This window comes from Triturus cristatus, chromosome 11 (genome assembly GCF_964204655.1).
Source record: "Triturus cristatus chromosome 11, aTriCri1.1, whole genome shotgun sequence".
NCBI lineage: Eukaryota > Metazoa > Chordata > Amphibia > Caudata > Salamandridae > Triturus > Triturus cristatus.
The window spans coordinates 106259028-106403206 of NC_140594.1; the positions used below are offsets into that span (position 1 = coordinate 106259028).

General features: G+C 44.1%; 1 protein-coding gene across 1 annotated transcript; it reads right to left on the bottom strand.

Annotated features, from left to right (window-relative positions):
- Positions 1–216: 216 nt before the first annotated feature.
- On the bottom strand, positions 217–72818 carry LOC146783430 (glutathione S-transferase theta-1-like). The gene is made up of 5 exons (XM_085636465.1): positions 72562–72818; positions 45695–45782; positions 43403–43553; positions 35431–35607; positions 217–1133 (listed from the first exon to the last, which is right to left on the bottom strand). The coding sequence occupies exons 1-5, from the start codon at positions 72668–72670 to the stop codon at positions 936–938; spliced, it is 723 nt and encodes a 240-aa protein (XP_085492591.1). The 5' UTR covers positions 72671–72818; the 3' UTR covers positions 217–935.
- Positions 72819–144179: the final 71361 nt, after the last annotated feature.

Genomic DNA, 144179 nt, shown 5'->3' on the forward strand with positions numbered 1-144179 from the left:
TTTTTTTGAAAAACCACCCACAGTTGATAAATCAATGCACCTACACGAAAACATGAACATTTTAGTATCAAAGTTTTACATATCTACTGTTGTTCAAGCCTCTTTACTAAAATTCCTTTCTTTTTTAACCCCTTATCTGTCAATCTGCACAGACAAAAAATAATCCAATTTACATTTTTATCCACATTTAAAAATAAACAGAGACAGGAAAATAAATGGTTTTCCGACTGTATTTATCTGTAAAAATCAGTAGAAATGGTAAACTGGGAGCCTTGCTCATGAGATTGTAGTTGGTCAAACAATGGCACAGTGGAGAAAGCAACAAGTATTTGTAGCAGCTACTTGTGCTCATGTTTCTCTTCTTGGACCTACCCCATGTTAATTAAGCAATCCTTGGAACTGTGGTGTGTGCTGAACGCAACTAAACCACTTGAACCATAAGTATAGAATTAAAGAGGTTTGAAAAAAGGAAAGCTCAGGATTGAGTCCAGGATTGGAACCTAGTTGTGTCTAAAAGCATCAGAGAGGATGCTCACCCACAACCACTAGAATTAGGGTCTGGGACGGGAGGAGATACCATTCTCTAAAACATCTTCGTACCTTGTGAGAAGGACCAGCTTGGAGAAGATAAGGCCAGTGGGTGTTAACTCTACCTGGACCAGAAAGCTAGTCTGTCCTATGCAGAACTCTACAATCAAAGGCCTCCTTAATGTGTGTTGTCAAGGATGCCAGGCATTTGATCAAGTGGTGTGCATATATTTTTTGTTTTCTGAATGCATAACAAAGAGAGAGTGTGTTGTGCAAGTCTATACTCTTTTGTGAATTTCTGCAATGCTTCAATGGGCTCAAGTGAGGTTTTGGCCTCCATCAGTATTGCCAGCCTCCTCTGGCCATGCTGCGCTGACGTGGTCGATTTCTTTATAAACAACAGTTCTTTACTTAAAGCGGAGGAGTACGGCCTTCATAGCTTCAGCCATTTGGGGGCTCAGGGGTTCCTTCTTCAGAGTCCTAAAGCCCAGAATTTTCTTATGTGCCTCCTGGAAGAGGTCTGAGCCCAGGGCTGCTTCAACCCGCTCACGCCAGGCATCCAGCTTCGGGCGGTCTTTAAAGATGTCAACACCAGCTCCAATAACCTGCATTAAAAACAAGTGGACAGGAATTCTGGTTACGACCTTCAGGTTAACTCAATGTTGCCAAATTACAAGCATATGCTGAAGGATGCCAGTTTGCAATTGGATGGATTTAACTCAGGTTCTCATTCATTTAGGTTGATAAAATGAGTACCTTTGGGATAACAATAATATTGATTATTTAACCACCCAAGGACAACAGGTTGCTGTGTGCACTCTATGTAATGGTGAGTTGTAATAATTATTACTAAAATAGCCATGACAGTATTGTATTACCCCCACTGCTGATAAGATATAGCAGTTTGGATCTGGGGAACAACACCATGCTAGCCATTAGAACTATCTCAACTCCACCACCTTTATTTGCTAGGATTCCAATGCAGTAATTTTTTAATCAACTGAAAATTGTAGTTGATTAACTGTTTCAAGAAACCTTACACACTTTAGAAAGAAAACTTTATAAGGATAGATCATAAATTGCAAAAATTCATCACGTTTACGCATTCATATCCAGCAGTTTTTCAGATCTGGCAAAAAATAAATAAATTATTTTGGAGCAAATATGTCCAGTCTACAATAAAACAGCAGCGGATGCCGAAATAATATCCAGAATAATGTCAACTTCTCTGCCATGCATGCAACAAATTAGGCCAGGACTTTGAAGCACTACCACAGAGAGAACAAATATGGAAGTGGTATCTTCCTGTGAGCCACAGGATACTGCACGAGTGGCAGCTACCTATTGAGCCATAAAAAAATTGGCGGCTCTGGAGACCAGCAGCAATCAGATCAGAATGAGAGCCTTTTTAGGAATGGGGATTTAGACTTGGTAAAGGTTTGCACCTTTGTCCAAGTAGGGACCCTTCTTCCTAGTCAGGATAAGGGGAATACACTACTGATATAACGCCTGCTTGCCCCCTTGGTAGCTTGGCACGAGCAGTCTGGTTTATCACAGAGGCAGTGTGTAAAGCATTTGCACATAACCAACAGTAACACATTGAAAACACTACAAAAGGACACCACACTACAAAAGGACACCACACAAATTTAGAAAAATATCCAATACTTTATGTATTCAAAACAAGACCAAAACAATAAAAATCCGACAAACAGTACTTACAAATATGCACTTTGCAAGAATAACTATAAAAAAATGCAGTTCCTTGAAGGTGGTAGCTCCGTCCGGTGCTATCGCGGTGCTGATAACAGAATCCAACAGTCCCTTCTGACTGCGTCGGTCGTGGTGTCAGCAGACTCGTAAACAGTACCTTTCGTTGCGCCCAATCACTTTAGTGCAGGCCGGTCGTGGTAACCATCGTGGTTGCGATGTGAAGCATAGCGGTGTGGCATGCGGTGCCCTCAAGGTGGGGTGCAGGTAGCGGCTCGGTTACTGTCATGCAGTGGCTGCAATGCGGAGGGAAGGTGGTGCTCGTTGCGGATCACGGTGCAGGCGATTGGCTTCGGTCGGTCCAGAAAGCGGTGGTGGACGGGGTGGTGGGTTGTGAGACTTGCAAGCGGTGCATCCAAGTCACGGTGTGGTCACAGGTGTCGAAATCAGCAGACAGCGGTTGTCGGTGAGACCAAGAATGCAGTGCGAGATGCGGCTGGGCCCTCTGCGGTGCCTTCAGGACACTGAGCCAGCGGCAGAGTCGGTTGCTTTCCCCCCCTCTGTGGCAACTGAAACCACGGTTCCAGAGGTGGTAATGAGGTTGGTTAGGTCTTTGCGGTCCTTGAGACTTTAGAATAGGAGGCAAGCTCTACTTCAAGCCCTTGGAGATACTCAGCAACCAGTTGAGAAAGTTCAGTCCAGTCTCCAAACTGCAGGGAGAGTTTTCTCATTGTCATGCAGAGCGGAGTGTAGCCAGAGCCATGTTCTTGGCGCCACCACTCCTCTGTTCACCGGTCTCAGAAGTCCCAGGGTGCAGCTTCCGGGATGAGGCGACTCAGACGACACGGCCCACAGGCTCCCATTGTGTTTCCCAAACACAACTGAGATGACAGCGGAAAATCACACTGCGGCCACGTCCCATCACATTGCTGCGGATACGTGAAATTGAACTAGACTGCTCTTCAGAAACTCAGTAACCTTTGCACTTTTTCACAAAGAACTGAATTCTTTAAATTTGCCTAACTAAGCAGGTAGAGATAAATCTTTAGCGAGAGCTAAATCTTCAGCAAGCACTAACTGTGATCTATTGAAGAGAAGTTTGCACTGTGTGAGTGCCAAAGTTGTACTCCATTCGTACAGGAACTGCCAGATACGAGGTAGAGAGGCACTGAGAATTATTCAGTTCACAGATATTAAGATCGATAAGACTAAAGGTATTTGATGTAGCTACTAATACTCGGACCAGAAATCCCCTGACATGTTCACTAGATTTTTTAGGTCTTGCGCAAGATATTTTGTTTACTAATAGTCTCAGGGGGTCTTAGAGACCACTCATTGTTTACCATTAGTTGTCAAAATCATTGGCTTGCTTTTAAAAAGTTGTCAAGTGCAGCATTCACTCGTTTCTTGTGTTTGTCCCGCCTTTGGAGCATGACCCAAGTACTCTTTTAATGGAGAATGTGGCAAGGATCGACAGTTTGCTGACTGCATACCTGCAGCAGACAAGAGTCATTCATATGGAAATTGTCATGGATCTACTCGGCAACAAAGGAGTGGACAGAGGCAGTATTATTGTTCCCTGAGCCCATCGGGGAGAATGGCTGAATTTGAATGGTCCGTTGTGAAGCTTGTTCCCTTGTTCAAAAGGACATGAATTGATGCATTTCTTTCAGGTTCTATTTGTTCACTTGCCTAAGCTGCCTCAGAAGTACAGCAATCCAAATTAAAAGAATAACAAGCATTGGCATAGCCAATAGGTCTCGCGCCTTTGGGACCTTATAAGTGTTTAGCCATGCAACAGTTACATAACTAAATACTTATAAGGTCCCAAAAGCGAGACCTATTGGCTATAAAAAGCGGCCGCGAAAGTTAAAGTGATCGTGATCACAATCAAACATCAAAGCGGCCGTGAAAATGAAAGTAATCGCGGTAAAGCGCGGCGCGCGCGCCCGCGCACATGCACTGTAGCTCTAGGCTGGCCTGGTAGCACTTTTTGGAGCCCTCTCAAGTCTCGCCAGACCAGCGCGCGCGCTGGGTCAGGCGAGACCTAAAAACGGATGGGAAATGTTTTTAAAAAAGAATTAGCATAACCCATAACCTTTTCCCTTAACTTATTATATCCAAGCTCCTGTGTTTGTAATGACTCAAGTAAATGGAAACTCATTGGTAATGCTTATGGTTGCTTACTGATGTTATGCTGCTTGCGGCCAGGCCTTTTGGGAACCGCATTTATGGAATTTGGAAAGGTTAACCCCAGGAATCCTTGATGTTAAATTTTAATTCTGCTCACTGTGTTTATAGAAAGCATCGGTCAACCTCTAACCTTCAATCCCACTGTGGCAGAATTTGGAATTCAGCAGTGCTAACTGGCTTTTCAAAGACACATGGCCACGTAAAAGCCTAATTTCACCCTGATAAAGGTGCCTGTCAAGCACATTGGGTGCATTTACAGTAAAAGAAAGCTAAGGTCACCTGAGCCAGTCTTCAGTGGGCCAAGGACCTACCCGGGGGCCTTACCCTCTGCTAACCTTGATAACCAAGAACCCGTGTAAAGGAACTTTTGAACCAGAGTAGCCAAAGGACTACCTTGTGAGGCCGGTTTCATAGCATACACACATAGTGAAACATAAGGACCATTACAATTAGGTGCAGCAACACAAAGTGGCCAAAATACTATTTTAGATTTTCACAAGGCCTTTATGTCTCCATATAGTTATCTACGTTTTTCATACTGGTTCTTAATGAAGTGGACACTTTTGATAAAGTACTTCAGATTCTGCAACAGTTTTGCAAGGTTTTTTTTCATACATTCCCTCAAGTTTTTGAGCACTTCGGATAGTTATGGCCATCACTTTTTTCTCACTCTTGTTTGTGTCTCCCTTCTCATCCATCTTGTTTTCTTAACTATAATTTCCATAACTTGAATTCTATTTGGTTTTTACTTTTCTTTTATCCCAAGAGCCCTGGTGAAACAAGCCCCTCCTGTTGTACAGATGTTGCCAGTGGATTTCCCCAGGAGGTAACATATGCCCCTTCTTCCGTCTCATGACTGTGTGCGGTCTCTTGTGCCGTCTCTGTTTGGAGAATATCGCTTGCTTGCTGGTGGTAGGAAGCAGCAACTGGTCCCAAATGGACCGTTAGTTACTTTTCTACTGAGTACTGGTCCTTGTTTGAACCTCGGGGTCTTCTTCAGCATCTCCTTTCCATGGGCTAACAAAGAAGACAACTTTACTGTTTTTTTCACATAACAACTATGGGGAATTCTGAGCTGATTCTGTGTCCACCCCCAGTGGAATGTCCACATCTGGAATTGTGGTCTGGTCTAGACGCTGCATCTAGTTTCCCCATTTTTTTGTGCACATATAGACAGAAAAACTGATTTCTTGTTTTCTGTATACACAGAAAATGAAAAATACAATCTAGTTCCTCCACGATTATTCCTCAGCAGGGGGTGTCGACGAGAAGTGCAGTTTTCAGAGAGTAAAGGAAGGTTCAATGGGATGGGGCTACAGGTGGGGGTGAAGTGAATTCCAAGACAAGCTGAGTGCTTAAGAGAGAACATGTTTGTCCCAACCAAACCACAGCAAAGATAACAAATCATTTTTGATGAGTCATGTATAGACTTGGGGGCTCAAAGAGACAGAACGTCCGATGAATATCCTATGTTGTGGAAATGAATATGCATGTTCTCTGTAAAGGCGAGGCACGTATTTTTAGAATGCGGGAAGTTTGCATGAGAGCCATCAGGTCTCCGAGCATCTTAATTAAACTGAATGCAAGGGTACGTTTTCGTCTTAAATAAACATGATAAAATACTAGTTTTAGCTTCTTTTCTTACATGAAAAATAAATGTAGATAAGTATCGATACAGTTAACAGAAATAAGTATGGATAAAGACTTAACTGTTTAACAAATAAGTACTTTAAAAATGAGAGCGGCCCATCGACTTGCTTCTGCAAGCTGGTCTCCATTGCCCATTTGTGTCTTTTCATGTAACAAAAGGTGCCTCTAATGCGGAGCCCTCGCTCTGTGTTTTCACACAGATCTGCCCACGTTCACACCTGTGCCTGGCCAGTAACAGAGATGAGGGTGTGCACTACACCCGGATAGAGTTGTTCAAACGCTTAAACCCTCCATTCTTTTGGATCTGGTGACCTCATTACATTTAATCTTACCTATCCTCTTACCTCCATGAACAGGTAACCTGCTGGTTTGAATCAACCAACCCCTATATCATGTTCCCACTAGAGAATGAGTGTAGTTTGTTGTTGCAAAACAGGTGCCAAAATCCAAACAATACAAGGATTGCCTCCATCAATAAGTGCTGCTTAAATAAGATTCTACTGCAAACGGAGTGTACCAACCACGGTGTCACACACAGCAGGGGCGACTGTTCTTCATGGGCAAAAGGGGCATTGCCCTACCACCCTCCGGGGAAGAGGCAAGAACAGGGAAGTTAAACACAGAGCAGCTGAATCAGCGGTGTGCTGATTCTCCTGGGTGAACTCTAGTGAACTTTGCAAATGTCCTACTGCACAAGCACCAGCCAGGTGAGGTTTTCTTCGACTTGCAGGCACAAGCTACAACAATGACATCACACGAGAGGGAGAGTGCTGAATTAGAAAGCCATGGATCCGGTTGCTTTGGGGGCGCATGAACAGTGGCCCCTGGGAGGAGTCACAAAACTCGATGCACTTCAAGGCTGGGGGTGGGGCAGGCCGATGAGGACAAGGATGGAATGGGTGGGGTTGATTATCACAGAGGGGCAGGCATTAGGTGGAGTGCAGGGGGCTGCTCTCCTGGCAGTAACGTGTTTAGTACTGCATTTGATTTAATTGAAAAACACATCATGGAGCTGAGCACACCGAGAGCTCCTTATCTCAACCGTTGAGGCCCAAGAGAAGGAAGAAACCAACTGTGGACACCAACTGCTCTAGTGGACTAACAGGTAAGTGTGCAGATAAGCTTCTGCATCACCCCCACCCCCACCTCACCCCCCCCCCTCCCTGCTTTAGCAGGCACAAAGGGAGTGGAGGTCTTGATGGGCCTGTTCTGTCTGCAGCTTGGCAGACAAAGGCTCACAATGAACTTTGGAGGGTGAGTGAGTGAAAGGATGGATCGAAGGATGAAAGAGGAGTGAAAGGGAGGGTGGGTGGATGGATGGATAGGTGAAAGGGTGGATGGAGGAGTGAAAGGATGGATAAGTGGAGGTGTAAAAGGGTAGATGAATGAAAATATGGATGGATGAGCGAAAGGACGTATGTAAAGGTGGATGAGTAAAAACAAGGATGGATGAGGGAAAGGCAGGGTACATGATGTCCGGATGAAAGGATGGATGAGTGAAAAGGGGAATTGATGGATGAATAGATAGATGGATGAGTGAAAGCATGGATGGCAGAGTGAAAGGGTAAATGGAGGGATGTATGAGTGGATGGATGGATGGATGGGACGCGGATGGATGGCTGAGTGAAAGGGTGGCTAGATGGATGAGGGATGGGATGGATGGATGAGTGGATGGATGGATGGGGCGCGGATGGATATAGTAAAAGGATGACAGTTGGAGCGAAAGGGTGGATGGATAAGCGAAAAGATTGAAAGATGATTGAAAGGATAGATGAAACGGGTGGATAAGTGAAAGGATGGAGGATAGAGTGGATGGATTAGTTTAATGGATGGATGTCCCTGGACCAGTGGGGGCTCTCCTTTATGGGCTCCACAGCTACACTACACCCTCCTTGTTGTGTGGTCCATTTTTACTGCATCAAGAGATAATTATTCACTATTGGTACAGTAAAAATAAAGTGCAGACCCACTCGGGTCCAGCAACAAAATGAGGCAGCTAGTGACATTGCTTGATTGCTGACCAGGAGCGACCGATGTTCAAGGGCAAAAGGGGCGTTGCCCTGCCAACCTCGGAGAAGCAAGAACAGGGAAAATAAACAGAGCGGCTGAAAATAAATTACTGCTCTGAGGCAGTGTGCTGAATCTCCTGGGTGAACTCTAGTGAACTTTGCAGATGTCCTGCTGCAAAGGGAGTGCTGAATTACAATGCTATGGATTCTTTTGGGGCGCATGTTCAGTTGCCCTAGGAGGAGTTACACATTAGTGGGTGGGGCAGGCCGATGAGGACAAGGACGGAGTGGGTGGCAACAATTTGTTGATCACAGAGGGTCAGACTGTAGGTGGGGTGCAGGGGGCTGCTCTCCCGACAGTAACACGTGTTTAGTACAGCATTTGGTTTCATTTTGAAAAAAAGCATTATGGAGCTGAGCAAACAGTGTACCCCTGATCACCAGCTGCTGATAACTGCACTAGTGGACTAAGAGGCAAGTGTGTCTCAGGGTCATCGTCACCTCCTCACCCCCGCCCACTTCCACCCCACCCTCCTCCCTGCTTTAGCAGCTACAGAGGGAATGGGGCTCTTGATGGGCCTCTTCTGCCTGCAGCTGGGCAGACAAAGGCTCATAATGAACTTGGGAGGGTGAATGAGTGAAAGGATGGCTGTAAGAATGGAATGGTAGATGGATGAATGAGTGAAAGGATGGCTGTAAGAATGGAAGGGTGAAAGGGAGAGAGGGTGTATGGATGGTTCGCGAAAGGGTGAATGGCTGGAGGAGGAAAAGGATGTATTGATGGATGAGGAGAGAAAGGATGGATCAATAGATTGGGAGAGAAAAGATAGATCGATGAAAGAATGGGTGAAAGGATGGATGAGTGGAAGTGTAAAAGGGTGGATGAACAGATGGATGGAGTGAAAATATGCATGGATGAGCGAAATTATGTAGGAGTAAAAGGATGTATGTAAAGATGGATGAGTAAACAATGGATGGATGAGGGAAGGGCAAGGTAGATATATGTCTGGATTAAAGGATGGTTGAATGAGAGGGTGAATTGATGGATAGATGGATGAGTGAGTGAAAGGCGGGATGGATGAGTGAAAAAGTAAATGGAGGAATGTATAAGTGGATAGGACAAAAGGTGGATGGATGGTGTAAGGATGGAAGGCTGAATGAAAGGGTGGATAGATGGATGAGCCAAAGGGAGGGTGATGGATGGATGAATGAATCAAAAGGATGATCGATATAAAGGGTGGATGGATAACTGAAAGGATGGATAAATGGATGCATGAAAGGGGGTGGATAAGTGAAAGTATGGAGAACTGAGTGGATGTATTGTGGTGTCACTCCATTATGGGTTCCACAGCTACACTACACCCTACTGGTTTTGCAATCCATCTTAACTGTATCAAGAGTGAATAATTATTCACTCTTGGTACAATTAAAATGAAATGCAGATCTGCTTCAGGTCCAGCAACAAACTGAGGCAGTTAGTGGCATGGTTTGATTGCTGACAGATGCATAAAGGTGCCTGTGCTATTCCAGCACTGTCGGCATGTCTGTGTGACTATGTGTGTGAGTTAAAGTAAGAGAGAGTCAGTGAAGGAGTAAGAGTGAGTGAGAATGAGTGACAGTATGGATGAGTGACAGTAAGGATGAGTGACAGTAAGGATGAGTATGTGTGGAAATGAATATGAGTGAGGGAGGGAGAATGACAGTGAGTGTAACTGAGTGTTACTGTGTGTGAGGCACAGTAAGACGGAGTAATTCAGAATGAGTGAGACTGCGTGAGACAGAGTGGGTCACAGTAGAATGAGTGATACTTTGTGAATTAGTGAAAGAGTGAGTCGAAGTGAGACAGTAAACTTAGGGGGTTATTTACAAGAGGCCAATACCGCCGGCGCATCACTTTTTTAGACACGCCGGTGGTGCAGGCCTCTCAATCACATCTATGAGCCAACGCAAAGCCACCCAGTGTGGGTTTGCATGGCCTCAGATATGAAGTAGGACAAAGCAGCGCAAAGCACTGCATGCCATACTCTATCAAGGAGGAGTTCCATGGATTTTGACGCTGCCCCAGATTTACAAAGTCATGTAAACCTGGGACAACACAAAAACCTTACACCTCTCCAGAGCAGGCGTAACGAGAAATGTTTTAATTTCCATGTGTGATGCATTATGCAGCACACATAGAACAAGGACAATGCCTCCATGGATTGTTTTTTGTGCAGAAAGGTGTCCCTTCCTGCACAAAAATAATGCTGCCAACCAAGCAGAAAAAGGGTGCTGTGTTGGTGCTAGGAACCAAATTGTGCGCCGGCACTGGCTGAAAGGACAGGAATGCGCTGTATCTCGTAGATACGGTGCATTCCTGCCCTTTGGATTTGGCATAGGGCAGTGCAGCGAAAAGACTTGCGGTGCTACCCAATGCCAAATCTTTAAAAATTAAGCCCTAAGTGCAAGAAAGTGTGAGAGAACCCTTCAAGAAGAAGCTCACTGGATTTTGAAACAAGGATTACACCCACCCCTTTTAATGGTCACCAGCCACCACTGCACATTAGACATCCACTGCATGAAGGAAGAGCTATTTTCCAACACAGTGAAGTCTTTGAAGTGCAGAACATGACCATTTCTTCCTCAGAGTATTACCGTCTATCATTACGTTTGAAATGTTTGCATTTCTCAAATTCTTAGAACTTATAAGCCAAAGAGCAATCTCATGCCATCCAGTGGTCCTACACTTACTGATAAACAGAGTAGCCAACACACGGGTACATCTATCAGACAGGTCAGGAAAAAACTAAAACTACATCCATGGGCTGTCAAACAGGACTTCACATAAGGTGTGACTGCCCTATTTTGGACCAAGTCTGGTAAACACGCTGGGTGGTGTGGCCTGTCCGGATCCCACCACTTGTTCTTACAAGTTCCTTCAGGAGTGCTCCCACCTCTTAAGGGAATGAGAAGCCAGGAAAAGTTCCTCTGTTCCAGACAGATCCTGGCCATAGTTCCGATATAGGCAAACCTCCCTAACATTGGTAAATGACTACTTGGCACACAAGGAATGAGATAAACCAGACAACACATGGTTTGGTGGAAAAACAGTTTGCTGCAGCTTTATTTCAGAAATGAAATATGCCAACATGGTGGGTAAACTTACGGGTGATCCAAGGGAAGGCAGCAATAAGCAACCTATGCTTCCCACCCACCTGAGCCAAATGGCACTGTGTGCCACCCCCATTCACTGCCACAATTCCATCTGGGGAGTTTTCCCTGCTTAAACTGTGGACCACTAGTCCAGGAGTAGAACTCATGCCTTTTAAAGGGCAGAGTGTCATCACCAGACAAGCCCTCGGTTGCCCAGGCTTGCAACCGCCTGAGGTACTAATGGGGTGGCTTTGCTTGCATCCCAGGGTCTTGCGGTAAAGACTCCCAGAGTTTGGCATTGAGCAACCCTGTTGTGCTCCCTGACATGGTACCCTTATGTACCCAACTGCCTCCAGATCATCCTGTAACTCCACCAATGCCTCGGATGTGGCCGACATCACATACAGGGATCCCCCACCATGGCAGACTCCATACTCACCTGCAATCTACAGTTTCGTGTGCTTCTTATAGGTCCAAGAGGGACAAGTCCATACCAACCTCAGACAGGTGTACTCCGTCCTTACTGAAGTACCACACGTTGCATTCATTAATGAGGCCATGCCTTAAGGAAGAAAAGCTCCTCTGCTCTGTGAACTTGCACATGGTCCTATTTACCCTTCCTTGTGACTGTTCATTGGCATCCCCAGAGCGGTCTCCATGCCATACTCTGCACAGGATTATCTCAGACCACCATAACGCACAGTGCCCCATGATTTTGCTGATTTCACCTATGGTAGACTTCATTGCCTTAATTAGCGCGCAGCGGCCCAGGGAGTTGAGTCACTGCCACCGAGATGAATTACTGAAATGTAAGATGGGGATACACCGCTAGCTAATCTTTGCTGCAGCTTTGTGATCAAGCTCTGCCAATGCATGCTGGGGAAACCCAGCCATAACATCACAATTCCTGCCTCTAAAGAAAAAAGCGAATGAGAAGTTCAGAAAAGTTACTACCTTCTAAACAGATCTTGCCCAGATACAGCGAGGCTGAATAAAAATGTGCCTCACCAGAGGAAAGTCCACCCTGTCTGCAGGAAAACAATTGATTTCAAGCTGTCTCTGAAGAATGGAACCACAGCTCACAAACTGTCCAGGGCTATGAGGAAACAGACATGAAAATTAAATTACTCGCACACTGCAGCCATGCCTGCATGCAACTAGTAATACCGAAATGGCATATGCACTGTGCAGGTAGAGAAAGACACACTGCTAGTAGAAGAGTCAAAGTAGGTGCTCCTAGTCCCATATCTTCACGAGCAAACAGCTACACCACGGCCAGGGTATGCATCCACTGATCGCAGTAATGATGCACGCAGGTGCTACAGTTGGGGTAAACATGCACGCTTCTACAACTACAGTAGGCATACGCTATGCTGATTTATAAAGCGAGGAGCTACCCGAAGGCTTCCCAGTGCTAAGTGAGTCATAGCGTACACTAGCGGGTTCTGAGGCAGTAAGCATCAAGGGCTAGTAGGGGTATATTCATGTTTTAAGCATTTTTCTGAAAGATGTCTCTTTCAATTCAGTTCTGAGCACAGAGAACATTGCTTTCCATTGCTTAGGGGTCAAATGCGAAAAGGATCTACCTCCCCATCTGCTCCTTTGAATTTTGTGAACATTTAGTAGTCGTGCATTGGAGGATCTGAAGTTCCTGCTAGGGGTGTAAGGTACCAGAAGGGAAGTTCTCAAAGAGGATCCTTTATGGTTGATTGCCCTATGAGCCAGATAAAGTGTATTCAACGTTATCCTCTCCTCCACGGGAAACTAATGCGCTTTTTGCTGAGGTGTGTTTGGGTAGCTTGACGATAGTCCTGCTGCTGCATTTTGTACTAACTGGAGTCTCTTAAGAATGTATTCGGGGGACCCCATATATAGGCACTTCCAATAATCCAAGCAGGAAAGAATCAGTGCTTGGACCACTATTCTCCTAGATTGTGTGGGTAGGAGGTCTAAGATTTTGCATAGCGTTCTTCTGAGCATGCCAAAGCAGGATGCTGTTAATATTTAGGTCTAGCCTAGACAGTGCTTGTGTGGTCCCTTAGCGACCTGTTGTATATGGTTTGTGGAGTGCAACTCCACCCATTTCTTGCCATTGCTTTTTATTTGTCTATGCCAGTGTTCATTAAATAAACCTGGTTTGCTAGCGGTCATTCCTGCCTCTTTGTCCCTCCTTTTTCTCTTCCGTTCCTGCAATGGAGCAGTGACTGTATCATTATGCTTTGGTTCTTTATCTGATCTTTCGGGGGCTATTTGTTTTCTTGGTTTCCTGCGCTGTTACTGTTTGCCTCTGTTCAACTTCGGCGCCATAGCTGCTTACATTTTAATATAGCTTTCCACCCTCCCACCTCCTCTTAATGCCACAGTTGTATTAGTTTTGGCTCTGCTCTGTTGCATGTATTGTTATAGCCTCTTTTTGCAACTTTGGATGTCGACTGTAAGTTGGGCTTCTTTTGGTAAAATATTTACAAGAGGCTGGCTTAGTATGTGGTGCACACTTATGTAAGTGAAGACCCTTGCAGTAATCCAGACAACCCTTATGGTGATTTTAGTGGTCTTGGACAACCATATAGCACTCTAAGTGGTAGCTGTATAGTGCAACCTTCAGGCTTAGTCCAGAAGGAGTGTAAAGCGGCTTGTTTTACCAGTACTAATCATATAGTGTTGGTTAAGTGAAACAGAACCACACAGTGTAGTTATAAAAATATGTATTTATTACAAACACTCACTAACACATTGCAATATTTCCTACCCGTAGAAATAATTAATTACAATACACACAATACTTCAGTAAAAGAAGACGTAAGTAGCACAAATACACAGTGGTCTCCAGGGGGAGACCAAAGCATATACTAATAAAGTGGAATGCGAACCACCACCCAAGTCGAGTCTGGACCCAGAAGACATAGAAGAGTTGGGGACCCAAAAAACCACCCAAGGTAAGCACTCAGGAACCCCAGGGAGGCTAGGTGCAGAGTGGGAACACGATCGCATGCTCAATACGTCATCGGGTAAGTCGCGGTTGCAGATTTTAAGATGGACCCTTGCCAGAGGACCCTGAAGTAACCCTGCAGAAGATGGAAGGTTAGAGAGAGTCACCCCATCTGTGTATACCCCGGGAACTGGGATACCTACACCAGGGAAGCCGGGTGCATAGGTGTAAAGTGACGTGGGGGGATTGGGGACCCCTCCACGGTCCCCAATGGAGGTGGCCAGCCCCGGGGGATGGGGTCCCCAGGGCTAGAAGGGGCCCGGGAGGAGGGCCACGCAGCCCCCCTCCTCAAAAATGTGAAATAAATAAATACAAAGGCCGGCCCAGGGGGATGGGGTTCCCGGGGCCATAAATGTCCTAAGGAGGGGGGTAATGCAGCCCCCTCCTATTAATTTGAAGAAAAAAAAATGGCCATGCCCCGGGGGATGGGGCCCCCTCCCAATTTAAATAAAATAAATAAATAGTAGTCAGGCCCTGGGGGATGGGGTCCCCAGGGCCAATAAAATAGGAAAGGAAGGGGGCTACACAGACCCCGTTCTTAAAAAAATAAATACAAAAATAAAGACCGGCATCGCGCCGGAGGCCCCACCCCCTCCCTGCAGCACTCTGCAAACGCGCCCCCCTGGCCCGTTTGCAGATGGGTAACTAATTCACCTTGAATACTGGGGGTCCCTGGGGGTCAACTAGCCCACCATGAACCTCCAGTATGCGCCATGGAGCTGCGTTGCAGAGAGGTGTTCAGAGGTCACGCCCCTTTTTACACCTCTCTGAAAGGCAGCTCTGTGGTGCTTAATGTACTTACCTGGTGGGCTAATTGCACCCCAGGGACCCTCAGGATTCAAGGAGAGTTAATCCCCCAACTTAAAACGAGCCACGGGCGCGTTTGCACAGTGGTGAAGGGAGGGGGCGGGGCCTGAGGTGACATGTGTGCAAACATGCTCTGTGGCACGTTTTAAGTTGGGGAATTAATTCCTCTTCAATCCTGAGGGTCTCTGGGGGCCAACTAGCCCACCAGGTACCTCCAGTAAACGCCACAGAGCTGCGTTGCAGAGTGTTGTAAAAAGGGGCATGGACTCTGAACACCTCTCTGCAACGTATGATGAGATGTCATCAGTGAGGTCACTGACCATGTCATGAGTGATGTAATATGTGACGTCATCAGCAGTGCATTGCGGGGGCGTGAGTTATAGTTAGCTGAACTAACTAGAACAGGGGGAATTTCACAGGTTTTGTACGAGTGAAATGTCCAGCTAACTATAACTTTCTCTAAAATCTATGGTTTTTTCAGTGAATATATATATATATCCAAGCAGATTACTGCCATGTTGGCTGTCACACTGCAGGACCGCGAAGCAGTGGCGCTAGAGATGTTTCATGATCTGCCATCGACGACCCCTACAACAGAAACAAGAAACTATGCAAGTAATAATATAAACAGCACAATGAAGGAGAAATTCAAATTGTTGGAAAAGCTCATGCGCCAAGAACAGAGCAAATGGTGGGAGTGCAAGTCCCTACAGAGGTATATAGATGTGGGCAGGATACCTAGAGGATTAAGAATACTTATCGCTCCAAGTTACGAAAATCCAATTCCCATTATGATGAAAGAATTGGCTGAATGTAACTTAGAGTCATCCAGGAAATTGGTGTTAATCCTGAATAAATATGCAAACACAGATCGAGCGACTTTATTAGAACAAATTGATGAACTCAATGAGGAAATTGAGAGTATTGGGCAAACAGAAGAAAGTACCAAGTTGCGTAAGGAGATGTTGATCAGATTAAAGAAAGAAGAAGACAAAATTAAAGAAAGAAAAACAAATTCTTGAGGGATAAAACTGATTATGAAATGGGACACATTTTTACATTCTCTAAAAAATATGATTCATTTAGACGAACAAAATTCAACAAAAATGATGGGCAAACAATAAGTACCGCGCAGAGTAATCCGCAGACAACACAGGCATCCAACTCGGATTTAAGTTCTGTGCCAGATAGTGGGTCCGATTCAGAAATAAGAAGTGCCAGCGATAGTACTCTCCAACAAAAGCCCTCTCTTGACGAAGAGTTGAAATTTTTATGCTTAGATCGCAGACAAACGCTCTGCCCAAGAAACCAACAAGCCAGAGGAGAATCAACAGAAACTACAAACGTAGGCAGAGGAGGAAAGCAAGCAGGCAACACTACAAAACCAAAGAAACAAACAGGCATATGGAAACAAAGATAAATGCCAATACAGGACCCAATAAAACTATTATCAACCTGGCCAACATAGACCTGACAAAGGCAGAGGAACACATACTGACTTTGGGTCTATCGTTTTGCCCAGAAATCAATTTTAATTATTCAAAGACAAAAATGGATATTTACCGATGCATAAGAAAATTAAAGCAAAAAAAAATATCATATATTGCTCAAGATAGAATCAAAGCAAGAAATACCCAGATCAGATGAGAATGAAACACAATCAAACATTATGGATTTATCTACATCAGATATCCCCTACTAAGTGACTTGCAGGAATTATGGGGGGGGGCATAGATCAAAAATGCAAGACACTGTATCTGAACAGCCCAGAGACATGATCCCAAAAAAGAAACTATCCGGGGAGCGTAATCCATTAACCCCATTCAAATTCAAATCTACCTTCAATTCAATTACTCTGAGGGGTTCGATAGACATTTTTTGTGAGCAAGTTACGGAACAAATCAAACAAACGAACCGTTAAGTGTCGAACACCAAAAAGAAATAGAAAAGTCGCGATTTCAAGTACAACACACTTATGAAAAAAATTTGAGAATGAAAACAGGATAGTCATTAGGAATTCTGGTAAAGGTGGAAACCTCATGATCTGGTCGAAAGATGAATACACAAAGGAGGCACTATCACAGTTGAATGACCCGACACGTTCCAACAAAAGTAATGGATCCAATCTAAAAGCTATGTATAAGTCCTTCTACACAAAACTATTATCATGGAAGGCTCAAGGACTGATAAGTATGCAGGAATATAAATTCCTAAAAAATTATTAGCAACAACTCCCTCGATCTATTTTATACCAAAAATACATAAAGACCCTTGTAAACCACCAGGGAGACCTATTATCTCAGCGTAAAATGGGTTATTAGAGCACACACCACAATATGTGGATTATTTTTTACAAGGACATGTCAAATCTTTACCATCATATGTGAGAGATACCAGTGACTTTAAAAAAAGATTTTGACTGGCAAAGTGATTACTTGTTAATAGCGCTTGATGTTACATCACTATATACAAGCATAAGACTTAGGGCCTCATGTAGGAAGCCAAATACCGGTCGGTAACGGCCGATTTTCGGTAATTATACCGTTACCGACCGGTATTTTGGCTTTTGGTATGTAGGGGGACAATTTCTGTATTCGGAATTTACCGAATCGGTAAAATTACCGATTCGGTAATTTTACCGATTCGGTAAGTTCCGAATACAGAAATGAGATGTAGGGGGAGTGTGTGGGTGATGTTTGGAGTCGGTATTTACCACCAACTAATAGTTGGTGGTAAATAAAGTATGGATGGTGAAATGCATTTTATAGCGCCTACAAGTGTGCAATGTGGCAGACATACATGCCCTTCGGGCATGTATGTGTGCCACATGTGCACACATGGCCGTTTCAGGGGTGCAACAGGGTGTCAATGTGACACCCTGCCACCCTTGCATGTGTTCCCCCCATTACCGAATCGGTATTTACCGATTCGGTAATGAGGCATACCTTCCCATCAATGGGAAGGTATGCCTCATTACCGAATGTAATTACCGAATTATTCCGAATCGGTAATATTTACCGACCAATTACCTACATATCATTTACCACTTCATAAATACCGAATCGGTAAAATTTGGTATTTATGAAGTGGTAAATGTGTCCCTACCTACATATGGCCCTTAGTGACAGTATAGTAGCATTGAAACGTTATCTATCTAAAAGATCTTAACAACTATTGCAACATAGTAAGATGTTGATTGAAATGGTGGAATTCTGCTTGAATAATGTTTTCATGTTCAATAACATGCTCTAACACCAGATCAGAGGAGTAGCCATGGGTGCCAGCTTCTCCCCCAGCTACGCGTGTCTTCACATGGGTTGGTGGGAGGAGCTGGTACTCGCAACCAAACACAGTAGTTGCATGCAAAATAATATCAAAGTGTGGCTTCCTTTCATAGACTATTTGTTTGTAATCTGGAGGGGTACACATCAGGAAGCACTGGAATTTGTTATTTCTATAAATAACAACATGTTAAATTTGCACTTTACAGTCACAATCAGTGACACCACAGTCAATTTTCTAGACACTCAGGTATATGTCCAGAATGGCAAAATTGAAACAAAACGTTATCGTAAGGCAACAGCGGGCAACTCGACCCTACATGCTACCAGTGTCCATCCAAGGCACCTGGTAAACAGCATCCCCTATGGGGAAATGCTGAGGTTGAGGAGAGTAAACAGCAATGATGAAACTCTCAGAAGGGCCCAAGAGGACAGTAGAGCCAGGTTCTTGGAAAGAGGATATTCACTGAAAACGATCAAAATCTAGGACACTGGATAGAATGGAGTTAATTTGGGATAAACGAGACAGAGCAACAGAAACACAAAATAGTCAAAAAATCGATGAATTCAGATTAATCATGGAGTTCAATGAACAAGACAGAATTGCGGAGTATAATCACACACAATTAGCCACTGGCACTCAGTGATCCATTTATAGGAACAATACTACCACAAAAGATGCCAATTACACACAGCAGGGCACCCTCCATGAGGGACAAACGTGTTAAAACTAGCTCAGAAGTAATTGAGAGCAGCAGTTGGCTCAAGACCCATAAAGGCTTTTTCAAGTGTAAGACCTGCAAAATGTGCCAACAGGGATTAAACAAGACTACATATCAGACTCCGTTCTGCGCAAAGTAGTACAAAATTAGCAAACTCCTAACATGTAAAACTGACTATGTGATTTATGTATGAATATGTCCCTGTGGCCGACAATACGTGGGAAGTACAAAGCTCCAAGCACATAAACGTGTACTTCAACATACAAGAGCCATAAATAATCAGGACAACACATACCCTGTGGCGAGACATTTCAAGGAGTACCATAAATCAAGGGGCCAGGATCTACAATATTTCTTAATTGATTCAGTACCCGTTAGCAGAAGAGGAGGAAATAGGGAAACAAAATTATGTAGGCTAGAGACTAGGTACATTTTAGAAATGGACTCGAAACACCCAGGGGAGCTCAATACGACAGAAGACCTCTACACTTGCCTTAAGGGCTCCAAGCTTCTGATTTCTGTACTGGTGACATGAGGTTTTATACTTTATATCAAATATTGTAATATTTAATTGTATAATATTTATGCATGTGACCTTTTTAACATCTGAATATCTAACATATGTGCCTTCAAAGTAGAGAAAGAAAGACAAATTAAAAATAATGAAGAACAAATATATATAATGCAATGGGAATACATGGGGATCACTTGGTATTTAAACAGTGATTTTGGCAAACAAAAGTGATAGAAAATAACTATCAACGGGACAAAAGTGCAATATAATTGTACCAAGATTTTTATATGTGCAATGAAATCTCAATTGTGCATATAGTAACAGCAACCTTAATCACCTTATAAGTCAGCGCTTTATTCAGCACCAACAAGCACTTTATTGGTATGTGGACGATTGAGGATTATTAAAAAAACAAGCATAAAGAATAACAAGGCACAATGGTATTTTACGCATTATTAATTAGCACATAGTAATGGAAATGTATTATACAGATAAACATGTGCATTAATATTTGATGACAGCACTGTCAATATAACGTCTGTCCTCAGCTAAAATTGTGAATTATTTTAAGGTTTTTACATAATTCAACTGTTTTTACGCATTTAATATTTATATCTATATATTTATTTATTTATGCAATTGTTGACCATAGGTAATTCCATTCGAATGATTTGATACAATGTCATGAAATTATATATCAACAAAGCTTAATGGAAAATGTCTTCTATGCCCATTACCAATGAAAACTTTGCACTTTTTACGTAGCACTTTGTCACTTTAAAAACAAAAAAATGGCACCGCGGCGTTATGTCATGTGATCAAAGCTCTAGTGGAGCCGAAACACGTTATGGCGGCATCAAAATAAAATAATGCAAATGGACACTCCCCTCGTGGTCCATGTGTTGGAAGAGGACTCAAAAAACAACGGATAGCTGAATATATATGAGCTGAAACGCGTCATGGCGACAAGAGGAGTAAATTATATCTTCTAAAGCACTTACGTTGGGTCTGTGTCCAAGTTTGTTCGGTGAAGACTACTTACTGGATTTGGAAAGCAAGTAATATATATATACACATATATACACACACACACGCGTTTGAATGTTGTTCATTTGACATCTGGGAAAGAATTTCTGTTAGAGAGTGTTGCATAAATAAAACCTCATGCCTTAGTCTTTGATGTGTTTCATTTTTATAAAAGTGGAATCCCTTTTCAGGTCTGTTTTGTTGTTTTTATTGCTTCATCCTGTTCGAGCCTCCATGTGGGAGAGCGGTATTTTCTATTATCTGGGAGGAGTGCGAAGCAATACATCGGAGGAGCCCCACAGTGCATGGAATCATACCTCCAACACCGTTTACATACAGCGTAGAGGTTTCCAATCGAAACGGACGGAGAGGACGAGGAAGAAGAGCGGCCATTGCGAGGTCGAGGCAGCGACAGCAGGTAAGTGCCTTTTTTTCTAAATATAATTCATTAGGGAGGGTGGAGGGGCCGGCTAACTCCGCTCCGCCAAGAAGTCAGAGTTTTGCCTAAACTCCGCATTCACAACAGAGCCCGGAGTAGGCAAAACTCCGTAAACTCCACTGGCGGCGCAGAGTTACCCACCCGGGGATAGAAAGAGGCACCTTCTCTGCTGCCTCATTCCATGCATCACTGCAAGGTTCAATGAGGAGTACATTAACATTCAGTGGATCACCAGCCTGCTCATGGGACTGCTTATTACCATGTGCATCTCTCCACCAACTGAAGCTTGTAGAGTCCTGCAATTTTTTTCATTTGCTCTCTGTTGTACTTGTAGTCTTTTTTAGCATTCAAAATCCTGGACTGCGAGTCCCAGAATGTAAAGAAAACCAGTCTGAATGTTGTCTAGTCTTAACATTTTGAAATGGAACGAGACACCTGGTAAACAAGTTTTTTTGCTTTATTATATTTGGCCTTCTATAATACATTTGTAGGTTAGGCAGGTGCAATCCTTTGTCTAGGTGGTGTCTTTGTGATACTTCAAATGTCTATTGTAGCTGCCAACATTTTGTCCTGTTTCTAACTCTATAATTGCTTTTTTCTAAAAGTCTGATTACCCTAATCTTGGTTCACTTAAGCACCAGTTCACACCAGCAAAGCGTGTATATGTGTTCTTTCATTGACTGGATATGAGGTGCTTCTATGGCTGGCCCCCGTTATCCATTCAAACACCAGAAAGAGGACTTGCAAAGCACATCACATAAAATAAAACTGGACCTAAAGTAATTTACATACCACCTACATTATACAGGAGAGCCCCTCTCGAGCACTATGCATTTTATCAATGCTGTCAAGTTTTCTAATTGATTCATTAGGTTGCATTACATTCGTTTCCTGTGACAAATGGTATGTACTTCTGCTTATCACAAATTTTCATATCACTGTTATTAATAGGAATACCCTGTATACAATGTGGCATCCACACCTTTAAACTCCTACTCTCCCCCCTCACTGTAAAATTGGTTAAATTAGTTATCCTGTTTTACTTTGTAATAAATACTTGCAACGTGTATATTAAATATTCCACATAGACCTGTATATACACATTTAAAAAAAATTGCTAACCATTTCTGAAGCAAAAAGTCAGTCTTTGCTTATAAAAACGTGAACAGTCACACTGCTTTTGCTTGTGCCATCATTCTGTAGCGAAATCGTGTAAAGGACGGCAAGGGGAGGTGATGTTCTAGTCTGGACCTGCCATCAGAGGCAAGGGTGCAGAACACAGACGCTTTCAGGGCTGGACAGACTGAGCTCCACCAGTGCTTAATTTGTGTAAAAACAAACAAAAACGAAAAAAGTTCCATTGCCCTCGTAAAGAAGTCAGTGCAGCTTGCACCCCCTATTGGCAGCAACACCTCATCACCAGCACAGCACCACCTCACTTCCAGCGCAGCACCAGTGAAGCACCAACTCAGCACAAGCATCAACTCATCAGGGCAGCAGCATCACTCAGCACCACCAAAGCATCATTCAGCACCCTCAGCACCAACGTAGCACCACTACAGAACCACCTGAGCGTCAGCACAGCAATATCTCCGCATCAGTGCACCACCAGAGCACCACCACCACCACCTGAGAACCAGCGCATCAGTGCAGCACCATCTGAGCAACCTCTCAGCATTAGGGCAGCACCACCTCAGCACTAGGGCAGCACCACCTCAGCACTAGGGCAGCACCACCTCAGCACTAGGGCAGCACCACCTCAGCACTAGGGCAGCACCACCTCAGCACTAGGGCAGCACCACCTCACTACCAGCGCAGCACCACCTCACTACCAGCGCAGCACCACCTCAGCACCAGTAAAACAGCACCACCTCACTACCAGCGCAGCACCACCTCAGCACCAGTAAAGCAGCACCAGCTCAGCACCGCCTTAGCATCTCAGCACCACCTGAGCATCAGCACAGCACCACAACCCCTACCACAGCATCACTCAGAACCACCACAGCACCAGGGCAGCACCTCCATTGGTGACACTGCAACTTGTAATTGGAAGAACGGTTTTGGGCCCTGCAATTACTGTTCTCTCCAGTAGCTGTAACTCACTGGTTTTGCAGTTAGAGCCCTATTTTTTGCTTTGTTTTATATAGCGCAAACTCGTCACAGGGGCATTACAGCATTTTACATGGGCACCAGTTACTTTATCCAAGGTTACAGAAGTGTTTTTTATAGACACTGTTTGATTTAGTGTTTTCAGGCCGTTTTTATATAGCCACATGAAGTTTAAAAAATTACCCCTCTTACAGAGTGTGCTACGCGGGAAGGCTTCATAACGTACACCTCTCTTTAGTATTTGAAACTACAGGTAGCTATCTATCTATAGAACAGGTAGGGTGAGCATTAGGGAGTTGCTTGGGCTATTTGCTTTTTTAGGTGTCGGCTAGACAGCGCTTGCTCTGTCTCTTCGAAACATGCTGTATCTACTTTAATGGCATCAGCAGCCCATAGGCTTCCCATTTGCTGGCTCCATCATCGTTCTCATATTCTTTCTCCCCATGTGTCCATTGCATGCATTTGTCATGGCTCTTCCTTGGCTTAGCCGTCTCCGAGAGCAGGGACCAAGTACTAATGCCCATCCACACCTCCCATCTAATGACCATTTCAGGAACTCCTGTTTTCCTTCTGTAAGAGGCGTCCTCAGAAGCCTTTTCACTGGCTCATTATAACTTGATGTTTACTGTGACACACAACACCACAATTCACTAGCACACAAGTCAAAACTACCCAGTATAATTACACTACACATAATACAACTCACCACAACATAATTCAATTCCACATAATAACACTCTACTCACTATAACATAATTACATCACACATAAACCCAATCTCTGCCACATAATTCCAATCATCATAATTTCACCAACGCCACACAGTTCCATGCCACACAAATCAAAATGCTTACATTCCACACAACATGATTCTACAAAAAAAACACATACTTAATGCAAATCAACACAATTACATAACACACCACATACATACAATCCACACAACATAATTCCACATCACACCACAAAATTCAAAAGCACACAACATAATTACACTCCACTACATAACACTCCACAACACAAAATACCATACCACATAATTACTAGACATAACACACAATCCCACTCCATATAATTCCAGTACACTAAATACTGCATACTTACTATCCACATAATTCCACTGCACACCATACCACATAATTCCACTACACACCATATACATCCACTCCATAACACAAGTAAAATAAAACTTTACATTTACAACGACAATAACTAACTCTCTCAAATGCGAGACCTATTGCATTTCCAATGATTGGTTTATTTGGGCCTCCATAGATAAAGAGCTATCCAACCACATGCCTAGGCTCTTTATAGGAGAAGAAGGGTTTGGTGGAGTTCCCAGGTACTCTGGCCATCCAAGGGTTGTTTGCGGTGTTGGCTTATTTCCTAAAATCATCAGCTCTGTTTTATCTCTGTTCAATTTAAGTGAGCAGTTAGCCATCCACCGTGCAACTTTCTCTAGACAGGGTGCCAGTGTTTGTTCTAAACCTGTCCCTGTGGAAAGGGAGACAGCCAGTTGGGTGTCTTCAGCATAGGAGGCAATTGGCACTCCAAATTCCTTGACAATGTCTGCCAATGGGCGCTGATAAGTGTTAAAAATTGTGGGGCTCAATGCAGAGCCCTGTGGAACCCCAAACTTCAAAAGGAAGACATCTGAATAGCAGGGAGTTTGCAAATTTGAAAGGACATTTCTTTTAGGAATGAGGAAAGCCGGTTTAGACCACCACGTTTTATTCCCGTTTCACTCATCCTGAGCACCAGGGTCTCGTGGTCAACTGTGTTGAACAATGCACTGAGGTCCAGAAGGATAACGGCCGCGGAACCTTCTTTGTCCAGCAGGATTTTCATCTTCTCAGTCATTGCTAATAACGCGGCTTACATACTATGTTAAGGACAGAAACTGGTAGGAGTGGGGTGAAGAAGAGAGTTCTCCTCCAGGAATAGAGAAAGGTTTTGATTGCTATATTTTTCTAGTATCTTCCCCATGGTGGGAAGCAAGGAGATCGGTCTGTAGTTGCCTGGACATGCTGGGTCAATCTCTCTTGTGCTCCTTATAGCAGAAGGTGTGGTGGAACCGGGTCCAAAGGGGATCCGGATTTAACTTTACCAAATAATGCTGGAAGAGACTCCATTGTGACAGGGGAGGGGGTGGGGGCCAGTTTGAGATACATGTCATATCCTCGTGAAAACAGGTGTCTCTGGCGGGAAAGACAAGGCTTTTTTGGTCTGTTGTAAACAACAAAGGCTTTATCTTGGAAGTACGCTGCAAGTTCATTGCAGTGCTCTACTATGGGGGGAGGCAGTGCATTTTCAGCTTTTGGAGTGGTAAGCTACTTGCCATACACTACTAATACTGCACCTAGGGTGTCTGTGTGCGCACACACAAGAAGATAATGCTGGTACTACTACTGCACACAGAACTACAGGGCACCACAACACACAGTATTGCACCTAGTTTATGCAAACAGACTCCTATTATAGTAGCCAGAGCAAACAACACACACTGACCTATCCCACACTGCAGCCGTGGCCACTACCATCAGCCCAGCAACCTTTGTACGGACTCCCAAAAGCCGGAAGGCAGGGAGAATGCAACATAATAGCAGCTGTGGACTGTCACACTGACGAGAGAAAGCAATGTGGGTGGGGGGTATAGAAGCCCATAAAAATAATAATAAGAATTCCTATTTGTAAAGCGCAAACATATCACCCCTTAAGGTTTCAAAGCGCTGGGGACGTAGGGGAGATTAAGTGAGCAATTGCCCAGAGTCACATGATGCTGAGCTAAGATGCCGCTGGGGATCGAACCGGGAGCCCCGCGCTCCGGAGTCAGCCTCTCTGGCCGCTGCTCCACACCTCTCATACATAAACGAGAGAAACCAATAGGGTGGCGAGACAGCAACGTGAAAGTGCAGAGGTGCACACAAACATTCCACGAGAGAGTAACACTGCATAAGAAGGTCGGGTGGGGAGAGAAGCATACAAGAGAGCTGGAAATATGCACCCTCATGCAATGCTTCATGGAAACGGAAAAAGTAGCTCCCTGATAGTGAGCAGTCCTAACAGAGTAGGACCAGCTGAACAGATATATAGTAAAGAGGCTGTGCTCCACTTGAGGGATGAACACAAGCTGGATGGGCTAATACAACTAAAGCCTGCCAATAGAAATAAATAAATAAAACAAATGACAAACAGCCAATGGTAAGCAAAGGGAGGAATACATTCCATGGTCATCTTTCAGCATGTCCCCAAAACGTCCTTCACAACCAGACAGATGTGCTATCTGGTGGACGTTGACCTAAAAAGGGCCCAGCACTAGAGAGGAACAACTGTAGAATTTAAAGGAGTTGAACTAAAATTTTGCCTAATGGAATTTGAAGGTCACAAAACTGAAATAAACCAGTCTGAGTAATTTCCCAATGACCTCACAAGTATGCCAGTGCATTTTGAGAGATGCATACATATCCAAACACAAACCGGCCAACAGATCTGCATCTTACAAAAGCTGTCAAAGCTACTCTGAGCTCTTCTTTATTGGCATGAACTCTGAGCATGGCCTTTACTTAGGCTTCAGTTAGGGTTTGGGAGTGGGAATGTTTTACTCCCTACTTTTACAAGATAAGTATACAATGATATCTTAAGGAATAAGAAAAAGAGAGGATATCACAATATCGACATGAGAAACATGTTACTTACCATGGAAACATCTGTGTATAGCACGTAGTGCCGTAGACTCATGTGCTGGGCTTGGATGTTTGCAAGTTGTCTGATTTCGAAGTCGTCTTTCCAGTCCTAAGCTGTAGTAAGTGTCTCTTAGTTGGCATTGTGTACGGGCCGGAAATCCATGCTAGAATGTTTTCCACACAGTGGGTAAGAGTAGTATAGAATGGGGACTGGATACTATATGATGCATGAAGAGGGTCATAACTTAAAGGGGGGGCGTGTCCAGGCAGCCAAGATGGCGGATGCAATCTAGAGGAGCTCTGCAACCAGCCCCTAATATTAAGAATTTTCCCCTGGTTATGAAAAGCTATCCATAAACAATCTGATGGTGGAAATATGCTAGAACGTCGGCACTCCTGGCCGTGAGGAAAGAACTTATCGGCAGGAATGTGAATCGGCATATATCGAGGGAAAACCGGAGGCGGACGAGGGGCAGCCCTTTGGTGCCTGCGAAACACTCGCCAGCAACCGATCACAACCAGGTTGGCAACAGAGGAACAGAAGGCGATAACGGGCCTGAGAACCTAACTACAGAGATCCAACCCGCAATGCACCCTGCTAACAGCGATTTGGCACAGAACCGGGAACGCGGTTGCTGCCAGTGAAGACGGGGCATGGCATGACCTGCAATCTTGGCCCTTGACTGTCTCGGCCAAGTCACAGCAAGAACCCCTTGGAGCCCCAGAGGCCGGACCAGGCCTGGGCTAAAACACACTCTGATCCGGGTGGCAGCAGTGTGTCGCGTCTCGCCACTGCAACAGACCGGAGGTCTACAGCGAATGGGAGACAGTCCTGCGGTGCTGGCAAAGTAATAGTCAGCAGCCAATTACGAGTAAGCTGAGGCTAGGAAGCAGCAAGCGGAATTTAGCCCGAGACTGTACCTAAAGAGAGCCGGGCCGCAACACACCCAGCGGGTGGCGATTTCCGGCAGGGCTGGAGAAGCGATTGATGACAGTAAGGCAGGCGGGACCCGATATGCAGCCCTAATCTTCGGCTGACCCGACTGCAGCGGAAACCCTCCTAGAGCTCCAGAGGCCAGATCGGGCCTGGGACACAAAGCATCCTGAGCCCAGCGGCAGCGATACACCACATCTCCTCCCACCTCGTCAATGAAAGGTAAGACCTAGCAAACACTGCAGCGGCCTACACATGCCTGAGGAGAGACGCAGTGCTTGACCACAGAGGCAGTGACAGAACACACGAGGGTACATGAGGTGAGGAGCAGGGAGGGAACCCACCTATTCCACTGAAGCTGGAGTTAGCTAGAAGAGGTCCGGGTGCCCGTTTGGGCCTAGGGTTATGGTGTACCGGGAGGTATAAGCTGAGAAACACTATCATACTAAATGGCCTCCTTACTCAAAGAGAACACCATCCTCGACGCCACCCAGTCTGGATTGGGCAGGAACGACAGCACAGAGACCGCCCTCCTTGCCGCCACCGACATCCGCGTGCTACTCGACCAGGGCCACACCGCAGCCCTCATCCTGCTAGACCTCTTAGCAGCCTTTGGCACTGTCTCCCACCGCACTCTTGTAGCCAGACTCCACGGCGCTGGCATAAGGGCAACCGCCCTCGACTGGGTCCGCCCCTTTCTTGCCTGCAGAACTCACAGGATCAGACTCCCACCCTTCCTCTCCGAACCCACAGAGATCAAAGGCGAAGTACCCCAAGGATCATCACTCAGCCCCACGCTCTTCAACATCTACATGGACGCCATCGTCAGACAGCATGGGCTCACTATAGTATCCTACGCCAAAGACACCCAGCTCATCCTCTACCTCATAAAGAACCCCGAAGACACCAGACTCAGCTTCCAGGAAGGAATGAAAGACGTTGCAGCCTGGATGAGCAACAGCTGCCTAAAGCTCAACTCAAAGAAGACAGAGGTCCTCATCCTTGGACCCTCCCTCACGGCTTGGGACAACACCTGGTGGCCCTCGGGAACTTACGCCCAAAACCTTGGCATCATTTTAGACTCCTCCCTCACCATGACTCGCCAGATCAACGCCATTGCCTCCACCTGCTTCAACTACCTCTTCATCCTCCACAAGACCTCCAAGTGGATCCCCCCCCGAAGCCAGAAAGACAGTCACCCACGCACTCATAACCAACAGACTGGACTACGGTAATGCCCTCTATGCTGGAATCAACAAATCCCTGCTACACAAGCTCCAGACCATCCAGAACACCGCAGCCAGACTCGTCCACGGCACCTCACGACATGAGCACATGACCCAGCACCTGCGAGTCCTCCACTGGCTCCCTGTCGAGAAGAGAGTAACCTACAAGCTACTCACCCACGCCTACAAATCCCTCCACAACATTGGACCCAAATACCTCAACGAAAGAGTCGCTTTCCAAGTACCAAAAAGAAACCTCCACTCCGCCGAACTCGCTCTAGCAGAGACCCCGTGCATCCGCAGAACGAGAGCAGGCGGAAGAGCCTTTTCCTACGTCACCACCAAGGCCTGGAATGAGCTCCCAGTCAACATCAGACGCTCCCCTACCCTGCACACCTTCAAGAAGAGCCTCAAGACCTGGCTTTTCGGTTGACCTGGATCTGTGCCCCCCCAGCACCTTGAGACCCTCACGGGTGAGTAGCGCACTTTAAAAGCCCCTGATTGATTGATGATGCCACCACCGACACCTTGCACTGAAGGAAACGCCACAGGCAACCCACGAAACGGTCAGGACACAAAGAGAGAACACACTAGTAGTCCATGATGAAAGAAGCTATAGCCTTGGGCCTTGCGACTCTAACCTCAACCAAACTATCACACAGTATTAGACAGCTGACCTGGGGTCAGGGATTAGGCACTTCTGAGACCTGGAGAGCTCCCACCGGAACCGCATAAGGATACAATTGCCATGCCAACCCTGCCACAGTGACTGAAAAAGTGGCAGCGAGACCACTGGATGCAAGACAACTTAACGCAGATGTGATCAAGCCACAATCTGAGGAATAGAGTTCACATGCCTACAGCCCAGCAGCTAGCCATGGGTCGCTGATGGTCGACCAAGTCACAAACAGTACCTTGACTTGGTGCAGATGGGATGCCCCACACTGAAGCCATTACGGGCCGGAGTACTTACACCTAACACTAGCTACCAAAATAGACACAGTGCTAAGCGCAGTTGAAATACTTGGTGCGACCCTCGACCAAACGCATACGTCCCTGGAAGCTAAAATTGACAGTCATGACAGATTTCACACTCTTACGCGCAGATCATCGCAAGTTAGCCGAGAAAGTTCAAAATAACAAACTCACGCTGACTGAGCTTTGCCCAACCACACGCTCAAATGCCGCTACACTGCAGAGCATACTGGACAGCGGGAGCATCCTAGAAGAATAGCTGGAGGATGTAGAGGGCAGATCACGCCGCAACATACGAGGGGTAGGTCTGCTTGAAGGCGAAGAGGACCAAGATGCAGTAACCTACACAGAGAACTGGTTAAAGGAGCTATTACCCAAAAACACACTGTTCCTCCAGTTTGTAGTACAGCGTGCGCATAGAGTACCAGCTCGCAAACCACCTCCAGGCGCAAATACCAGGCTGCTGCTGACCAGGCTACTGAACTACATAGACCGAGGGAAACCCGCAAAGTATCAGGCATAAAAATACAAAATGCACACATTATGCTGTTCCCTGACTACATGACCCAGGTACCGAGTCGTAGAAGCTCCTTCCAATCAGTGAAACGGTGCCTGCGTGACCTGGATATGCGTTGCTCCCTGCTGTTCCCAGCTCAGCTCAGAGTGGCGGCGAAGAGCACTACACACTTCTTTGATTCCCCGTCGGATGCCTGGGACTGGCTGCAAGGTCTAGGGCTGATAAACTAGCGCACACCACCAGATACTCAAGCGAGACCACTCCAGGACAGAGGCAACTGCAGAAAGGCCAAGACCAAAGGAGAGACTCAACCAATCACACCTAAAGTTGTCCCAGACTTGGAACAAATAATACAAGAGCGGCATGAGGCTCTGCGGGTAGCAGCGGCAATCAGCGTCAGGACATGCAGCTCAGACCAAGAAACAGAATCCACCAAATCAATGAACGAATAAGACTTCGCCCGTTCATGACCCGAGGGACCTGACTAACCAATTCCCCCAGTGGTGACGCCACAAACCTCCGACGACATATTATAAGTAACAACTGAACAGTGACTGATCAGGTGCGGACTTGGATGAGGGTCCCATCCTGGCTAGATGCTTGCACTGAAAAGGCGAGGACCAGTTTATGTGGCTGGGGCATAACTAGAGGTGGCAGCAAAGAAGGGCTACCACACCATAAAAGGTCTGAAGGTGCCATTCATCGCACACTTGTCTATGCAAAACTCTCTCACCACAACACTATAGGGGCACCTGGGAGCGGATACCACCATACACGTGACCCCCAACAGGCACCGACACATTCAGTACTTATCAAGACACAATGTTGTAGTTTGGGAGGGCCCTCGTTTTGGGTCCACTCTAATGAAGTTGCACATGTTGTAGTGCTGAACCCCATTTTTCTTTTTGCACCCACAATGAGAGGAAACAACGCCCGAACCCCATATAAGCAATCACTCTAACTTGACGCAGTAAGCCAGGCCACTTGTCACTCAGGAACGATGCACACATTAAAAAACCCACATCATGATACAGGTTAACATTATCACTGGGAATGTGGTGGGAATACACAAGCCAGCAAGACGCTACTCCATATACTCATACCTGCAAGGTAGGGCAGCCAACAAAGCACTCTTGCAGGAAACTCATCTAACATAGGCAGAGGCAATCCGCATATGCCGACTTTGGTGAGGTCAGGTGTTCAGCACCAATTTCTCCTCTCGGCATGGGGAACGCGGATATAGGTCAGGGGGGGGACCCCTTTTGAAATGGAAGAGGTGAAAGCAGATGAGGGAGCCATACATGTTTTTGCAAGAGGCCTGTTAAATGGTCATACATCTTTATAGAGTCCATATACGCCCCAACATCGAACAGGCAGCATTCCTTCACCAGCTCACAAGCGCCCTTGCCCCTTGGAGCGGGATCCCTTGGCAATTGGGCAGAGACTTTAATTCAGTGCTTGATGTCACTCTGGACAGATCATTCCCCCCCTCTGACATGCACTACTGCTTTATCGAATGCTCCCGCGTTGAGCACCTGGCTCGCCCACTGGTCCCTAACAGATGTGTGGTGCGCTCGTAACCCGGACACATGCATATATTCTTTCTTCTCTGCTTACACACACAATCTACATGTTAGATCGCATTGTATGTTCACCTTCAATGTTACCCCTGGAAAGGCAGATTGATAACCTGGGGTGCACGCGCTTCGATCAAAATCCCCAACACGTGCAACTTAGCTGGGGCGCATGCCCACCACCAGTTCCTACCTGGCAAGTACAGCCGGCAGCGCTGGAAGACCCAGCATTCCAGGTCTCCTTGGGAACTGCCACAGTGGAATACTTTTCCGTTAACACGGGCTCCATAAATAACACTTCTTGAATGGGAGGCATTTAAGGTTAACTATTAGGGGGCACAGTATGGGACTTGCATGGAACATGCACAAACAATTGACCGCAGATGTAGGTCGGGTAGAGCGAGGGCTATTGCAATATGAAACCAAGGTGGCATCTGGCGCGGACGACAGACGGCGATTAGACGCGTTTTTGGAGAACATGATGAACTACCAGAATGGTTGAGGTGCCTGACCTACACTGTGTACTCAGCACGCACACATGCAGCATCAGATAGACCAGGGAGACTGTTGGCGTGGCTACTATGCCAGGAGCAGCCTCGACACCCCATACATGCGGAACACTCAACAGCGGTGCGCACAGTGTATACAATCAGGGAGATTCACATGATGACGAGTCACTATACCACACTCTACGAATCTATCACCCAACACGACCAAAAGCATGTGGATCCTTTCTAGACTTAGTGCGCCTGCCTGTCAACACCAGAGCAGTGCAAAACGCTGGATGGCCCGATTGCCCCTGATGAGATCAGAGAAGCCATCGCAGCCCTGGCAACGGGTAAAACCCCTGGCCCCGATGGCCTACCTGCAGAATACTATAAAGCCTATGTAGTATCTCTGACCCCACACCTGCATGCCCTCTATACCACTGCCTTGGAGAGACTTGCTCTCCCCAAGTCATTAAATGAGGCTTGCTTGATCGGGTTTTGTTTAAGTTGTCCCGAACGTTACTAGCCACCTCCCGAGTTGTCAGACCATGGCACAGCTCACGCACTCACACAATGTTGATGGGGCGTCCACACAGTTGAATCTCACCAGAAAACAAGGATGGGAACTTAATGAACTACATGCACTGAACCACGATGACAGAGTGTTCGATATGAACAATGGAATCATTATGTGCAAATTGACTCCATTTAAGAACCGAATATATGTGCAACAAAGAGTGGACGTAACCTAAGCAAATGGAGAATTGTAATGTGAATGTCGGCTTTCTACATTTCAAAACAAATAAAACAGATTTTTAAAAAAGAGGGTCATAACTTAAGAAGTAAAGAGATCTGTGAACAGAGCTAGATGTGTCTGTGGAGAAGATTGGGCACATGTGAATAAAAAGCACCACACCCTATGAACAAATGCTTACAGGGTAACATTTTCCTTTCGTAGCATGTGCTGGTAGAGATACACATGCTCTGCATAGACTGTAAAGCAGTCCCATCCTATAAGCGGTGGTCGGCGTGTGGATGAGGCAGATGTCTGGAATAAGATCCTTGTGACTGTTTGGCTAACCATTGCCTGTTGTCTGGCTAGAACATCCACACTATAGTGCTTTGGAAATGCGTGTGGTGTTGACCATATATAGCCACCTTGTGTATGTTGGCTAGGGAAAGGCTCCCTATGAAGGCCATTGTTGCAGCCTTTTTTTTAGTAGAGTGTGCCCTAGCGTTAACAGGAAGGGCTGTCCAGGATCTGTGATATCAGGTCTGCATGCACTTAACTATTCATTAAACAACCTCTTCCTTAAATATGGGTTGCCCCTTGCGAGGCTTTGCAAAGACAACGGAAAGTTGGTCTGCCTTGCAAAATTGTTTAGTTCTGTTAATGTAGTACATGAGAGTAAGCTTTACATCTAGAGTACAGTAATCTCTTTCCACTAAGGAGCCTGATTGGGAGGCCTGTTATGTACAATATTAAGGTTCCATGCTGGCTTTGGCAGAACACTAGGATTAATGACTCGAGGCCTCTCATGAATGCCTTGATTACAGGGATGTGGAAGAGGGAGGAATGCTCCCTGTTTTTCATGCATGCAGCCACAGCCGAAAAGTGAAGTCATACTGAAGTGTAGGCTAGGCCCGACATCTGGACAGGGAGCAGGTAGCTGATGAGGTCTTGGATACTAGGTCTTAGAGGGTTTATCTTTTTGGCAATGCAGAAGTAAACAATCCCTTCAACTTCACAGCATAACATGCCCATGTGGTCGGTCTAACGGACTCACACAGGATATACATGCATTCATGGTTGAAGGCCCAAAGTAACCAAGTTGTAAGACCTCAGGTTCCAGATCGCTAGATTGAGTTGCTTGGGCAATGGTACCCAACCTGGGCTTGGTTCCTGGTGACAAGGGCCTGCCTATTTGGAAGCTTTTCTTGGGAGCTGATCGACATTTCTAGTAGGGCTGAATGTCATGGCTGCCTGGCCCAGGTGGAAGAGGGTTTGCCGCATCTACCACAAAACCAGTGGAAGTAAAGGGAGAGTCTGAAAAGCATTTGTATTGTATAAACTCTTGTAACGCGCGAGTCTGCCACCCAACGGGTATCCTGGCGCTACCAATATCCCCGACCCGTTGACACATAGTGCATTACCCATGAACGTCCATACCGAAGGGTCTTCTTGGACCAGAAGGTAAGGCATGCCTCGCACGCAGTGTCGTCAGGGGAGAGGCAGAGATTGCAGGCCTGTGGGTAGTTAGTCCACGGAAATTTGGAGTGCCACTGGAGGCAGTACTAGAAGGGTGTCCTTTCCATCACTATTAGCACATTCTTGGTGACAAAGTCCTAGAGGCAAGGGGTACAAAGCCACAAAGAAGGCCCGATGGTGAGGCGTCGAAGAAGGCCCGTGTTTACTGAATGTCGCTTTGAAAAAAACTAAAACAATCACAAAGTGGAGTTCCATCTGGTGCTCTCGGAGTCAAAAGTTGAACGAATGAGCTCAAAGGAAAGTGATACAAGCAAAGAACACAGAGTCCTGTGCAAACCATATGGTGGAAACAAAAACAATCTAATATGGAGTCGATGCCCATGTGCATTGCCATCTAAAGTAGGAGTCATTACACCTCGTTACTCGAAAGTCTTCTTCAAATAAAACGACTTGCAAAGGTCCTTTCCCATCACTAGATGGCAGGAGTGTGTATCTACAGCAACACATCCTAAGAACTTTTAATTTTGAACCAAAGGTGCTCTTTATTGCCGCAATCAATTTTTCCTTACAAGCTAATCATTCACAGAGATCAAACAATGTTGTTTTTCCATATGGCTAAAATCCCAGTTATCTGGTGAGCCTGGCTTTCCTTTCCAAGTTCAACTTCATACCTCCACATTCCTCTCTCCCTTCTCTACCCATCTGTCTGACTCACCTGCATGAGCTCCACGATGGCCACGAGGTCAGCCAAGGAGATCTCGTTCCCAACAATGAAGGGCTTGTCCTGCAGGAACTTCTCCTCAAACTGATCAAGGGTGGTGTGCAGTTCCTTCACGGCAGCTTCCATCTTCTCAGGTTCCATTTCTTTACCCAGAACGAACGGTGTCATGCACTGCAGAAAGAACAGAATTTCATTACCTAAATGATTTAATGAGCTGGAGAAGGGACGCCATTTTGTAGACTGGTGAAAATATTGAGTTACTGATTCCCCCTCAAGACAACAGATAAGCAAATACAAAGAATGAGCAGGATGAGACTCATTGCTACAGAAGGAGAGGCATACCCCAGCAGAGGAACAGTGTGAGCTAGAATCTATCACTGCTGAGGAAGAGGTAGATACTATGGCACATCGCTTGTAGGGAGGATGGTGCTGCTACCTACCACTGTTGGGGAAGCAGGGTGCAGGCCAGACCTCTGCTGCAGAGAACTGGGAGGAGTACGGGGGGGGGGTTGGGGAGGCAGGGGGATAGGGGGAGTGATGAGAGTTCCATCTCTGTTCAATGGCTTGGTGGGGGGTGTCGAAGGGGGGTGCTTCCTTACTGTACAGGAAATTAGGACATGGCCCATGGTTACTGAGGAAGGTGGGGCTGCATGTGAGCAGAGATAAGGAAAAGGAAGGCCATGTCTCTCCGCTACAGCTACCCATTGCCAAGTGAGGGCAACTACTATTCAGAGAAATTCTGAAAGTAGAACACACTCTTTTGCAAAACAATTTTATGTAAAAAAAAAAAAAAAAAAATTAACGTTACTAGGTTTGTCTGTGCAAAGTCTCATACATCCAGAAATGGTAACTAGTTTTTTAGATTTTTTTAATGCATTTGTTAAATACCATTGCTGGATTTCTGGAGTACATCCTAATGCACAGTTTGGTGAACAAGGGTTGAGCCATCTTAAAACTCTTATAAATTACACTGCATCTCAGGGAGTGAGTAAAGGAGATTAATATTAACTGTTGAGGAAGAGATGGTATATTCCACTTCTGACAGAGGATAGAAAATGACAAACTGTATCTGCAAGAGATGAGCGGCTACAGCCAATTAATGCTGGGTATGAGAGGCTAAAACTTAACCCAGCTAATGAAGCAAACCCCTCTTTGCCTTCAAATATCTCTAAAGGCTTTTAGGGAAAACATTTATCAAAACTGAAAGAAGCTTTGGCCTGGTTAACGATGGCAGTCTAGCCAATGAGTAGCCAGAAAACAGAGAGAAGAGTAACATCCTGGTCGTAATCTTCCTCCTCCCGGCAGCCCTGAATACATTCTAGCTTTTCTCTAATACAAGGGAGAGTGGGAAAAAGATTTTATGAGCTAAGTACCCGCCCTCTCGAAGGCAAAAAATTGACGTTCTTGCCTCAAAAGGAAGCAAAAGGAAATTCTATACGCAAATATTTATGAGAACTATTAGCACCCCCACCTCGCTACTGACCATGACCTCTAAGGTTTTGCCTAAGAGATTGAACCAGGAATTCGTTGGACAGCGGCTGCTTCCACCTTCTCCCAGAGACACTGTGGTTGAGGGTTTCAGAAGTTCAGAGATCACCCTGTAAACTGTTGGATTCAAAGAAGTAAACCACTGAACTAATGCCGCTTGCTGTGGCCCTTCACATCAATTATTGGGAGACACCCAAGGCCTTCAAACCGATGCCAAATACAGGTTTAGCATTTCCAGTTACTTGCCCTATAGGCAGGTATACTCATTTGTTTGCTGGTTTAAATTATTGGCGATACCTTTCATTAGCACTCTCAACCAAAGGCACAAGGGCATTAAGTCCAATATGTAGTCACTTGCACCTCTAGAGTATCTTTTTCCGTACCATCACAGCAACGACCAGTTCTTCTCTAAAGGATTCTCAAAACAACCTAGTCCAGGTCCGCGAAGGGATTACGCTCCACAAGTCTACATGCACCCAAGAAAGTATGCTCTAAGGGCTCAAGCACAATGAGACCAGATTCACAGCATGGCATTCAGCATAGGATTCAAAAGGCTGAAGCCTGCTCTCGCTGTCCCACCGAGATGTCCATCCTGGGCTTTAACTGGTCACGTAGATAACAAGTGTGCATTTCTGCTTCCCAGCATGCACACCTTTTCATCCCTCTGCAAACACATTGTGGGACACAACGCTCACTCTATCTATTGCATCTGCTTTGCTGCCTCCATAAATGCCATGTGGCCACATATTACTGTATATTTAGTTTTTGTTTTATTATTAAAAGCAACACATAAGGTTCTAGAAGGCAATGTTGGCTAAATACACATAAGAAGCAGAATGTGCAGCCTGGCAGCTCTGTGTTTCTGCATGCTCTTTATGTGTCAGTGCGCCCCAAGCAGTGATAGGATGGCATGTTAGTGCTGTTTGAACACCCACACGTTTAAGGAATGACTACACTCCTCCGAATAAGTGCCCGTAGCCTCGCACTCCTCCATCTGCACATTCAGTGAAGTACAGGGGACCCTGCAGCATTTCTGTAAGAGTGAGATACCCACTCCGCGCACTAGGGGAATATAGACATGGACGCAGCGGGATTCCTAGATACCCATGCCTCATCCCATTGTTGCCACCTTGCTTCAGGTCATTAGGACACTATAGGCCAGATGTACAAAGATATAAAAGTGGTTGCAATGTGCACACCGACATTTTGTGAATCTTATGGTATTTTTCAAACTGACCTATGTACTATATAATAGGAGGATTCACAAAATACTGAATTACAATGGGTTACAATTCAAACTACGGCATGAATAATAATGAAGTAGGTCGCAAACTGCGGCCCACTACAATTTGCTGTCATCTCGGGGATGGTGGCCTGCTGGGGACAGCAGACAACCTTCGCTGTGATTCCTTTAAAATAAAGCAATTTCTTTTTAAATGCAGTCTGTTTTCCTTAAAAAAATAAAATTAAAAAAAAGAGATGCTTTCAAACATTAAAAAAAAAGGTAGGTTTTAAAAAAACTATTTTCTTTTTAAGCGTAAGCATGGATCCTATCTACCACTGCCTATTTAAAAAAATGTTTGATCATTTATAGAGGTTAAGGGTTCCCTTGAGGACACCTTCCCGTTTGCAAACTGAATACTACTACCTTTCATTAGTTGGTAAAATAGTAATATTTTGCAACTAGATTTCAGTCGCAAAGCATTTATAAATACCATAAGTAATAGTGGTTTGGAAGGGACGCTCTAAATATGACCTTTCCAAACAGGGGTTCCTAACGGTTTCCACTGAGTGATAGTGTAACATGTTACCGAATCGCTAAATGAGTTTAGTACATTAGAAAAACACATTCCCTTGTTGCAATTTACTAAATTGTAGGGTTGCTGACCAGAAAATGCGTTCGAAATATCTGGCCACAAGTTTCCACTCCTTGGGCTTTCTTTCCAAATCAGTGTCATCACAGGTGTGCAGGTCAATGGAAGCACTCACAAATGAAACTTCCATTAACACCTAAGGTTGTCAGATGAAAGCTCAATGCTGCAAATATGCCTTCGAGGCAACACATGGCTAGGAGGCAACTCCACTGGCTACTGACTCAAGAGAGCCTAGAAGTGCCGATCATGGTTAATAAACATACCCTCTACTACGACTAAAGCTCCAAATACACATCAGGTGCATTTCTGATGGTCACTCGCTCATGGGTGGACCTAGAGAGTTTTGAAACCTGGAGCAAAACATGCGCTCCATTTACATGTCGCACAGTGAGAAAAATGCAGAGAAATCCATTGTTCATCAAATATTCCATTTTATGCCATTGTTCATCCAAATTGTATTTCTCAAAGCCAATCCAGGCCTTTATCATCAGCACGTGGGCTTCCGCAGCACCAAGCAGCCTCAATAAAATACCCAATGCATTTCGTGCTTGCAAACAGCCCTTCCTCAGGGGTAGCTGCAAAGTTTAAAAATAAAGATAAGTGTGACGTATGTTCTACAGCAGCCATGTAATCAATACACTTCGTGTCCCACCATACAATCTCTTCCCCACTTAACTATCCCACTGCTAACACATCCCACCCGGTGATAAAAAGAAACAAGCATTGGCATAGCCAATAGGTCTCGCCTTTGGGACCTTATAAGTGGTTAGTCATGCAGCACATTATCCTGGATGGGTTCAGACAATTCCAGCATGGAAAGTTGTGTTGAAAAGAAAGGAAAGCTAGCGCCAAATCACATTTGGGTGTCTCAGCGCCCTGGAAGTTTCCGTAACATAACATAACCAATCCTGATCTTGAGTTCATAAAGTGGTCCTTTTGAACATTTAAATTAAAACATATGTGTGCAAAAAGCTTTGTGGGTCTGGCCTTCTGAAAATGTTAAACTTTCATGTTTAGGAAAAACTGGGAGCTGATTACATTTTGGGATTATTCCGGGATTTGCCATAAAAATGGTTTGTAACCAAGCAGTGAAGAACGCTGGGGACAGGAATCTGCAAGATTCGGAGTAACCCAATAGGAAACATGGTCTAATCCGATACTGGTGGGTTCAGGGCTGGGGCAGAGTCAGTCATATGGCAGACTACTCACGGCACATGACTGAGCCAGCGCCTCCCAGATTTAAAAAAGCATGATCGGAATTCTCCTCTAGCCCAGTCCATGTCGGCAGAGGAAGGAAGGAAATGGGTGAAATGAAAAACGGTGGGAAGTCTGGGGTTTGAGCGTGCGGGAGTATGTTGTTTTAAAAAATGACATCTCTCACATGAACGTCCAATTGCTGGAGGAGCGCATCCCCAGAGGACATCCGGGGCCTTTCACACACTCACCAAACACAGGGGAAAGGGTTAACTACCTCCACATGCCGCCGCTGGAGTGGAGAGGCAGGCAGCTGGGTAGTCGCAGTGCAAGGTCTTTCAGCCCTGAGAAACCCACAGCTGTTTGTGTGCTTGGAAGGTAGGGGAGGGCTCGGAGATGAGCGAAGGGAGAGGAAGGAGAACATAGCGTGTGTCCTGGAGGCGCTGTGAAGTCCTCATAAGTCTTTTCCAAGTTGTAAAGCATTGTGGGGGGGGGGGGGGTGGAAGTTCAGACTAAGAGCACGGAAGCTCCAGGTCCGGTTACCAAACCTTCTCCCAGACCGTTAACAACGGGCATGCAGATGTGCGTGTGGGAGGAGGAGATAGTTCACACCGGAAACCCTTCCAATAAACGTCTCAGACCCCTGCAGCGTTCTCTGAAATCCTGTCATAGGATAAAGGTGCTCTAGTGCCACAGCCAACCCAGGCAAAGAGTTATCACCAGCAGACTCGAGAATCCCTTTGAGCCCGTGTACACATTTTCACCTGTTTGCTGGACTGTCTTTGTTTTCTTGAACTTGTTTCTGATGAGTGCTAACTTCCAGATCACACAGTTGTGTTTTGGCGCTGTGAACTCTTGGGGTGCAGTTTGTGGTTGGATGCGCTAATTAGCAGGCTGCGGCCAGACCCGAGTGCGTCCACTCACTGCTAGGGTCAAGCAACTGAGGAAGACAAGGGCGTAACGGTGTGGACATCAGAATAAAACAATGCAAAATAAGCCGCTGTCGGTGGACAGACTGCTCCCAGGGAAGATTACAATCAGAGAGGAGCGCGGGCCTGTTAGCATATATGTGTATGTTGTGGGCCCAGTACATCGGCTTGTCTGAGCGCCGTGCGCAGCCTTAAACTTATGTGTGGAATATGAAAGGAGACTACTTTTTGCCTTTCAGATGTCTAAAATACCAGACCAGCTAATCAATCCGTGGCACACCGTGCTCTTGGTGAGGAAAGTGTGTGTGGAGTTCTGATCTGAACAGCTGTTCAGAACAATGATGAAAAGAAAAAACAAGCGCTGAAACACAAGCGCGGCCCCGAAAGTTAATTAATGAGTACTCGTGCATGCAGAGCGTTTGCCTTGCAGGAGCGAGCAGCAAGGCGCGATAATTGCAAACAGATGGCGCTGCTGCTCACTTCTGCAAGACAAACGCTCAGCAAGCACGAGTACTCATTGGAAGCAGTGCAAAACATGCACGAGTTTCCAAGAAAGTACAGTGCGATTCCAAGACGCCCCTCCTAAACAGCGCTTGCGCGCTGCGTAGGCGAGAACTAAAAAAATAAAAGCACTGCATTCCTTAACTCAAACTATGCTTCCCATTTGTCCCAACTACGAGAGTACTTTCAAAGCACTGCCACTATTGAGAACCAACACACGTAACCATCTGCCCTTCTTTGCATATTCAGTGGTCCCCAAAGGTCACTGTACCTGCTGTTTTCATATCAGATGTTCAGCACAACCTTCACTGCCCTTCGACTTTTCAGCACCTCTGTGCTTCAACTAATCCACTCGAAATCCAAACCCCCGCAGGTGTCACGTCTATTTCAACCCTCCGCAAAGGTTTTGAATCCCCACATGAATGCTTTTCCAGTGTCTTTGAATGAAATAACCCTCCATATAAAACCATACCACTCATAACACTCCTCCTTGCAACCCAGTGACAAAACAAAAAAAGAAACCATTCCATTTAATTTGAAAACTGTGCATTTCACCAGACTATTGATTTATATTTATAGGTCCATTGATTGGATTGCTGTTTTTCAACTGTAGTTGCACAAAATCACATTCTTCCAAGTTGCCTCGGGCTGAATATTAAGTTTTAACTTACTCTTTACCAATATGTTCTTTTTTGGGTGCAGCCAACCAGGATGGGCACAATTATAAATGCAGTCTATCTTTTTCATGGACCTAGAGAGTGGCATAATCAGACAGAATCTAAATCCCTGATGCATGCATTCTTTCCCACAGCTCTTCCTCCCATTGAATGCCTAGGTGCAGAAAGCGAATACCTGACAGGAGCAACCCCACTGGTCACTTACCCACAAAATGAAAACAGTCCCCACCTAGCCCACACTGGAAATCCACCATTCATACAACCAAGCACATTCCCATATTGTAGGGTGCCAACTGTTCACGAATGTGCTTCAGTGCCTCACCAGAGATATGAAGCGCTATATATACACACACCATGAATATACAGTGGGACTCCCCGCACTGTTCTCTCCAGCACAGCAACAAAATACGAACTTAAGTCACTTTTGAAAGAAATAAAGCATGAGTGCGTTGCTGGGAGGAAACTGGTGCAGGAAACTGAGCTGAGGCGCCGTTAGGTTAGTCACAAGCTGCTTAAAACACTTCCTGTTTTTTGGAGAGCTTGAAGGACCTCTGTACTGAGCTGCCGAAATACAACGTCTATTGGAAACTATCCCAAGAAATGTACCCTCCTTCCCCCTGACCCATCTTTTAACACTGGGGCCAAGTACACAAAGGGCCCAGTGTTCCCCGGAGAGCACAGTCTCTACCAGAGCCTGGTTTGAGCCGGTGTTTGCAAGTGGGAGCCCACCCGGCACTTATTTTTTCCTCATCAAACTTTGGCCCAGAGTAAGAGACAGAAAAACACAAAAGGGGGAAAAGGAAAAGAAAGACAGAAAAACAGTGACAAAGAATGAAAGCAGGGATGAAAAAGAACCTGTAAAAGTGAGCTAAAAGGGCAGGGAGTGTCTGGTGATGGATGAAAGAGACAGGAGGTGAAATCACGACTAGACAGCCTTGGTATTTGCACCCCCACATTCAACAACCCGGCCGCAGGCTTCTGACCAAAAGTTTTGGGCTCCGGCTCTTATTTGTTTAGAAATGAAGCACTGGTGTCTCCTGAACCTTACCTCTATTATTCGCTTCTCTCTAGATCACTACAGGCAGCTCCATAGCCTGGACGTTTGTGTGATCGCCTTATGCATTCTGGATGTTGTTGTCTGATTGTGCTTCCAGTGAACTAGTTAACTAACATCAGCAAGTAATGATTTGTAGGAGAAACGTTCAGGACAGAGACAGCATTAGCAATGACCGGGAGTCAGGTGGTCACCCTAGGCATCTCCCAAGCCCCCGAAAAAGGACACCATGACACCACTGCTACTTACCTTATACCAGAAGATCTTGGAACCTTGCGGCCGTACAGAGGTGTGCTGCCAGGACAGATACTCGTCCACACGAGCCCGATTCTCCAGGTCAGCAGGGTACCAGTGGTCTGGGGTGTCGAACTTGCGAACCAGATAGAGGAGAATTGCAACGCTGCAAGGAGACGACACAAGGGGGTTAAGGCCACAATGAACAAGCTCTTGTGACTGTACTATAATAGTGCAACGCAATGTGTGCAAACTAATACCTATGTTAGGATAGGTAAACATTAATTTGTACTATTTAACTGGCCACACCAACAGCATTCATCCACAACTCACTGGGTCTGATGGCTAGTGGACAAATGCGTCCACTATAGAGGCCTGTGCTTGACCTCATGTTCACAGATTCAAATACCAGTGGGTCCACTCAGACTTTCATTTGTCTGAGGTCAATAAAATGAGTTCCATTGTGTTGCGTAACAACAAACATCTGTTATCCAGCACCAAGATACCCTTGGGTGAATGTGTGCTCTACAAATGCACACGTTAAGTGGTCACATTCCTGTAACACAGGAATATACCAGTGCCCATAACTTGCAGTGCATCTTCACAAGCAGAACCATACTCCAGTCTGTCAATAAAAACTCAAAACAATTTTAAAAGATGCCCCAGGGCTACCAAGAGTCCTACGAGGTGTTACCAAAGGCAGATGTTGCGCTGTGCAAATGACCATAACAGAAGACTAAACTGATGTGAACTGAAGACTTCGGTCTTGTACCATTGTCATTTTGTTCGTTGAGGTTATGCTTCGAGGCTTATGTGTTTAGCGGTTTAGACTTCAGGAAGTTATATTGGCCTTAGGTTTCTTGGTGATAAGATTCAAGCTTGGGAGTAAGTGCTCAGCTTGATGGTTGTATGGAAAAAGTTAAGATTTTAATTAGAGACTTGAAGGATTCTATTTAGCCCTGGAATCTTGGGCTTAGGACCTGGGCGTGGGTAAGTTTGGAAAGTGTAGAGATGCTTTGGCTACAGATTCGCAAAGAGTCTGTCGTTAGTCAAAGGACGGTCACCCAGGCCCTCGTCACCAGCCGACTGGACTACGGGAACGCCCTATACGCAGGAACCACGGCCAAACTTCAGAAACGTCTTCAGCGCATACAGAACGCCTCAGCACGACTCATCCTCGACATCCCTCGCCACAGCCACATATCCACCCACCTGAGAAACCTGCACTGGCTCCCCTTCAGCAAGAGGATCACATTCAGGCTGCTCACCAACGCACACAAAGCGCTCCACAACATGGGTCCCGAATACCTCAACAACCGCCTCTCGTTCTACACCCCCACCCGCATGCCCCGCTCCACCAGCCTCGCCCTCGCCACCGTCCCACGGATTCGCAGAACCACCACAGGAGGAAGATCGTTCTCCTACCTGGCAGCCAAGACATGGAACTCCCTCCCCGCACACCTACGACTGACCCAGGACCACCTCACCTTCAGGAAACACCTCAAGACCTGGTTATTCGAGCAGTAGCGGCTCCCCCCCTCCCTTCAGCGCCTTGAGACCCTCACGGGTGAGTAGCGCGCTCTACAAATGTATTGATTGATTGATTGATTGATTGATTGACTGGGGGTGAATTTAGGGGTTGAGGTTAGAATTTGTATTTCTGTTAGGTTTAGAATTACAATTTTCTGTAAAGTCAAGGGGCTTAGTTAGGCTTGGGGTTGGAGTTTGGTTTAACACTGATGTTTAATGGTTGGGTTAATCCTAGCTGTTGGTTTGCCTTCTGTGTTTACGCTTGGGTGTGGTGGAAGGGAGTGGATCAGCAATTAGTCATGGCAGCTTGGTTCCATGGTTGGGTTAGGCTCAAATATAAGGATACTGTTTAGGGGTTGGGTTGCCCTTAAACCAACTTCATTTGCAGAAAGGAAACAAGCCCAAATTAAACACATCCAAATTTATAGGTACACATAATGTGCCCAATTGAACGAAATCCAATTCAGCGTCTCTTGTAGCGACCCCACTCGGCGCATAAGTAAACTAGTAAACAGTGCAAAAAACGGATTTAAAATGGAGTGACCTCCTGGTAGCAGGACAGTAGGCAAACACGCGAAACAAGATGTGTGCGGAGATATATTAGTAATGTTATCACTGAGTGTAATAGGTGCAATTTATACTAAGTACTTTCTGATATATACATACATGCATACATATTTGTAAAAACCGAATTCACAATACCTGGATCTATTTTCATAGACGAAGCTGAAATGCAGCGGAAACCTGTAATGTAGATGTAACACCTAGAACACTCACCTCTCTCCCATGGTGAAGTCTCCATCCTTCAGGGATGGGACTTTGTGCAGAAGATTCACTCTCTTGAACTCTGGGCTGTGGTGGTCCCCTAGAAGACAAACCATTAATATATGACACAAGAGCTGTGCAATCAGGAGAAAGAAAAATGAACTCAATCTTCCACTGGGGACCCTGCAGAACTACCATACACGCCCAGTATATATGAAGGTGCTGGGACTTTTCCTTCCACCCTAGCCACCTAGTAAGCCATGCTTTTTCCGGGTGGCGCACTGTTTGTGTCTGCATTGTTTAAGTGGGTCAGGGTATACTCAGGAGTTTGCATGTTCAGATTAACATACATGTGCTGGTGTCGCTTGAGAACAGGGTGGAGGTGCAAACCACAGCCCGGTGATGACTACAACAACCACCCCCCTTTTTACAGTGGAATAGCAAGCTGTCGACTCCCTAATAAGAGCCGTCCTCCTCTGACAGCTAACCTACAATACAAGCACGAGAAGCCTATGCCTCGAGCGTGTCACGTCACACCTGTCTCTCTTCATTGTGGCTCTGATATGAGCTGCATCTATGAAAAGCCCTGCGTGGTTTGGAACACTCTGAGCCCAAGTACTCCAAAATTCCTCACATAAGCTGATCATATCTGGGGGCGTCTTAATGGTGAGAAGCAAAGGGTATTATTCCATCAAGATACAGTGTCTCAAGAAGGATTCATCTCTAGCACCCTCTTGCCACGCGCCAAAGCGATGGAACTCTTCACCTGCATCCACTGAGACCTGCCAACTCCTGCAACCATCTAAGTGCTTCCTGAAATGTTACTGTTATGAAGTGAAGTCCGTGACACAACCCTTGTCCAGGGGCTTATTAGAACAGGACATGCACCATCACCCTTCCGGTCAGCTGAGCAGCTGTCAGTCTGCAGAGGAATCTTGAGGATGAAAGTTGGGAACAGGGAACATTCTAAGAGAGGGGAAGCGGGGGAGGAAGGGAAATACCATCAAGTGATTACAATAGTTACCTTCTCGAAGAACATCTCAAGCGCCATTCTAATAACTCTTGATCCTCCACAGAACCACCACTGAATCTGGTTCTAAAACAATATTTGATTTGGCAGACCACTGATCACGTTAAATTCTCTGCTCATTTTGGTAAAACTCCAGATCTGGTAACTCAATTTACTGAAGTGGTGCAAGGACTAACTTTAAAATATGCTACTGGCTTGAACTAATGTTTAACCTCCTGTAGCTTAATTCTGTATAGTTCTTAAAAACAGTTTCTACATCAGGAATGCCTGTGAATCTTATAAAGCGCGACTATCACCCAACGGGCATTTTGGCACTGGTAAATCATTGAATAGAGGAGGAATCTGGTATTTTTGGGAATGGGCTATCTTTCCATGCATTTATCTATTTCCAGAGAAAGAGCCAAGTTTGTATGTCCTTCCTGAAGCTCAGCAAGTTTGTCTTGGTTCCTAGGGAGAGAGAAAGCTTGCTCCAGAGACTTGCGCATTTTGCCTGTAAGGTTCTGCCACCTACTCTGGTTTTCCTAAAGGAGGGGTTAGATAGGCGGGCAGCCTGGAAGGATCTTAAAGTTCTAGAGGATTCATATAGTTTAATCATTTGTTAAAGGGCTCTAGGTCCTGTGCCATTTACTGCCCTATGGTTGATGCATAGTGACTTAAACTTGCACATTTCCTTTACTGGTAACCAGTGTAGTTTGTGTAGTGTTTCTAAAGCGGAGTCATTTCTCCCTTTATTTTTATTTTTTATAAATCTTTTTATTAAACAGACTCGACAACATGGCATAGCATCCGACAGTCAAAACAGGGGGCATCACAAGGTTCCATACACATAGTAATACAATAATCATACATTATGGAAATCACGGGGATAGGGAGACATCATCTTTGTGTGTGTGAGGAGGGGTGCAGATGTTTCCACGATATATGTTCCAAGGGGACCATATCTTAGACCATTTACGGGGACAGCCTCGAGCCACGTACACAAACTTTTCTCTCTGCATGCACCAATCAAGGTCCTTTTTCCAGTTCGTAATGGTAGGTGTGTGTGAGGCCCCCCAGAGCTGCGCAATGTTTCTTTTGGCTATCATACAGCCGAGTGTGACCCATTGTGTGGCATAGGTAGAGAGGTCTGTAGGTTCCCATATGTTTAGGAGGCATCTGGGTGCCTCTTGCTGGATCTCCACCCCCAGCACCTCGCTCATAACTACGTGTGTTTCACGCCAGGATTCTTGGATTGGCCCACAGTGCCATATAGTGTGCATGAAGGTGCTCTGGTGGGTACACCCCGTTTTACAGGATCCGTCCGTCTGACCCCCCATGTGTACCAGTTGGGGACCCGTTATGTATGCTCTATGGAGGATTTTCGAGTCGCGCCGATATAGCGACCTCCCTGGGGGAGGAGACCGCAGTCTGCCAGCTTTCGTCATCTAGTTCAATGCCATCTCCCATCCATTTCTCCCGGAGCAGCACTAAGGGGTCGCTCATGTTGTTGATAAGTTTTCTATAGGTTAAAGAGATAGCCCTGTCAGGGAGATACCCATCCAGCAGTCTATCCTCCAAGCCTCCTCGAGGCAACACAGAGTGCAATGCATGGCGGACCTGGAAATATCTAAAAAGCTCAGAATCCGCCAATGCGTATTGTTTTTGGAGAGTGCTGAAAGGTTTAGTCCCCCCCCCCCCCGCCTCCCATAGGTCCCCAATGGTAGAGAGCCCGATCAGGTCCCATTTGTCGAAACCTTTGGAAGCACCCAGGTCCCCCAGTCGCTGGGAATCCCACAGTGGGGTGGCAAGAGTTAATCTGTTATTCCAGCCCAGGGATTGGTTCGCGACATGCCATAGCTTTACTGTGTGGTTTGTGGGCCCAGTCAATGGATGCCTGCCAGGTTGGAATAGAGCGCTCGGGTGTAGGCCCCGCCAGGCAGGATCCAACGGTCCATACGGAATCCTGGATCGTCGGGGCGACCGTAAGTGCTGTGATTTATAGCCGTGAGATGTGCCGCCCAATAGTATTTTTGTATGTCTGGCAGTCCAATTCCACCATCATACCAGCTGAGTGTAAGTTTTGGTAAGGCTATGCGTGGTCTCCCACCCCAATGCAGGTCCCTCTGGAGCCCTTCTATTTCCTTAAAGTAGGAGCTGGGAACGGGATCGGCCGAGTTTCGCAATGCATAAAGGAAACGGGGTAGGGACATCATTTTTAAGAGGGCTGCCTTGCCCAGCAGGGAGATCGGGAGCAGTTTCCAGGTTGCGATATCGCTTCTGAGCCTCTGCAGTGGAGGAACCAGGTTGCGTGCATATCTGGTCGCAGGGTCAAGGGAGATGAATATGCCGAGGTATTTGAAGCCTTCAGTAGCTATTGAAATGGGGCAGCCTCGAGGTAGTTCCGGAGAATTCCCGCGGAGAACATATAAAAGTGATTTTTGCCAATTAACTCGGAATCCGGAATACCTCCCGAATATATCGAAGATGTCCAACACCACAATCAAGGACCTCTTGGGTGAGGCAAGATAGAGAAGGATGTCATCCGCGTAGAGAGAGATGCGATCCTCCCAGTCTACCGACCACCGCAGCCCTCGGAGTGCTGCATCATTACGGATCCATGCCGCAAGAGGCTCAAGGGCCAGGGCAAACAGAAGGGGAGAGAGGGGGCAGCCCTGGCGGGTGCCACGAGTGAGTGTAAAGGGAGCGGATTTCTTGTTGTTTACAACAACTTGCGCCATAGGCGCGCTGTAGAGTAGCTGCACCCATTTGATGAATACCGGGCCGAACCCTAGTTTCGCTAATACCGCGAAAAGATATGGCCACTCCAGGGTGTCGAACGCCATCGTAGCGTCAAGAGACACCACAACTGCATCCTCTTGAATGGTTGGTACCCTGCCCAGCACCCCGTGCAACCTGCGCAAATTTAAGGCCGTGTTTCTCCGAGGCATGAATCCTGATTGATCGGGATGTACTAAGTCTCCTATGACTTTGATTAATCTGTTGGCGAGTACTTTAGCAAGGATTTTGGCCTCCGCGTTCAGCAGCGAAATGGGCCGGTACGAAGCACAGTCAGTTTTGGGTTTCCCATCTTTGTAGATAGTGACGATGGTCACCATTCTTTGATCTAGAGGCAATATTCCCTTTTCTAGGCTGCTGGTGTACATGGACTTCAAGTAGTGCCCCAATTTGTCGGGGCAGAGCTTATACATCTCAATGGGGATGCCGTTCGGACCAAGCGCATTGCCTGGGCATATCGCACGTATTGCTTGTGCGATTTCATCAGTGGAGAGGGCACTATCAAGAAAGAGACGGTCAGAGTCTGGGAGTAGGGGGGAGAGAGATGTCTATCAGGAGGTCCAGGGAATCAGTTTGTGTGTATGGGGCCACCGAGTTGTATACTGTATGAAAGTGGGCTGCAAAATGATCGGCTATATCTTGAGGATCTTTTATGGGTTGGCCGTCAGGCCCTCTGAGTTCTGCGACAAGTCGATTAGCTTGCTCCTTTTTGTCTAGCCAGGCGAGCAGTTTTCCTGCTTTGTCCCCCCAATCGTAAATTCGGTCCAGCCTTTCTTGTCCCATTAGTTTAGCTCGGTCAGTGACTAGAGCTCTATATTCATCTTGGCGCAGCTGGAGCAGATGAAGCGTTTCGGGCGTAACGTCCGAGGTGGCATCTTGCTCAAGTCGATAGATCTCTTGCTCCGTGTCAGAGATGTCTTTTAACCGTTCTTTCTTGGCTCCTGCTATGAGGGATAGGGCCTGGCCCCGGATTACAGTTTTAAAGGCCTCCCAGAGTGTTTGGGGGGAGTCTACAGTGTGCTCATTCTCCACAAAGTAATCGTCAATGGACCTGATCAGACTCTTACATGTGTTGGGATTTTTAAGGTGCCAAGGATTTATAGGGGCAATGCGTCCAACTCGTGTGTGGTCAAGCACTATATGGGCCCATAGGGGGGAGTGGTCAGATATACCTCTTGCGAGGTGTCGGATCTCATGGATGTTGGTGACCTGGGAGGCGGGAACAATTACGTAATCGAGACGGGAGAGACTATTGTATGCCCCAGAGTGGAACGTGTGTTGTATTTTGTCCGGGTTGTAAGATCTCCAGGCGTCTACAAGCCCCATCGCCTCCAGAAAGCCAGAAAAAGAGTGTGCATTGGGAGGAAGTGCTCGAGGCGGATGCCTGTCCATCGCACCTGATAACACAGAATTAAAGTCACCGCCGAGGACAAGACGTCCTTCAGGTAGGGTAAGCAGTAGAGCACTAAGGTCAGTAAATGTGACCGCTGGCAGCCCGGGGGGCGCATAGATAGACAGGAAAGTGACGCCCTGACCCTCCCATGTGCCTGTGACCCCAACATACCTCCCACGGTCGTCTATATGCGTGGATGTAACCGATAATGGAAATTATTTTTTTTGCATAATGCCCACCCCTCTTGAGCTAGATGTAAAGCCCGCGTGAGCCACCATAGAGTAACCCCACCTGCACATCGCTCTACACGTGTTACCAACTAAGTGCGTTTCCTGGAGCAGGACAACGTCAGGTGACAGTCTTTTAATGTGTTGCATCACTACGCTTCTCTTAATTTTGTCTCCTAGACCGTTAACATTCCAACTTAAGAGCCTAATTTCTTTGTTCCTTTGCGTACCCATTTGCTTGTGGAGGGAGTATGACGCTGTGTTCTACCAAGAGGGACTATGCCGTCAAGTAAATATAAACAACAACTAACAAAAAGAAACAACCCCATCCAACCACCCCCCTCCCTGCTTCCCTGCGCTCTGGGCTCAAAACTACCCATCTTTAAATTGCAGAGTGCCTGTCGCCCAAAAAGAAAACTACAAGAAGAATGTATGGGGGGGGGGCGTGTTGCCCCGCTGCCCCTCCCCCCCGGACATGGCACGGTATTGATGCGTTGCAGAAAGAAAGTCAGTGTAAGGAGCAAAGTTGTACATCAGGGCTGAGCGTGTTAATCGACATCTGTGAATGTCATGGATTCAGGGTCAAGTTCCAGCCCGTGACATGCAACGGCGGCCCAAGGTCCGTAGCGGATTTCCGACATAGGCACCCCACCCAGGTCAACCCTCACTGGGGCCGCTGTCCGCCCAGTCTCTCCGGTCGTCCAACCAGTCAGATGCGGCCTCCGGGAGGTCGAAGAAGTAGGTTTGGCCATCGGCCTCCACCGGCAGGCGTGCGGGGAAGAGCATGGCATATTTCAGTTCTCTGGCCCGCAGTCTTCGTTTAACATCCAGGAATGTGCGCCTATGCTCCTGGACCGCGCGGGTGAAGTCGGGAAAGAAAGTGACAACTGCATTATCCAGGCGGAGCGGGGGGGCAACCCTAGCAGCTTGAAGAATGGCGTCCCTGCCTCGCAGGTATGGCCCAGCAGTGCGTTCTCCTCCCGCTCCGGCGCGTCCCCCTCCTCCACCAGAGACTTCGGAGCTCCGCACACCCGCGCGGACACCGGTGGGGGCTTCCGCCCTCACAGTGCCTCCCGCCACAGAGAGGGGTCCGCTAAGGGCGCGGGCTGCCGATAGAGCCCCACCGCCTCACCTGCTCAGCGAGGCTGAGAGCCGAGCGTCCCCAGCAACCACGTCACAGCGCAGCTCCCGGCGATTCCAGCCGGCACCTCCGCCCGACTCTCAGCCGGCGAAGTCCCGATGTAGGGGGTCAGGAGGATGCTCGATGCGCTTCTCCTCGCACGCTACGGCCACAATCCCCGGCGTCGCAATGGCACTCTTGTCTGCAGGGCACCCCGCCGACCGGCGACTTCCGGTCCGGGGCGGCCGCCGCTCCAGTCGCGCTCCGCCGGCTCACAGGATCACTTGAGCCCCCGGAGTCTAGAGGGGTCCGTGAGCCTCAAATTACGGGAGCTGTTGTAGGGTCCAGAGGCCCCGCAGGGGCACAAAAAGACACACCCGTGCACCGCTCGCTCCGATGAGTTCGATTCCGTTGCCAGAAGCCAGGATAGTCAGCAGGATTTGTGTCGGGGGAAGAGGTTTTGGCGGAGCCAAAGAGCTACACAGCCATCTTGGTTCGGTGCTAGGCCACGCCCCCATTTCTCCCTTTATTTAGTGCTGCTTTAGGTGCCAACACCTGGATCCGCTGGAGTAGTTTGAGGAGGTATTCAGGACTACCTAGTAGCAAGGAGTTGCAGTAGTCTAGTCTACTTAGAATTGACGCCTGTATCACCAGTTTTCTACAAGGTTGGGGGGACTAAAGGGGCAATTTTCTTTAAGGTTCTAAGGAGACAATGACTGGTTGCTACTGTTACACTGATATAGGCTTCCATAGAGAGTTTATCAACAATTTAGATTCCTAGGTTGCGTACCCGTTTTGATGTTTTTAGGTCTGCGTTAGTTGCCCAAGGCCAGAAGTGCGTAGGAAGTTGCTGGTGCACATGTGATAGTGCGCAGCATAGAAATTCGGTCTCATCTCCATTGAATTTCAGTGGGTTATCGTTCATCCATTGGGCCATATTTTTTTAAAGAAAAGGAGGAGTTTGTTTAGTTGGTTAGGGTCAGATTTGTTCACGGGTATTATTAGTTGGGTATCGTCCGCATAGTTTACAAATGTTATCCCAAAGCATTTTATCAAAGTTATCAGAGGTCTTAGGTATATGTTAAACAGTATAGGACTCAAGGCAGAGCCCTGGGGGACTCCATGTTTAATATCTCTATTAAACAGCTGCTCCGTATTTCTCTTGAATGCGCTACCCTTGGGAGCAGTGTACGTTTGCGGCTGCCCCGGGGGCAGAGTATTCTTCCTGATAAGGCGCACTTTTCATGTTTGCACCCGAAGCTTTAAGATGCACTGTGGTGCAAACATGGAAAGTGTGTCCTACCTCTAATACATACCCAGGAGTTCACTTCTCGGACTGGGCCATCTGTTTTTGCTTTTCAGGGGGCAGGGGTTGTCTTCAATCCTTCACCATACTTCCTCGGATCAACAAAGAAAAAGTTCTCTCTTTGAAAATGACCACAAGTCACGCTGGGTACAGAAGCATGTACTTTAATTTGCATCGATTGGAGTTTAAGTTTCACTACAACAAATGTTCGTCTCTGGTGTTTGAACCACAGGATATAGTCAGGGAAGGTCATCACTTTGCTTGAGTTCAGTAGCACCACCTGCTGGCCACCAAGAGGATGGTATAGTAAACCTCAGCACACGTCAAGGTAGTAGCAAACAAATAATCAATGTGATTCATACACATAAATAAAAAGAATTGCAAGTTTGATTTCTTTTCTTTAATCTTTGGTCTTGCAACAGCTAACACAAGTTTCGTCGCTTACAAGGGAAATCGTCCAGCGACTTTCTCAAGGCTTACAAGATTCCAAAATGTTCTTTAATTGGTGGTGATAATTCCATCCCACTGGGATTTAAATCAGCATTTGGATGTCCACGCCAGATCCACGATGGATCACCATCAGATGCCAATCCTAGAACAGACGTGGGTCCCGTGATCTTCATGCCACTGGACTCAAGCTACCCTGGTGGCTGAAGAGGGGTGAAACCCCCAAACCAGTCCTAGGATGCTGGTTTCCAGTCCATGGAGGACCTGGCCTGGCAGTTCAGGCTGGACTGTTCCCATTAGGCGCAGGGTCAAGACTGATTTGCAGATGGCTGGGTCCAAACTGGAATGGCATGGTGAGCAAAAAACAATGGATTTAGGCCCAGATCTAATCATTGGTAGCTTCGCTGTAGACGAAGAACGAATGAGACACTATAGCTAGTCGGTTTGGGATTTTGGGTACTAATGTGGTAGGTTGGTACACCCCTATTAACTGAGGTCTTGTTTTCTTGTGCATAGTTCCGTATATGTGCAGAATCCCCGCAACATGGCGCCGCCAACGTTTGGTCTGGTTCTTATCTGCGAGGCGCTTGAGTAGTGCCTGTGCTTGTCCAAAATACCCTCACTTCTGCCTCCGGAGGCAGCTGTGACAGTTTAATCTTCTATATTGAAATTTTTATAGGTTCTTTCAAGCTTGAATTTTTAGAAAAAAGGTTTCTCTTTATACTTTTAGCCCTTGTTGTGCTGCTTGATAGTTAAGTTGTACTTCCTACTTTTCATGATGGGGCATAACATTGCCGTACACAATCGTGCCCCTCTCAGGGATTTCTTAAGAAATTATGGAGTCCCTGATGCAGGGGTGTCTTTGATTTTTGTTGTAGAAGCGGATCCTGAAGATCCGTTCAAGGTCTTTTACTCTTGGGTCACCTTACAAATCCTGTAGAAAAACACTGTATTTTAACTATTAGTTTGCCTAAAGATTTAATACCCGAGTTAGCGGATTGGAACGCCTGGGGCAAGGTGTTTGCAGCTGTGTATTCGAAGTGTTTTGGCACTCCCTCTATGACTGTCCTCCCTTCTGTGATCAAGCGTGTTCAAGATGATCATGGTGCTGAAGCGGCTGTGGAACTGGGGATGCGTCTTGTGGGAGTGTTCGACGTGGTGGCTGATATGATCCTTGCCAATGTCAAGGGCGATGCAGTCAGCTTTCAAGTCGCCAACGGCTTGGCAGCAGTCCCTGATGTAGACAAACCATGCGAATTACCAAAAATGATTGCACAGGCTTATAAAACCATTGGCTGCAATAGTTTGGGGTTTAAGCCTTTTACCCAAACGCAAACTCAGGCTCAATCACAACAAAAAGTTCCATCTGACACATATGAACGCCCAGTCTTTTCTAAAAAGAACTGGAAGAACAAAGAAAGGGGCCAACAACAACAGAAGCAAGGGTCGTGTGCTGGTTCACCGACACATGATGCTTCTGAGCGTACTTATGACTTGCGCAACCGTGCGAAAATTAAGACTCCTGATTGATTTCAGGTTTTAATAGCCACAACCTGTCCCCTGAATGCAGTCAACGGACCGCATTCACGGCCGGTGGAAAACAGAAAAAATACCGGCGTTTGCCTATGGGGTATAAAAATAGCCCCAGGATTTTCGCAGCACGTGTTGTCTCTCTGTTGGACAGCAAAGACCCAGATGCATACTCGTACATGGATGATATTTATCTCACAGACGATGAATTATGGCCGCATCTGTACCGGTTTGACAGCATAATTCTGGAATTTGCAGGCCACGGCTACAAATTACATTTTGCTAAATCACACATCGCTTGTTATGCGGTGCTCTTTTTGGGCTATGACCTCAACAATGAAGGTCGGGCTTAGGTCCCCACTTTCTGGAGAAATGAGCACGTTTGCACTCTCCAACTACCCTGAAAAAACTTCAGTCTTTGCTGGGATTTTTGAATTTCGGGCGTTCTTATATTCCCACCATATCAAGCCGCTTCATGCCTTGATACAACCTACATTTTGAAAAGCCAGCTGGTAACCGGAACATTCTGCTATTTTACTTTCTGTGCAATCTTATTTGCTTGAATCTAAGTACTTGTTGACGTGTGATAACCACACTAACCTGGTGATACGAATCGTGCAAGGCGCAGTGGGTTTCACTTACTTGACGTACAATGAAGGAGACACAGTACCTATCGCATACAAATCACATTTGTACACTTGGGCCGAAATGAGGTTTTCGACTGTTGAAAAAGTATTTGACAGCTGTGCAAATGACGGTCCTAAAGGAATGCGCGCTCGCACAGGTAAAACGCATTTTGGTGGTTATACCTTACCCTGCTCTAGAAGCAGTGACGAAGGCTAGTGTGCCGAACTCGAAAGCTTTACATCCCCGTTGGATACAATTAGCTACTTCCTTGACGTCCCCGGATGTCAATTTTATATTTGACCCCTTTCTTCAGACACAGGAGTTCTTGCAGTATGAACATGTTCATCCACCTCCCCTGTCTTTGCTTTCTTTGGAAGAGTACGCATGTATCATTTACAAAGATGGTTTGGCGAGACCGGCCATGGATTCTAAACATGTTCACTCAGCGGCTTGTGCTATTGTGGTCGGTACAATGGTGAATGGAGAATTCAAATCTTCCATAGTGCATACTCAGGCACTGGGAGACTGTACTGCACAACTGGCTGAGCTGCGCGCTCTGGTTCTTGCTCTCGAGTTTGCTGATCCTAATGTGTCAACTCTCATTGTCTACGACTATTATTACTGTGTTCAGTCTTTCAATGACAACTTATTCTTTTGGTCTCAAAAGGATTAGCGGGATTCTAAAGGCAGCACAATAATGCATAAAACGCTTTGGGCTCGAGTGGCAGCTCTTAAACAGCATCTGACGCTCACACATATTAAACATACTCTTGGCCACCAGCGTGTGAAAGCACACGCTCTTGGGAATTGTTTGGCTGCTGAAGTGTTCTGTAGCAGCCGTTACTAGATCCATGACAAAGATTGATAATGACATTTTGGCAGCAAAAGCTGCTAGTAAGGAGGGCCTCAATTACCCGCAAGGTTTATCTTCAAAATATTCCCATCAGTTAACTCCCGAACAAGTTCCTTTTGCTAAAATACCAGACGTTGGAGATCGTGGACCGCAGAAACACTTTAATCAAAACCGCACACGAAGGCATGGCTATTTGCAACTGTTTCTATCTTACAGCAACGTTATTGGTGGCGTGGTTTATATAAACAGACCCGTAATTATGTACTTTCTTGTGACATCTGTCAACAAATCAAGCCTTCTGCGGTAACACGTCCACCACAAACACTGCTTAGCATTGCTAATCGGCATTTTGCTTGTGTGCATCTTGATCACTGCGCACAACACTGCTTTTAAACAGATCTCTGTACTGGGTTGCATGTATGACATTGTTCTGCATTCTGTCCATCAATTGTTGTTTTTGCATTTGTCACCCCGAGGGGGACGGGTATGCCCGGACGTGGGTCCCGTGCTCTCCATGCCACTAGTCAAGCTATCCTGGCTGTGTAGTATTGTTTATAGGTCCATTGTTGACGTTTGCTAACTTAGCATGAGCCTCGCTGCCATGAGGCTGCTTTTGCGCAAGAGACTGCATGCATATATTTCGCAAGACCCGGTTTGATCCCCTTTCACATGAGAACTGTATATCTTGCACGTTCTCTGCTGTGCTCTGAGGTTTAGTCTGCACACGATGTTCAAGGTTAAACAACAATGCCCCTTGTTATTCCGTTCTGATCAGTCCCAGGCACCTAGACATAACATGTTACATGTTCAAGGTTAAACAAAAATGCCCCTTGTTATTCCGTTCTGGTCAGTCCCCCGCAACTAGACATAACATGCTACACACAGCTGCACCACTGGAAATTGTGAAATTTAATATTGCATGTGCAACATATTCACACACACTTGGAGACACACCTGTCTGAAGAAAAGAGCTGTGCTTGTCCTGAGATGTGAACATTGCATCTAGGCCTTGAGGTATGGACGTCTGCTGACAAAGCCCAGAGGTCTTCTTTTTTATAATAAACTATCTCTTGTCACGGGGAGGGTGGTTAGGTCGTTTAGTCCTTTTCTACTATTTTTTATAACATGATATCCCCATTTGTATTCTATGATATAGTAACAATGCGGACTATATTGTGTTTATGCATTTTGCTGCTAGTATTAGCTCGTGTACTTCACCATAGAGCGCGTTAGTTGAAATTAACATTTTAAACCATACCGTGTCTGATTACTCGCATTGTGAATAGGTAGGAGTGAGTGAGCGAAAGAGTGTCTGGCTCCCGTGATTCCCAAGAGAGAGAGTGACGTGTTCTGGGTTGTCTAATCATTGGTAGGTTCACTGTAGATGAAGAACGAATGAGACACTATAGCTAGTCAGTTTGTGATTTTGGGTACTAATGTGGTGAGGTCCTGTTTTCATGTGAATAGTTCTGTATATGTGCAGAATCCCCGCAACCGCTGAAGAAGGGTGAAACCCCGAAACCGGTCCTAGGATGCTGGTTTCCAGTTCAGGGAGGACCTGGCCTGGCACTTCGGGCTGGACTATTCCCATTGGGTGCAGGGTCAAGACTGATTTGCATATTGCTGATTCCAAACTGGAATGGCATGGTGAGCAAAAAAAAGATGCATTTAGGCCCAGATCTCTGTACTGGGGTGAATGCATGACATTGTTCTGCAGTCTGTTCATCAATTGTTGTTTTTCCAGGAGAGTGCCTGCCAGTCCCTCTGACATTCCTACCAGTCCCAAGCTGTTCTGCCGAGATCAACCCTTCATGTTCTCTACTTGTTCCTTCAGCTGGAACGAAGCATCTCAGAATTGTACAAAGTCGGTTTTCAGGGCTCTATGCACGTCTTCGGCCGAGGAGACTCGGGTCTCAAGCTCTGTCATGCAATCCATCACCTTGGGGAGGTCATGACAAAGGAAAGAGACTTAAGTCTCCATCCCATCTACTCGCCCTTTCAGGGCTTCCCTGGACTCATATATAGCCAGCGATATGGCTGATGAGGACTGATCTACCCATTGTCAGAACTGTTCTCTTGTCAATCAATCAATCAATCGAATTGTAAACGCACTACTCACACGTGAGGGTCTCAAGGTGCTGAGTGGAGGGAGGGGGGTCTGCAGATCGGTTTAGCCAAAGAGCCAGGCCATGAGGGTCTTTCTGAAGGTGTTCAGGGAGGAGGCGCGTCTGATGTCTGCCGGTAGCTCGTTCCAGGTCTTGGCTGCAATGTGAGAGAAGGATCTTTCGCCTGCTCTGGCTCTGTGGATGTGCGGGGTTTCGGCCACTGTGTGGTTGGAAGATCGGAGGTTTCTTTTTGTTACGTGGAAGTTGATTCTGTTGTTGAGGTATTCGAGTCCATTGTCGTTTAGGTTTTTGTAGGCGTGAGTGAGGATTTTGAAGGAGACTCTTTTCTCCGCAGGGAGCCAGTGGAGTCTCCGTAGGTGTTGGCTGATGTGTTCGTGCTGGGGGATGCCAGGGACTATTCTGGCAGCGGTGTTTTGCATTGTCTGGGGTTTGTGGAGTAGGGACATGCTGATACCGGCATAGAGTGCGTTTCCATAGTCCAGTCTGCTGGTGATGAGTGTGTGTGTAACTGTCCTCCTTGACTCAGGGGGGATCCATTTGAACGTCTTGTGGAGGATGCGGAGGGTGTTGAAGCAGCTGGAGGTAACGGCATTGACCTGTCGGTTCATGGTGAGTGATGAGACGAGTACGATGCCAAGGTTCTTGGCGTGGTCTGAGGCGATAGGTGGGCTTCCGAGGGCGGTCGGCTACCAGGTGTTGTCCCATGCTAAAGGGGTGGTTTCAAGGACGAGGACTTCTGTCTTCTGGGTGTTGAGCTTCAGGCAGCGGTTGGTCATCCAGACTGCGATGTATTGCATTCCTTTCTGGAAGTTGAGTTTGGCGGTGGTGGGGTCTTTGGTGAGGGAGAGGATGAGCTGGGTGTCATCAGCATAGGATACGATGTTGAGGCAGTGTTGTCGGACAATGGCTGCGAGGGGGCGGCTTGTAGATGTTGAAGAGGGTCGGGCTCCGTGATGACGCCTGTGGGACTCCGCAGGTGATTTTCGTGGGATTGGAGAAGAAGGGTGGCAGGCTGATCCTTTGTCGAATTCCCAGCCAAGGGTGCACCCTCAATGAGACATGCTTAGCAATCTGTCCATAGCTCCCTGTGCTGAGTTTGGTGCCCCCCACTTCACCATCTTGTGTCTTGCTGGAGGCTATTGCGGTCTGCCTTGCCCTGCCTGACAGACAGTGTGTGCAGATGTCAGAGCTGAGGTGGGAGTCAAGGGGGCGGCGTTGTCACCTCCATCACAAGATCCTCCCCAGGTCTCCTGTGGGGGTAAAAGTGTGAGGGCTAGTCGGCCTGCATCTTTGATCTCGGAGGCAAGCCTCTCCTTGTGTCAGGGAGGGCTCTGACGGGCACCAGGCATTTTACATGGCTCTCGGGTCTTGGTAGATTCTCTCCCGCACTGAACCCAATCATCGTTCAAGGCGAGGCCTCGGTCTCCCAAGGCATTCAGGCTGGCCACAAATGTACTTTGCTCGGGCCAAGCCCTCTAACCTCTTCTTCACCAGAGGGGAAGGGCCAGAGTAGCGGCCCAGTGCCACCAGGGACCAGCACACTCCGGTCCTGTCCCCGTGAAAGTAGCTTCCCTCAGGACTTGCGCCTGCCTCCCTGGCCTGGGGTGTCGCGGCCACCTCCTCTGGGCGGGGCATAGGGCCCAGTGGCCTGGCTCATTTTCACGACTCACAAGCACTGCCAGGATTGCCTCACCTCTTGCTCCTCCGAGGGGAACAGGTGGGCGCAAGAAATCTCCAGGTTCTGGTAAATTTCATGTCAGCTGTGGCCGCGGCCAGGCACTACTTCTCTCTGGCTCTTGACTTATTTGGCACTTTTCACCCCGTTGCGGGTCTTCACTCACCAACCAGGTCTCCCCCAGCATGAACCATCTCTCTGGTGGGGAGTCTCATCAGTTCTGTGAGATCTGGAGAGTTGTCTCACTCCAGGTAGCAAAGAATAAGCGAGATCTCAGCAGAAGCTCAAAGGACATTAAACCACAATGTATGGCTGCTTGCCACGCCCTCCCTCTTTTCTACTGTTGAGTGGGGCTCAAAGTCTCTCGCTGTGTTGTTCAACAAAGTGAGCAAATTACATGAATATCATTGCTGAAGTTTAGCACATCATGGACACCTTACAATACCTCTTTCGCACAGTTCTGAAATACTTCAGCAGTAAGGGAATACTAAAGCTGAGATGCTTAGATCTCCAGAGATCAAAATGAATGGAAAATGTTTTTATATAGCGGGATGCTTTGTGTAAGCGAAGCTGACAGCAGTCTGACTTGAAATCGATCTTTGAAAAACACTTTAACCTATTCACTTCTAAAATTATATCATCGAATGGTGGATTAATGTGGCACTCCCGCTTAATGACCTTGTTGGGCATCCGCCTGTCCATGCATATTCAGACCTGTCTGGATTATTTGGGTTTGCATGCTATTACTCTCGGGGACACCTATGAGTTAGGACCCTCTACTCTCTAACCGACTTCTGCTTTCTCCAGTTTTTTCATTTCCTTTTCTGTTTTGTCTCTGACATGGAAAGTTATTTGTCTCTGCCACAGCATGACTGGCTGGACTAAAGTGTCTATGTGCAACTTTATACTTTTCCCTTTGAGAAATCCTATTGCTTTGAATACATCAGTATGCTCACTTAGCTTACCCATGATGGTCTGCTGCAGGACTTCAAATGCAAAGAATTTGAGTTTCAGTTTAACTGCTCAAGACATGAGGAATTGTGCGATGACAGACTAGCACTAGCGGGTGACTTTTGTGATAAATGTGCCTCCCATTTCAAGTGAGGACTGTCACAGACATGTACCGTTTGCAAAAGTATTTGCTTTGCCATATGTGGAGGTTGTCTTCCCGCAGGCAGGGCATCCAGAGTCAAAGTGTGGAATGCTGCCAAACTCCTGCATATTTTGTTAAGCTTCTTTACAGACAATGTGTATTTCTCAAGTTTCTCTGCTCACCTGTTCTACTGGTTCAGTTTTGATGAGACCTGCAGCTAGTGATACTTCCATGTGCACAGCCTAAGCATTTCTTGTAGCTTCATCTTGTTTGTGCAAAATTTCCTTCTGCAGTTGAAACGAGTGACACTCTTGTTTGAAGTGACCCCACATCTCATTATGTGGGTTAACAAACTCACAGTTGCTGGCTGGGATGCAGACATGAGCATAGAACCAGTCAATGGGTTTGATGGGGCCTTTTCACCTGAAGGGTGAACTGTTCTAAGTCTAGGTGCTCATTGTCAGGGACAATCTATGGCAGGATAAGAAATGTAAATGTACACAACTTGTTAATCTGCAATTGTAAAGGGTGCTTGGAAGCTGGTATTGGCTTTAACTGATGGAGTCACTTGAATTTTCCGGATAGCACAGACGTATTCTTTTTTACTCATACTGCACGGAGTTACCAACTGAGCCATGAAATGTGTGCTTTTAAGGAACCCTTATAAAAAAAATTGAACTATGCAAAGTCTGTATTTTGGAAGCTCTTTTTCATCTTAAACCCTTTTGCATATTTTATAAATCCTATCTTCTTCTCCTGTGTGTAATGCAAGTTTAAAATATGCCAGGCTGGGACCGTGTAGCACTAAACAGACGCTAGTCACCATTCTCCACTGCACCAGCCAGGGTACAATTCTGTTCGGCCAGCGAGCATTTGAACTTGTGGCGGTTTTCTCAGTCTATTTAAACAACTCAGCCCCTGCTACTTTCATTTGTACAAGCCTTATGACTCTACATGCCTATGCACAGATGTGTGCACCTTTGTAGCACACGTTGAAAGCCTGTCTTTTCACCCGGCATATGGTTACTTATTTAAAGACTTAGCCTGTGCTCCAGACAGACATATGAGCTTCCATTTGGCTCATGCCTTCACTTTCCACTACTTATTCTCCGGCGAGCATGTGAATCTGTGGGGGGTTTTCTCAGCTTCTCTTGGCTTGTCACAGAAAATAAGCCCCGACTGCTTTTACTTATAGAAGCCCAGAAATAGTACATGCTTATGCTTGACATTGTGCGTATTTTAAGCCCCCTCTGAAAGATCATCTTTCCTTTAATTTCTTTTGAATTCAGCATGCCTTGCTGTTTTCTAATAAATTATAAATATTGCAAGCAATTACAGCCACCTCGACAGGTCTTGATTGCCTAAACAGAATGAACAGACGGAAAACTTAAAGTAAAGACCCATTTGATGTTTAGCATCTGCCTACCGATATAAAGAGCAACTCGATTTCTCTTCACCCGGTGTGGGGACGGATGTTCCACTCGGTATAAAGGCGGCTCTTACATCCCTCTATAGCATTATTAGGTAGGACGTTCCTTTGATATACCATACACTCTGCTCATACATGGCTCTTTGTTTTCAGCCTCCTCTTTATTTTACTTTGGGGCTTGAAACTGTTTTTCCCCTATATCTCCATGTCAGAGATTCCATTGTCGATGGGCATTAGTTTAAACTGTAGATTCTGGTAGGTAACTTGTGTTGTAGCTTAAGCGTGTCGGGCCTCATAATTTTTTTCATTGATCCAGTTTATCTTATCTCAAAAGAACCTCAGCTACCACACCAAACCTATTGGGTCCTTCGATGGCTCTTGTTCTGTGCTTAAAGGGACCAAAATACCTAGTGATGAACAATTATCTTATGAGGACCTGGAATAAGATAACTGTTAGTATTTTATCACCTTTTGTATATATGTGTATATGTGTACATCTGTCTAAATTCAAAATGGAAGTTGGACTGTTTATAACATGTTTCTTTTATGGATATTTTTAAATACCCGAATAAAGATCATTGATTGATTGATTGAATAAGTCAAAGTAAACTCCCAAGTAATTTCAACCACAATCATTTTTCAGTGAGAAATTGCAGGGATAGATGAAAGATAACTTCTATGCTCTATCACACGTTTCCCTCGTCACGATCATGACTATCAGAAACAGGGAAAGGCATGCGTGTTGGGGCAATTCTTGCATATGCCTTTTTGCTTCCTGGAACACACTCTTATTTTATATTATTACTTTACTCTGAAGTTCAAATGAGCACTGTTAAAAATGGGAGTCTCTAGTTGGCAAAGGTTTGCGCCTTTGTCCAAACAGGGACCCTTCCTTCTAGTCAGGATAAGGGGGATACACTACTGAAATAACCCCTGCTCATCCCCTTTGTAGCTTGACATGAGCAGTCAGGCTTATCTCAGAGGCAGTGTGCAAAGCATTTGCCCATAACCAACAGTGATACAGTGAAAACGCTACAAAAAGCCAAAAGCACCAGTTTTAGAAAAATAACCGATATTTTATCTGTGCAAACAAGACCAAAACAATAAAAAAAAAACAGCATACAGTTCTCAGAAATAACAATACTAAAAAACAGAATTGAAATACAATTCCTTGAAGTCGATAGCTCCATCAGGGTCTATCACGGCATTGTGAACAACAAATCCAAACATTTCTGGCTGACCATGGCCTCGCGGGCCAGTTACAGCATTGGGAAGACCTGCAAAACAGTAACTTTAGAAATGCAGGTTGTCGGCGACCTCTCGTTGAGCTCCGAATAGTCGGCATCTGCAGGAGTCGGTTCGGAGGTTGGTGCAGGAGTCGTTGGGCCCTTGAAGTCACATGCGTTGCAGATCGAACTCCTCATGGTTGAAGTCGGGGGCGCTGGCAGTCATCGGGCTGTGGTGCAAAGTGTAGCGGTGCAGTGCCCTCAGGTCGCGGTGCAGGCAGCGGCCCGGTGATGGTCGTCCAGCTGCGTAATTGAGACCAGGCTGCAGTGTGAATTGATGCAGTGCTGGCAGGTCACAATGCAAGCAGTGGCGTTGTCGTTGTGGAAGCGCTGTCGTCTGCTGACAAACCGGAGTCGATGACACTGGTGTCAGTAGGCCACGGCTGCGGTGCAGGATGAGGACGGTGCGTTGTGGAACTTACGGCTGGGGCGTCGAATCACAGTGCAAGCAGCGGCTTCAATGTTGGCGTGGAGCGTCGGTAATACCAGGGCGGTGGTGTGAAGTGAGGCAGTGCGGAGTTCACAGGTCGCGGTGCAAGCAGCGGCTCGGTGGCAGCGTCTTTGAGATTTGGGTTGCTGTGCGAGGTGCGGCTGTGCCTTCAGGACACAGAGCTGGCAGTGGCATTGGTGACAGCGTCTGGTCGCTTTTCCTTCTGTTGCAGTACGAAATACACAGTTCCCTGTGCTGGTAGCAGATGAACTTGAAGTATTTGCTGTTCCTGAGACTTCTTGAACAGGTAGAAACTAACACAAAGAAGTTGCAGAAAGTTCAGTCCTTTCTCTGCCCAAGACAGAAGCAGCCACTGCAGGTCAACACAGCAAAGCACACAGCAAAGTGTCAGTTTCTCCTCACAGCTTCTCCAGCTCTTCTTCTTGGCAGTCTTCTTGGTCTCAAAATAGTTCTAAAGTTCTGGGCCCCAATTTTCATACTGCAGATCTCTTTGTTCTCTGGAGCACAGTGTGTCTGTGCTCAGCCCAAACCAGTTTGGTACTCTCTGGCCCAGCTTCCCGGCAGGAGGTGGAGACAGCATTGGCCAAGGCAGACCAGGCCCATTCAGGTGCAGGGAAATCTCCTCCGACTACTATAAATGCAGCCCTGTCCTGACACATCCAGGCAAGGCAAGACACACCTCTACCACCCCCTCCCCAGTGGCTGTCTGAAGAGAATGCACATCCCCAGCCCCCTGTCACTCCAAGCCTGACAGTCAATCCACACCCAGCAGAGGCACACAGGATGGCTAAGCAAGAAAATACCTATTTTCTAAAAGTGGCATTTTCAAAACACAGAACATAAATCTCATCCTTACTAGAAGATGCATTTCTACATTCGGAGTTCAGGTATGCTAAACTCCATTTCTCCATCTTGTCCCAACAGGAAGATATACTCGTAAAACGTTACATAGTATTCCCCATTATATCCTATTGGACAGATAGCCTTTCAACAGTGAAAAACAAATTACACTGTAGTTCACTATCAGGACATGTCTCACACACAAGGACATGTTCTACCATTCACATTCACAGCACCCTGCCCTTAGTGGTACCTTGGGCCAACCTTGGAGTGGACTCACTTTTGTAATAAAAAGGGAAGGTTAGGGCTTGGCAAGTGGGTGCACTTGCCAAGTCGTCATGGCAACTAAAAACTGTGTGCAGGCACTGCAATGGCAGGTTTAAGAACCCTTTGAAAAGGCTGCTCGTGTGGGTGGCACAATCAGTGCTGCGGGCACACTAGCAGCATTTGATTTACAGACCCTGGCACTCTCAGTGCACTTTATTAGGGACTTACCAGTAAATCAAATATGCCAATCATGGAAATACCACTCCATAATACAATTTACAATAGGAGCACTTGCACTTTAACACTGGACAGCAGTGAAAAGGTGTGCAGAGACAATAAACCAGCAAAAACAGTCACAACCAGGATGTCAGAAAGCAAAAAGACAGGGGAAACGCGCCAAAAGATGCCAGGTCTAACAGGCACTAATTGGTATGGCTGGCCTTGGCCATCGCTTGGATTTTCACTGAATGCTGGGATTATAATGGACACACAACTTGTTTCTGTTTTGGTGATGGCACTTCACTCTCGTGGTGAACTTTGTCGATGAAGAAACCTTTTATTTAGTTGCACTTTGCTCTTAGTGCCCTGGAGGAATGCTTCGCTCGGTTTACATTATATGTTCACAGGCTTGAAGTGCTATATGCAGCTTGTGGCACTTCTGAAGAAGGCGGAACACTGACACGCGTGTCGAGGATGAGTGTTGAAGCAACTGTTTAAAACAGTATAAATCAAATGAAGAATCGTATATGGAAAATGAAGTGAATTCCAAACACGATACAATACTGCTAATTGTCTGATCAATTGTAGTATTGGAGAATTAAATCTATAATATAGAAGACCGATGATGTTAATATATATTAGTTACACCTGAACCAAACCTGTATTGGTAGGATTTCATTGTATTTTTTTTTTGCCTCTATTTTCGTCTGAATGGTGATCATTGAATGAGTGAATAGTAGGTTTTTGAGAGTGAGAGATGAATGGTGTGTAAACACTTGTATATGACTTTTAACAATTCTGAAATTCTTCAGAGGTGCATGTCCAGCCTTACATACTAAATGAATATATTGTAAATAATAATTTAATGTTATATGAGACGTGACAAAAAAACATATATTAATACTGAGTAAACACTAAACCTCTTACACCAGAATCATTAATTGACGAGGCACGATGGTTAAGGAAGAAGTTCAGACAGTGGTTCCTATGTTTCATAACTCTATACATGTTCCCGGCCCCGTAGACCTGGCCCCGTAGACCTAAGTGCTCTCAGGCGGTCTTATTGCATTTACTTTAGTATATACTTATATATTTATTTGAGAGTTTTATATAGCGCTGGCTAGGCCCGAGAGAATCAGAGCGCTTCACAACACATAGCATTGATAGAAGTATTCACAGTTGACATAGTATAACACAGTGGCGGTGCGTCCATTGGGGGTGTTGGGGCGTAGCCCCCCCGCCCGTAGCTCCCTCGGCGTTTCTAAACTTAAGTAAACTGAATCAGTTTGCTTAAGTTCAAAGACGCCGAGGGAAAACCAACTGACAATCATGTCAGTCAGCATGACGTCGGACCGCCCACCCCCTTCAGAGTCTGAAGAGGGTGGGCGGTCCGGCGTCATGTTGACGGACATGATTGTCAGACCAGGGGCAACAGGCAGCAGCACAAGTGTGCATTAGTGAGGAAGGTGAGCGAATTTTCACCCGTGCCCAGTCACGCGCACTTGTGTTTGCACTGGCTTGCGCATGGCCATTAGGAGCCCCTCGGTCTCCTAATGGGCAGGCGGCGGGCGTAGCGTAAGCTGTGCCCTCAGCCAATCCTGGCGCTGCTGGCAGCGCCAGGATTGGCTGAGAGGGGTTGGCGGCCCCTCCAGTGCCGTTCGTGAAGGCGGGAAGGTGCCCAGGGGAGCAGAGGTCTAGACTGTGAGGTGGCGTGGACCGGCTGTCCAAACGAAACCCTCACAGACCGCTCGTCCCAGAGGTGAGTGTATTACTGATCATACGTTCAGTGAGAGGCCAACAAACCTGCAGTATATGTTGGACGTGTTTTCTTCCAGTAATTGATGTTTTTGTGAAAATGTAGCGCTGTCTAAAACCGTGTCTCAGTGCTATCACAACACAAACCACACGTGACACAGTATTTTACTGGTATCATACATCAAGCGAAATGTTCCAGTGCTTCCGAAATCTGAATTTGCAGCTTTCCCCGGAGTCTCCGCAACGTTTTCAGAGCTCAATCAGTGAGCTCGTTATAGAACGACACTCACTCACTTGAACACTCAATCACATGAGCACTTACTCACAAACTTGGCTGCAGACTAACTCCCTGACCTGTGATCTGCGGGTCGGAACAGAAAGGAGCTCTCGGTGTGTTCAGCCGGGTCCATGTTGTGTCTGTGCGTTATAATTTGCTTTATTACAGGGTTCACCTGTCGTGAATGAGGGCTTCAGTGGAGCCTCCTCAGCGCCGGAGCTGTGATGTGGGACCTTGGGACGCACACATGGGGACAGTCTGACGCTGTGCCTTCAGGAGCAGCCGACGTGCTAATAATGCGAGATAAACACGAACTGGAAGCACAACTCAATTCAGACTCAGGTGGCAGTGTGAGCGAGTCCGGACTCAGGGGACAGTTTGGGCAGTTTGGAGTCAGGTGCCACCATAGCCAGTCTGGGCTCAGGTGAGAGTCTGGGTAATCCGGACTCAGTTGCCACTATAGCAATCTGGACTCAAGTGGCAGTCCGGGTAATCTGGACTCAGGTGGCAGTCCGGGTAATCTGGACTCAGGTGGCAGTCTGGGTAATCTGGACTCAGGTGGCAGTCTGGGTAATCCGGACTCAGGTGGCAGTCTGGGTAATCCGGACTCGGGAGGCAGCCTGGGTAATCCGGACTCGGGAGGCAGCCTGGGTAATCCGGACTCGGGAGGCAGTCTGGGTAATCCGGACTCGGGTGGCAGTCTGGGTAATCCGGACTCGGGTGGCAGTCTGGGTAATCCGGACTCGGGTGGCAGTCTGGGTAATCCGGACTCGGGTGGCAGTCTGGGTAATCCGGACTCGGGTGGCAGTCTGGGTAATCCGGACTCGGGTGGCAGTCTGGGTAATCCGGACTCGGGTGGCAGTCTGGGTAATCCGGACTCGGGTGGCAGTCTGGGTAATCTGGACTCGGGTGGCAGTCTGGGTAATCTGGACTCGGGTGGCAGTCTGGGTAATCTGGACTCGGGTGGCAGTCTGGGTAATCTGGACTCGGGTGGCAGTCTGGGTAATCCGGACTCGGGAGGCAGTCTGGGTAATCCGGACTCGGGTGGCAGTCTGGGTAATCCGGACTCGGGTGGCAGTCTGGGTAATCCGGACTCGGGTGGCAGTCTGGGTAATCCGGACTCGGGTGGCAGTCTGGGTAATCCGGACTCGGGTGGCAGTCTGGGTAATCCGGACTCGGGTGGCAGTCTGGGTAATCCGGACTCGTGTGGCAGTCTGGGTAATCCGGACTCGGGTGGCAGTCTGGGTAATCCGGACTCGGGTGGCAGTCTGGGTAATCCGGACTCGGGTGGCAGTCTGGGTAATATGGACTCGGGTGGCAGTCTGAGTAATATGGACTCGGGTGGCAGTCTGGGTAATTCGGACTCGGGTGCCAGTCTGGGAACTCTGGACTCATGTGGCAGTCTGGGTAATCTAGATAGAGGTGACCGTCTGGGTAATCCAGACTCAGGTGGCAGTCTGGGTAATCCTGACTCGATGGCAGTACGAGTGAGTCCGGACTCAGGTGCCAGTCTGGGTAATCCGGACTCAGATACCAGTCTGGGTAATCTGAACTCAGGGGGCAGTCTGGGTAATTCGGACTCAGGCGATAGTTTGGGTAATCCGAATTGAAGCTGCAGTTTGAGCAATCCGAATTGAGGTGGCATTCTGAATCAATCCGGAACCAGGTAGCAGTCTGAGTAATATAGACCCGTTTACAGTCTGCTTTAATATGGATTGAAGTGATGGTCTGGGCAATCCGGACTCGGGTGGCAATCTAGTTAATCTGGACTCAAGTGAGTCTGTTAATCTGGATTGAAATGACGGTGTGTGCTGAGCACAATTGGAATTGTCCAAAATGAATACCGCGCTAGTCGAGAAAGATCAAAATACCGCTCTAATAGGACACATCCTGGGGAGGGCCGAGAGTACTGCTGAGAAAACGCGGCTCCGTGGGGCAGAGGGTCGTGTACTGTTACACCTGCTGATCAGGCCTGGCAGTATTGCAGCAGCGGCTATTTATGAAAAGCCGATATTACAGCAGGTCTGAACGGGCGGGCACGTAGGAGCAGCCCAGTGAGGCAGGAGTATGCAGTGCAAAGGAGGCAGTGAGCAGTAAATATTCAATAACCTTAGGCCCCTAGACAAAAGGTAGGGAAGCCATCAAATTAAGAGCCGAGCCAAGGGTAAGGGTTGGCTGTAAGAGTCAAAACACGAGCTAAGACATCAATGTATTTGGCATGTAAATTATGCAACAAACGCCGTATGCAATATGAGAAAGGCACTTAAAATGTGTTTCTTTAAAACATTGGAATTGTTCACTTTAGTGACAATTGGAAGTGATAGCTTCTAAAGATGAATTTAGAGACATTCATGAGATATCCTGGCCCTGATGATGAAGCTATTAGTGACCCTAGAAAGAGGTCAGTTGTCCTGTGGCCCCTGCATGCACCCTATGTTGTTGTTATAGATGGAACAACATTATAATACATTGCATGCATGCATCCACCACCAATCCACCCATCCACAACTGGGAAATTACTGATTTCTGAGCAATGAATGCATAAAACATTAAGGTATTCCATGTCAGTGATATAGTTTTTGTTTATGTTTCACATGTTTTACTTAATCTTGCATTCCTTAAGAGTGCCCACTATTTCCAGGATGCTGTATTTCTGTATTTTGTTGTGTAGCATATTTCTTTTACAGTGCATACTTTGAACTGAGTTGCATTCAGGCATTTTTAATGGGCCACCATTGAGAGCTTTAGAGCAAAGGCTGAAGGCTGTGTCAATTTCTCACAGTGCCTGTCAGTGGGTCAAAAAGGTGTTCAGAAAACGTAGCCATCCAACCCCTGGCCTCTCTGCTGAACAATCAAAGCAAAGGTCACTTATTTAAGTTGCGATTGCGATTCTGTGCAACTGTGTGTGAAGGAGGTACACAGTTGCCAAAATATTGAGAAGGCAATTAATTGTAAAGGAAAATACAGTGCTTACAAGTGAGTCAGTGCGTTGTGTTTTTGGGGGTTGATTAATGATGGACTTTGAAATTTTGTGCTGTTTTTGGGGGTTGAAAAGTGAAGTTCTCTGATTATACTGAACAAGCGGCTGGCTACCTACGTCAAATCTCTACTATTGATTTCATAACACTTTCGCAAGTGCTTTATCAACCTTCCTGCTTTCTCAAATTTGCTTGAAAATGCTCCATTTATCCACTCTTTCTTTTTTTAAACCCCGGTAGGTTTTTCGGGCTCGCTCGCTCGCCTCAGTGCAGTACCACGATAACTTTCCGCCTCACCACTTTCAAATGTCACCAGCCGCCACTGGTATAACAAGAGGGGATGAAAACAGCGTAATATAAAATACGTATCTCAAAGAGTAACAGATTTATTCATTATTTAATTTGGACATTACAAAACAGGAAGAGTTTTTTCTAAAATCCTTTACCATATAGGTACGGTAATTTCAATATTGCAGTCCCCAGTCCCCGAGATGTTTAATAATTGTGGGTTTACGTCCACGGCCCTCATGTCTAAACTAACTGTAAGGTCCCAAAGGTGAGACCGATTGCATTGCAAATGATTGTTTTTATGTACTTCGACCATTGGCACTGAACAAATAAATTCTGCCCTTGACTGAGCTGCAGATGGCGTAACTGGGCACCGTGGCTCATATCCCTTCTTTGTAACTTGGACAATCTGTGCGCCTGTGTCTGTGGGAACCATTTTCCCTTCACTGTGTTTAATCGCGGGAGCACCTAGGGTCACCCAGTACAGAGTTCACTGTGCACATAAAATGTTCATTTGTGGTTCAATAGCCAATACAGTTTACACTATGTAGGACAACATTAGGGACTAAAATAAATGCCTATTTTTTGGGTTAATGCAAGGAAACGTCCAGCATTCTTTCTGGCATACAAAGTTGATTTCGGTTTGGAAGTTATACATTTTATTAAACGTCTTTCAGCGCAGAGTAATGGAATGTACTAAAAACTGAGTTGCAAATTGAAATATATATATATTTTTTTATTTCTGAGTTTTCAATACTCTGGTCATATTTTGTGTGGCATCTGGAGGTTGCTTCACAACGGGTCTTTGGCTGGCACGGCTGTACCCCGGATATTTACCCCTCTCAGGTCTGCCTCCCTCCCACCCTCACCCCCCGTCCCGGCCTCACCTTTAAACAGCTCCACCAGTTTGAACTCGAAGTCGATGTTGTTCTTCTTGGCGAAGATGAAGACGGAGCGGCAGGGCTGGGAGATGAGGTCTAGGTACAGCTGCAGCATCCTGGCGAGTAGGAGAGGCCACCGGGGCAACGACCAGAGGGAAGAGGCGACGGACCCTGCGGTGGTGGAAGGAACAGCGTCCGACTCAGATTTTCACAGATGAGACAACTCCAGAGAGAGTGAGGCCGGTCACTGCCGCTGGTGAAGCAATGGGCAGTCAGGCCACGCCCCGAAACCACGCCCCTCTGCGCTAACCACGCCCCATCCCACATTTCTGGCTGCCGGACAGTCAATCAGCTGAGGCCACTGAACTTTTCTAACTCAAAAGTGATTATATTTTTGCATATTCATATAGCTCGAACTAGACCGAAGGTATTGGAGCGCGTTACACGAGCACCTTATTTACATTACACATTCATGCACGGGGAGGGGAGATTAAGTGATTTGCCCAGGATCACAGGATGTGGACGCGACCTCGAGGCTCGAACTCTCGTTTCCAGCACCAAAGTCAGCAGCGTAGCCGACGGACCACATCCTCTCCCCTATATAAGATTATATTTTTTTTAAATATTTTTTTTTAGCCGTTTTATGCATCCCTAACTCGACCCCAAGGCTTTACATGATCACCAATTACATTGCATGAGAGGACGCATTCAGTTTTGTGGGCACGGGGAAATTAAAGTGATTTGCGCAGAATCACAGGCTGTTGTGAGACGCAGAGACTTGGACCTGGTTCCCCAGTTCCCAACTCGGCAGCTTTGCCTTATGTTTGCGCTTCACCCTGCAGTGCAAAGTAGAGATAATGTGGGCTGATGGCCTGAGCTGCTGACTGTGGAACTGGAAAAACAGGCCCGAGATTCAGGGCGTGGAGCTGACGCCGCATTTGGACTGTATCGGGGGAAAAAAGTTCTTTAGTCCAACCTCCTCCTCCAGCACCCTTCCCAGTCCTGCTGACTGGCTATAGTTTAATTCCCTACTTTTAATGTTACACATTATACAGGGTTGGATTGGCCTTTTGCAAATGCAAAACCCTGCTTCAGTGTTTTAAGTATTCTGAAAAGAAGGAAGGTGTGTTCTCTAAAAGAGGCATGTTTTTTTAACTTCACTGAGGTAAAAAAAAAAAATGCAAATGCTGCCAGGACTCTGTGCACAGCTTATTTCACACTGGTAAACCATACCTTAATATTAGTGAGGCCACTTCGGCTCAGCCCACCTGCCCAATTGTATCCATTAATGGGCCGGCCCAGCGAGAGACTCCGCCCTGTTGGTAATACGGGAGGTAATAGAGGACCGTCGGCCTTTCGAAAGGCCACTGGGCCCCAATGGGCCGCTGACAGCATCTCAGAAGCGCAGACACAGCCCAAATTGGCCAACATGCTGCCCAAAAAAGCGTCCCACAGCAGCAACTCAGATACCGGCCCATTGCCCAAGTGCCTGCCTTACCAATCCGACCCTGCCGACATGCCAACATTTTAGAAGAGGAAATTGGGAGATTAAAAACAATGATCTGGAGAATGTATTTATTCCACTGACTTCTAGTGAAAGAGAGACAATTTTAGGCAGGAGAAAGTCAAAATAAAGCCAGTTTTTGCTTCAAAAATGAGGATCTCTTGCCTGAATCGGGTCTATTGGCATGCATGGCTACGCTCCCGCAGCACTGTACTGCACTGCACCAGCATTGACTAACCCCAAAGTACTGCTGTACAGAGTCCCGTGTCAGCTTTCTTGCAGTCTTATATAACGTTAACTCGGCCCAAGGGCATTGGAGTGGTTTACACGAGCACTCGTTTACGACTAGTGCAAGGTCAGGATTTTGCATTTTTAGGCCCATGTATATTAAGTGATCTTAAGCGACTTCGGGATTCAAACTAGATTCTTCAATTACAAAGTCACCAGTTCTGGCCATTATTCATCCATTCTCATCGGGCGCGGGGTTACGTCGAACACTGTCACTGACAGCAGTCCACAGTCTTCCACCATGGCGACGCAGTATATTTTTAACAAAGTTTTACCCTAAACAAACTAAACTGTTTCTGTTGCAACAAATTGTGATTGACCTGCAGGACACAGGTTTGTATGCTGTGTAAGCTAGATCAGTTCATTTGTTGGAGAGAACCTGTTGTAATAGTCCGGGCATGATTTTCCATCCATGTAAAATGGTTCAGAGGGGTGAGAGGCTTGTCCAAACAGTGGTGTGAAACCTAAAAGGCATCAATTTGAAACGTTACAGGTTTTATCTCACACTTTAATTCTTCTAAGGTTGCTAATATGGGCATCAGTGAGTTGTATAACAAAAATACATTATTAAATTCGAAAATGCAGTTCTTTGTTGTAGGAGAGTAGGATCTGCTTTTTATAGTTACCCCCACTTTTTGCTGATGTTTCACTGTTTTCGACTTAGTCTGGCTGGGATCCTGCTATCCAGAACCCAGCCTAGCTGCTTTCTCCTCTAAATTGAATGCATGTACGTTAGGTACACTCCAGATTGGATCCTAGGATACCCTTATGTCGCGTTCCCAGCCCACAGACCACGCAGGACACGCTAGTTCTTCCAGGTATGCTTTATTCGTTTCTGTAGTCTCACCAGTGGGCCCCTGACCTCTCGCCCTGAGGTCCTGCGCTGTACAATGCCCTTTCCTCCTCCTGCCCCCTCCCCTCCCCAGAACTGGTGTCCGGTGTCCTTTGGCCTCTGCCCTTGTGTCCCAGGGTCCTAGTGCCCTTGGTCTGGGCATGACATCTCCCCCCTTGTTGCAAACAAAAACATTTCTTTTTTTTTTTTGTATTTAGAGAGAGAGAGAGAGAGAGAGAGAGAGAGAGAGAGTGTATCTCCACGGACCTCTGTCTCTTCACATTTCTTCAATTAGTCTTTTTGTTTTCTTGCATTCTCTTCTCGGTCGTTGCGTTCTGTCGTCCACTTGTTCTCTTTCCTCATGTGTCTCTTCCTTCAGCCCATGTATTGGCAGCTCCTCTTCTTTCGATTTCAGTTCTCTGAAGTGCGAACTGTTGCGAGTGATGTGGTATGGCCCGGCTGAAGCCGTTATCATTGGCCCTTTGACTCCGGTCACTGTCAGTGGGTCCCTTGAGAAAACACTGTCTGACTTTCGTACTTGTCTCTGCCGTACTACCACAGTGTCTCCTTCTTCGATCTTTGTGCTTGCTGCGTGCCTTCTCCGATCAGCATATGCCTTCATCTTCTCTTTCGCTTGGGTGTCTCTCGTTGCTATGTCATGTCGCTCTATGCTTTCCTTTTCTTTCACCTGTGGCAGCCTCGTCCTGCTTGATCGCCCCAACACCAACTCCGCGGGGCACCTTCCTGTGGAGCTGTGCGGGGTGTTTCGATAGTCCCTTAGGACCTGGCACAGAGCTTGTCCTATTGAGATCTGCGTCAGCTTTGCTCTTTGTATTGCCTTTTTGATTGTTCCCATGAACCGTTCTGCCATCCCATTTGCTTGTGGCCATAGGGGAGTTATTTGTCGATGATTGATCCCGAGGTATTCCATGAACCTTTTGAATTCTTCGCCTGAAAATGGGGGCCCGTTGTCCGTCTTCAATGTCTGTGGTGAGCCCCATGCTGCGAAGATGTCGTCCAGGACTGGCAGTGTTGCGTTTGCTGACGTCGAAGCTACTTGCATCACTATTGGGAATCTGGAGAATTTGTCTATTATTACCAACAGGTAATGTCCTGTCTCCAGCGGTCCATAGAAGTCAGCTGCCAATTCTGTCCACACTGCCTTTGGTAGTTTGGACATTTGCAGTGGCTCCGGCTTTGATGGGGGCCCTGTTACTTGGCAGATGTGGCAGTGCATCACCGTGTCTTCCACCATGTTGTCCAGTCCCGGGAACCACACTTTTTCTCTTAACATTTTTTTTTGTAGCCACAATCCCTCGATGTGACTCATGTGCTAGTTCTACTGTCCTTCTTCTCAGAGTTTGCGGAATTACAATTCGGGTGCCTCTCATCATTATTACATTTTCGCTTTCGGAGAGTTCTTCGCTGATCTTTTTGAATGCGAGCAGCTCTTCTTTTCTCACTCCTTCTTCCCAGTTGTTGTTATTGTTGACGTGCCTCCACCTTTGCTGTTTCGTCACTTTCATCATTGCTTGCATGGTGGGGTCTTTCCTTGTCTCCTGTTCCAGTTCATCCATTGATATCGTTGCTGGTGTGTTCAGTTTGAGTGCAAAGTTTAAGTATTCCTCCGCCATCGTTGTCGCTTGAGAAGCTTGTGGCAGGGGGTGCCTTGACACATAATCTGCAGGATTGTGTTCTTTCCCTGGTTTGTGTATTATTTTGAAATTGTAGTCCATTAGCCGTATTCCCCACCTCTCTATCCTGGGCGGTATTTTTGCATTTGGATTTCCATATATTGTTATCAGCGTTTGGTGATCTGTTATTATTGTGAATGGTTTTCCGTAGATGAACATGTGGTAGTGTTCACATGCCCATACTACCGCCAGGCTCTCTCTTTCTGGCTGGGAGTATCCTTTTTCGACATCCGATAGGCTTTTGCTTCCATATGCTACTACATGTCTTGGGGAGTCTTTTCCTGGTTGGTGTTGCGCCAGTATTGCCCCTAGCCCCACTGGGCTGGCATCTACTGTCAGTTCAGTGCATAGCCTCGGATCGAAGTATGCTAGGTGGTCTACTGCTGTTACGGCGCTTCTGATCTCCTCAAACGCTTTGCTGCACTTTTCAGTCCATGCGAAACTTTAGCCTTGTTTTGTTAGTTCCCTCAGTGGTGCACTTACTGTAGCGAAATCTTGAATGTACCTTGCACAGTAGCTGGCCAGTCCAAGAAATGACCTCACTTCTGCCACGTCTCTTGGTTGCTGTGCTCTTTCCAGCGTTTTTACCTTGTTGCGATCCGGTTGCATTCCTTTCTTGGAGAAGATGTGGCCAAAGAATACTAGTTCGTCTCGCTCCAACTCACATTTCTCTTTTTTTAGTGTCAGACCCGCCTGCTCTAGGTGAGAGCACACCTCTCTTAGCACTTTGTCGTGCTCCTCGTTTGATTTTCCAAACACCAGGATGTCGTCGCTGTAGTTTAGGCTGTTCTTTACCGGCCTTATTACTTGTCGTATTGTCTCTTGAAATATTTCTGCAGCCGACAATACGCCAAAGCTCAAACGTTTGTATCTGAACAGGCCTAGGTGTGTGGAAAACGTCGTGATGTATCGAGACTGAGGATCTAGTTCTAGCTGGTGGTATCCTTTGTACAGGTCTAGTTTAGAGAATCGCCTCATGCCTGTTAGACAGCTGATCATGTCGTCAAGGTGCGGTCCGGGATGTCTCTCGCGTTCAATTGCTTTGTTTGGTATCCTCATGTCGACACAGATTCTTATTTTTGACGTATCTTTCTTTGGTACGGCCACAATCGTAGACACCCATGGTGTTGGTCCTTCTGCTCGTTCTATGATGTCTTGCTTTAGTAATGCATCCAATTCCTCTTCTACCTGTGGCTGCAGGTGTATTGGTACCCTCCGATGATGTTGCACTATCGGCCTTACTGTCTCATCAATGTGTAGTGTTATTTGCCGCCCCTTTAGCTTCCCTAGGCCTTGCAGTATATTGGGGTATTCATTCAGGATGCTTCCTTTGTGTGATATATTGTAAGTCATTTCAAGAAGACCCATCATCTGAGCCGTGATGTTGCTCAATAGGCATGGCACTGGGATGTCGCCCTTTAATACATGAATTTCTTCCTTCATCTTTTGGTCTTTGTATGTCAGTTCTTCTGTGAATTTCCCCATGTTTGTTACTGGTGTTCGGCACCCCCAGGTGAAAACTTCAATTCGGGACGGCCTCAAGCTTGGCTTTATTTTAATTTTTTCGTATTCCGACGCACACATGATGTTGCACGTCGCGCCACTCTCTAAAACGAACTTTGCTTTGTGTGACCCTATCCCTAATGTCACCGATTCTGTCTTTTTGATCTTGCTTTTGTCTACCAGACATATGCTTTCTCTGCTTTCGTCCTCCTCATTTTGTTCTGTAGTGACATCCGACATGAGGTATAGTCGTCCTGTCGATCCCTCTTCTTTTTCTTCTTCTTCGTCTGATCCTGTTGAGGAGCTCCTTGTTCCTGTGTCGACGTGTCGAACATGCCTGCTGACTGGTACTCGTGGTCTTTCTGTTCTTCCTCTGTCATTCCTGAATTGCATTCCTTGACACACACTGGCATAGTGATTTCTCCCATTGCATTTCCGACAAGTCTGACCAAACGCCGGACACGGCACTCGATGTGGAAATTCAAGTCCGCACCTGTAGCACGTTCCTTCCAGTCGTTTCTTCACTGTCTGGCCATTTCTGTCCTTTTTCCATCTGCTTGTGCTGTTGTTGTTTGTCATTCGGTGTACTTGGTCCACTGACCGTTCCTTTCCTCGTTCCATTTCCTTTGCTTGTGCTGTCGCTCTTGCTTCTGCTCTTGCTAGAGATAGGATGTTTTCCAAAGACGTTGGTTCTTTTAGAATTCTTGCGCGAAATTCCGTGTCACGGCAGCCCTCTATGATGCGTAGTCTAATTGTTCATTATCGAATTTGTCGAACTCACAGTGCGTTACTAGCTTTCGCAGTCTCGTTGCGAAGTCATCCAGCGTTTCATCTTGTTGTTGGAAAGCGATCGTGAAAGTGTATCGCTCAAAATCAACATTTCTCTGCGGGTCAAATTTGTTTGTCAGGCACGCCTTTAGTTTGTCGTAGGTGGTAGTCTCCTCTTTTGGCAGTGTCACTAGTAGGTCTTCAACCTCATCCCCTACTAGGTTTAGGAATAGGCCTAGTTGCTTCGCTGCTGTCACATCGGTCGCTTCCATGTATCTTTCAAAACGCCTGATCCATTTCTCCCACCGTATTCCTGCTCGTGGCTCTGATGGGTTGAATGGTAGTGGTCTCCGATATTGCGCATTTTGTCTTTCTGCCATCCTTTTCTGTTATTGTTGCCTCTTTATTTGCCTTTGCCAATGCTTGTTTTCTGCTTCCGGACTTTCTTTATTTGTTCTTGCCAATGCTTGTTTAGTCATTTTTATTTTTTTATTTTTTTTTGCCTTTGCCAATGCTTGTTTTCTACTTCCGGTGTTTCTTTATTTGTCCTTGCCAATGCTTGTTTCCCACTTATGGTTCTTATTTATTTGCCTTTGCCAGTGCTTCTTTAGTCACTTTTGGTGCCTTTTTTTGCCTTTGCCGATGCTTGTTTCTTCCTTTTGCTGTTCTATTTGGCACTTCTTTATTGTTGCCTGACTTTAAAATGGCCGCCGCGCTGTTCTCTCTTCCTATTCGTCTGTCGGCCTGACCTCAAAATGGCCGCCGGTGATCTCGCAATACTTTTCCACCAATCGGGGCGCTGCCTGACTTCAAAATGGCCGCCCGCTTCTTCTGAATGCTTGATGTCCCTTTTTCTGCCTGACCTTGCCCTCTTCTCGCGATGCTTCGCGCTTGAAACAGCGCGCGCGCGCGCGTCTACTCGGCTATTAAGTCTTCTTACCCGGTGATGCAGGGCAGTCTTCTTTTGCATCCATTACGGTCGGGGTGGGCTCCCGCGCCGTATCGTCTTCAGTTGCTGCACACACGAGCCAGGGTGGGCTCCTGGTCTCGATTACGCTGTCTTCCGGCACGATGGACCGCTGCACTTCGATCTTCTGCTGGGTGCTCGATCACGCACCCTCGTCGCCAGTTGTCGCGTTCCCAGCCCACAGACCACGCAGGACACGCTAGTTCTTCCAGGTATGCTTTATTCGTTTCTGTAGTCTCACCAGTGGGCCCCTGACCTCTCGCCCTGAGGTCCTGCGCTGTACAATGCCCTTTCCTCCTCCTGCCCCCTCCCCTCACCGGAACTGGTGTCCGGTGTCCTTTGGCCTCTGCCCTTGTGTCCCAGGGTCCTAGTGCCCTTGGTCTGGGCATGACATCTTATAAGTCCCTAGTATATGGTATACAATGTACCCAGGGCATAGGTACCCCAGAGGCCTCCCAGGGGCTGCACCATGTATTATGCCACCCCTGAGAGACCATTCAAAATGACACCACAGGTCTGCTACAGCAGCCTGTGTAAGGTGGTGCATGCACCCCTTACTTAGATATAGGTTCACTATATCTATCCTTTATCACTGCACATATAAACCTATCAGTCACTCCTATGGCAGGCCTTATCAATCCTGAAGGCAGGGTGCTGGGTTTTATGTGAGAGGGTGCACCTGCATAAGCAGAGCCCCTCTGCAGCCTTCGAAACCTATTTTCCGGGGTTGTTTGTGATGCAGCCAACCATATATACTTAGGTGCATTATAACCTTGCAGTAAATGCTTACTTTAAACCGGCTGCATGGAAATATGTCATGTTTGGTGTCAAACACCTTGGAATCATACCTCCCCGCCAGTAACTGGCGGCGGAGGTATGATTCCACCCTCCTAGAGGGGCAAATGTGACATACCGGGCTACCCGGTACCAGCTTTCTCAACCTGGGCATCACAAAATGGATGCTGCCAGCCACAGACACGAGTCTTCCCTCCTGCTGCTGAGCCAAGCTCGAGCAGGGGAAGGCTTGACAATCGGCTTCCTGTCACAGGGACGTGTGACCACCTCCCATACCGGCTTTAGTGTATTGGGGCTGGGTGGGTGCACTCGAAGAGTGCATTGATGTCTGCACTGGGGGCACATTTGGTGTCCCTGTGCATAGTCCAGCTCAAACCAGTTGCAGGAGCCATTTGCTCCTGCTCTGACGCGAAACTGGACAAAGGACATGGGTGTAGCCACCCCTCTGTCCTGACCCTCCCATAGGTGGGTCCCAGAGTTTGTCCCACCCCTGCCTTGGGTATAAAGTAGGATCCCCTGACTACAGGACTTTACCTGGACTAAACTCTGCTACAGAAACCAAGTACTTCGACGATCTGCACAACGCTGGTTGACTTGAGAATCTCCCTTGGCTTAAAGCAGTTACTCCCCTGCAAGGCAGGCACCTAAACGCATCTGACTGGTTTGCATCTCCTGAGCTCCTGAGGACTCTGAAGATTTCTGCAACACAGGAGATGGGTTCCCGTTGTTTCTGAGGTTGATCTGAGCTCTCAGCTATTCTGAGGCCTGTATCCCTCGTGGGGACCGTGCAACCCAAACCCCTGTGCACCGTGTACATTTGCAGCAGCATATGCTTTTTGGCAATCCCTGAGGTTGTGATTTGGGCTACTTGTAGTCCTGACACCGAGCAGTAATTGCACTAAAGATTTCCGGCCTACACTCCATGAGTGTTCCATGGGCTGGTATTCTGTGATTCAGCTCAAGGTCCCTTCACGATCCCTGGTCCATTGGCCTTTGGGTCCCTGTGAGGGTAACTTTGACTTTCCGTGGGCTTTCCTGGTTGCTCCAGATGTGCCCTGACTCTCCATAGCTTAGAGAGTCCCAGGACCTTGCTGGTCCTCACCGAAGCATCTTTCCTCTGCGTGCGTGGGTTGTAGTTGCCAAGGCTTGCTGGTGTTCAATCCGGACACTGACCTCCCATCACTTGACATCTTTCGCGGGACAGCTCACCTTCGGACTTTGGTCGTCGTCGACGTCTCCTCGTCCCCGTGGCTGCAGAGTCAAGCTTCACCTCTTCTCACCTGAAACACCCAACATCGGTGGGCATTCGTCTATCGTGCCCCTGGTCACTGTGGAAAGACCCAGACTCTGTCCCCTCTGCTTTCAGGTTCTTCTCAGCTCCGATCCAGGCTTGGATCACACCGGACACTTTTCCTCTTCCCAGCAGCAGCACTTTTCCGCATCACGCCATTGAAAACTACAAAGGTTTCTGACATCACTTGACCCCTATGCACCCGGCTCCTCTGGGATAGGTAACACGGGTATCTCGGTACTCTCAAGGGTGCTGGCCTTAGAACCTTCTATGTTTAACTGGGTTTGCTTAAAGCCCTCTCTGAAGTGTCCTTAATCTTTAAAATTCCAACCACGACTTTCCCATAGAGTTGTACGGGAACTCGCATCTGTGTTCTCACACCGCACCCGTCCTCCGTGGGTCCCCTGTGTCACTACCTTGGGTGGTTCCTTGGGGTCCCAGCGATTCTACGTGCTCTAGGCACTGTGTCTAAGTCATGGTTGTTATACCAGTTTCTTAGTATATGGTTTGGTCTCCCCCTGGATCCCACAGTGTATTGTGCTATTTACTGTCGTTCTAGTAATTTAATATTGTGTGCTTTGTTCTCTAATCTCATAAGAGGTTAGTAGAGACTGTTTAGTAATAACTACATATATTTTATATATTCCTTGTGTGGTTCTCCTTTCATTTGGTGATTCAGGAGGTTCTAATCTGTTAAAACAAGCTGCTTTACATTCCTTCGAGACTTAGCCTGAAGGCTGCTCTCCATAGCTACCACTAGGATAACTTTCCATAAAGGATGTCTTAAACCTAATCGTTAATAAGGGTTGTTTGGACCGGTACAGGGTGCCCACTTTAACAAGTGGACAGCATATACCAGGCCAACTTCTCACGTTTGTATTGTGTGTTACATACATGGTCATTTTTAGGTTGAGCTTACCAGTCAGTGCACAGTTGGCAGAAGACCTAGCGTGAGCTTACCAAGAACGCACAGGGGCTTACAGTTTGTCCATTGCTTACCACTGGTTTTCTTTATTGTCACTCTACTTTGCTTCTTATTCCATGGCTTTCCTGTCTCAGCTTGTCCTTCTTATCCTTCTTGTGTTTGTCCCTCCCCTAGAACATAGCCTCTTTACCATACTTTTGATTGGCTGGCTTCTATCCTTCCACCGCTCACTTTTAGTAAACTACTTTTTTCTTTTTGTTTAAGCACTCCATGAGAGTGTATGAGTTTTCCAGGTCTCTCCCATTTGTGCTTCACGTCCTCCCAAATACCCAACCCCTGCACTCCATGTTGCTGTCTCCCTCGTGTTAGAAACACTTTCTCTTGTGCTTCTCCCCTACGAGATTCTCACTCCCCCATGCTCCTTCTTACTGTCTCGTCATGTGCTTCTCCCCAACCCCTGTGTTGCTCTCCCTCGTATGATACTTTCCCCCTCCCTAATCTCTGCTGCTTCCCCCTCATCCACTTCTCTATTACCCCCTCACCTGTCCTTTTGAAAAAATGTATTATTTTTTGCGGGGAGCAACAGCAAATTGCTACCAGACCCTCCTCCTTAAAAAGCACTTTCATGCGACTTCTTTCTCTTTGTTTTTATTTACTGTTCCATCTTGCATCAGTGAATTTAAAAAAGTGGCTGCCATATGATTTAGTAGGCGCACATCTGTAATGATACGGCCCATGGGGCCTCGTGATTGTGCCTTTTATTTGCACTATTAGCCATGCTGCACATCTTGCCAAATGCATTGTGATTTTTACTGTTTGCAGTTTCTATTTGTTGTGAAATCTTATGGGTTTTTTTTTCACTGAATTCCAATGCTTTAAAAAATCAGTGGTTATTAGCGTTTATTCTTTTATGCTCTATACATAATCAAGGGGATGGTGTTTTCCAATTATTATAAAGAAATGTCCTTTCCTTTCCTTACTTGCCTCATTCATTCCTATGGTCAATTACTCGTACATTTTTCCTGAGTCTAACTCTCTTTTTTGTACCCTTTCATTGACTTTGCTCTTTCAAGTAATTTTTCATTATTACACTTAAATCCGTACATGTCTAATTTTCCAATAGTCAAAGACCTCTTTCCAGCAATCCAGTCTGAATCCACGTCAAGGATGTGCATCAATGAAGATATGTTTACACCCTATTAAGATGTGATTGTAAAAAATAAAAGATTAATGGTATCCGAGCATCACCTATCGAAAAACAGCTTCTCCAGCAGACATCTTGACACAGAGCCATTTAGAGATACGAGAACCAAAAACAAAATCATGGCTCAATACACCAGGGTTCTGGATATGTGCTAAATGTCGAGCTTGTGAGCATGGTTTGAACGCCACGACCTACCAACTTCAGAATGGGAGAACAGAAAGCATCCTTGACCACATCATGTGCATATCTAAATATGTGGTCTGTAGATTAACCTGTCCTTGTAAAAAACACTACGTAGGAAGCACAATCAACAAATTAAAACTACGAATCCTACAGCACCTACGTGCCATAAAGAACAAGGATTTCAGTTATCCCATAGCAAAACACCTTCATGAATACCATTCTAGTGACTGTACACAACTGAAATACTCTGGGATAAAAATTGTGAAACCTACAGAAAGAGGCGGGGACAGAACTCTAAAGTTAAGTAGAATGGAATCCCGACTCATCCTTGCGATTGGCACTGAATATCCATACGGACACAATCAGGATGCAGAACTACATGTCCATTTGTAAATAGTGAACAATCTATAGGACTAATTGGTGAGCTGAATCAATATGTTGCCCTACATCCCATGTATATACTTTCCCAGATTTTGTTATTTTCTTTACGAACTCCTCGTCACTGGATATAGAAGTTTGCACAACTTCAAATACAACCTTCACTCAAATGCTCATAAACATCGTACAATATAAATAGACCAGAGCTAACTTTACCACTCTAGGAATAAGACCAGGAGGGAGGATGAACTCTATCCTGGTTTTTCTATTTCTCCCCATGTGAACAACTGGTAGATTCATGAATATTAGATTTCTATTGAAGGGTCACCTGAATGATGTTTTAAATTAATCTTGGTTTTTGAATTGTACTTCACATTTTTACTTTAATTTCAAACATAGGAAAACAATAATGAAGTTCAAAAAGAATGTTGATCTTAACTTGTACTTTACATTTTATAGATCGTAACCTGGCGAAATTCTTAAATCGTTATATGAATTAGTAAAACATGATTTATAGTATAACTGACCATGAGTTCCGGAATGTACTTAACAAACATGGGGACATAGACTCGAAGAATGACGGAATAAGATGTAGCCATCCACCTAGGGGTTTTCCTTTCTCCCCCCCTTTATTAAAAATCATATGAAATGTTGGCTCTGTGTTTTAAATGTATAATTGGAGAAAAATAATTTTATCCTGCACTCGCACCTTTCTCTTGACACAAAAATGTACTTTACAAGTCATGTCAAAATGGCAATTGAATTGATCCATGTTTGTTAAAGAGGGTTAGCAGTCTAGTTGTTAACAAATAGTAAACACAAACAAGGGTTTAAGCACAAAGCACTTTATAAATACAGTCTAGACGCGAGGGACTTTATGGTCCAGTAGAAGGCTAGTGGCAGCCGAAACGCGTAGACCGTCCTAATTTTTGCTCATTTTTCACAATGGTGTGGAAATAAATCACGTTTTAAATCAGTACCTTTGCTGTGGTGCCGTGCAAGAAACTCCACATGGGAGGCAAAGGAATTCCAGGAATATATATATATATATATATATATATATTCACTGAAAAAAACACAGGTTTCAGGGGCGTTATAGTTAGCTGGACTTTTCACTCGTACAAAACCATTGAAATTCCCCCGTTATAGTGAGTTCAGCTAACTATAACTCGCGCGCCCGCAATGCACTGCTGATGACGTCACATATTACATCACTCATGACATGGTCAGTGACATCACTCATGACATCACTGATGACATCTCAAATGACATCACTGATGACATCATCCAGTGAATGTGTGTTTTTATAAAAATTACATATGTTTTATATATGTATATCTCAAGGTCGATGGAAGAATAAATGGGTATATAAGTGTCTAAATGGATGATTTGTTTTTGAAAAATTGATTGTATAACTGACTGATTAAGTGTATCTTAGTGAATACATGGCTTAGTGAGTAATGTTTAAATGTGTAAATATCTGTATCAGTCTCTCACTTTGTGTATAAGTGGCTGCATGGGTTGGTGAGTAGCTACATGAGTGTCTATATAGGTTATTAGTTGGTTTTTTGAGTATCAGTATGAGTGTCTGTATGGTTCGGTGGGGGGTATTACGTAGTGCATAGGTGCATGAATGAGTGACTCACTGTTTGTATGTGTTGAAGACAGCATGTGTGCAGGACTGTATGGGTGGATGAGTGTGTGCATGGGTGTGTTAGTGAGTGATAGACTGTCTCAATAGTGTCTTTATGAGTAACTACATATGTTTTAAACTAGTATATGTGACTATTGGTGTATATAAGTGAGTATATGTGAGAGTGAGAGATTGAAAGAGTTCCTGTATGAATAAGTATGTGTTTCTATAAGTGATTGTTTAAAAGACTAAGGCCCACATGCATCAAAGCAAAAACCGGTCGCAAACGGGCAGATTCTCAGAATCTGCCCCTTTGCGACCGGTATTTTTGCATTTGGGATGCATCATCCCAAATGCAAAAATCGCAATTTAAGTATTCTCTAAATTGCAATTACTTAAATTGCGATTGCATTTAAGGAATCTCAAATTGAGATTCCTTAAATGCAATGCATTAAAGTAAAAATATTAGCGATTTCACTAATAGGGGGAGCAAATTACCATGAAGTTGAACTTCATGGTAATTTGCAAAAACTTTGAAAAATGCACTAAAGTGCATTTTTCAAAGTTCCATTTTACACACACACATGCCCTTGGGGCATGTGTGTGTGCAAGATGTACTCATATGCAGATTTCAGGGGTGCAACAGGGTGTCCTTTTGACACCCTGGCACCCTTGAAATTGCATAAGCAATTTGCGATTCTCTAATTGAGAATCTCAAATTGAGAAAGTCTTCCCATTCATTCCTATGGGCCTCTAGGCCCATAGGAATAAATGGGGAGGTATTCCTTAATTGCGACTCGCAATTTGCGAGTCGCAATTAAGGAAAGTTTAGAAATCGCTATTTTGTAAGCGATTTCTACATGCATAGCCTTTTGCTATTCCTTATTAGCGAATCCTTATTTTTCGCTAATAAGGAATCGCAAATGGCATTGTTGATGCATGTGCCAGTTAGTATGTGTAAGTTTCTGTAGAAGTAAGTGTGGTGGTGTGTGTATAACTGTATATGCAAGTAAATGGATGTTTGATTCTTTATTAGCATGAGTGACTATGTGTGTGAGTAACTCTATGGATGAGTGGCGTTGTGTAACATGATGTATAGGTGTGTGAGTACATATGATGAGTGAGTACATGTATGAGTGACTGTATAGGACTGTTGGTGAATGAGTGGATGTGTATGTGGATCTTAGAATTACTGAATAGATTGTTGTTACTGGTATTGGTATGTCCATTGTTTTGAACATTGTAGTTTCTATTTTTGAATGTGTGTATCAAAGGTTATATTAGGGGAAGAGGAGGTCTGCCACTCTATCACAAGGATGATGTCATCAGTGATGTCATTAGTGATGTCATTTGAGATGTCATCAGTGATGTCATGAGTGATGTCACTGACCATGTCATGAGTGATGCAATATGTGACGTCATCAGCAGTGCATTGCGGGCGCGCGAGTTATAGTTAGCTGAACTAACTATAACGGGGGAATTTCAATGGTTTTGTACGAGTGAAAAGTCCAGCTAACTATAACGCCCCTGAAACCTATGGTTTTTTCAGTGAATTTCTAAGGTTTTTTAAATGCGAATTCCTAACTATAACGTGCCTGAAACCTATGGTTTTTTCAGCGAATTTCAAACGTTTTTTAAATGCTAATTTCTAACTATGCCTACAGAGATAGGACATGTGAAGAAAGAAGAAAAAACGCACAGAAAGAAAAAAAAGAAATGGAGAAAGAAGCAACAGAAGTCCTCAAAGACGAAGAACAGGGCAGGAAGAAGGATAACGTGCAGAAAGAACAAACAGAAGAGCAGAAAGAAGCCTTGTTGCAAAATCATCCTGTACCCACAACTTTTTCAGACGGATACTGGTGGTAACTGAGTCTGACTAACCAGTCCTAGAGCCAGTGCATGTTAAAAGACACTCAGAATACAGTGAAAACACCTACATACACTAGGGAACACTATGCGTTGGGGTCCCCCTGTGATCAGCATGACCTCCTCTGTAAGCCCCTAGTATATAATAGGGCAGGGGATTAAAACTACCTCTTAAAACGCGCCAGAGGGCGTGTTTGCACACGTCACCTCAGGCCCCGTCCCCTCACTTCCCCACTGTGTAAACACACCCTGTGGCCGTTTTAACTTGGGACATTAAGTCCCCTTGAATACTGAGGGTCCCTAGGGCCCAACTAGACCACTAGGTACCTCCAGTAAGTGCCACAGAGCTGTGTTGCAGAGAGATGTAAAAAGGGGCACGGCCTAGACCACCTCTCTGCAACGCAGCGGAGTGGTGCTTACTGGAAGCACCTGGTGGGCTAGTTGGCCCCCAGGGTCCCTCAGGATTGAAGGGGAATTATTTCCCCAACTTAAAACGCGCCACAGGGCTTGTTTGCACACGTTAACTCAGGCCCCGTCCCCCTCCCTTCACCACTGTGTAAACACGCCCTGTGGCCGTTTTTAGTTGGGAGATTAAGTTCATTTGAATCCTGAGGGTCCCTAGGGTCCAACTAGCCCACTAGGTACCTCCAGTATGTGCCACAGAGCTGCGTTGCAGAGAGGTGTAAAAAGTGGCACGGCCTGGACCACCTCTCTGCAACGCAGCTCAGTAGATCTCAAGGAAACCTGTGAGAGCTGTAATCTGCATCAGTTGGTCCAGCAACCCACCCATCAAGGAGGGCACATTCTGGATCTTCTGTTTGCTGACCGTACTGAAACCGAGGTGGTTAACATCCTACCCCAGACCTGGACCGACCACTCGCTGATCCAGTTTCGGATTCGAATATCTGGAGAAAAAAATACTGGACAGCCTCCAGTAACATATCGTATGGGGAGGGACTGGGCAAAAATCTTGGAAAGTAGGGCGGAGTCACCCTTTCAAAATCTGCCTCACTTCGACCCTCACGAGTCAGTGGATACGAATTATCGCCTTTATTATAACTATATCCACGAAGTATTAGATCGGCATGTGCCTTTGAAACGCTTGAAGGTCAGGAAAAAGTACTCCGCACCGTGGTAAACCGAGGAGTTGAGAAATACTCGTAGGTCCTGCCGGCAGGCAGAGAGGAGTTGGCGCAGGCACTATGCTGAGCCTGATAAAGTAGTTTTTAAAAGGGTGCTAGCTGAATACAAAGAGATGATTGCTAAGGCCAAGGCGGATTTTTTTACCAACACCATTTTGTCAGCACCAAACAGCGCCAGAGCTCTCTTTAAGATCGTTAGAGACCTCTCTACCCCCACTAGCCTAGGAAATAAAGTGGTCATCTCGCAGGCGTTGTGCGACAAAATTGCCTCCCATTTTGAGGAGAAAATTTCAAACATTGTAGGGGGACTAACTCCGTGTGACCCTACCACCCTAAAGTTTCATGGTCAAATGTCTAAGGAGGAACATTGGGCGGAAACCACTATGGAGCATTTTACACCCCTCACAGACGAGCTGTTTAATAGCTGTGCACAGAAAGTTAGGTCAGGATCTCCATTAGACCCCCTCCCTAACAAGATCTGGAAAGAGCATGCAGAGACACTGTTCCCCCGGATGAGGCAGATATGCTGCCAATCTCTGGAGGAAGGGGTGGTGCCTGAAGCCTGGAAGCTGGCGGTGGTCACCCCATTATTGAAGAAGCCCTCCTTGGACCCGGGAGATCCTATTAGTTTTAGACCTATCTCTCTGCTGCCGTTTCCCATAAAAATTCTCGAAAAGGTAGTGAGTAGATCTCTCTCAGGATATTTGGAAGAGTTCCATCTCCTGAACAAGAACCAGTTTGGCTTTCGGCCAGGCCATGGGACGGAGACAGCTCTGATCATCGTGTTGGATAACCTGCGGATGCGGGCTGACAGAGGCCTCTCGTCGATACTGGTCCTCTTAGATATGTCAGCCGCGTTCGATACGGTTAACCACCGAATCTTGCTGAGCAGGTTGGAGCGCCTGGGAGTCAGTGGCCGTGCCCTGAGATGGATGCAATCATATCTCACAGGGAGACAACAGGTGGTTACCCTGCCCCCATTCACCTCTGGCAGGACCTTGGTGGAGCATGGGGTCCCTCAGGGATCGGCCATCAGTCCCATCCTTTTTAATATCTACTTGCAGCCACTAATCTCTATCATCAAGTCGCATGGGATTGACCTGGTCAACTATGCTGACGACACCCAAGTGGTGTTTTCTCTGGAGGGGAAGGGCGCATTGACTGTGGACAGCTTTCAGAAATGTATGCGGCAGACCTCAGAATGGCTAAGGGATAACTCCCTGCAATTTAATGGAGGAAAGACAGAGGTGATCTACTGTCCCTCGGCGGGAGTGAGAGACATGCCTTTTGATCTCAAACTGACCCAAGAGGCGGAACCCATCGCCCCTGTGACAACGGTACGGAATCTGGGAGTCATGTTTTTGATGATAATCTTCAAATGGCCTCCCAAGCCCAAAAAACAATTGGGGTGTGCTTTGCCCTTCTGAAGGCTCTACGACAGATTCTGCCTCTTTTGCCTATGGGGGATAGACCGATGGTGGTACGCAGCACTATCTTGAGTAGGCTGGACTACTGCAACTCTCTATATTTGGGAGCTCCTCTTTACATCTATCAGAGCTTGCAGAGGGTCCAGTCTATGGCAGCCAAATTAGCACTGAACAGGAAACGCTGCTCCTCTACCACGTTGGCGTTACAAGAGCTCCATTGGCTTCCCATAAAAGAGAGAGTCATGTTTAAGTCCCTATGCATTGCTTTTAGAGCGGCACATGGCCTTGGCCCAATTTCTCTGCAGGAGAGATTGTCGTGGTATAAGCCTCAAAGAACTTTACACTCCTTGCATGCCTCTCTGCTAAGTAATGGCAGAGTTAAGAAGGCTAGGATGGGGGGTAGGGCTTTTAGCACAGTGGCTTCGCGCTGCTGGAATGACCTCCCTCTGAATATCAGACAAGCCAACTCCCTGATGGATTTTAGGCGGAGTCTTAAAACCTGTCTTTTTCCTAGGGAGGGACCTATGACCTCCTAATCCTGTACTTCTGGCAAGCCTTTTCTTCTGTCTTTTCTTCTTTCTTGTTTCTGTAGGATGTGGACACTGGATTGGCTAAAGTTTTTTGCTTCCATCTTAGTCCTAGCGCCAAGATACCCGTAGGGTGATAGATGCGCTCTACAAGACTGATTTACAATTACAATTACAATTTACAGTGGCGCTTACTGGAAGCACCTGGTGGGCTAGTTAGCCCCCACGGGCCCTCAGGATTGAAGGGGAATTATTTCCCCAACTTAAAACGCGCCACAGGGCTTGTTTGCACACGTTAACTCAGGCCCCGTCCCCTCCCTTCACCACTGTGAAAACACGCCCTGTGGCCGTTTTTAGGTAGGAGATTAAGTTAATTTGAATCCTGAGGTTCCCTAGGGTCCAACTAGCCCACTAGGTACCTCCAGTATGCGCCACAGAGCTGCGTTGCAGAGAGATGTAAAAAGTAGCACGGCCTGCACCACCTGTCTGCAACGCAGAGCAGTGGCACTTACTGGAAGCACCTGGTGGGCTAGTTGGCCCCCAGGGTCCCTCAGGATTGAAAGGGAATTATTTCCCCAATTTAAAACGCGCCACAGTGCGTGTTTGCACATGTCACCTCAGGCTCCGTCCCCTCCCTTCACCACTGTGTAAACGCGCCCTGTGGCCGTTCTAAGTTGAGAGATTAAGTCCCCTTGAATCCTAAGGGTCCCTAGGGTCAAACTAGCCCACTAGGTACCTCCAGTAGGCGCCACAGAGCTGCGTTGCATAGAGGTGTAAAAAGGGGCGTGGCCACAGAACACCTGTCTGCAACGCAGCTCCCTGGCGCACACTGGAGATACCTGTTGGGCTAGTTGGCCCTCAGGGACCCTCAGTATTGAAGGGGAATTAATTCCCCAACTTACAACTGGCCAGGGGGCGCGTTTGCAGAGTGCTGCAAGGAGGGGGCGTGGCCTTCAGCGCGATGCCGGTCTTTTATTTATTTAATTTTTTTAAGAAGGAGGGCTGTGTGGCCCCCCTTCTTTTTCTAATTTACTGACCCTGGGGACCCCATCCCCCAGGGCCTGCACCCTAATTTTTTTTGTTGAAAAAAATGTATTTGGCCCTCCCAAGGCCTTAATCGGCCCCGGGGACCCCAACCCCCGGGTCATGGCCTTTTTTTTATTTAAAGTCTTTAGGAGGGGGCTGCGTTGCCCCCTCCTCAGGCCACTTATGGCTCCGGGGACCCCATCCAATGGGCCCGGCCTTTGTTTTTTATTATTTCAAAAAATATATATATTTATAGAAACACCTAGGACATGCTGGACAAACCGTATGTACCTATCACCATGACGGTTTGCGTGATATTCATTAAAAGGCGACTATGCATAGAATGAATCCACATGGAATGTATTTACACCGCTAGTGAAGCTCTGACATGTCTGTAGCCCTACCGTGCCTAATCCCGGCGCCCCCGCCGGTGGGTACTCTCCAAGTAGACACCCTTGTCGTTTATTTATACAAACATGGGTAGCTATTGACGGGCATTTTTAATATACACGCACACCAAGCCATTCAAAGGGGATTTGACAAAAATTCGACAAAACTATGCAAGAAACCCCCCTCACGGTTAATAAAAAACACATCCACCGCCGGATGTGTAATACTTTTTATTTTACTCTCTGGAAAGGAGACGAACCTCACTTGAGAGTCACAACGTGCTCCTGGCTGAGCCCAATGCTGTGTTACTTCCACCAGTGCCCGCCGATTGCCTCACACCTCTGTGTTGTATTCCACCAGCTACTGCGTATGCTATGACACTCTCTAGCCCATGTGCACTGTAACACCACCCCGTGAATATGTCATGCCACACTTGCCTTCGCACGGGTTATATTGCCCCATCTAACGTGCCTTCCTCGATGTGTATGTTATAACGCACAGCGCTATGCCATACATATTACAATCTGGGATCCATATCTTTGTCACAGTGCATATGCAACGTTACACTCCCCAGCACATATTTTATATTACAACTTTAGAGACTTGTTATGTTACACAACACTGCCCTGTGCATATTACACTCCAAGGCGCATATCGCATAGCACGCGCTAGTGCCTGTGCTATCTCGCACTCTCCAATGAATCTGTCATTGCGCACAATGTATTGCATATTATATTTCACGCCCCGGTTCATCTTATATCACACTTTTTGGTGCATAGTTTATACCATATACTACATCTAGTTTTCATTTTCAATCGTGCTCTCAGGACTATGTTCTATATAACACTGCATCCACCTACCCTTTTCACGGGCATTACATTTTGCGATGGGGGTGGAGGGTCAGGGGGTGTTTCTGCCAAGTGAGCCCGGAGTCACAGTCACAAACGTCCTCTTCTTCCTGAATAAAAGTGAGATTATGCTGCATACTTGTTCATATTTTAAGTAGTTCGCACAGACACACATTTTAAAAACAATAAAGTTCCTAATACCCACCTTCTCTGAACAGTTAGCTTGCTGCCCTATCCACCTCCTCCCTATCCTCTGTTGTCTGAATCCATGGACTAGCCTCCTCCCTCCTGCCATGCATGGTCTGATGTGGTGCCACTGCCCTCCATTTAGCATGATGTACCAGTCCACTCCTCCTGCCCTCCATTGTCCAATTCTATGGCCCATCATTGACCTCCTGGTTAGCCTCTGTGCTTAGCTTGCTGTCCCTATTCTCCTTCCCCCTGCCCTCCGATGTCTTTGTGCATGCCCCTGCTCCATCCTTTTTGCCCACTATGTTCCATGGACCTGCCACCCCTATCTACTCTGAGTGTTCTGTTGAGCTGCCACTCCCCTCCCACCTGCCTAGCATTGTCAGATGACGGTAACCTGTCCCTGCCACCTCCACCCTGCCTGTCCACATGCCATGCCCCTATCCTCTTCCTCCTGTCCTCCATGGTCCATTTTACTGCCACACCCTTCTGCCCTCCCTGATCTGTTGTGCTGCAACTGCTCCTCCTGCCTGCCCCGCGCAGTCTGTTGTGAGGCCCCTTCCCCTGATCTCTCTTGTCTGTGCCCAGGTCCTGACCCTCCCTTTTATCCTCCATGGTCCTTTGTGCATGCCCCTGCACCCTCCTTCTTGCCCATCATAGCCATTGTGCTGCCACTAACCCTCCCTCTTGCCATGCATGGTCTTCTGTGCTTCCATGGCCCCTCCCACCTTCCCTGTGTGGTCAGCTAGCTGCCCCTGACCCCCTCCCACCTTCCCTCCATGGTCTGTGTGTATGCCACCATAGTCTCATTGTTGCTCTCCATGGTGTGTCTTGTTTCTAGTGCCCATCCTGCCTGGCCTCCATGGTCTTCTTGCTGCTCCTGCCCTGCCACCTTGCCCCCAGCCCTCTGTTTCCATGTGCAGACCCCCTATTCCCTCCCTCCTGGCTTGTCTGTTCCATTGTAATGCCCCTGATCCGTCCCTCCTGCCCTTTATGGTCTGTTATGCTGCAGCTTTCTCTCCTGTCTGTCCATTATGGTCAGCTAGCTACCATTGCCTCTTTCCCATCTGTTCTCTGTTGTCCATGTGCATGGTCCTGTCCCCTCCCTATTGCTTTCTATGGATTGTTGTGCTGCACTCCCGTCCCGCATGCGCTGTGTGGTGTATTGTGCTGCTGCAAACCCTGATGCCTGCCCTGTAGGGTCAGTTTGGTGCACCTCTCCATGTCCCTCCTGTCCTCTGTTATCCGAGTCCATGTCCCTACTCCAATCGCTCCTGCCTACCATGATTCAATGTACCATACTTGCAAACATTTTGAACTTGGTAAGAGGGAGATTTTGAAAAAAAACTGGGGTATTGATTTTCCCCTTTGAGTTACGTTGAAAAAGAGGAGATTGTAGACAGGAGACAGATCAAATAAAGCCCATTTGAGCTTAAAAACATTGGACGTTTCCTGGCTGAAACGGGTCTGTTGGCATGTATGGTTATACTACCACTGCCTCTTCCTTCTGCCCACAATGGTCTATTACAGTGCTTTCCAAAGTGTGTGTCCCGACACAGTGCTGTGTCGCCTCTAGTGTGTGGGTGTGTCGCGCTGCGATGACGTCGGCCGGCATATTCAGGCTAATCCAGCTTGCATGCAGTGACGCAGTACAGTACAGCGACGACGTACGGAGAGGAAGAAGAAGCGTTAGGCGAGCGTGAGGCCTTGTTCCCTTTTTCACAGAGACACCACGGAGCTGCCTCTGTTCCCCAGGCACTCGGTAAGTGAAATCTTTGTTATTTTGAAACTCCATTTAGGCCTCCCGGGATTGCAAGTGGGTCGGATTTCAGAACACCCTGTAATTATAGTTGATTTAAAGACCGAACGACCCCCACCCCCTCCAGCGTAGATGTATGCAGGTCAAAGCTGCTTGGCTCCTGGGTATTTTATCATTCTCGAGCTAACGATGCAAATCCAGCTTTTTTTAGCCTTTGAAATGTAATTGTAAAGCCACAAATAAAATACATAACGAGTCTCCGGGAATTTTCTACATTCTTCCGATTTTAACTTGAAGTGTGGAAAGGGAACCCAGCAGGGCCGGCTTTAGGGCGGTGCGACAGGTGCCACCGTACCGGGTGCTGGCTTCCTAGGGGCGCCGTATTGGAAAGTTTATTATGCTTTTGAAGCACCTGTTGCTGCGTTTCTTTCCACCGGCAATTACCAGGCCTCACATAAATGTCAAGAAAACTCGTGATTAATTATCTTCCTGGAGAGAGATCAGCATTTTGTATAGTTGAGGTTTTGACCTATGTGAAGTTAGTGCAGAGGGTTAATATGCCTGCTGCAAAGAACGTGTACCAAGTAGATTACAGAGTGCGTGTGATGTAAACAGATCAGCAGGTTACTGCTTTCAAAAGAGGCATCCTTTTGTTACTTGCAATTTATAACATAAAGTCCTAATATAGAATAGTGAGCTATTAACTTTCATCCTAGAACTGCATACACACTGCAAAGTATACATTATTAGAACATTGATTAATGTAGCAAAAAGGGTTGATTTGGCGAGAAATCGATTTCATATTATTAAACAAAAACTCCTAACTATGCTGTTTCTTTTTCGACTGTGCGTTTGTGCTTCTCCACACCAAGCACTCTTAAACTATACTGCCTACCAGTATGGATGACATGTGACTCCTACACTTTTAGTCCTTTGGCTTATGTAACATTTCCTATGCACTGATTTACACACGTTTGATTGAGTGTCTCTGTGTTATGTGTGTGTGATGCAAAGTGCTCGGACACCCTACACTGGTATGAGTGGCGCTATATAACTAATTCAATGCATCTGAGAGAGTGTGGTTATGGAGGCTTGATCACTGTTAAAGGGTGCTAGTGAGCGAATCCGTGGTGGAGGTGGTCATTGGGGGGGCGCAAACAAACATTGTTGCACAGGGCGCCACCAGCACTAAAGCCGGCCCTGGAGCCCAGAAGACTTGACATAAAATATTTATAAGTGCCATAATCTGGTCTGTCCAGAAAGTTACATTTTGTGCATGGTCGACGTTTTTCCCAGAAAAGTGTTTCAACCCTCTCTCCGTAATCAAAGGATGGAGCCTGGCAGGGTGTTCTGATAAAGTCAACGAGAGAGACTAATCACGGCGGTAATTGTGCAGGGATGTAAAGTTACTTGCCATTGGAGTTTAGGGCTGTGAGATGAATGAGATCATTGCCATTGTTTTTAAATTGCAGCATTTATATTTGATTTGATAAACAAAACCAAGACTCTTACTATGCAAAGCGGCAATATCACTTTTAACAACAGAACCTTGCATATTACAGTAACGTGGTCTTTCTTCACATTCGTGCTGGCAGCACCTTAGTACAGGTCAAATTTAAAGAAATGGACCATGAGTTTGACTCAGAGTAGCTAATGCTTAGTATTCCTAAGTGTTTGGTAGCATACGTAATGAGCATATTTTGAATGCTAAAAACAAACACTGTAATTATATTTGTTTCCTGAGCCGCTCGTGGTGTGTTTCATTTCTGAACAGCTCCTGACAAAGCACTGTATTTTATTTGCAACTTCATAGTCTTTTTTCCCCCCCCAAAACAGATGTTTAACACATGAACTTTATTCCCTTAACACGTGCCCTTTCCTTGTGTACTTGGTTTTAATTTAGGTGGTTTGCTGATATTGCACGAAATTAACAGCCCCCCTCCATGAGCACAAATGAATATGGGTCAGTGGAGCCTCTGGTCTAAAACCATGGCTGCCCTGAAGCCACTGTAACCCAGCAGTAAGTAATTAGGCACCTTTCAGAAAATAAAGTCCTTGCGTCGCGCAGTGGGAGACATGCCCCACTGCCAAGAAATACACTCTTCTGCGTGGCACTTTGCTGTAGCGAAATCACTTCTGCGTGTGCTTCCTGGAGCCCAGAATGGAAAACGAGGAGCATTTCGAATTTAATTCAGTGGATCAGTTTAATTTAATTTTCTGTGCTACTGAAGTAAACTTCATGCAACTGCAACAGGGGAAATAGAGTTTATTCACAACCAACCACATACATGAAGCTCCCTTGCCTGGAGAGCTGCCACCATAGTTGAATGCAGGATTGCAATCACTAATCAAAATCCTGGGCACAATGGCAACAATCACTGAGCAACCTGCCAGCTCACATCCCTTTTCTTCTCTGATGTTTGTGTATATAACTGTAAAACTAGAGTTGGTCAGTTAGCCATCAAGGTAGTGTTGCACTCTGGTTGTATGTACATTCCGAAAGTCACGTTTCAAGCAAGCTGTTTTTTTTTTTTTTTGCTGTTAAGTAAATGCTTTGTTTATATTTCTGACTTTCAAAATTGGTTGAGATTCCAGCTTTGTGTTTACTGCTTGCTCTTCCAGTGTAAATTCATTGTCATATAGCTGGGTCTGAACTGAGGTGGCACAGTGAGCTAAAGAATGATTATGGATTAAACCCAGATCTGTGACTGGGGGTCAGTGTCTGTAAAGTTTCAGCGCTCCGTCCATCATCTCCTTGTGTTTGCTTCGTTGTTTTCTAGACCAATCTTAAGTCCTTTGATATTATTGACTAGATTAGAACTAGATTATTGAAAGATGACAACACAGCTCGGGCAACACTTTGATTTCCTAACCATTTTTGAGGTTTCAGAAACATGGTTCTCCAACTTAATTACAATTTCCCGTGGGCAATGTTGGCGTGGCTCTTCCACCTTCAATGTCATGTTTTCCGCGTGCCGCACTGCTACCTCATTTAGTTTGCCTGTCTCTGATCCAGTCAAAAAGGCTTCAGGATCATAGCGGAAGAATATGTGGTTGTTTATGTGATTATCTCTTGATTGCTTCCTGTTCAAATAGGTAGTTTAAAAATGAGACAAATTGTTTTTTAGGAAAGTAAGCAATCTAGTTTGGCGGGGAAGACCATGGCATGGAAATGTAAGGGCCTTCTGATAAAGGATGGAATACAATTGTGGGTTCGGGACAGCTCACTTGGCATCCTGAGTCTCTCAAAGCCAGCGTCAATGCAGTTATTACTTCTGTCACCCCTATGCTGTGAGCTCTGATTTCACATGATTGTCTACTACTCAAGGATACTAGAGAGAATGAGGACTGTAAGCAAGGCGTAAGAATGTTAAACTCCGTGTCTCATGTTCTTCCTATCTCTAGATTTCCACATTTCTTCATATTCCCGGAAGGCAAACAAACTCCAAATGGATAAGTTTATAATTAGGAAGCGAAAAGCTGGTGAAGATGGCGTTTGCGAAGAACAACATGTAGCAGCTATTGAACAAAGTACCCAAGAATCAACTGAGCGGTCTGTCTCAGCACGTAAGAAGTGTAAGGGGAAAATCTCCAATCCTCGTTTATATAACAAAGCTTATATGAAACTGGGGTTCACATTTTCTGGTAATGAAAACCATCCTTGCCCCCAGTGTTTAGTTTGTGGGGAAATACTTGCAAATGAAAGTATGGTACCAAATAAGTTAAAACGACATTTTACCACAAAACACAGCCATTTGTCAGAAAAACCAGAAGAATACTTTATTGAGCTTTCTAAATCTACAAGGAAGCAGTCTGCATCATTCACAAAGAGAATGAAGACATCAGAGAAAGCTCAAAAGGCAAGTTACTTGGTTGCTCAAATAATTGCCAAAAACAAGGAACCACACACTGTTGCCGAAACCACCATAAGGCAATCTTGCTGTGCTATTGTTCGAACAATGTTTGGGCCAGAATTTGAGATGGAAGTTAATAAAATCCCTTTGGCAGATAACACAATTGGAAGACGTATTCAAGATATGTCTGCTAACGTTAAGTTACAAATGAAGGATATTTTCCAAGACGATAATATGGTCTTTACATTGCAATTAGACGAATCTATGGATGTCAGTGGGTTAGCTCAATTACTGGTTTTTATACGTTTCATTCATAGTGACAGAATTATTGAGCAATTCCTGTGTTGCCTAGAACTTCCCTTGAGAACTAGAGGTGAGGATATATTTACATCTTTAGATTGCTTCATGAAGGAAAATAATTTGCGCTGGTTAAATTGTGTTGGGATATGCACGGATGGTGCACCCTCAATGGTCGGCTCAACAAAAGGTTTTATAGCTTTAGCAAAGACAGAAAATGCAAATATCATATTTACTCATTGCTTTTTACATCGTGAGGCACTAGTCGCGCAAACCATTGGAAATGAATTAAGAAAAGTTATGGACAAAGTGATTCAAATGGTCAATTACATTAAAAGCAGACCTCTTAAATCACGAATATTTGCTCATATTTGTGAACAAATGGGGGCAAGGTTTAAAAAGCTCCTACTGCACACAGACGTTCGTTTGCTCTCAAGAGGTCGCGTGCTTTGTCGTGTATACGAATTACGGGAAATGATGCTGAAGCTTTTTGAGGAAAATCAGCAACACGAATTCTGCGATCTAATTCAAGACAAACTTTGGTGCACAAAATTGGCATATCTTGCTGACATATTTGAACATTTGAATAAAATTAACACCAGTATGCAAGGAATAGGAGAAAATATCTTAACAGCAGTAGATAAAATTTGTGCTTTCAGAGACAAAATAAAAATTTGGGAAAGGAAAGTGAAAGAAGGCAGTTTTGAAATGTTTTCCAAAACTGATGAGTGCCAGCTGAAAAATGAGATCAGCCCGCTGATTGTTGACCATTTAACATTGCTCGGAGAGAAAGTTTCTCATTACTTTCCAAATGTTGAAATCCAAGACTATGATTGGATCAGAAATCCATTTCTTGCAACTGGGAACTTTTCACTAATTGAAGAAGAAGAATTAGCTGAAATAAAAAATGATCGAAGTATGTTCATGATGCATGCAGAGGGTGATTTAGACAGCTTTTGGATTCGTGTTACAAAAATGCATCCAAACATAGGTAAAAAAGCGTTACATATTCTCTTGCAGTTTTCTACTACATACATTTGTGAAGTATCCTTTTCAACGATGACAAACTTAAAGACACTGAAACGTGGGTGCTTGAAAATGCTTGATGATGAAATGCGAGTGTCTTTATCAAATATTCAACCAAATATTGACCAGCTGTGTTCATCCTATCAGCCTCATATTTCTCATTAAAATAGTAAGACAAGTGCTGTTGGTTTTTATTCAAATTTTGTAATTCTTGTGCTATGAGAGACAAAAGAGCAATTTGGAAAAGCAAAGCGCAAGGAGGAAATTTTGAAAGGTTTTCCAAAACTGCTAAGTGCCTGCTGAAATGTGATATCAGCCCCCTGATTGTTGACCATTTAACATTGCTCGGAGAGAACCTTCATCATTACTTACCAAATGTTGAAACCCATGAAAATGCTTAATGCCGAAATGCGAAATATTGACCAGCTGTGTTCATCCTATCCACCTCATTCATCTCAATAAAATAGTAAGTGCTGTTGTTTTTATTCAAAGTTTTTCATTCTTGCACATATTTATATTGTTACTCATAAAGGACAACATGTTTTGGGAATATATGTGTGTTATATTACAAATCTTATTTTTTTCTTTTAAAAATCAGTTCAGTTCAGTTTAAAAATCAATGAAAGGTTTTCGTGAGATATGTTGTGTCCCCATACATTTTGATATAGTTGCAATTTATATGGCATGTAAGTATTTATCCTTCTGTCTTATATCCGGTTATTTTTACCTGAAAGTACTGAATGGAAAAACATATCACTTGTCTTATTTTCTGTTGCCTTTTGGCACGCTGCAATGAGGAAAGCGGTCCCACCTGAGTTCAATGCGCCGAGACCGGCTGATAGGTTGAATGATAGTTTTACCACTCGCAATATCCCCTTCCTGAACGGATTTTTGTATAACTCATATTCAGCAAGGCAACAGGTGGACTTTGTGCATGGTTGAAAGGGTTGGCAGTGCGTGCCCCCCCCCCCCCACCTTTTTGTGCCGTAAATCACTGGGGAATGTGTCAATGTGTGCATGATTATATTCTTGTTTCAGGCACAAACCTAATCTTGCTTACACCCAGTTTTGCCAGTCACTGTCTTTGTTAGAACAGCTTCACAATTGCTTTATTAACCTTCCTGCTTTCTCAAATTTGCTTGGAAATGCACCATTTGGCCACTATTTTGTCAAAATTTTCGCGGGGGAGAACCCCCCCGGACCCCCCTGATGTGGTTTGGGCTCGCTCGCTGCGCTCGCTCGCATTACCGTGTCCCTACTTGAAGATTCTCTAAAAGGTGTGTCACCAACTTGAAAAGTTTGGAAAGCTGTGGTCTATTATATTGCCACAGCCTCTCTTGCCAGTCCTGTATTATTGGTTTGTTGCCCCTGCCCCCCTTTCCGCTGCCCTCCATAGTCTGTTGTGCTGCCACTGCCCTTCCTGCCTGCCCAGTGTGGTCAAATTGTTGCCTCTGCACTCTCCTACCTGCCTTCAATTTTCAGATTCCGTGCCCCTGGCCTCTGCCTCTCAACAGTATCCCAATGAACAACTAGATTGCTAACATTCTATATTTATTACAAAAGTGTGGAACGCCTGACGTCATCTTGATGTAATCAAAACTGTAATACCTAGAGTATTTCCTTTAGAAATTACATATATGAGAGGGTCTTATTTGCATCAAAATTATGGTTAGTGCTCTAAAAAACTAACATGAGGACATATTTTCTGAGTTTTCAAATAGCGACAAAGAACTTTTAAATTATTTGTAATCTTTATGTTTTTTTATCCAGTTGACCACTTGATTAAATGTTGCACCTTGGCGAGAGGATGTGGTGTTACTTCCAGAGCGGCAGACTTTGCAACTGGGGAACCAGGTTGGAGTTTCTGCTTCAGTTCAACATTCTGTGATTGTTGTCAAATCACTTAATCTCCCCATGTCTACAACCAAAATGAATTTGATCTTGTGTGATGTAACCAATGCTCATGTAAAGCATTCCAATACCTGACAAGTCTGCACTATATAAAACCACAAATACACAAAAAATAAGTGTTTTGCACACTTCTGTCATTGGGCTACATGTGGGCTACATCTGGGTGATATTTGTGCTGCGTTTAGGCTCTTTTGTGTCTGGTGGCCATCTTGGGAGATTTATTTGTTATGAAGTTTCCTAATTTCCTCATTTACTGCAGTCTCCTCAGTAGGAAATACTTTCAGTTTTTTACTTTGATTCCATCAAGAAGGTATTCAGATATGTCACACATTTGCCATAAATTCTGAATGTTAGCACTCTAGTAGCTCATTAGATCACTGTAGTAAAGCTACTGCTCACCACGGAAGTCTGCTGCTGGTATTCAAAGTGCATGTTTCAGTCTGCATGTCAGAATTTGTTTATGAAATAGAAGAGGATTTGAGAAGTCAAAATGTGCCCTAATTTTTATTTCTGCAGAACTAATCATAATTTCTATGGCAAAATGAACCCCCTCATTTTGTTCCTTTGTAAATTAAATGTTTCAAGTGTTACCACTTTATTCCAATCAAGATGGCTTCAGGTGTGCCATACTTTTGTCATAAGTAAGACTGTTAGCGCTCTAGTTGTTCGTCAGAACACTCTGGGACATTCTGTCATTGGGCTATACTTGGGCTACATCTGGGTGATATTTGGGCTACATTTGGGCTCTTTTGTCTCTGGTGGCCATCTTGGGAGATTTATTTGTTATGAAGTTTCCTAATTTCCTCATTTACTGCAGTCTCCTCAGTGGGAATACTTTCAGTTTTTTATTTTGGTTCCATCAAGAAGGCATTCAGATGTGTCACACATTTGCCATAAATTCTGAATGTTAGCACTCTAGTTGCTCATTAGATCACTGTAGTAAAACTACTGCTCACCAGGGAAGTCTGCTGCTGGTATTCAAAGTGCATGTTTCAGTCTGCATGTCAGAATTTGTTCATGAAATAGAAGAGGATTTGAGAAGTCAAAATGTGCCCTAATTTTTATTTCTGCAGAACTAATCATAATTTCTATGGCAAAATTAACCCCCTCATTTTGTTCCTTTGTAAATTAAATGTTTTAAGTGTTACCACTTTATTCCAATCAAGATGGCTTCAGGTGTGCCATACTTTTGTCATAAGTAAGACTGTTAGCGCTCTAGTTGTTCGTCAGAACACTCTGGGACATTCTGTCATTGGGCTATACTTGGGCTACATCTGGGTGATATTTGGGCTACATTTGGGCTCCTTTGTCTCTGGTGGCCATCTTGGGAGATTTATTTGTTATGAAGTTTCCTAATTTCCACATTTACTGCAGTCTCCTCAGTAGGAAATACTTTCAGTTTTTTACTTGGTTCCATCAAGAAGGCATTCAGATGTGTCACACATTTGCCACAAATTCTGAATGTTAGCACTCTAGTTGCTCATTAGATCACTGTAGTAAAGCTACTGCTCACCAGGGAAGTCTGCTGCTGGTATTCAAAGTGCATGTTTCAGTCTGCATGTTAGAATTTTTTTCTGACATAGAAGAGGATTTGAGAAGTCAACATGTGCCCTAATTTTTCTTTCTGCAGCACTAATCATAATTTCTATGGCAAAACGAATCCCCTCATTGTGTTCCTTTGTAAATTAAATGTTTTAAGTGATACCACTTTATTCCATTCAAGATGGCTTCAGGTGTGCCATACTTTTGTCATAAGTAAGACTGTTAGCGCTCTAGTTGTTCTTAAGAACACTCTGGGACATTCTGTCATTATGCTATACTTGGGCTACATCTGGGTGATATTTGGGCTACATTTGGGCTCTTTTGTCTCTGGTGGCCATCTTGGGAGATTTATTTGTTATGAAGTTTCCTAATTTCCTCATTTACTGCAATCTCCTCAGTGGGAATACTTTCAGTTTTTTATTTTGGTTCCATCAAGAAGGCATTCAGATGTGTCACACATTTGCCATAAATTCTGAATGTTAGCACTCTAGTTGCTCATTAGATCACTGTAGTAAAACTACTGCTCACCAGGGAAGTCTGCTGCTGGTATTCAAAGTGCATGTTTCAGTCTGCATGTCAGAATTTGTTTATGAAATAGAAGAGGATTTGAGAAGTCAAAATGTGCCCTAATTTTTATTTCTGCAGAACTAATCATAATTTCTATGGCAAAATGAGCCCCCTCATTTTGTTCCTTTGTAAATTAAATGTTTTAAGTGTTACCACTTTATTCCAATCAAGATGGCTTCAGGTGTGCCATACTTTTGTCATAAGTAAGACTGTTAGCGCTCTAGTTGTTCGTTAGAACACTCTGGGACATTCTGTCAATGGGCTATACTTGGGCTACATCTGGGTGATATTTGGGCTACATTTGGTCTCCTTTGTCTCTGGTGGCCATCTTGGGAGATTTATTTGTTATGAAGTTTCCTAATTTCCTCATTTACTGCAGTCTCCTCAGTAGGAAATACTTTCAGTTTTTTACTTGGTTCCATCAAGAAGGCATTCAGATGTGTCACACATTTGCCACAAATTCTGAATGTTAGCACTCTAGTTGCTCATTAGATCACTGTAGTAAAGCTACTGCTCACCAGGGAAGTCTGCTGCTGGTATTCAAAGTGCATGTTTCAGTCTGCATGTTAGAATTTTTTTCTGACATAGAAGAGGATTTGAGAAGTCAAAAGGTGCCCTAATTTTTCTTTCTGCAGCACTAATCATAATTTCTATGGCAAAATGAATCCCCTCATTGTGTTACTTTGTAAATTAAATGTTTTAAGTGTTACCACTTTATTCCATTCAAGATGGATTCAGGTGTGCCATACTTTTGTCATAAGTAAGACTGTTAGCGCTCTAGTTGTTCGTTAGAACACTCTGGGACATTTTGTCATTGGGCTATACTTGGGCTACATCTGGGTGATATTTGGGCTACACTTGGGCTCTTTTGTCTCTGGTGGCCATTTTGGGAGACTTATTTGTTATGATGTTTCCTAATTTCCTCATTTACTACAGTCTCCTCAGTAGGAAATACTTTCAGTTTTTTACTTTGATTCCATCAAGAAGGCTTTCAGATGTGTCACAAATTTGCCATAAATTCAGAATGTTAGCACTCTAGTTGCTTATTAGATCACTGTAGTAAAGCTACTCCTCACTAGGGAAGTCTGCTGCTGGTATTGAAAGTGCATGTTTCAGTCTGCATGTCAGAATTGTTTTATGAAATAGAAGAGGATTTGAGAAGTCACTCAAAATGTGCCCTACTTTTCTTTCTGCAGCACTAATCATACTTCCTATGGCAAAATGAACCCCCTCATATTGTTCCTTTTTAAATTAAATGTTTTAAGAATTACCACTTTATTCCAACCAAGACGGCTTCAGGTGTGCCATACGTTTGTCATAAGTAGGACTGTTAGCGCTCTAGTTGTTCTTTAGAACACTCTGGGAAGCTGCAGTAGAACACAAAGGAATCAACTGACAGTCTCTGCCCTTGTTGGATGTACATGTTTTACTGAGAATGTCAGACTTCATTCTCACATGACTGAGAAAGATAATGTGAATTTACAGAAAATATGCTCTCAGTTAGCTTATAGATCACCTTCCAAACCTCTGTGGGAAAAGCATGAGAAAATAGTTTTCTCTCAAACATGATTCATGATATCACAGCAGAAGGCTTTTTCACATGGTAAAATCACCTTAGAACACACCACAATTCCTAAAATGAGTATGGTACCATCAACAAATGATTTATAATGTAACTAAAGTCTTAAAACCTTCTATTAACTGCAATGCTTTTTAATGAGGTTCTATCATGTATATTGGTCCCAAGATGGCTGCCAACACTTCTTGGATGAAGTGCTGACAGCCAATCAGATCTCACGATGAGATGTGTGGTTAGGCTCCGCCCAGATATATATGTGATTTTACTTTTGATTTTCTCAGGAACTACTGAACGGATTTACACCATTTAAGCAAAAGGCACATGCCTGACCTGAGGACTACCTCTTTGCCAAATTCAAGTAATTCTGTTCAGCCGTTCAGGCTGTACCTTCGACTAAAGGTCCTATGGGAAAATGCATGGGGAAAACGCATTTTGGGCCCCCCCTTTTTTCTCAGCCCCCGCTTGACGAATCACCCAGAGACTTTTAGGGTAGGAGCTGAGCGGAGCGCCCCATTAGTTTTGAAAATTTCACGAAGATAAGTCAACCGGCGCCAAAGTTATTCAAAATAGAATTTTCAGATTTCCTATGGGAACTCGGTCCTAACTATAACTATCTATTGGCGACCGCCAGTAGATCATATATATATATATATATATATATTACCTACTGGCGGTCGCCAGTAGGTAGTTATAGTTAGGACCACGTTTCCATAGGAAATCCGCAACATTCTATTTTGAATAACTTTGGCGCCGGTCGACGAATCCTCGCGAATTTTTCAAAATAGGTGGGGCGCTACGCTCCGCTCCTTCCCTGAAAGTCTCGGGGGGATTCGTCAAGCGGGGGCTGAGATAAAAGGGGGGTCCCAAAACGCGTTTTTCCCATGCATTTTTCCATAGGACCTTTAGACAGGGCTACAGCCCGAACGGCTGAACAGAATTACTAGAAATTTGGCAGAGAGGTAGTCCTCAGGTCAAGGAAGTGCCTTTTGTAGGTTTGGTGTAAATCTGTTCAGTAGATTCTGAGAAAATAGCCTTTAAATCAATATATATATCTGAGCCAGCTTACGGTGCGCTTACGGTACGCTTACTGTACGCGTAAGGTGGCGTGCGCGAGCGCGATTCTGATTGGCTCTTAGATCTTAGTAAACATTCGAATCGGTCGAAACCAGGAAGCGGCGGCCGCCATTTCGTGTGTTTCACTCAGAAAAAAAAGAGTGATAACAAGAAAAGGGGGCAAGGAGGAGAGTTACAGACCCCCTAACATTTGTAAGGGGGTCAAAGAAGGACAGAAAAGTACAAAGAAAACATTTATTGATTTTAAAAAAATCACGGGGTACGCGTACGGTAAGCGTACGGTAAAAAAAAAAAGAAAAAAAGAAATGAAAATCAGATTTAAGTGTTTAGATATTAGGGGGCTCTAAAAAGAGGCGTTGTGTTTATGAAGTGATTTTTTTGTGGTACCTACAAGTAAGTACCGATGCAGAGTCTAAGGTTCAAGAGGAAGACTCTGTTCCCTTCATCATTGAAGTGTACACCATCTCCTCTATAAATGTCTTGCATGTCATAACGCAAGTTGTTGTGGTAAATGGAACCCATACCATAGTCACGGAGGAAAGCAGAAACAGATTTGTTGACGTGCTTTCTTGCTTTGTCAATCTGCGGACAGAAATGATTGGACCAGTTCCATTTTTGCCTTTGGCATACGTTAGAAAACACAAAGGCAGTTTTAGGGAAAAGTGAAAACAGTTGTGCAAAGGTCTCCTTCATAAGCATTTCCAGACCTACCCCAGTCAAAGTGCCTAGGTCATTGCCACCACAGTGCACTATTATGAGGTCAGGGTGTTGGATGTGCATGAAGGATTTCACCAATGGCATTAATTGGTGCCACTTTAACCCTCTCTGACCAATCCATTTAATGTCTACATTTGGCAAAGCAAGGTCTCTCACCATATCTGTTTTCTCTGCATACTTTTCACTCCAGAAGACATAGCTGTGCCCTACAATCCACACTGTGAACATCTTCAAAGGAGAACTGGATGCACTCAGGAGGTGTCTTTCAGTAGAATGGCAATATGAAAAGAAAGACAGTTTGGAAATGGAGGCATACATATTTTTTTCAAAAAAGAACTGATTGGCTGTTTCATACCATTCTAGAATAAAAACTAGGCTATATGTGTAAATTAATAGAAGCATGTTTTGTATTGGTACAGAAAAATGTGTTACCAAAGAACAGTACTATGGATTTGCTGTTAGGTTTGAAAAGTCAAGCACTCTTGCTCTGTGGAATTGAAACATTGTTTGGCGAACTTCTGACCTGACTCCACACAGCAGTGTTCCATGAGCTGTTGCTATGGTAGCAGGCAGAAGTCAAGTTGGGGGAAGGGTACTAGGCAGAAGTCAAGTTGGGGGCAGGGTACTTTTGGAAAAGGGTTGGTTTTCAACCAATAGAAATGTGTGATTACATTTGAAAAAAAGGGGCAAGCACTGAGATTTGAAACTAACATGTATATGTGTGGAAAAAGAGAGGGAAAGTTTGCCATTATCTGGTTCTGCTGAGAGGAGAGAGGTGTAGAGAACAGAGATCCTGGCTCTGATAATCTGCTGTTTGAGTGCCACATTTCTTTCACAACTAACTAATTTTAAAGGTGAGTTTAGAGTCTGAGAGGGGATGTATATGGTAAATTAAGAAATGCAATTCTTTTTGTTGAAGTTGTGTTTATTATTTTCTGTTTTGGGAGAAATTTAAATGTGAGGAACATGTAAAATAATATGGACTATGTTTTCACAATAAATTAAGGTGTACTACTATAATAAAAGAATAGTTTAAGGGTTTGAGGTTGGACTCAGTAATGCAAATACATTCAGCATCACTAAGGCTGGTTGCCCTTGCTGGAGTGTAGGCAGACACCCAGGTTACAAATGATGCTGGTCTGAAAAAGCAGTTTGGACATGTGCTTTGTAAAAAATCTGAAAAGTGGATTCATAATGTGTCAGTCTGTAAAAGTGTTTATCACTTGCCAAAAAAAAGAGCAGTAAGTGTGCTTTCAAATTGGCAAAGAAATTTCGTTTTGTGACTAATGTGAAAACATGACTCTGTGTGCAAATAGGAATTACAGGCAGAGATTTATTGCGTATTGCTCTGGTGATTTCACAGTTGCATTAGATGGAAAGGGGGAGCCTTTTTTTGGTGCAGAAGCTGACTCTTAGCACACAGGTAGCTGCTTACCATGTGGAATCATGCACAGTATTCACAAGCGAGTGGGGTTTGAGGTTTCAGTCAGTAATGCAAATACATTCAGCATCACTAAGGCTGGTTGCCCTTGCTGGAGTGTAGGCAGACACCAAGGTTACAATTGATGCTGGTCTGAAAAAGCAGTTTGGACATGTGCTTTTTAAAAAATCTGAAAAGTGGATTCATAATGTGTCAGTCTGTAAAAGTGTTTATCACTTGCCAAAAAAAAGAGCAGTAAGTGTGCTTTCAAATTGGCAAAGAAATTTCGTTTTGTGACTAATGTGAAAACATGACTCTGTGTGCAAATAGGAATTACAGGCAGAGATTTATTGCGTATTGCTCTGGTGATTTCACAGTTGCATTAGATGGAAAGGGGGAGCCTTTTTTTGGTGCAGAAGCAGACTCTTTGCACACAGCCAGCTACTTACCATGTGGAATCATGCACAGTATTCACAAGCGAGTGGGGTTTGAGGTTTTAGTCAGTAATGCAAATACATTTAGCATCACTATGGCTGGTTGCCCTTGCTGGAGTGTAGGCAGACACCCAGGTTACAAATGATGCTGGTCTGAAAAAGCAGTTTGGACATGTGCTTTGTAAAAAATCTGAAAAGTGGATTCATAATGTGTCAGTCTGTAAAAGTGTTTATTACTTGCCAAAAAAAAAGAGCAGTAAGTGTGCTTTCAAATTGGCAAAGAAATTTCGTTTTGTGACTAATGTGAAAACATGACTCTGTGTGCAAATAGGAATTACAGGCAGAGATTTATTGCGTATTGCTCTGGTGATTTCACAGTTGCATTAGATGGAAAGGGGGAGCCTTTTTTTGGTGCAGAAGCTGACTCTTAGCACACAGGTAGCTGCTTACCATGTGGAATCATGCACAGTATTCACAAGCGAGTGGGGTTTGAGGTTTCAGTCAGTAATGCAAATACATTCAGCATCATTAAGGCTGGTTGCCCTTGCTGGAGTGTAGGCAGACACCCAGGTTACAATTGATGCTGGTCTGAAAAAGCAGTTTGGACATGTGCTTTGTAAAAAATCTGAAAAGTGGATTCATAATGTGTCAGTCTGTAAAAGTGTTTATTACTTGCCAAAAAAAAGAGCAGTAAGTGTGCTTTCAAATTGGCAAAGAAATTTCGTTTTGTGACTAATGTGAAAACATGACTCTGTGTGCAAATAGGAATTACAGGCAGAGATTTATTGCGTATTGCTCTGGTGATTTCACAGTTGCATTAGATGGAAAGGGGGAGCCTTTTTTTGGTGCAGAAGCTGACTCTTAGCACACAGGTAGCTGCTTACCATGTGGAATCATGCACAGTATTCACAAGCGAGTGGGGTTTGAGGTTTCAGTCAGTAATGCAAATACATTCAGCATCACTAAGGCTGGTTGCCCTTGCTGGAGTGTAGGCAGACACCCAGGTTACAATTGATGCTGGTCTGAAAAAGCAGTTTGGACATGTGCTTTTTAAAAAATCTGAAAAGTGGATTCATAATGTGTCAGTCTGTAAAAGTGTTTATCACTTGCCAAAAAAAAGAGCAGTAAGTGTGCTTTCAAATTGGCAAAGAAATTTCGTTTTGTGACTAATGTGAAAACATGACTCTGTGTGCAAATAGGAATTACAGGCAGAGATTTATTGCGTATTGCTCTGGTGATTTCACAGTTGCATTAGATGGAAAGGGGGAGCCTTTTTTGGTGCAGAAGCTGACTCTTAGCACACAGGTAGCTGCTTACCATGTGGAATCATGCACAGTATTCACAAGCGAGTGGGGTTTGAGGTTTCAGTCAGTAATGCAAATACATTCAGCATCACTAAGGCTGGTTGCCCTTGCTGGAGTGTAGGCAGACACCCAGGTTACAAATGATGCAGGTCTGAAAAAGCAGTTTGGACATGTGCTTTGTAAAAAATCTGAAAAGTGGATTCATAATGTGTCAGTCTGTAAAAGTGTTTATTACTTGCCAAAAAAAAGAGCAGTAAGTGTGCTTTCAAATTGGCAAAGAAATTTCGTTTTGTGACTAATGTGAAAACATGACTCTGTGTCCAAATAGGAATTACAGGCAGAGATTTATTGCGTATTGCTCTGGTGATTTCACAGTTGCATTAGATGGAAAGGGGGAGCCATTTTTTGGTGCAGAAGCAGACTCTTAGCACACAGCCAGCTACTTACCATGTGGAATCATGCACAGTATTCACAAGCGAGTGGGGTTTGAGGTTTCAGTCAGTAATGCAAATACATTTAGCATCACTAAGGCTGGTTGCCCTTGCTGGAGTGTAGGCAGACACCCAGGTTACAAATGATGCTGGTCTGAAAAAGCAGTTTGGACATGTGCTTTGTAAAAAATCTGAAAAGTGGATTCATAATGTGTCAGTCTGTAAAAGTGTTTATTACTTGCCAAAAAAAAGAGCAGTAAGTGTGCTTTCAAATTGGCAAAGAAATTTCGTTTTGTGACTAATGTGAAAACATGACTCTGTGTGCAAATAGGAATTACAGGCAGAGATTTATTGCGTATTGCTCTGGTGATTTCACAGTTGCATTAGATGGAAAGGGGGAGCCTTTTTTTGGTGCAGAAGCTGACTCTTAGCACACAGGTAGCTGCTTACCATGTGGAATCATGCACAGTATTCACAAGCGAGTGGGGTTTGAGGTTTCAGTCAGTAATGCAAATACATTCAGCATCATTAAGGCTGGTTGCCCTTGCTGGAGTGTAGGCAGACACCCAGGTTACAATTGATGCTGGTCTGAAAAAGCAGTTTGGACATGTGCTTTGTAAAAAATCTGAAAAGTGGATTCATAATGTGTCAGTCTGTAAAAGTGTTTATTACTTGCCAAAAAAAAGAGCAGTAAGTGTGCTTTCAAATTGGCAAAGAAATTTCGTTTTGTGACTAATGTGAAAACATGACTCTGTGTGCAAATAGGAATTACAGGCAGAGATTTATTGCGTATTGCTCTGGTGATTTCACAGTTGCATTAGATGGAAAGGGGGAGCCTTTTTTGGTGCAGAAGCTGACTCTTAGCACACAGGTAGCTGCTTACCATGTGGAATCATGCACAGTATTCACAAGCGAGTGGCGTTTGAGGTTTCAGTCAGTAATGCAAATACATTCAGCATCACTAAGGCTGGTTGCCCTTGCTGGAGTGTAGGCAGACACCCAGGTTACAATTGATGCTGGTCTGAAAAAGCAGTTTGGACATGTGCTTTGTAAAAAATCTGAAAAGTGGATTCATAATGTGTCAGTCTGTAAAAGTGTTTATTACTTGCCAAAAAAAAGAGCAGTAAGTGTGCTTTCAAATTGGCAAAGAAATTTCGTTTTGTGACTAATGTGAAAACATGACTCTGTGTGCAAATAGGAATTACAGGCAGAGATTTATTGCGTATTGCTCTGGTGATTTCACAGTTGCATTAGAAGGAAAGGGGGAGCCTTTTTTTGGTGCAGAAGCTGACTCTTAGCACACAGGTAGCTGCTTACCATGTGGAATCATGCACAGTATTCACAAGCGAGTGGGGTTTGAGGTTTCAGTCAGTAATGCAAATACATTCAGCATCACTAAGGCTGGTTGCCCTTGCTGGAGTGTAGGCAGACACCCAGGTTACAATTGATGCTGGTCTGAAAAAGCAGTTTGGACATGTGCTTTGTAAAAAATCTGAAAAGTGGATTCATAATGTGTCAGTCTGTAAAAGTGTTTATTACTTGCCAAAAAAAAGAGCAGTAAGTGTGCTTTCAAATTGGCAAAGAAATTTCGTTTTGTGACTAATGTGAAAACATGACTCTGTGTCCAAATAGGAATTACAGGCAGAGATTTATTGCGTATTGCTCTGGTGATTTCACAGTTGCATTAGATGGAAAGGGGGAGCCATTTTTTGGTGCAGAAGCAGACTCTTAGCACACAGCCAGCTACTTACCATGTGGAATCATGCACAGTATTCACAAGCGAGTGGGTTTTGAGGTTTCAGTCAGTAATGCAAATACATTCAGCATCACTAAGGCTGGTTGCCCTTGCTGGAGTGTAGGCAGACACCCAGGTTACAAATGGTGCTGGTCTGAAAAAGCAGTTTGGACATGTGCTTTTTAAAAAATCTGAAAAGTGGATTCATAATGTGTCAGTCTGTAAAAGTGTTTATCACTTGCCAAAAAAAAGAGCAGTAAGTGTGCTTTCAAATTGGCAAAGAAATTTCGTTTTGTGACTAATGTGAAAACATGACTCTGTGTGCAAATAGGAATTACAGGCAGAGATTTATTGCGTATTGCTCTGGTGATTTCACAGTTGCATTAGATGGAAAGGGGGAGCCTTTTTTTGGTGCAGAAGCTGACTCTTAGCACACAGGTAGCTGCTTACCATGTGGAATCATGCACAGTATTCACAAGCGAGTGGGGTTTGAGGTTTCAGTCAGTAATGCAAATACATTCAGCATCACTAAGGCTGGTTGCCCTTGCTGGAGTGTAGGCAGACACCCAGGTTACAAATGATGCAGGTCTGAAAAAGCAGTTTGGACATGTGCTTTGTAAAAAATCTGAAAAGTGGATTCATAATGTGTCAGTCTGTAAAAGTGTTTATTACTTGCCAAAAAAAAGAGCAGTAAGTGTGCTTTCAAATTGGCAAAGAAATTTCGTTTTGTGACTAATGTGAAAACATGACTCTGTGTCCAAATAGGAATTACAGGCAGAGATTTATTGCGTATTGCTCTGGTGATTTCACAGTTGCATTAGATGGAAAGGGGGAGCCATTTTTTGGTGCAGAAGCAGACTCTTAGCACACAGCCAGCTACTTACCATGTGGAATCATGCACAGTATTCACAAGCGAGTGGGGTTTGAGGTTTCAGTCAGTAATGCAAATACATTTAGCATCACTAAGGCTGGTTGCCCTTGCTGGAGTGTAGGCAGACACCCAGGTTACAAATGATGCTGGTCTGAAAAAGCAGTTTGGACATGTGCTTTGTAAAAAATCTGAAAAGTGGATTCATAATGTGTCAGTCTGTAAAAGTGTTTATTACTTGCCAAAAAAAAGAGCAGTAAGTGTGCTTTCAAATTGGCAAAGAAATTTCGTTTTGTGACTAATGTGAAAACATGACTCTGTGTGCAAATAGGAATTACAGGCAGAGATTTATTGCGTATTGCTCTGGTGATTTCACAGTTGCATTAGATGGAAAGGGGGAGCCTTTTTTTGGTGCAGAAGCTGACTCTTAGCACACAGGTAGCTGCTTACCATGTGGAATCATGCACAGAATTCACAAGCGAGTGGGGTTTGAGGTTTCAGTCAGTAATGCAAATACATTCAGCATCATTAAGGCTGGTTGCCCTTGCTGGAGTGTAGGCAGACACCCAGGTTACAATTGATGCTGGTCTGAAAAAGCAGTTTGGACATGTGCTTTGTAAAAAATCTGAAAAGTGGATTTATAATGTGTCAGTCTGTAAAAGTGTTTATTACTTGCCAAAAAAAAGAGCAGTAAGTGTGCTTTCAAATTGGCAAAGAAATTTCGTTTTGTGACTAATGTGAAAACATGACTCTGTGTGCAAATAGGAATTACAGGCAGAGATTTATTGCGTATTGCTCTGGTGATTTCAGAGTTGCATTAGATGGAAAGGGGGAGCCTTTTTTTGGTGCAGAAGCTGACTCTTAGCACACAGGTAGCTGCTTACCATGTGGAATCATGCACAGTATTCACAAGCGAGTGGGGTTTGAGGTTTCAGTCAGTAATGCAAATACATTCAGCATCACTAAGGCTGGTTGCCCTTGCTGGAGTGTAGGCAGACACCCAGGTTACAATTGATGCTGGTCTGAAAAAGCAGTTTGGACATGTGCTTTGTAAAAAATCTGAAAAGTGGATTCATAATGTGTCAGTCTGTAAAAGTGTTTATCACTTGCCAAAAAAAAGAGCAGTAAGTGTGCTTTCAAATTGGCAAAGAAATTTCGTTTTGTGACTAATGTGAAAACATGACTCTGTGTGCAAATAGGAATTACAGGCAGAGATTTATTGCGTATTGCTCTGCTGATTTCACAGTTGCATTAGATGGAAAGGGGGAGCCTTTTTTTGGTACAGAAGCTGACTCTTAGCACACAGGTAGCTGCTTACCATGTGGAATCATGCACAGTATTCACAAGCGAGTGGGGTTTGAGGTTTCAGTCAGTAATGCAAATACATTCAGCATCACTAAGGCTGGTTGCCCTTGCTGGAGTGTAGGCAGACACCCAGGTTACAAATGATGCAGGTCTGAAAAAGCAGTTTGGACATGTGCTTTGTAAAAAATCTGAAAAGTGGATTCATAATGTGTCAGTCTGTAAAAGTGTTTATTACTTGCCAAAAAAAAGAGCAGTAAGTGTGCTTTCAAATTGGCAAAGAAATTTCGTTTTGTGACTAATGTGAAAACATGACTCTGTGTGCAAATAGGAATTACAGGCAGAGATTTATTGCGTATTGCTCTGGTGATTTCACAGTTGCATTAGAAGGAAAGGGGGAGCCTTTTTTTGGTGCAGAAGCTGACTCTTAGCACACAGGTAGCTGCTTACCATGTGGAATCATGCACAGTATTCACAAGCGAGTGGGGTTTGAGGTTTCAGTCAGTAATGCAAATACATTCAGCATCACTAAGGCTGGTTGCCCTTGCTGGAGTGTAGGCAGACACCCAGGTTACAAATGATGCTGGTCTGAAAAAGCAGTTTGGACATGTGCTTTGTAAAAAATCTGAAAAGTGGATTCATAATGTGTCAGTCTGTAAAAGTGTTTATTACTTGCCAAAAAAAAGAGCAGTAAGTGTGCTTTCAAATTGGCAAAGAAATTTCGTTTTGTGACTAATGTGAAAACATGACTCTGTGTGCAAATAGGAATTACAGGCAGAGATTTATTGCGTATTGCTCTGGTGATTTCAGAGTTGCATTAGATGGAAAGGGGGAGCCTTTTTTTGGTGCAGAAGCTGACTCTTAGCACACAGGTAGCTGCTTACCATGTGGAATCATGCACAGTATTCACAAGCGAGTGGGGTTTGAGGTTTCAGTCAGTAATGCAAATACATTCAGCATCACTAAGGCTGGTTGCCCTTGCTGGAGTGTAGGCAGACACCCAGGTTACAAATGATGCAGGTCTGAAAAAGCAGTTTGGACATGTGCTTTGTAAAAAATCTGAAAAGTGGATTCATAATGTGTCAGTCTGTAAAAGTGTTTATTACTTGCCAAAAAAAAGAGCAGTAAGTGTGCTTTCAAATTGGCAAAGAAATTTCGTTTTGTGACTAATGTGAAAACATGACTCTGTGTGCAAATAGGAATTACAGGCAGAGATTTATTGCGTATTGCTCTGGTGATTTCACAGTTGCATTAGATGGAAAGGGGGAGCCTTTTTTTGGTGCAGAAGCTGACTCTTAGCACACAGGTAGCTGCTTACCATGTGGAATCATGCACAGTATTCACAAGCGAGTGGGGTTTGAGGTTTCAGTCAGTAATGCAAATACATTCAGCATCACTAAGGCTGGTTGCCCTTGCTGGAGTGTAGGCAGACACCCAGGTTACAAATGATGCAGGTCTGAAAAAGCAGTTTGGACATGTGCTTTGTAAAAAATCTGAAAAGTGGATTCATAATGTGTCAGTCTGTAAAAGTGTTTATTACTTGCCAAAAAAAAGAGCAGTAAGTGTGCTTTCAAATTGGCAAAGAAATTTCGTTTTGTGACTAATGTGAAAACATGACTCTGTGTCCAAATAGGAATTACAGGCAGAGATTTATTGCGTATTGCTCTGGTGATTTCACAGTTGCATTAGATGGAAAGGGGGAGCCATTTTTTGGTGCAGAAGCAGACTCTTAGCACACAGCCAGCTACTTACCATGTGGAATCATGCACAGTATTCACAAGCGAGTGGGGTTTGAGGTTTCAGTCAGTAATGCAAATACATTTAGCATCACTAAGGCTGGTTGCCCTTGCTGGAGTGTAGGCAGACACCCAGGTTACAAATGATGCTGGTCTGAAAAAGCAGTTTGGACATGTGCTTTGTAAAAAATCTGAAAAGTGGATTCATAATGTGTCAGTCTGTAAAAGTGTTTATTACTTGCCAAAAAAAAGAGCAGTAAGTGTGCTTTCAAATTGGCAAAGAAATTTCGTTTTGTGACTAATGTGAAAACATGACTCTGTGTGCAAATAGGAATTACAGGCAGAGATTTATTGCGTATTGCTCTGGTGATTTCACAGTTGCATTAGATGGAAAGGGGGGGCCTTTTTTTGGTGCAGAAGCTGACTCTTAGCACACAGGTAGCTGCTTACCATGTGGAATCATGCACAGTATTCACAAGCGAGTGGGGTTTGAGGTTTCAGTCAGTAATGCAAATACATTCAGCATCATTAAGGCTGGTTGCCCTTGCTGGAGTGTAGGCAGACACCCAGGTTACAATTGATGCTGGTCTGAAAAAGCAGTTTGGACATGTGCTTTGTAAAAAATCTGAAAAGTGGATTCATAATGTGTCAGTCTGTAAAAGTGTTTATTACTTGCCAAAAAAAAGAGCAGTAAGTGTGCTTTCAAATTGGCAAAGAAATTTCGTTTTGTGACTAATGTGAAAACATGACTCTGTGTGCAAATAGGAATTACAGGCAGAGATTTATTGCGTATTGCTCTGGTGATTTCACAGTTGCATTAGATGGAAAGGGGGAGCCTTTTTTTGGTGCAGAAGCTGACTCTTAGCACACAGGTAGCTGCTTACCATGTGGAATCATGCACAGTATTCACAAGCGAGTGGCGTTTGAGGTTTCAGTCAGTAATGCAAATACATTCAGCATCACTAAGGCTGGTTGCCCTTGCTGGAGTGTAGGCAGACACCCAGGTTACAATTGATGCTGGTCTGAAAAAGCAGTTTGGACATGTGCTTTGTAAAAAATCTGAAAAGTGGATTCATAATGTGTCAGTCTGTAAAAGTGTTTATTACTTGCCAAAAAAAAGAGCAATAAGTGTGCTTTCAAATTGGCAAAGAAATTTCGTTTTGTGACTAATGTGAAAACATGACTCTGTGTGCAAATAGGAATTACAGGCAGAGATTTATTGCGTATTGCTCTGGTGATTTCACAGTTGCATTAGAAGGAAAGGGGGAGCCTTTTTTTGGTGCAGAAGCTGACTCTTAGCACACAGGTAGCTGCTTACCATGTGGAATCATGCACAGTATTCACAAGCGAGTGGCGTTTGAGGTTTCAGTCAGTAATGCAAATACATTCAGCATCACTAAGGCTGGTTGCCCTTGCTGGAGTGTAGGCAGACACCCAGGTTACAATTGATGCTGGTCTGAAAAAGCAGTTTGGACATGTGCTTTGTAAAAAATCTGAAAAGTGGATTCATAATGTGTCAGTCTGTAAAAGTGTTTATTACTTGCCAAAAAAAAGAGCAGTAAGTGTGCTTTCAAATTGGCAAAGAAATTTCGTTTTGTGACTAATGTGAAAACATGACTCTGTGTCCAAATAGGAATTACAGGCAGAGATTTATTGCGTATTGCTCTGGTGATTTCACAGTTGCATTAGATGGAAAGGGGGAGCCATTTTTTGGTGCAGAAGCAGACTCTTAGCACACAGCCAGCTACTTACCATGTGGAATCATGCACAGTATTCACAAGCGAGTGGGTTTTGAGGTTTCAGTCAGTAATGCAAATACATTCAGCATCACTAAGGCTGGTTGCCCTTGCTGGAGTGTAGGCAGACACCCAGGTTACAAATGGTGCTGGTCTGAAAAAGCAGTTTGGACATGTGCTTTTTAAAAAATCTGAAAAGTGGATTCATAATGTGTCAGTCTGTAAAAGTGTTTATTACTTGCCAAAAAAAAGAGCAGTAAGTGTGCTTTCAAATTGGCAAAGAAATTTCGTTTTGTGACTAATGTGAAAACATGACTCTGTGTGCAAATAGGAATTACAGGCAGAGATTTATTGCGTATTGCTCTGGTGATTTCAGAGTTGCATTAGATGGAAAGGGGGAGCCTTTTTTTGGTGCAGAAGCTGACTCTTAGCACACAGGTAGCTGCTTACCATGTGGAATCATGCACAGTATTCACAAGCGAGTGGGGTTTGAGGTTTCAGTCAGTAATGCAAATACATTCAGCATCACTAAGGCTGGTTGCCCTTGCTGGAGTGTAGGCAGACACCCAGGTTACAAATGATGCAGGTCTGAAAAAGCAGTTTGGACATGTGCTTTGTAAAAAATCTGAAAAGTGGATTCATAATGTGTCAGTCTGTAAAAGTGTTTATTACTTGCCAAAAAAAAGAGCAGTAAGTGTGCTTTCAAATTGGCAAAGAAATTTCGCTTTGTGACTAATGTGAAAACATGACTCTGTGTCCAAATAGGAATTACAGGCAGAGATTTATTGCGTATTGCTCTGGTGATTTCACAGTTGCATTAGATGGAAAGGGGGAGCCACTTTTTGGTGCAGAAGCAGACTCTTAGCACACAGCCAGCTACTTACCATGTGGAATCATGCACAGTATTCACAAGCGAGTGGGGTTTGAGGTTTCAGTCAGTAATGCAAATACATTTAGCATCACTAAGGCTGGTTGCCCTTGCTGGAGTGTAGGCAGACACCCAGGTTACAAATGATGCTGGTCTGAAAAAGCAGTTTGGACATGTGCTTTGTAAAAAATCTGAAAAGTGGATTCATAATGTGTCAGTCTGTAAAAGTGTTTATTACTTGCCAAAAAAAAGAGCAGTAAGTGTGCTTTCAAATTGGCAAAGAAATTTCGTTTTGTGACTAATGTGAAAACATGACTCTGTGTGCAAATAGGAATTACAGGCAGAGATTTATTGCGTATTGCTCTGGTGATTTCACAGTTGCATTAGATGGAAAGGGGGAGCCTTTTTTTGGTGCAGAAGCTGACTCTTAGCACACAGGTAGCTGCTTACCATGTGGAATCATGCACAGAATTCACAAGCGAGTGGGGTTTGAGGTTTCAGTCAGTAATGCAAATACATTCAGCATCATTAAGGCTGGTTGCCCTTGCTGGAGTGTAGGCAGACACCCAGGTTACAATTGATGCTGGTCTGAAAAAGCAGTTTGGACATGTGCTTTGTAAAAAATCTGAAAAGTGGATTCATAATGTGTCAGTCTGTAAAAGTGTTTATTACTTGCCAAAAAAAAGAGCAGTAAGTGTGCTTTCAAATTGGCAAAGAAATTTCGTTTTGTGACTAATGTGAAAACATGACTCTGTGTGCAAATAGGAATTACAGGCAGAGATTTATTGCGTATTGCTCTGGTGATTTCAGAGTTGCATTAGATGGAAAGGGGGAGCCTTTTTTTGGTGCAGAAGCTGACTCTTAGCACACAGGTAGCTGCTTACCATGTGGAATCATGCACAGTATTCACAAGCGAGTGGGGTTTGAGGTTTCAGTCAGTAATGCAAATACATTCAGCATCACTAAGGCTGGTTGCCCTTGCTGGAGTGTAGGCAGACACCCAGGTTACAATTGATGCTGGTCTGAAAAAGCAGTTTGGACATGTGCTTTGTAAAAAATCTGAAAAGTGGATTCATAATGTGTCAGTCTGTAAAAGTGTTTATTACTTGCCAAAAAAAAGAGCAGTAAGTGTGCTTTCAAATTGGCAAAGAAATTTCGTTTTGTGACTAATGTGAAAACATGACTCTGTGTGCAAATAGGAATTACAGGCAGAGATTTATTGCGTATTGCTCTGGTGATTTCACAGTTGCATTAGAAGGAAAGGGGGAGCCTTTTTTTGGTGCAGAAGCTGACTCTTAGCACACAGGTAGCTGCTTACCATGTGGAATCATGCACAGTATTCACAAGCGAGTGGGGTTTGAGGTTTCAGTCAGTAATGCAAATACATTCAGCATCACTAAGGCTGGTTGCCCTTGCTGGAGTGTAGGCAGACACCCAGGTTACAAATGATGCTGGTCTGAAAAAGCAGTTTGGACATGTGCTTTGTAAAAAATCTGAAAAGTGGATTCATAATGTGTCAGTCTGTAAAAGTGTTTATTACTTGCCAAAAAAAAGAGCAGTAAGTGTGCTTTCAAATTGGCAAAGAAATTTCGTTTTGTGACTAATGTGAAAACATGACTCTGTGTCCAAATAGGAATTACAGGCAGAGATTTATTGCGTATTGCTCTGGTGATTTCACAGTTGCATTAGATGGAAAGGGGGAGCCATTTTTTGGTGCAGAAGCAGACTCTTAGCACACAGCCAGCTACTTACCATGTGGAATCATGCACAGTATTCACAAGCGAGTGGGGTTTGAGGTTTCAGTCAGTAATGCAAATACATTCAGCATCACTAAGGCTGGTTGCCCTTGCTGGAGTGTAGGCAGACACCCAGGTTACAAATGGTGCTGGTCTGAAAAAGCAGTTTGGACATGTGCTTTTTAAAAAATCTGAAAAGTGGATTCATAATGTGTCAGTCTGTAAAAGTGTTTATCACTTGCCAAAAAAAAGAGCAGTAAGTGTGCTTTCAAATTGGCAAAGAAATTTCGTTTTGTGACTAATGTGAAAACATGACTCTGTGTGCAAATAGGAATTACAGGCAGAGATTTATTGCGTATTGCTCTGGTGATTTCACAGTTGCATTAGATGGAAAGGGGGAGCCTTTTTTTGGTGCAGAAGCTGACTCTTAGCACACAGGTAGCTGCTTACCATGTGGAATCATGCACAGTATTCACAAGCGAGTGGGGTTTGAGGTTTCAGTCAGTAATGCAAATACATTCAGCATCACTAAGGCTGGTTGCCCTTGCTGGAGTGTAGGCAGACACCCAGGTTACAAATGATGCAGGTCTGAAAAAGCAGTTTGGACATGTGCTTTGTAAAAAATCTGAAAAGTGGATTCATAATGTGTCAGTCTGTAAAAGTGTTTATTACTTGCCAAAAAAAAGAGCAGTAAGTGTGCTTTCAAATTGGCAAAGAAATTTCGTTTTGTGACTAATGTGAAAACATGACTCTGTGTGCAAATAGGAATTACAGGCAGAGATTTATTGCGTATTGCTCTGGTGATTTCACAGTTGCATTAGAAGGAAAGGGGGAGCCTTTTTTTGGTGCAGAAGCTGACTCTTAGCACACAGGTAGCTGCTTACCATGTGGAATCATGCACAGTATTCACAAGCGAGTGGGGTTTGAGGTTTCAGTCAGTAATGCAAATACATTCAGCATCACTAAGGCTGGTTGCCCTTGCTGGAGTGTAGGCAGACACCCAGGTTACAAATGATGCTGGTCTGAAAAAGCAGTTTGGACATGTGCTTTGTAAAAAATCTGAAAAGTGGATTCATAATGTGTCAGTCTGTAAAAGTGTTTATTACTTGCCAAAAAAAAGAGCAGTAAGTGTGCTTTCAAATTGGCAAAGAAATTTCGTTTTGTGACTAATGTGAAAACATGACTCTGTGTCCAAATAGGAATTACAGGCAGAGATTTATTGCGTATTGCTCTGGTGATTTCACAGTTGCATTGGATGGAAAGGGGGAGCCATTTTTTGGTGCAGAAGCAGACTCTTAGCACACAGCCAGCTACTTACCATGTGGAATCATGCACAGTATTCACAAGCGAGTGGGGTTTGAGGTTTCAGTCAGTAATGCAAATACATTCAGCATCACTAAGGCTGGTTGCCCTTGCTGGAGTGTAGGCAGACACCCAGGTTACAAATGGTGCTGGTCTGAAAAAGCAGTTTGGACATGTGCTTTTTAAAAAATCTGAAAAGTGGATTCATAATGTGTCAGTCTGTAAAAGTGTTTATCACTTGCCAAAAAAAAGAGCAGTAAGTGTGCTTTCAAATTGGCAAAGAAATTTCGTTTTGTGACTAATGTGAAAACATGACTCTGTGTGCAAATAGGAATTACAGGCAGAGATTTATTGCGTATTGCTCTGGTGATTTCACAGTTGCATTAGATGGAAAGGGGGAGCCTTTTTTGGTGCAGAAGCTGACTCTTAGCACACAGGTAGCTGCTTACCATGTGGAATCATGCACAGTATTCACAAGCGAGTGGGGTTTGAGGTTTCAGTCAGTAATGCAAATACATTCAGCATCACTAAGGCTGGTTGCCCTTGCTGGAGTGTAGGCAGACACCCAGGTTACAAATGATGCTGGTCTGAAAAAGCAGTTTGGACATGTGCTTTGTAAAAAATCTGAAAAGTGGATTCATAATGTGTCAGTCTGTAAAAGTGTTTATTACTTGCCAAAAAAAAGAGCAGTAAGTGTGCTTTCAAATTGGCAAAGAAATTTCGTTTTGTGACAAATGTGAAAACATGACTCTGTGTCCAAATAGGAATTACAGGCAGAGATTTATTGCGTATTGCTCTGGTGATTTCAGAGTTGCATTAGATGGAAAGGGGGAGCCATTTTGTAGTGCAGAAGCTGACTCTTAGCACACAGCCAGCTACTTACCATGTGGAATCATGCACAGTATTCACAAGCGAGTGGGGTTTGAGGTTTCAGTCAGTAATGCAAATACATTCAGCATCACTAAGGCTGGTTGCCCTTGCTGGAGTGTAGGCAGACACCCAGGTTACAAATGATGCTGGTCTGAAAAAGCAGTTTGGACATGTGCTTTTTAAAAAATCTGAAAAGTGGATTCATAATGTGTCAGTCTGTAAAAGTGTGTATCACTTGCCAAAAAAAAGAGCAGTAAGTGTGCTTTCAAATTGGCAAAGAAATTTCGTTTTGTGACTAATGTGAAAATGTAGTAATATATTTAAATAAAATAAAGGATTTTTTTTTTAGTTTTTTTCAGGTATTGCTGAAGAGCAGTGAACAAAATTTAAGATGCCTACAAAATCCAGAGTAAAAAAAGAGCAGAAAAAAAACCTATATTTGAAGACAACTGGAGGACCTAAGTTAGTTGAAGATGCTCATGTTGGGAAGAAGAAAAAATCTTCTGGTAAGCAAACAAAAGATTTTCTAAGGAACATATTCAAAAAAAGGAAAAATGTACAAAATGTCTGTACTGGAAAGAATGATTTCAATCGAAAAGGACAGGAAAAAATTGAGAATTTAGTTAATGCAAATATACCTTCTGCAACTAAAAAGATAAACTTAAACAGAAAAACAGCGTTTAAAGAGATACGTAGAAAAATGTTTCAGAGGAGAGTTATGTCCAATTTGATAAAGGATGTGAAGAAATATAAGTAAAAGGCAAAGTTTTATAAGAGAAAAAAAGAAATTGAAGCCATTGCAGCAAAGGCATTAGAATTAAAAGAAACTATTCATTTTAATTTTGAATAGGATGCGTACATTAGACAAAATGGTTAATGTACTGAAATCACATAGCAAAAGGAAAAGAGTAGTGAACAGAACAAACTTTTGTAAAGTGTTTTTAGGAAAATGGATGCATAGTTCAAGTAGTGAACCTTTTTTTAATGAAGAGAGTTATTTTCAAAGTAATAGTTTGCTGCATGCAGTTGACACCAGAGGTCGTGCTTATGAAGTGAAAAATGGTTGCATAATGGAGAAGGAGATAATGGTTCCAAGAGATGAGGTACAAGTGATGGCGGATGAGGCTATGGGGAGGCGTCCTAAAGCCCCAGTGTACACTTGGAATTGTAGTAGTATTTGCACTGTGCGTCAGGAATCTATTGATAAATTTCGTGAGTTTCTAAGAGAATATAGCAAAAAAAGTGTGAAACAGAAGATTAAGGTGCTTCAAAGTCTAGATCCATGCAGAGTGAGAGAGAATACTGGTTTGCAGGGTCATTCTCTGGCTTGTCTATCTAGAAAAGTGTGTAATAGTGTTTTCCATCATTTTAGGATGCTGGCTGTTCATCATACTGAAATGAGAAAGTTTGTGAGACGGTTGTATTTTGCTAAAAGTCCAGCAATAAAGTTAGATGAATTGAATAGGGCTCTGTTCCGTGGAACGGTATCAGATGTAGAGAAGGTTGTTGATGAAATTCAGTTTTGTTACTTTGGTCCTGAACAAAACAGTGCAGAGAAGGACACAGTAAATGAGGAAGAAGTGGAAGAAAATGTAGAACCCTCTGTAAGTAAGACATTTAATGATCACATAACAAAATTTGCAATAATCTCTAATGAAAGACCAAATATTACTTGTATTTGTTGCCGCAGAACTCATTATAGAAAACAAACCAGGTATGTTGATCTCTACAGAAAGAGTGAAAATGAAGATAATTATAAGTGGAAGGATTTTGCCACCTATATATTTCTTGAAAATTGTTTTGAATTGGGTGAAGTTCAGCGTATTTGTAAATACTGTTACAACAAGTTAGAGGAAAATAGAATGCCGACCAGAGCTGTACATAATAATTTAGAATTGGATGCTATTCCTGCAGAACTTTCTGAATTAAATACATATGAGTCTATACTCATTCAATGTGTTCATCCGTTCCAGACCATAGTACGTATGGAGCCCAAAACTGGTAAATTACCTCCTTCAGATTTACTGAGAGGTTTAAAAGGTAGAGTGGTGTATTTGCCCTTGGATTTGAAAAAAAATATGGAAACTATTGATGCGGATACTTTGGAAACTGAACCATTAATTATTCTGGTTAATGGTGTACCTACAAAGAATAAGAAGATTTGGCAGGAGCTGGTAGATGTACGGAAAGTACAAAGAGCAAATTTGTATTTGAAAAGGAATAACAAATGGTATGAATCAATTTATATAGAAGAAGAAGAAGAAGAAGAAGATTTACAAGAAGACACAGAAACACCAACTGGACAAATTGAAAAAGTGGACAAGTCAAAGGAAGAAGAAATTCATGAACATTTTAGCATACATCCTCTTCATTCAAAAGAAGTTATGGGAGACAATATTGATCTATTTCAGATGAAGAAAGCAAAAGGAACTCCTGTGAGTGTATGGGAGGAGAGCTTGGAAGCTCGATGTTTTCCCCAGCTGTTTCCTAAAGGAAAAGGAGGGCGATACGATGAACGTCCGGAACAGATTCCAGCTTCTGAGTATCGGACTACAAGACTATATGCTGAAGATCCCAGATTTCGACAAAGTATTCCTTATTTGTTCCATCTTTTATTTGAAAACGACTTGTCTGCACTGTTTTATGCAGTAAATCACATTTTAAAAAGTGGAGTACATTTACAAAATGTGTCTGCTAAGGATTTTATGGAGAAAGTGCAGCACCGAGATGATCATTTGGAAACACAACTGATCAATCTGATGGCTTGTCAGCGTGGGACAAATGAATATTGGTACCGACGCCATGGTGAATTAAAATGCATGTTACGGAATTTAGGAACTCCAACATGGTTCCTTACCCTAAGCTGTGCCGAGTACGCTTGGGATGATTTACTGGATTTTCTACGAGAGGCAAATTCAAACATTAAAAACATCGAATACAAGACAGCAGGAGAACTGTGCTCATTGGATCCGGTTAATGTTTGCAGATATTTCAATCATAGATTTGAGGCTATGATGTCCTTCATCTGCAATAAAAAAAATCCACCTCTAGGAGAAGTAGTGGATTTCTTTTGGAGAAAAGAGTACCAGGCAAGAGGTGCTCCTCATATTCATATGCTGTTGTGGATCAAGGATGCCCCAAAGTTTGGAACAGATGCTGATGAAGCAGTGTTATCTTACATTGAAGAATATGCAACATGTGCTATACCAAAAAGCACAGAAGAGAAAAAGTTAAAGGAGCAAGTTTTACGTTTCCAAAGTCATCGGTGTGGAAAATACTGTCGACGGAAATACAAGAGCAAAGATAAATACTACACTAAATGTCGATTTGGATTTCCTAGACCTGTTCTTTCAAATGGAAGAGTTAACAGTTTTATGTCAGCTGTGAGACATACTATCACAAGAAAATCACCTAAGAATACCTACAACCTTAAAAGAAAAGAAGAATCAAAAAATATAAATGACTACAACCCAGTGATTTTATCCATGTGGAACGCTAACATGGATATACAGTATGTAGCTGACAATTCCATTGCTGTTGCTCGATATGTAACGTCTTACATTACGAAATCAGAAAAAACAGAATTGAAGGAAATGTGGGAAGAGATTTCTCACGAGAAAACTGTCAGTAAGAAGCTGTACAGTTTCAGTTTGAAGATGTTATCGCATCGAGAAATTGGATCCTACGAATGTTCAGATAGGTTATCTTCTGCAAGTCTCTACTCGAAATCAAGAAGAATAATTTGGGCAAGTTTAGGCCTTGCAGCAATGAGAAATCGGGTACTGAAATCTGTTGGAGAAATTGAATATTTGGCCGAGAATGACCCATAAAGTACAGAAATTTTGAAATCAAACATGTTGGATACATATTACCCAAAGAGAAGTCATCATCTGGAGAACATGTGTCTCTATGAAGTGCTGCAGAACTACATTTATTCACGGAAAGCCGCAGAAGACATCAACAATGGAAAATATAAAGTCATTGGTGAGGAAGGATGTTTGGTGAAGCAAACAAAAGGAAGTTTGATAAATCACCGGAAGCTGAGTTGCGACACTACTGACAAAAAGGAATTTTACTACTTGGCTCTTTTACAGCTGTTTAAACCATGGCGTACAGAGGATGAACTACTGGGAGAATTTCAAAGCTATGAAGATTCATTTAATGCTTGCAAAGACAGCATACAATGCAGAACATTCACAACTTATCTGCAAATGTTAAATGAAGACATTGAACAGGAAACTACAATTGCAGCAGAAATAGCTAGAGACAGTTCTCAGGACAGCCAAAGTTCAGGAACACTCAGTCAAGATCCCCTAGGACAACCAATCGTTGAAAATGAAGCATCAATAGCCATGAATGAAGTGGAAACAGCTATGAATCAAGCTCAAGAAGAATTTATAGACTTACAAAATTTGGAAAGACAACTGAATCAAGAGCAGCAACAAATTTATGAAGAGATCAGAAACAAAATTGATCACGGATTTCTACATGAAAAAAAAGAGTGCTCATGCACATCATTTCATCCAATCAGGATGTATGTAAGCGGACAAGCTGGAACTGGAAAAAGTTTCCTAATAAAAGTCATCAGAAGCTACCTACAGCAAAAAACGGATTCTACTTTGTCTTGTGTGGTTACTGCTCCAACTGGGTTAGCAGCATATAACATAAAAGGAATCACTTTACATCGTTTGCTAATGTTACCAGTGGAGCATGAGAACAAAATACAATACAACAAGCTAACTGGAGAAGCATGCTTGGAAGTTTCAAGAGTATTGAAGAAGATGCAAGTTCTCATTATTGATGAGGTGAGCATGGTATCGAACTTAATGCTTGCCTTTGTGCATTTAAGAATTTGGAGGAAAACACGTCATAGTTTTTGGAGATCTTTTGCAACTTACTCCAGTTAAAGGACAACCAGTGTTTAATACTGTGACACATGAAGACACGAAGAAGTCATTGGGAAGCATAGGTAATACAAATATTTGGTCCTTCTTTGAGTACAAGGAACTTACAACTAATATGAGGCAAGCAAACGATGAAGAATATGGAAGTATTCTGAAAGATATCAGGATTGGACTACTCACAGAAGCTGGCAAAAAAGCATTACAGACTCGGCTGCTACATAATTTATTTCCAAAGGAAGAAATAGTTGCAGAGAAGATATACAAGAACATTGCAGAAAACAAAAGTGTCATCTGCTTAATGCCAACTCTACGTGAATGCTCAATATTCAATGAGGAGCTTTTGAAATTGGAAAAGGAAGATATCAGGAAATTGGAAGCAGTGGACAAAATTGAGGATGGAAGAATTACTGTCACATTAACAGGCACACTGAAAAATAAATTGGATTCACTAGAGAAGAAGATTTCCAAAACAGCTGGATTAGAAAAAAATCTATATGTTTGCATGAACTGTAGAGTATTTTTAAGGAGAAATTTGGATGTTGAAAAAGGTTTAGTTAATGGAGCTATGGGAAGAGTTGTGGGTTTTATTAATTATCAGAAAAAAGATGGAATTGAATGTTTAAAAATAAAATTTGATCAGATAGAAGAAGTTAAAGATATTTGTCGTTGTACAGTTCGTTTCATGCTTGTGAAAGACTTATATGTACGTAGGAAGCAGTTTCCGTTTTCTCTAGCATATGCTGTAACTATTCACAAGTCTCAAGGATTGACTGTAGATTGTGCATTTGTGAACATTGGTTCAACTGTGTTCAAAGAAGGTATGGCATATGTTGCTTTGTCACGAGTGAAAACATTATCAGGTTTATTCATGATAGACTTTGATGATTCAAAAGTTAGTGCTGATACAAACTGTGTAAAGGAGTATAATAGATTAAGAAGAAGCTATGCTCCTCATTTAGGTCAGTATCCTGTGTTGGAGAAACGTGTAGTTTCTCGTAAAAGGAGAAATGAGAATATCTGTAATGAAGATGTAGAGAGGAGGAAAAAAAAGAGGAGTGATGTAATTGCAAGCAAAAAGAATAAGGAAAATGAAGAACAGGTTGTAGGATGTTATTTTGAAAATAGCTCTGGTGTCAACTGCTACGCTAATGTAGTGCTGAATGTTGCATTTTATCTGGAAAGTTTGCAAGAGCAGATAATAGTAAATCAGGGAAAAAGATTCTGTACTGTGCTGAGTCTCCTTTTTGAAAAGCTGAGTAATGATAAAACTCAAATAGAAAGTGCTACTGAAATTAGAAAAGTTTTAGATGTATGTTCAGGACGAACACAGTTTTCTCAAAATGTACAGCAAGACGCACAGGAATTCTTGATTTATTTTCTTCAGGTACTGGAAGAAGAAGGGGTTAACATTGAAAATTTATTTGGTCTCTCTTATAAATGGGAACATAGTTGTGAAAACTGTTATAATATATGTGGCTCTAATGTTGATTCTGAAAGGTTTATTTATTTAACATTGCCAGAGAGTAAAACAGTCACTTTTGCTAAATTAGTTAAAGATGCTAATCATAGCATGCAATGCAGTGAGTGTAAATCTGACATATTTTCAACATTAATTTTAAAGGAATACAGACAGTATGTAATTTTAATGATGCAACGATGTAGAGCTGATGGTTCAAAATTGGATACTTTAATAAAGAAGTTTACAGGACAGCAATTATCAATTTCAGGAAAAACTTTTGTAACAGTTGCAATAATTTTCCATGATGGACCTACTGTAACTTCTGGTCATTACACAGTTTATCTTAAATGTGAAAAAGGCTGGACACTGTGTAATGATTCCCAATTGATTTTTAAGCAACGTTTGCCTTTTGATTTAGCAAATTCCTATCTAATCTTCCTGAAACCTAAATTTTAGAGAGATTTGACAACATCTGGAGAAAACAATTTTACCATTTTATTGGATTACCATTTGGAATTTACAAATAAAAAGATTTAACAACTTATCATTTGGCCTAATGGAAAGGTAACCAATTGTAATGTGGAATTTTTCCATTTGTTAAGGAAACTTTGGAAAACCAAAAATTTAGAAAAAATCGGTAACATCTGCACAATTTAAATTTTGGAATGTTATTGGATTGCCATTGGAAATTTTTTCAAAAAAGATTTTTAAAATTACTATTTGGCCATGCGGAAAAGTAAACAATTCTATTGTGGACTTATTTAATTATTAATTAATCTTTCGGAAACCAAAATGTTACAGAGAAACGGTGACATCTGTACAATTTAAACTTTTGTTTTTTATTGGATTACCATTGGAAATTAAACAAAAAAAGAATTTTAAAATTACTATTTGGCCTAAAGGAAATGGAACCAGATGTATTGTGGAGTTATTTGACATATATTATTGTGATTATACTTCTGAAACCAAAATATCAGACGGTATTTTAAAGAAATAAGTATAGATATTAGATGATATTTTTTTAGAATATTATGCATTTCTTTAAAGTTATGTTTATGAAAAAAGAGATTCTGGGCTTTTTTTAAAACAATCTTTGAGATTGTTAATTCTTTTTTTGCCTGCTGTTAAATGATGAATGCAATTGCTTTCACAATTTATAGTGAAATGCAATATTTTCTGAAAACAGCAAAAAAAAGGCAAAAATATTTTTTGAAAAATATGTAAATATGTGTACTGTATTATTAAATGTTTTATTAAATATTAATACTTTTTTCTTTTTTTTCAGATTGAGATAGAAAATTTTCGAAAACTATAACCATTTTAAAAGCAATTAAAAATAAATTAAATGAATAAATCTTTTTTTGAGTGGGTATGGTAAGTCAATAATGTCATGGTCCCTTTTTTCCACTTCTCTACAATCACATTTGCAGTTTTTAATTGTAGTCTCTCAAGGACCTTGTAATGTGATAATTGATTTTTAGTGTTTTAAAAAAAAAAAAAAAAATTACGCGTACCGTACGCGTACGGTAAAAAAAAAAAAAAAAAGTTTTTAAAAAAATATATAAAAAATAGATGAAAGGTAAGGTTGGCTCTTAAAAGAGCCGTTGTGTTCATGCAGGGACAGAGGAAAGAAAGATTGGGAATATTAGACGGTACGACAAGTGTGCTGATCTATTTTACTGTTCACTAGGGAAACACTGGTCTCCCTATAAGTAATTAGATCGTGACAATGGGCGCACCGTACTTCAACCCTCGCAAACCGAGGGTTAATTTCCAGAGGACCAGAAAAAGGAGATGCTCCCCCCACAGATGAAGGGCTCACCTGACCTGCAGAAGAAGGACTCGGCTCTGCAGATGATGGTCCAGGCTGAGCTGCTGTGGATGTGCTTGGTTGATTTACTGAAGGGTTACCTTCAGTAAGTCGAGCATGTGTCCTTCTGTGTACATCCTTAAGGTGTCTCATCATGGTGTGATTCCCAAAGGAATACTTCCTGTCAGAATTACCTCTTGAAAGTACACGCTTACACAGCTTGCAAGTCACTAAGGGTGCATTTACCTTTTGCTGGCCTTCTGGAAAAGTAAAATAATCCCATACGTAAGAGGTCTTTTGTTTCCTCGCTCTCTGCCTCAAGGTAGTGCTGCTAGCCTCACTCTCAGAAGAGCTCTGCTGTTCTGCCATCGTATCACAAAGACAACCCAGCTCCTTCTCCTAAGGGATCACAAGCAGAAATGAGGGGAATGGGTGTGGTGTAGGAGAGTTCTAGAACTGAAAGTAGTTTCAACCAATCAAAAGTTGTGTTTCTTGATCACATGACCTACCGTACGCTTACGGTACGCTTACGGCAAAAGTACGCATGCGCGTAAAAAAGTCACTCCCCGACACTTCCGCGTAACGTGCGCGTGTAGCGTACACGCGTACGCGCACCACGCGGAGTACGTGCGGCTACGCAAATTGCGTAACTATACGCAAACAGCGTAGATAAATTACGGACATTGCGTAAACCGTACGCTTACCGTAAGCTTACGGTACGCGTACTAAAAAAAAAATTAAAAAAAAAGGAAAAAATGTATTGCTAATAAATTTTACCTGTTTATTTTATAAAATATATTTAAAAAAACATATTATAGAATTTTTAAAATGTAACCATAGTCTTTAAAAAACGATAGAAAATAAAAAAAAAAATATGTAAAAAAAAATAGAAGAAAAAAAAAAAATTAGCATTTAAAAAACCTTGCAAATTCACTGAAAAAACCATGGGTTTCACACACGTTATAGTTAGGAATTAGCATTTAAAAAACCTTTGAAATTCACTGAAAAAACCATGGGTTTCACACACGTTATAGTTAGGAATTAGCATTTAAAAAACCTTAGAAATTCAATAAAAAAACCAAAGGTTTCACACATGTTATAGTTAGCTGGACATTTCACTCGTAAAAAACCAATGAAATTCCCCCGTTATAGTTAGTTCAGCTAACTATAACTCGCGCGCCCGCAATGCACTACTGATGACGTCACATATTACATCACTCATGACATGGTCAGTGACATCACTCATGACATCACTGATGACATCTCAAATGACATCACTGATGACATTATCCTTGTGACAGAGTGGTAGACCTCCTCTCACCCTAATATAACCTTTGATACAAACATTCAAAAATAGACACTAAAATTTTCAAAACAATGGACATACCAATAACAGTTACAACAACCTATTCAGTAATTCTAAGATCCACATACACATCCACTCATCCACCAACAATCCTATACAGTCACTCATACATGTACTCACACATCATATGTACTCATACACCTAAACATCCTGTAACACAATCCCACTCATCCATAGAGTTACTCACACACATAGTCACTCATGCTAATAAAGAATCAAACATCCATTTACTTGCATATACAGTTATACACACACCAGCACACTTACTTTTACAGAAACTTACACATACTTAGGTGCCGATCACGATCCGGTAAAAAATGTCCCCGTACGACTCGTATCGGGTCTTTTTACCGTACGAATCGTACAAGTGCCGTACGAACTGGCAATCACGATTCGCATGGTAAAAAGTCCATACGAACCGCACTGGGAATATTTCCCCACACGTCCTCAGGTCGGAAAATGTGTCCGACACGTCCTCGTACGATTCACCGTACAAACGTGAAAGGTGAACTCCGACCGGGGAATCACGATCCATCCCGGGCGTCCGAATGTACAACCGTATGGTGAAAAGACCGTCCGCACTGAACTCCCATTACAACCATGGAGACGTCCAAACAGGTGCCCGGTACGTGCCGTACCCCCCCCAGCCCCCGTAGGTACGCGCCGACCCCCCCCAGCCCCCGTAGGTACGCGCCGACCCCCCCTGTGTGTACACCCGTGTACGGTGCGTACCCCCCCGTGTACGCTCGAGTCGAACCCCCCCGTGTACGCTCGAGTCGGACCCCCCCGTGTACGCTCGAGTCGTACCCCCACCCGTGTATGTACGGTGCGTACCCCCCGTGTACGCTCGAGTCGAACCCCCCGTGTACGCTCGAGTCTGACCCCCCCGTGTACGCTCGAGTCGAACCCCCCGTGTACGCTCGAGTCTGACCCCCCCGTGTACGCTCGAGTCGAACCCCCCCGTGTACGCTCGAGTCGTACTCCCACCCGTGTATGTACGGTGCGTACCCCCCCGTGTACGCTCGAGTCGAACCCCCCCGTGTACGCTCGAGTCGGACCCCCCGTGTACGCTCGAGTCTGAGGGTACGCACCGTACATACACGGGTGGGGGTACGACTCGAGCGTACACGGGGGGGTCCGACTCGAGCGTACACGGGGGGGTTCGACTCGAGCGTACACGGGGGGGTCAGACTCGAGCGTACATGGGGGGGTTCGACTCGAGCGTACACGGGGGGGTCAGACTCGAGCGTACACGGGGGGGTTCGACTCGAGCGTACACGGGGGGGTCAGACTCGAGCGTACACGGGGGGGTTCGACTCGAGCGTACACGGGGGGGTACGCACCGTACACGGGTGTACACACAGGGGGGGTCGGCGCGTACCTACGGGGGCTGGGGGGGGTCGGCGCGTACCTACGGGGGCTGGGGGGGGGTCGGCGCGTACCTACGGGGGCTGGGGGGGGGGGTCGGCGCGTACCGGGCCACCTACTCTGGTCGATTTGCGCCGTACTTCGCTTTTGCGGCACTTTTTGGGTGCCGTGGAAATATTGCCGTCCGGACTGCTGTCGGTTCGAATCGTAATTCCTGGTTCGTGAAACGCTGCCTGAAAGCGTCCCGACGTCACGTCGCAGCATTCCCGGATCACATTCGTATGTATATTTTCGTCGGTCGGTGTTTTTTACGATTCGTACGGAAATGGTGTTTCCGTGCGAATCGTAATTCCATGTTTGTGAAGTTTTACAACCGGGTACGAGTCGGACGGGGAATTCGCTCCGACCGACGGTTCGTACGCGGTTTTTAACGGATCGTAATCGGCACCTAAGTCTTTTTAACAATCACTTATAGAAACACATACTTATTCATACAGGAACTCTTCCAATCTCTCACTCTCACATATACTCACTTATAAACAACAATAGTCACATATACTAGTTTAAAACATATGTAGTTACTTATGAAGACACTATTGAGACAGTCATTCACTCACTAACACACCCATGCACACACTCATCCACCCATACAGTCCTGCACACATGCTGTCTTCAACACATACAAACAGTGAGTGCTTGCAATCACATCACTCTCTTTTTGTTTTCTCTTCTGTACATCCTCATTACAGATATTCTCAATTCTCCTTTTCCGACAAACAACACGTTTTTCAAACACAGGATACTGACCTAAATGAGAAGCATAGCTTCTTCTTAATCTATTATACTCCTTTACACAATTTGCATCAGCACTAACTTTTGAGTCATCAAAGTCTATCATGAATAAACCAGATAATTTTTTCACTCGTGACAAAGCAACATATGCCATGCCTTCTTTAAACACACTAGATCCAATGTTTACAAAAGCACTATCTACAGTTAATCCTTGAGATTTGTGAATAGTTACAGCATATGCTAGAGAAAACGGAAACTGCTTCCTACGTACATATAAGTCTTTCACAAGCAAAAAACGAACTGAAAACGACTACTGTCTTTAACCTCTTCAATCTGATCAAATTTTATTTTTAAAAAGTCAATTCCATCTTTTTTCTGGTAAATAACAAAACCCACAACTTTACCCATAGCTCCATTCACTAAACCTTTTTCTACATTCAAATTACGTCTTAAAATTACTCGACAGTTCATACATACATAACGATTCTTTTCTAAACCAGCTGTTTTCGATATGTTTTTCTCTGGAAAATCCAATTTAGTTTTCAATTTGCCTGTCAATATAATAGTTATACCTTCATGCTGTATTTTATCCACGGCTTCCATTTTCATAATCTCTTCATTTTCCAATTTCAAAAGTTCTTCATTGAATATAGAGCATTTATGTAGTCTTGTATATTTTCTCTGGAACTATTTGTTCTGTTGGAAACAAATTACATAGCAATCGACTCTGTAAAGCTTTTCTGCCATGTTCTGTGAGTAGTCCAATTCTGATATCTTTGAGAATACTTGCATAATCATCATCATTTGCTTGCCGCATATTGGTAATGAGTTCTTTGTACTCAAAGTATGACCAAATATTCACATTACCTATACTTCCTAATGACTTTTTCGTGTCTTCATGTGCAAGAGTATTAAATACTGGTTGTCCTTTAACTGGAGTGAGCTGCAGTAGATCCCCAAAAACTATAACATGTTTTCCTCCAAATAACACGTCATAGTCTGTCTTTAGAATTTGCTGCATTCTTAAATGCACAAAGGCAAGCATTAAGTTTGATACCATGCTTACCTCATCAATAATGAGAACTTTCATTTTCTTCAACACTCTTGAAACTTCAAAACATGCTTCTCCTGTTAGCTTGTGGTATTCTATTTTGTTCTCATGCTCTACTGGTAACATTAGCAAACGATGTGAGGTAATTCCTTTTATGTTATATGCTGCTAACCCAGTTGGAGCAGTAACAACACAAGACAAAGTTGAATCCGTTTTTTTCTGTAGGTAGCTTCTAATTACTTTAATTAAGAAACTTTTTCCAGTTCCAGCTTGTCCACTCACATACATTCCGATTGGTTCAAATGATGTGCATGAGCACTCTTTATGTTCATGTAGTAATCCATGATCAATTTGTTTTGTGACTTCTTCATAAATTTGTTGTTGTTCATAATTCAGTTGTTGTTCCAAATTTGGTAAGTCTATTAAATCTTCCTGAGCTTGATTCATAGCTGTTTCCACTCCAGTCATGGCTATTGCAGCTTCATTTTCTACAATTGGTTGTCCTAGGGAATCTTGACTGAGCGTACCAGAACTTTGACTGTCTTGAGAACTGTCTCTAACTACTTCAGCGGCAATTGTAGCTTCTTGTTCAATTTCTTCATTTAACATTTGTACATAATTTGTGAAAGTACTGCATTCTATGCTATCTTTACATGCATTAAAGGAATCTTCATAGCTCTGAAAATCTCCAAGTAATTCATCCTCTGAACGCCATGGTTTAAACAGCTGTAAAAGTGCTAAGTAGTAAAATTCCTTTTTGTCAGTAGTGTTGCAACTCAGCTTCCTGTGATTAATCAAACTTCCTTTTGTTTGTTTCACCAAACATCCTTCCTCACCAATGACTTTATATTTTCCATTGTTGATGTCTTCTGTGGCATTCCGTGTAAAAATTTAGTTCTGCAGCACTTCATAGAGACACATGTTCTCAAGATGATGACTTCTGTTTGGGTAACATGTGTACAACATATTTGTTTTCAAAATGTCTGTACTTTCTGGTTCGTTCTCTGCTAAATATTCAATTTCTCAAATAGATTTCAGTACCCGATTTCGCATTCCTGCAAGGCCTAAACTTACCCAAATTATTCTTCTGGATTTGGAGTACAGACTTGCAGATGATAACCTATCTGAGCATTCGTATGACCCAATTTCTCGATGCGATAACATCTTTAAACTGAAACTGTATAGCTTTTTACTGACAATCTTCTCGTGAGAAATCTCTTCCCACATTTCTTTCAATTCCGTTTTCTCAGATTTAGTGATGTAAGATGTGACATACCGAGCAACAGCAATAGAATTGTCAGCTACATACTGAATATCCATGTTAGCATTCCACATGGATAAAATGACTGGGTTGTAGTCATTTATATATTTTGACTCTGATTTTCTTCCTAGGTTGTAGGTATTTTTCAGAGATTTTCTTGTAATGGTATGTCGCACAGCTGACATAAAACTGTTTACTCTTCCTTTTGAAAGAACAGGTCGTGGAAATCCAAATCGACATTTTGTGTAGAATTTATCTTTACTCTTGTACTTTCGTCGACAGTATTTTCCACACCGATGACTTTGGAAACGTAAAACTTGCTCTTTTAAGTTTTTTTCTTCTGTGCTCTTAGGTATAGCACATGTTGCATATTCTTCAATGAAAGATAAAACTGCATCATCAGAATCTGTTCCAAATTTTGGGGCATCCTTGATCCACAACAGCATATGAATATGAGGAGCACCTCTTGCTTGGTACTCTTTTCTCCAAAAGAAATCCACAACTTCTCCAAGAGGTGGAATTTTTTTATTGCAGATGAAGGACATCATAGCCTCAAATCTATGATTGAAATATCTGCAAACATTAACCGGATCCAATGAGCACAATTCTCCTGCTGTCTTGTATTGGATGTTTTCAATATTTGAATTTGCCTCTCGAAGAAAATCCAGTAAATCATCCCAAGCGTACTCAGCACATCTTAGGGTAAGGAACCATGTAGGAGTTCCTAAATTCCGTAACATACATTTCAATTCTCCATGGCGTCGGTACGAATATTCATTAGTTCCATGCTGACAAGCCATCAGATTAATCAATTGAGATTCCAAATGATCATCTCGCTGTTGCACTTTGTTCATAAAATCCTTTGCAGACACATTATGTAGATGTACTCCAGTTTTTAAAATGTGATTTACTGCATAAGATAGTGCAGACAAGTCACTTTCAAATAAAAGATGGAACAAATAAGGAATACTTTGATGAAATCTTGGATCTTCTGCATATAATCTTGTAGTCCGATACTCAGAAGCAGGAATCTGTACTGGACGTTCATCATATCGTCCACCTTTTCCTGTAGGAAACAGCTGGGGAAAACAACGAGCTTCCAAGCTCTCCTCCCAGACACTCACGGGAGTTCCTTTTGCTTTTTTCATCTGAAACAGATCAATAGTGTTTCCCATAACTTCTTTAGAATGAAGAGGATGTATGCTGAAAGGTTCATAAATTTCTTCTTCTTTTGACTTATCCACTTTTTCAATTTGCCCAGTTGGTATTCCTGTGTCTGCTAGTAAAACGTCTTCATCTTCATCCATATAAATTGATTCATAGTACTTATTATTTCTTTTCAAATATAAATTTGCTCTTTGTACTTTTCGTACATCTACAAGCTCCTGCCAAATTTTCTTATTCTTTGTAGGTACACCATTAACCAGAATAACTAATGGCTCAGTTTCCAAACTATCTGCATCAATTGTTTCAATATTGTTTTTCAAATCTAATGGCAAATAGACAACTCTTCCTTTTAAACCTCTTTGTAAATCTGAAGGAGGTAATTTACCTGTTTCGGGCTCCATACGAACTATAGTCTGAAACGGATGAACACATTGAATGAGTATAGACTCATGCATATTTAAATCACTAAGTTCTGCAGGAATATCAACCAATTCTAAATTATTATGTACAGCTCTAGCTGGCATTTTATTTTCTTCTAACTTGTTATAACAGTATTTACAAATACGCTGATCTTCACCCAAATCAAAACAATTTTCCAGAAACAAATATGTAGCAAAATCCTTCCACTCATAATTATTTTCTTTTTCACTTTTTTTATAGAGATCAACATTCCCTGTTTGAGTTTTATAATGGCTTCCCCGGCAACAAATACAAGTAATATTTGGTCTTTCATTAGAGATGATAGTAAATTTTGTCATTTGATCTTCAAAATTTTTACTAACAGTGTGTTCTACATTCTCTTCCACATTTTCTTCAATAACTGTGTCATTTCCTGCACTTTCTTGTTCTGGACCAAAGTAACAAAACTGAATATCATCAGTAACCTTCTCTACATCTGATACAGATCCACGCAACAGAGCACTATTCAACTCATTTAACTTTAGTTCTGGACTTTTAGCAAAATACAATCTTCTAACAAACTTTCTCATTTCAGTATGATGTACTGCCAGCATCCAAAATGGTGAAAAACACTTTGACAAACTTTCCTAGAAAGACAAGCCAGAGAATGTCCTTGCAAACCAGTATTCTTTCTCACTCTGCATGGATCTAGTCTTTGAAGCACCTTAATCTTCTGTTTAACACTTTTTTTTACTATATTCTCTTAGAAAGTCACGCAATTTATCAATAGATTCTTGTCGTACAGTACAAATACTACTACAATTCCAAGTGTACACTGGGGCTTTAGGACGTTTCCCCATAACCTCATCAGCTAACACTTCTTCCTCATTTCTTGGAACCATTTTCTCCTTTTCCATTACACAACCATCTTTAACTTCATAAGTTCGACCACTGGTGTCAACTGCATGCAGCAAACTCTTACTTTGAAGATAACTCTCTTCATTAAAAAATAGTTCAGTACTTGAACTATGCTTCCATTCTCCTAAAAACACATTACAAAAGTTATTTTTTTTCACTACTCTTTTCCTTTTGCTTTTTGACTTCATTACATTGACTATTTTATCTAATGTACGGATCCTGTTCAAAATTAAAATGAATAGTTTTCTTTTTAAATCCAAAGCTTTTGCGACAATTGATTCAATATGTTTCTTTTTCTTATAAAATATTGCTTTCTTCCTATATTTTTTCACATCCTTTAGCAAATTGAACACCACTCTTCTCTGAAACATTTTTTTACGAATGTTTTGAAATTCTGTTTTTCTTTTTAAGTCATTCTTTCTTGCTTCTGATTGTACATTAGCATTTAGTATTTTCTTTCTATTGTCTTGTTGTTTTCTTCTTGAAACACTATTTGCAGTGGATATACTTTGTACATTTTTTCTATGTTTGAGGATATTTAAAAAAAAATCCTTAGTCTGCTTACCAGAAGACTTTTTCTTTTTTCCAACATGAGGTTCTTCAACTAATTTTTGTTGTCCAGTTGTCTTCAAATATAGATGTTTTTGCTGTTCTTTTCTCTTTCTTGATTTTATAGGCATGTTTAATTTATTTCAGTGTTGTTCAGCAATACCTAAAGGAAACTAAAAAAAAAATACCTTTATGTAATTTAAATATATTACTATATTTTTTTTTAGCTTTTCAAATCCTATCATATGAGCTGCCCCTTTCCTACGAGTGCAAGTCTTGCAGAACAAGAGCAACACGAATTTAATCTCTGACAATTCCTGTGTGCAGACAGACTCATGGTGTGATTCTAGGCAGAAAACGATATTTGATTGGCAATTTCAAAGCACATTTACTACTGTGGTAGAGCAAGTGATAATTACTGTAACAGCCTGACACATTTTCCTTATAGTTTAGAGAGGCAGAAAAGAGCACATGTCCTAACAGCTACTTGAGACCATGAGCATGTGGAACCTGGGTGAGTGATTAGACTAGAGCAAAGGAAATGAGCCTTGGTGATGTTGAATGTGTTAGCGTTACACACTGCTATCTGAAATACCACACAGTGCTGAATAGTAAGCATGGGAGTGCAGGAGAAGCAGCTGCCTGTGTGCTAAGAGTGTGTTTCTGGAGACTGTGTATTGTCAGGTGCAAGAGAGATCTGCATGGACGCTTGCACAACTGCATGAAGACTGCAGAGATGTATGTAAGAGCACATGTAGTAAGGGTTAATTGGGCTTATGAACATGTAGGAACTACCTCACTCATTACAGTACTGCAAGGAAAATCTACCCTGTTGTTTTCAAATGTGTTAGCATTTGCCTCTCATCTGTGAGATGGTGATGTGTGCTGTATGCTAACCATCACAGTTCAAGAAAACAAGCTGCCCCTTTCCTACGAGTGCAAGTCTTACAGAACAAGAGCAACCCGAATTAAATCTGACAACAATTCCAGTGTGCACACAGACTCATGATGTGATTCTAGGCAGAAAACGATATTTGATTGGCAATTTCAAAGCGCATTTACTACTGTGGTAGAGCAAGTGATAATTACTGTAACAGCCTGACACATTTTCCTTATAGTTTAGAGAGGCAGAAAAGAGCACATGTCCTAACAGCTACTTGAGACCATGAGCATGTGGAACCTGGGTGAGTGATTAGACTAGAGCAAATGAAATGAGCCTTGGTGATGTTGAATGTGTTAGCGTTACACACTGCTATCTGAAATACCACACAGTGCTGAATAGTAAGCATGGGAGTGCAGGAGAAGTAGCTGCCTGTGTGCTAAGAGTGTGTTTCTGGAGACTGTGTATTGTCAGGTGCAAGAGAGATCTGCATGGACGCTTGCACGACTGCATGAAGACTGCAGAGATGTATGTAAGATCACCTGTGGTAAGGGTTAATTGGAGTTTTGAGCATGTAGGAACTACCTCACCCATTGCAGGAGTGGAAGGAAAATCTACCCTGTTGTTTTCAAATGTGTTAGCATTTGCCTCTCACCTGTGAGATAGTGATTTCTGCTGAATGCTAACCATCACAGTTCAATAAAACAAGCTGCCCCTTTCCTACGAGTGCAAGTCTTACAGAACAAGAGCAACACGAATTAAATCTCTGACAACAATTCCTGTGTGCACACAGACTCATGATGTGATTCTAGGCACAAAACAATATTCCTGGGTGATACCAGTACACCTTAACTTATGGTGAAGACATACTCCATAATATCTTACAAGTTCAAGGCAGTTAAATATCTTCCAAAACATTAAATGTAAAACACAACTTTAAAAGAAGAAACAAATTTTTATTATTTATATCAAAATACACCATATACATCCCCTCTCAAATTCATAACTCACCTTTAAAAGTAGTTAGTTGAGAAATAAATGTGCCACTCACACAGCAGATTATCAGAGCCAGAATCTCTGATGACGTCAGGCGTTCCACACTTTTGTAATAAATATAGAATGTTAGCAATCTAGTTGTTCATTGGGATACTCTTGAGAGGCAGAGGCCAGGGGCACGGACTCTGAAAATTGAAGGCAGGTAAGAGAGTGCAGATGCAACAATTTGACCACACTGGGCAGGCAGGAAGAGCAGTGGCAGCACAACAGACTATGGAGGGCAGTGGAAAGGGGGGCAGGGGCAACAAACCAACAATACAGGACTGGCAAGAGAGGCTGTGGCAATATAATACACCATTGTGGGCAGAAGGAAGAGGCAGTGGTAGTACAACCATACATGCCAACAGACCCGTTTCAGCCAGGAAACGTCCAATGTATTTAAGCTCAAATGGGCTTTATTTGATCTGTCTCCTGTCTACAATCTCCTCTTTTTCAATGTAACTCAAAGGGGATGGCATACACACAGACCATGGAGGGAAGATGGGAGGGGGTCAGGGGCAGCTAGCTGACCACACAGGGAAGGTGGGAGGGGCCGTGGCAGCACAGAAGACCATGCATGGCAAGTGGGAGGGTTAGTGGCAGCACAATGGCTATGATGGGCAAGAAGGAGGGTGCAGGGGCATGTACAAAGGACCATGGAGGATAGAAGGGAGGATCAGGACCTGGGCACAGACAAGAGAGTTCAGGGGAAGGGGCCTCACAACAGACCACGTAGGGCAGGCAGGAGGAGCAGTTGCAGCACAACAGACCAGGGAGGGCAAAAGGGTATGGCAGTAAAATGGACCATGGAGGACAGGAGGAAGGGGATAGGGGCATGGAATGTGGACAGGCAGGGTGGAGGTGGCAGGGACAGGTTACAGTCATCTGACAATGCTAGGCAGGTGGGAGGGGAGTGGCCGAACACTCAGAGTAGATAGAAGTGGCAGGTCCATGGAACATGGTGGGCAAAAAGGATGGAGCAGGGGCATGCACAAAGACATCGGAGGGCAGGGGGAAGGAGAATTGGGGCAGCAAGCTAAGCACAGAGGCTAAGCAGGAGGTCAATGATGGGGCATAGAATTGGGCAATGGTGGACAGGAGGAGTGGACTGGTACATCATGCTAAATGGAGGGCAGTGGCAGCACATCAGACCATGCATGGCAGGAGGGAGGAGGCTAGTCCATGGATTCAGACAACAGAGGATAGGGAGGAGGTGG

What these genes read in the sequence shown, in the direction of transcription:
- LOC146783430 (XM_085636465.1), bottom strand. Translation starts at nt 72,670, where the DNA reads ATGCTGCAGCTGTACCTAGACCTCATCTCCCAGCCCTGCCGCTCCGTC. An exon ending in ACTGGTGGAGCTGTTTAAAG is followed by an intron (nt 45,783 to 72,561) that starts GTGAGGCCGGGA and finishes TTTGTCTTCTAG; the next exon opens with GGGACCACCACAGCCCAGAG. An exon ending in GACTTCACCATGGGAGAGAG is followed by an intron (nt 43,554 to 45,694) that starts GTGAGTGTTCTA and finishes GTCTCCTTGCAG; the next exon opens with CGTTGCAATTCTCCTCTATC.